At 40.5% G+C, this 130,264-nt stretch overlaps 4 protein-coding genes across 4 annotated transcripts; all 4 read left to right on the top strand.

The window, feature by feature from the left end:
* Positions 1 to 703: 703 nt before the first annotated feature.
* mast3a (microtubule associated serine/threonine kinase 3a) lies at positions 704 to 26,180 on the top strand. The gene is made up of 27 exons (XM_073491209.1): positions 704 to 1,083; positions 4,745 to 4,833; positions 5,560 to 5,632; positions 8,051 to 8,071; positions 8,266 to 8,344; positions 11,261 to 11,418; positions 13,405 to 13,480; positions 13,732 to 13,941; positions 15,123 to 15,224; positions 15,731 to 15,863; positions 16,203 to 16,288; positions 16,603 to 16,688; positions 17,010 to 17,218; positions 17,383 to 17,521; positions 17,733 to 17,865; positions 17,965 to 18,130; positions 18,223 to 18,324; positions 19,311 to 19,433; positions 19,667 to 19,779; positions 19,901 to 20,082; positions 20,838 to 20,959; positions 21,055 to 21,243; positions 21,493 to 21,716; positions 21,877 to 21,999; positions 22,210 to 22,346; positions 22,577 to 22,761; positions 22,863 to 26,180. The coding sequence occupies exons 1-27, from the start codon at positions 998 to 1,000 to the stop codon at positions 23,732 to 23,734; spliced, it is 4,218 nt and encodes a 1,405-aa protein (XP_073347310.1). The 5' UTR covers positions 704 to 997; the 3' UTR covers positions 23,735 to 26,180.
* Positions 26,181 to 27,918: 1,738 nt separating this feature from the next.
* On the top strand, positions 27,919 to 63,067 carry pik3r2 (phosphoinositide-3-kinase, regulatory subunit 2 (beta)). The gene is made up of 16 exons (XM_073490859.1): positions 27,919 to 28,097; positions 36,381 to 37,271; positions 47,322 to 47,414; positions 50,243 to 50,317; positions 50,862 to 51,008; positions 52,756 to 52,966; positions 53,106 to 53,191; positions 53,451 to 53,553; positions 53,778 to 53,876; positions 54,087 to 54,267; positions 54,430 to 54,549; positions 54,741 to 54,883; positions 55,055 to 55,231; positions 55,349 to 55,420; positions 55,546 to 55,716; positions 55,834 to 63,067. Exons 2-16 carry the CDS (start codon positions 36,953 to 36,955, stop codon positions 56,039 to 56,041), a joined length of 2,205 nt encoding a protein of 734 aa, XP_073346960.1. The 5' UTR covers positions 27,919 to 28,097; positions 36,381 to 36,952; the 3' UTR covers positions 56,042 to 63,067.
* A 2,179-nt stretch (positions 63,068 to 65,246) lies between these two features.
* On the top strand, positions 65,247 to 70,508 carry ifi30a (IFI30 lysosomal thiol reductase a). The gene is made up of 7 exons (XM_073491875.1): positions 65,247 to 65,497; positions 66,416 to 66,604; positions 66,926 to 67,000; positions 67,290 to 67,376; positions 68,454 to 68,606; positions 69,797 to 69,865; positions 70,015 to 70,508. Exons 1-7 carry the CDS (start codon positions 65,369 to 65,371, stop codon positions 70,078 to 70,080), a joined length of 768 nt encoding a protein of 255 aa, XP_073347976.1. The 5' UTR covers positions 65,247 to 65,368; the 3' UTR covers positions 70,081 to 70,508.
* Positions 70,509 to 97,951: 27,443 nt separating this feature from the next.
* Positions 97,952 to 127,137, top strand: pde4ca (phosphodiesterase 4C, cAMP-specific a). Its single transcript, XM_073491095.1, has 16 exons — positions 97,952 to 98,138; positions 114,690 to 114,881; positions 116,462 to 116,506; positions 116,979 to 117,015; positions 118,117 to 118,190; positions 118,346 to 118,398; positions 119,324 to 119,436; positions 122,383 to 122,476; positions 123,101 to 123,273; positions 123,378 to 123,476; positions 123,585 to 123,749; positions 123,850 to 123,949; positions 124,081 to 124,235; positions 124,367 to 124,489; positions 124,902 to 125,084; positions 125,196 to 127,137. The coding sequence occupies exons 1-16, from the start codon at positions 98,011 to 98,013 to the stop codon at positions 125,667 to 125,669; spliced, it is 2,208 nt and encodes a 735-aa protein (XP_073347196.1). The 5' UTR covers positions 97,952 to 98,010; the 3' UTR covers positions 125,670 to 127,137.
* The last annotated feature ends 3,127 nt before the right edge of the window (positions 127,138 to 130,264 follow it).

The raw sequence follows: 130,264 nt of genomic DNA on the forward strand, positions 1-130,264 counted from the left end.
TTCATTAATAACTAATTGTAAAATAAAAATAGGCATGAATACATGTATTTACGAATTAATTTATTAATCTGTTAATAAATTGACTTTACTACAAAGTAGTTTTTAAGTTCTTTGATATTTTAAAAAAGGAAATTATAAGAATAATTTACAAATGAATTATTAATTTGTCAATGTATAGTTCAAAACAAAAAGGGGTTGAAAACACCCAACATAAAACAGTCAATAAGTACATGCAGATAAGAACATTAAGTACTTGTGGTCCTTCATATTAAAACGTAAGGACAGTTGGATCCTTGGGGACATGTGCTGCACAGTCCTTGACATCCATGAAAATCACATGAGGATCTCAATGTTCCCTGATGGCAAAAATGCAACATTCAAGAGCACTCGTAAGGCACACAACTGGAAAAATGGGGCTTCTATACGACTTCCTGTGCACTCTTTTATGTACTTTATTTAAATAAATTAAGCTGCAGGTGTGTGTGTATAAGTGAGCATGTTTGAATGTCGATATCACTGGAAATGCACAACTCCTCAGCCTCCCTTCTGGTTTTCGCTGGGCGGTGTTGTAGTGGGGAAACTAAAATTTCCGACAGTGCTTGGACGCATCATTGATGCCTCCTCCCTACGGCGCGCGCTGACGCGGCTGCGCGGTGCGGCGTTGCTGCTGGAAAGTTTGTCTCACTCTTTACATTTTGGCGAAGATATCACTCGATGATGTCGCATCCCGCTCGGCACGGACTGTTTGGTGAATGTGGCCGGCGACAGGGAGAAGGAGCAGGGCGGACATGGCCTTAGCAGTCGCTCGCCAGCACCGAGCTGCCGTGTCGTGGGTCTGGGGTCAGTTTGTACCGGAGCTGAATGGAGTTTCTGCCGTTGGACATTGCGTACTGGCCTAACGAGCACCAATAACACAAACTGTTCAACATGATGCTCCCACTGTAACAACAGGGTCATTCTCATATCTGGATTGGATTTATCGGTCAGCACCATCACCATGTCTGACCAAAACTACTACTGGACCGTGTTGCCGAGCTACAAAACTAGTTTTGTGACTGGGGCCATGATGAAAAGATCAAAAAGGTAACGTTGACGAGCCTGTTTATGGTGACAGACGTTGTGAATGTGCGGACAAAAGCGGTACAGTCTTGGCTAAAGTGGCGCTAAGCGAAAGCGTCTGCTCGGCCTGTGGTTGTCATCAGCTCCCCGCTGAGCTGTGCCATTCACTGTCTGACAAACAGCAATTTGTTGAACGTTTATGTTGAGCTATTTGATTCGCAGCCCGTAAACGCGACCCGTCATAATGCTCGGTAACATTATCGGCGTGCAGCTCACACTGATAATGCCTCAGCGGTGTCTGTGATAGCCGACAGTACGTTACTGTATGTGTCGGTCACATCCGCCCTAGTTTTTGTTTCCGACAGAGAAACGTGGCCATTGTAGACTGTTGTGTATGTGAGCAGACTGCATTGTCTGCTACCAGCTGTCGCATACAGCGACACTCGAGTCCCAGCGCTGCTGATCGATACGCTGATGTGGTTAGTGGGGCTGTAGTGTTGTACATGTGCTTTTATCTGTGGGATCAATGTAATCAGCCCTCACAGAGTACAGCAGTAAATGTGCCTTTCATGCTCTGCACGTCCTTGGCAGTCACAGTGATCTTATCATCATTTGTGTTGAGCAAAGCAGTAATATTTACATGGTGAAATGATTTGTTGTGATTCTGCCACTGTATGTATATATTATAGCTCCTGTCAATGGCATGAACACCTTTTTATGAGTGTAGTTCTGGGAGAAAATCTATGCTGTCATCTTATAAATTCATGTGTCAAGGTTGCAAAGGTGTGAGATTTTAACTGTACAGTAACTGTCTCAGAAAATGTCAGGGTTTCAGGTATATGATAGTTATATTGTTGTTATTATCAGCTACATTGACCCTCAAAGGAATGAAAACAGAAGTGTTTTTATGGATGGAGAAATGCTTTATGATAATTTCACAAAATATTACTTCCTGACAGGCATTCAACTTGGAAAAAAAGATATATATATATATATGTATATGTGTGTGTGTGTGTATATATTTATATGTGTGTGTGTGTATATATATATATGCTAAATGATACACTATGCTAAATGATACATTTTTTGAAATTAAACAAAAATATGTAGAATTTAAACATACAACATATCTTGCTTAAATATTTGAGGAACTGTAGTGTGGTATGTCACTCTATAGCATATGCATAGAATGTCTATTATGAAACAACACAGACCATGAAAAGCCTCCAAAACAAGGTCTCGTTTCATGAAAATTCAAGCAAATATTTGAGCCGTTAGGGCTCAAGTGCTTAACAGGGTAGAATTCATTACAGGAAATATGATTTACCTCTGCAAACCTACATGTCATGTAGTTTTTCTCATTATTAACAGGCTGCTAACGAGATTTTGTTGAGTATCAAGCTATCCACTTTTTCCATGTAGCTTGGCAGCATGCATGAGGAACCCATTCAACAGCATGACTTTGAATGGAGCCCAGTGAGTAAATGCAACCCCTCACCATCAGCAGACATGTGAAACATCTCAGTGGCCTACATTCATAATGCTACATGTCTGCCTGCAAGCTCCCTACAACCCACTATTGTTTGTCCCAGATATGAGCTGCCTTATCACTGCCAACTGAGGATAAAGCTCTCTCGTGGTCATGGTGTGATACAGTGATGCTTTTTCATGCCTTTATATTTTTTGTCCCGGGCTCTATGGTGTGAAAAGGGTGTTTGTTTATTTATTTTCAGATAAGAGTGAAACGGTGCACTTCACAGTGGCGTTCTGTGGTTGGTGTGTCGTTGAAGCCAACGTCATGCAGTTATTGGCTCTCCCTAATCCCTGTTGCTGTACCGTCTCATTTTAGGGTTGCGGGCCATATAGCTACAGCGTGAATCTGCCTCAGCACCGACCCAGAAACGTCAGGCTCTGTTGTTGTCTCAGCCCCTCAATTATTTTAGGTCATTGCCAGAGAGAAAGAGAGATGGCATCGACTTCCTATTGATGAAACGAAAGGCTTGATGGGATTTCATCCAGGCTTTTTGGGGGATGTAAAAACAAACTTAAAAGGATCCCTGATTATATTCAAAATGAAGCCTTAAGCACACATATTGAGTGAACAGCAGCCCTCCGGGCACAAACATACAGAAGGAAGACAAAATAACATTTGAACTTGCAAGCAAGTGCATCGTAATTACACTGACATCTACTGTGTGTGGGCGGCTCGTGCTTCGAAATGCCACTTAGCAGTATCTGCAAGCTTTTAAACCGGTCTTACTTTTACATGTGACTAAAAAAAGAGTTTCCCTAAAGGAGCTCCAAAGAAGTGGTTGGCGGACTCAATTTGCATCCGTCAAAAAAAGCTTCAAACATGCGGATGCATTGTTTTTAGAAGACGCTTGTCACCACAGTTTCTCTGTGCAATGGAAAAGCAATCATTGATTTCCTTATAGATCAGTTTGTGTTGTGTATGTGTGGGTAAAGATTGTGTTCATGCACAGTGATGGATCTTTAATGGTATGGATGGCATGTTATGGCCTGCACAGTTATGTCACTGGAGTCAGTGGGTCCCCTTATTTTCTCTACATCGTTGTATAACAGCCGGACAGCGCTGTTTTTATAGGATCAGGTGCTCCCAGTGGTACAAGCACCAGTACTCTTTCCAGATGTTTCCCATATTCTCACATGAAAATGACTTCCAGACGTCATCGGATCATCTTTGATACTTTAGTGTAATACCTTACCTCATGGTCCACTCTCCCCATTGCTCCCTAGATATTCATATGATCTATGTATTTCCATTATCTTGAAAGACTTTTATTCTGTTAATTATAAGAACATAACAATGTGACTTGTTTGATTTAAAGGAAAAGTTCACCCCAAAATGAAAATTAAGTCATTATCTACTCACCGTCAAGCCACGAAACATTTCTGGAGCTTCACAAAAAGCATCTTCTATACAACTGAAGTAGATGGGGACTTAAAAAAGTAAAAAAAAAAAAAAACAACTGAAAAAAAGACATAAAATGCTCCATTCAGCTCACCCGGTGTAATCCAAGTCTCCAAAAGCTCTAAGATCCCAAATTGATATGAAAATACTTTATTTACACCCTTTGAAGCCAAAATCTTCACTGAAGACTAAGCTAAAAGCGTCAGCGCACCAGCTGTCTGAAGTAGGTACTATGGCATTTTATGTCTTTCTATTAGGTCATTTTTTATGTTTTAAAACAAGTCCCTATCTACTTCAGTTGTTTGGAGGAATGCTGCAACACTATTTTACTGTGAAGCTTCAGAAAGGTTTTGTGAACTACAAAACTTCCCCAGACTTTCCATCCAGGAAGTTAAAGGATAAGTTCACCCAAAGATGAAAATTCAATCATTATCTACTGTAATGATTGAATTTTCATCTTTGGGTGAACTTATCCTTTAACTTCAACCCAAGGTAATACACAGTACAAACATTCCTCTGTGAGAGTGTGCTTATATATTTGCATACAGACATGTTTATATATAAACACCCATCATCAGTATCATAACCGTAATCAGTGTTTTACATACCACAATCAGCAGCTCCAGTTCAGAGGTTGACTGTGTTTATCTTACGCGACTGATAAAAGGCAACATGTGATAACTGATTGTGTCTGTGCTCGCTCTGCATAAACAAATGTTTTCTCTCTTCTCTTTTGTTTTCCTCCTCTCGCAGTTCCCGTAACAACAAGAGAAGGAGTTTAGCGGTCGGGACCCCGTCGCCCACTCTCTCACGCCCGCTCTCACCTCTCCCACTTGCGACAGGTATTTGTGTGTTTTTTTTAGTTGAATGTGTCTGCTTGGCACCGTGTGTAAGGTTGTTAGTCAGTTAAATTAGAGCTGAATGCGTTTACTGTACGTCGACGTTGATCAGAGAAGAGGACAATATCGAATGAAGAGGTGAGAGGGTTCATCAGTGGCAGGAGACCGTTACATTAGCTTTTTTGTCTTTATATATGTGCCTTCAACCTTGTTTTTTATGCTGTATGTCACAAGACGAGGACTGGTTTCCCTCTGGTTGTCTTCTTTGTGATGGGTTCATTGCTATGGGATTATTATGTGCATAACACATATGATGGTTTCCCTTCTCATGATGATGTTTTTCTTTTAGCTTTCTCTAGGCTACTCATTCATTCTAGGCTTATTCATTCTTTGCATCCATTTTTGGGTGTGGTAGTGCTCTGCCCTCAGGGGCTGGCATGAAAACCCTTTAGTGACCCTTTTTAAAAGTATGTTGTGTGATGGGCTCCATAACAGGACTCCCTGCAGTCTGCTGAAACTGAGATTCTTTGATTAGAAAGGGAAGAGGCCTAGTTAACGTCTGTGGGAGTGTTGCTGTAATTAAAAGATTTGATTGTTTCAGGTTGAACTGTGAAGTAAAACCACTTTAAAACTAATCATGCAAAACAAGAGGACAGCCAGTGGGAGAGTCGTATACATAGTTGATCTCAGCTTATCAAAGTTAGTAACTGGTTTTGTTTGTTTCTTCAGCTGGCAGCAGCCCTTCAGAAAGCCCCAGAAATGTCTCTGCCAGCACCTCTGCCAACTTCCAGTTTGCCCGCAGGTAAGAATGAACTCAAGTGCTTTTTAATATGGATTTTCTCCCTGCCTCACATAAGAACTGTAAAATTCGTAAGGCTGATAAAATGCTGCGCATATGCCCCCAAACAACAGAGGATTAGCTGCATATTTTAACATTAAAGTAGGTTAATCTTTCTTCCTGTAAAGACATGAACTGCCATCCTGCAGACAGCTTAAATTGAAATCATAAGAAATAAACCCCAGGGAAAAAATATATATCCATTTATGATTCATTTAGCAGTAGGAACCAGAAACCTGCAAGGAGTGTTGGAGATAGCCAAGCTGCTTCAAAACTTAGCCAGAGCATCAACAATTATTCACTTATTTTATTTTAGCTATTCCAAATCCAATAAAAGGAGGCTAAAATAACCCTGTTTGAGAGGAAACTGAGTTGCGTGAATAATGAACATGCCCTGGCTTGCTCCCTGTTGCCCCTGTAGTGGAAATGAGGCAGTGGAGAGGCAAGTCCAACCAGCTGAAAGGCCCCAGGGCCACTCGCTGGACATGGGTCTCGGCATTTTTCAAGCCAATTAAGGCGGCAAGTCGGTGCACACACTCATTACTCAGGGCTGCAGTGATTATGGGGGAAAATGGCAAAGCTTGCCCTCTCATCGTTATTCTTGCAACTGTATTCAGAGTCACTGGGCTTTAGAGGAGTAGGAGGTGGACCTGGCACGTCCAGTAGCAGAAAATAGTGTGTCGATTTTCAGAAAGACTGCAACATGTAGGCTCAGTCTGAACGAGAGGCTGAAAAATAGATACTTCTGTCTCACTGTATGTCCTACTATGCTGCCTATCTCAAATATCATGTGCTCTGAATTAGCATTAGATGTTGCACTGCAGTATGGCATATTGCACCATCATCCCAGGGGAGGATGGAGAGGGGATGTCTCCTGATAGAATTGCCTTTGCACGAGCCTGCATGACTCATCTGAATTTATTGAGACTTTTAAGCTGCCAGTGTGGAGACAGATGCTGTGACTGCACTTTTGAGAGCTCTGCTGGGTACATTTGTTATTCGCACAAGCAGTATGGCCCTGCTGTTTGTGCAATCAGTTTGTCATGTAAACACTGAAGAGCCAGACATGCAATAGATGGCACTTATGTAAAGAATACATAAGTCTTTTTAATGCAAATGAGGGAAAAGCATGATAAGGAACCAGGTATAATCGTTTAGCTGCCGCACTGTTCTTTCTTTTAACCTTGAGGTGTGGGGACTGCCAACACTGTAGCTCACAATAGTTTCTTTTCCTGTTTACACCCCAGGCAGGTTTTTTTTATAAAACCTTGTTTTTAATCTTAGCTTCTATCCTCTTAAGCCTCACAGGACCTTAATACAACAACCTAGTATCAGTGGTGAGGCGTTTGATAACAACACGTAGCGTATGACATACATATCGGGTGTGAACTAAATGAGAAAACACAACCACACACACACACACACAAACCTCTTTAGATCTCAGAGCAGAACTGTTCAGTTTCATTGTGTCACCACTGATTTGGCTCCATGTCCCCAAGAGCTGTTTTTTTTTGTGGGAAAATATTTGACCATCGTTGTCATCACAGATTGAATCAGTCAAGGAAACTGGGACACGTCCTCAGAGTGCCATCTTGGAAGGAAAAGTAGGGGGAATATGGAGATAGAGGCACTGACAGTAGGGCTGCAACTAACGATTATTTTCACTTTTGATTAATCTGATGATTTTCTTGATTAATCTATTAGTTGTTTGGTCTATAAAATGTCATAAAGTGGTAAAAATCCCAAGATGACTTCCTCAAATGTTGTGTTTTGTCCACAACCTAAAGATATTCAGTTTGCTGTCATCAAGGAGTGAAGAAACCAGAAAATATTCACGTTTAAGAAGCTGGAATCAAAGAATTTTGTGTTTTTTTCGCTTTAAAAAAATCCTAAAACTGATGAATCAGTTATCATAATAGTTGGCCATTAGTTTAATAGTTGACAACTAACCGATCACTGAATTAAATCGTTGAAGCTCTAGCTGAAAGTGGAAATTTTACAGATAAAGGTTGAAGTTTTCTGTTTGTTGTAGCGGCCTGGGTGGGTGTTTCATGCCGTATGTGTAGGCGATGTTTGTGAGTGTGTGTTTGTGTGAGTTAGTATATAATGAGTCACAAGCTAAGTGGCAGTGTGTCTGAGTGCTGCAGTATTATAGCAGCTTGGCAGGTGTTCAGCAGCAGCAGCAGCAGCAGCAGCAGCAGCATCAGCAGACCGCCAGTGGCTGCGAGCTGTGACAGACAAACAGTGCTGTGACTCTGACAGCCAGCCTTACTCTGTCACTGTCATTAAACAGTGTCTATTTTCTTTCTCACTTTTCTGTCTCCGCTCGCCCCTCTGCCTCCCCTCCTTCTCCTCTTTCTTCCTCTTTTTGCATCTGTGTAGCCAGCTGGCCCGCACTGAAAGGTAAGAAAACGACGAGCTGCCGTTTTCTTCGCACAGTTTCAAGCATCAGATTTCAAATTTGCATGCGAAGATGTTTTGAAAAGTAAAAAGGTTAATCTTTGATGATTGGTGTGAGTCAACAGGATGTGTAGGCTGCATATGTGCTGCTGGTGGAGCTACCACTGAGCAGTCTGTTGCTGTTTTGTTTTCCACAGAGCGGATGGGCGAAGGTGGTCTGTGGCGTCGGTTCCCTCGTCTGGATACTGCACCAACGCACCCAGTTCATCAGTATCTGTAAGCTGAATCTGCTGCTGTATCTTTCTCAATGTCTTTATTTCCGTGCAGTCATCAGTGCCAGTTAGGTCTGTCTCTTTTGCTCATCAGACATTCAACCTCTTTCCAAACCACTGCCATGGGACCATTAAGCTTCTCTTGTTACTTGCCGTCAGTCTATCAATTAGTTTACAGGGCAGCCGTGTCTTGTAAACTTATGGTGCTGACCAACTGAACTGTAAATCCCATCAGATTGCACACAATGTGTGAAATAAATCAACCTATAAGTGGTTGGTGATTTACAGTAGACTGTAAATATAGAATACAGTTCTTTTATAAAATGCTCAGCACCTGGGCTGTATTTTAGATGAGCTGTGAAAGTTTTACACCTTTTGACCAAGAGCTCACAGTGAAAGACTACAAGCATATTTAATACCTTAAGTATTCTTGAGATCCAGATTGTCATGTAAAAGTTTAAAGAATCCAAAACTCTCCCTCATTTTTCTTTTCGACTTGAATAGGAGCTGAGAACACAATTTTTACACCCAAATTAGCGCGTATATGCAGGTTTTTTAAACATAGGCCATTGATTCCTTTCCCATTGCCAGTAGACGAGTTTGCCTCTCTGTTTTTTTCCTGGTGGGTCACATTCCACGCCATAAATTCACAGTAACAGTAGAAACCAGCATGGAGGCCACTGACGACATTATGGTGGCTACTTTGTTCGCAGCTTTTACTTGAGTCTCTTTCAAACTCAACGCTGACTGAACAACGTTCTAGTGCTGCTTGAACAAAGATGGATAAATGAGTATTTACCCACCAACGTCAGTCATAGTGTCGCGCTAGAACGGTGAGAAAAAGTGTGTGTCCACCCAGTAGTCATGTTTCCATTACTGATAAACCTCTTAATGCAGAGTCGTTTGACCTGGGACTGAATGTCGATTGTATCCTTTGCTGCTGAAGACAAAAGCCAGATGTTCCCGGGTGTTAGTGGGATTTTTGTCAAGGGTGACAGCAGAAGAACCTTTTGGAGCATGATGGTCGAGCATGTGCAAAACAGTTTACCTGATCTTGAGCTCAACAGAGTCATATGTGAGTATTTAGACAGAAGGACTGAAAGGTTTTTGTCACATACACAAGCATGTCGAGTGAAATGTGAAATGCAGCAGCACACTCGTCGAGGCTTTAGAATCAGTATAGTTAGCCACATTTTGGCAAAAATATAAATGCTTCAAAATGACGAGGCATACAGAGGACAGCTTGGAGGTAGATTATGCTGCAGCAGAGGTTTGAGAAAATTCTTTCTTTCCGCCATGAATCCAAGCTGATCTTCGCCTACAGTCATAATCCAAGGCTACAGAGGGTCATTTAAAGCCAACAACATTCTCATACCATCACAACACTGTCACAAGACAGTCTGGTCAACCAAAGGCTCCGCAGCCAGTTGATTTACACAAAACAGCTGACTGGAGATGGATGTTGTATCCTTTATTGACTCAGTCATAACAGGATATGTCCGATGATGATGCATCGCTCCATCATCAGCCTTTTATCACTGTTTCCACCACAGACAGGAAGTAGGAATGAGTCCTCAGATGCCTTTCCCAGAGTAAAGATATGATGTTTTATATGCACATGACAGAATGGTATTTTTCTGGTTGAATTTTAAAACAAGACCTCTGTTGGAAAGTCAGTATTTTACCATGAGACCACCTTATTGAATAAATGACTTCATACCAAAATGATTTGAGCTGTACTCTGTGTAGCCCCTTTTGACTGAGGGGAAAGTACAGGAATAATAAGTCTTATCACTAAAATAACACGGGTCTTGTTGAAATGCATGCTTTCTTTTTCCTGGATGACATCACACTCGAGTTAGGGACTGTACAGTGTTTCACATTTCCACACTCAGCTTTTCCTTTCGGTAGAAGTCCGAACACAGCGAGCACGTCGTGTTGCCCGGCTACACCCATCAGCTATTTGTTGAACATTTCAGTGCTGATTATCTTGAGGTTTTTGTCCTGAAAGTCATTACTGAGACTGCAGTTGGCTGTAAAAACAATACCCGTCTCCTCTGTCACGGCTGTAATTTTGTATGGCCGACCACATGGCTTGGAGACGGTGAGGTCAGCCCTTCCCTGCACAATGCCCCTTTCAGGCTCGCCGTCAGTGAGGTCTTTATACTGCTCTCGCTCACTTCTGACACGTCTCTAGTTTCGTCCTCAGGGTATCTTTCTGTCCCTCTCTCTATCACTTGTTTTCTTTCTTGCTCTTTTACCCTTTCTTTTTCTGTCTGTTTGTTTTTTCCCTCCACTTTGTCTCTCTGTGAAGCTCTTCTCTTTCCTCAAGTCAGATGAGCCACTCTTCCCTTTGCTCTTCTTCCAGTGAAACACAAGATCCCAGCCAGATGGGAGTTCTCATAAATTCCAGGCTGCGTGTCACACATTTTGTCTTGGAAAGAGAAAACGAATGCATGCATGGCCAACGCAACAGCCGTTGGTGCTTGCCTCGGGGCATGCTGCAGCAGAAAAAGAAAGATCCTGCCTTAGGAGAGCAGAACACTAAAGCTCACTGAGTCATTTTCTTCAATCTGGAAGGGATTTATGACGTTTTATTTTATTGCAGAATTTTCTTGTCAAGTGTTGCGTCTAATTCAGATCTATAGCCTTTAAGACTCTGAGTATTCACAGGATAATGAGTGAATCTGAGAGAGCGGTGGTGTAAATCTCTTATTAGAGGAAGCCTTTCAAGACAGGATGTCTTATCATCAAAGCAGTAGAAGCACAACCTGACATAGATGCAAATGTGAAAATAAAATCAGACAAAAGCAGGAAATATGTTTGAGCTAAGATTGTTTTTATTAGAAATTCACTATATATTCCGGCACACTGACCTCTGTACTTTCCCACTTTTCTCTTTCACATTTTCCCCTCCCAGTCCTCTTCTTCCCAGGAGTTATTGCACCAGTTGCCCTTCCAGCCCACTCAAGATGATCTCCACTTCCTGTTCAAACATTTCCGGAGCACAGAGAGTGTGGCGGACGAAGAGGGCTCACACCCCACGCCTCCTGTCCGGCTCCGCTCACGCAGTCTCAGGTAGCTTTGAATTACGTATACTGCTTACATGTATGGACTTTTTGTTGTTGTCACGCTGATATATGACACAAAATTATGTTATGTATCACATATTGTTGTAGCCAGGTTTAAAGGGGCAATATGCAAGAAGTTAGCAGTTATTCTGGTCATATACTGCCCCATATTTGTTTTGAGTTTGAATTTGACAGGACTCCAGTTCTTACATATTGCATCTTTTAGATAAAGCAGTATGTCCACACAACAAAAGGGTCAATGTTGAGTATGTACATTAAGGATGCTAGCAGTATACTAACTTTTGTTGATTTGCAAGTGTGGTATTGATGGGCATTGTTTTCCCACAATGCATTAAAGAAAGGGAGAATCCACTCGAAGCTAGTAAAAATTAAAACCTCAGCCTCTTCCTTTTGAGCTAGTGTGGCTGAAGTTCTGTAGTTCAATAGGTAATAATAGGCTTTAAATTACTGAACCAAAGTTTCTTCTCTGTTAGTTTTCTTATTAGCTAACATTAGCTAACAGCCAAGAACTGTTACACAGCTGCTTACTCAAACACAGACTTAGAATAATTTTATGAGAGATGAATTGACCTGCTAGTTTAACTGGAACCTGTTTGAAGCCTGCAGTAAGCATCAGTGTGCTACTTGGTAGCAGCAGTGTAAATAGAAAAGTAAACAAGCAGTGTCACGTTTGGATGGATTGTCGCTCCTCAAACTGACAAAAGTTGGCCTAATGTTCTGTAACGTCTTTCATGCATGATTATAAATAATGAATTACTGGCTGGTAGGATTTGAAGATGGTGGTGTAATTATTCTGTGTGGTTCTGGAAAAAAGCTTACTGTGATCCCCTGGATTAGAATATAGCATTTCCTCATCATTTAGCATCGATGCTCTCATTAAACACTTAAACAAGCCCTCTAAATAGCTTTAGCAGCAGAGAGTTTTGAGGTTGCTGGAGACTTTTATAATGGGCTGCGGAGGGTGTTGTCACAATCCCTCCAATAGTTCCATCAGAGAGAGAACTCCATTCATGTATTTGACTGGTGTAATGCTATTAAAAAAAACTCCTCTTAATTGCTGCACACATTGACGATAGAAATACATGACTGACAAGTGTCTGTGTTGCTCTAAAATAGCTCCTGAGGGTGTGTAAAGCATTTCTTATCACCCTCAAATAGTTCCCACTGGGTTAACTGTTGCTATTGCCCTCAAATAAAACCACTGCTGTGCCACTGCATCTGTTGTGGTTCACCAGAAATAGTAAAGTGTTTGTTATGTTATTTGTAGCATGTGATGTATAGGGGCACCCAGCATGGCTATTTTTAACAGTTGTGATGACAGTACATTGATTTGTAATGTGTACGACGGTTTCAAAGGTGCACCCTTGTAACTGAAGCCCCGTGAACACAACAGATGTAGTCATGGATACCGCTGATGAGAACCTGATCTGAATCACATTAGTGTCATTTACAAACACGTCAGGTGGCAGTAAACCCTCTCTGTCAAACATTTGCAGTTTATTTGTAAGAAATCTGTAGATTTAGCGTAGCTTAATATGACCGTTTTAAAGATTGACATTGTTTTACAGCTTTAGTATGTCAGTTTTCATCTGTTGATTTTTAGGAATTAATAGATTAGTCGAACTTTGCTGGTTCCAGCTTCTTTAAATTTGCTGCTTTTCTTTGTCATTTATGATAGTAGTTAAAGTCTTTGGGTTTTGGACTGTTGGTTAGACAATAGAAGCAATTTGAAGATGTCACTTTGGGCTCTGGGAAATTGTAATGAGCATTTTTGTAAGATTTTTTGACATATCATAGACTAAACGATTAATCGATGAAGAAAATAATTAGTGGTTCCATTGTTTATATGTGATTAAAATGTAGCGTTCATTAATGATTATCTTTATCTGTGCAAAAATATGATATGATCTTTATTGTCTGTTGTATCTCTGATCTATTTTTCTGTTTTGTCTTTAACCTTGTTCTCTTCCAGCCCTGGTCGGACCTGTGGAACGTTTGACAATGAAATTGTCATGATGAATCATGTCTACAAAGAACGCTTTCCAAAGGTATAGTCGGTGCTTCTCTTGCTTTTTTTCTTGCTTCTTTCTCTGTCTCTGATCTGTAGTTGTAAAATATTTACAGTAATACATCTTAATGTGATTTACAAACCTGCGCATGAGCTTTTACACACATGGAAAACAGGACAGGAAATTTTAAAAATCTTGACTCATTCACCTGTGGGAGGGGCGAACCTTTAAAGAAAGTGTCACTGCTGTCACCATTTTAAATGAAGTCCTCCATCTTGGTTGTTTCCCAGGCGACAGCCCAGATGGAGGGTCAGCTGCTCGACATCATTGCAGAGTGTTCCCCAGAAACTGCTCTGCCCCTGGCTGATGGTGTGCTGGGATTCATTCAGCACCAGCTGGTGGAGCTCGCCAGAGACTGTCTGGACAAGTCGCAGAAAGGCCTGGTCACCTCCAGGTACTTTGTGGAGCTGCAGGAGAAACTGGAGAAGCTGCTGCACGAGGTGAGTGGTTCTCAAAATGGTTTTCCATCTGATTCTTGGAGACACAGTTTTGTTCCCTTTTTTTTTGATTATTATTCACCCGCGCAGCTGTTGAGCCAATGTTTGTTCCCTCTCAGACATGGTCAGTGGATTTCTGATTGCCAGTAGCTCAGCTTGCCCTCTGGGACATTGCGTGCTACGCTGTAGCTTCACTGGGAACATTGAATTGAAATTGCCTGTTTGATTGGTTCTTGTTCAGCACTGATTCCAGTTCATTGGCCAGTAATGGTGTTGTCATTTTATATTAATACAAAGATCTGTGCAGTGGTCAACTGTTTGATTACATAATGATTTATTATATAACTTTTTCAGCAGCAGATTTCCTGCAGCAAATGTTGCCTTCTGTGAAACAGAGTACAGCCTCTGCTGCAGGCTGAGGGCCTGAATGACTTTCTCTTTATACACAGAAAGTTGGATAGTTAACATCAAGTTCATTTTTTTAATAATGGGGCCACAGTTAGTGCAGTCGATTCAGTGCTTTCATTCAGTCTTCTGGTAGCTTAGTTTATCCTACAGTGCATCAGGGATAGACATTATTTGGTCTGTAATTTCCACTAAGCCACACTCATTTTCCAGCTCACTCAGAGTTTTACTTTCCCTCCTGTCACATGTTAAAATGTTTGAATGTGTCCCTGTGCTTGCAAGTTCTTCTCTGGAATTATAATGGCTGTTTTTCTGACTATACCCTTATTAAAAACAAACTTTGTAACAGGTTTTACAGGCTAAGGCACAGAGCCTGTCACAAACTATCAGCTGACTAACCTGAACTCTCACTGACATCACTCTTTCACCACCTCTGAAACAAAGACTCGAAACCTGCTGTTTGACCAAGGCAAGGCAATGTTAGACTTAGATACGGAGACAATGAGTGTTAATAAAATTGCCTTTGCAGGTGTTTTCTATTATTTATGAATATGGCGAGGCAGCGAACAGAAATGAGCATTGATGCAAGATGTTGAAATACCAGCCCTGGTTCATTGAATCACTAACAGATCATGAAAGAAGATGAAATGGATGCTAAAAATAATATGAGCCAGAGCACAGGCAGCCTCTGTGGACAAGCCGTGCTGCCTCATGGCTTGTGCCAAATTGGATTAAAGTCACAACAGTAATCCATCATCCTTTTGTCCTCTCCTGATCAGGCGTACGAGCGCTCAGAGAGTGAGGAGGTGACCGTCATCACCAAACTGGTCAAGAAGATCCTCATCATCATCTCCAGGCCAGCCAGGCTCCTGGAGTGTCTGGTAAGACTCACTGGGAGACACAGTGGCGATCATAGGTAGAGGAGTGATGCAATGTCAACATAGTGCTTACCAGCTTAGAGCCTTGAACACAATATCTGTCCCTTCAAATGCAGATGTCACAGGTGAGTCACACACAGTGATGATATGGTTCAGTAATCATAGTTTTTGCTGTTATGATAACACAGTTGCATGTCCTGTGTACAGGATGGTGTTTGAGTTGGAGTGCTTTATAAGCCATTTAACACTGATGGTAGGTGTCGAGCTGGTAATTCAAGTCCTAAAATTAGCCCAGATATTCATCCTATTTGTCCTGTAAGTCGAGGAGAAATGAGCTGGATTCACTTTTTCAGTTTTTTCCTGGTGTGCAGTTTGCAGCCTTTCTGTCAGGGGACTGTGTGCATTTCTCATGCAACACTTCCCTGTGCTATTGTGGTATTTTTTGTAGTGAGTGCTGATATTTAAAATGCATTAAAACCACAACATGTCCTTTCCTTTGTTTTCTGCAGGAGTTCGATCCGGAGGAGTTTTACCAACGTTTAGAGGTTGCAGAGGGTCAAGCCAAGGTGGGCCAGGGCATCAAGACCGATATTCCCAGATACATCATCAGCCAGCTCGGCCTCACCAGGGATCCTCTGGAAGGTGATCTATTTTTTTTTTTGTATTTTGCATATTAATGAATAATGCTGGATCCATTTTTTTCATTGTTGACTTAGAGGTTTTGTTTTTGTTCTATTTGATGAGAACATTAAAAATACGCTACAGAGCTACATGTTTCTTTTCTCAGTACTGAACAGAGTGGAACATCATTCAACTGAATTGGAAAAACCCTTAATCAGACATGTTATAAACAAATCATAAAAAGTGACAGTTGTGATTTAGTTAGCATCATTAGTCAGTTAGGATCACTCGAAAACAGTTGCATGAGCCCTCATTGTTCAGCTGAATGGAGTTTGATCTATGTGTCTGCTGCTGTCACAGAGATGGTCCATCTGGAGCAGACGAGTCCAAGTCACAGAGCGTCCAGCAGAGACTCTGATGACCCTGGAGAGGCAACACCCACACAGGTATAAGCTTACATTATAAAGTTATATAAAGTAGCTATAATGAATTATAATGTCACTCTCAGTTTGACAGGATAAACAATGGTGGGCAAAGTGATTATAAAGGCGGCGGCAGCTTTACTTAAGAAATATAAAATTTCATAAAGTATAGCTAAACAACACTTAAGGGGGTTACTTGGATAGATACAGTTTATGTTGTTAACACCGGCAGACAGAAAACCTTCACATTATCACATGAAGTTATGAAGTGCATGGATTCATGCTTTTCTAAAGTTCCTGTTCTTTTCCTTGTCTTTTTTTGGTTGTGTGTGATTCAGAGCCGAGCAGCCTGCACCCCTCCTCGCAGAAAACCACTGGAGAGCGACTTTGACACCATCAAGCTCATTAGCAATGGCGCCTATGGGTGAGTAACAGACTTCTTTGTTGGCATTTGACTCAGTCTCTTTGCCGATGCTGCAGAGAGCTCAATAAAAGGGGAAGAGAAACTAAAATGAGGATGTTATGTTGTAGTATTTTTGTTTTAACACTTAGAATTTGTCTGGACAATTCCATTTCAAGTCTGAACTGATGTTCACTCGTAAGTGATGTATATGTTTCCTCATCTTTTTCCCGCCTTCTTTTCCCGCACCCCTCAATCCCTTATAAACCCTCTATCCCCATTTGTCCTGTAATGTTCCTTCTTTCTCTTCTTTTGCCCTCTCCCCTCCCTCCTCCTGCCATGTAGGGCTGTATTTCTGGTGCGCCACAAGGAAACCCGTCAACGTTTTGCCATGAAGAAGATCAACCGGCAGAACCTGATGCTTAGGAACCAGATTCAGCAGGTGTTTGTGGAGCGAGACATCCTCACCTTTGCTGAGAATCCCTTTGTGGTTTCTATGTTCTGCTCTTTTGAGACACGGAGGCACCTCTGCATGGTCATGGAGTATGTGGAAGGTACGCATGGATGATATGTGTTTTTATAAAATGTGTATTTACCAAGAACTTGGCACACACAGCTTTATTTAGAGTACTTTTAAGATGTGCAGTCTTCTTATGCCCACCCTATGTAAATGAAAAACACATTCTTGCAAAGCATCTGACTGTGTTTGTACCTTAAGGTGGAGATTGTGCCAACCTGTTGAAGAACATTGGTCCTCTCCCTGTGGACATGGCACGCATGTATTTTGCAGAGACTGTCCTGGCTTTAGAGTACCTTCACAACTATGGCATCGTACACAGAGACCTCAAACCTGACAAGTGAGTCCTCATTTGACATTTTACATTTTTTTCTCTCAGGCAGCACCAAAGTCATTTAAAGCTTTCATCATTTTGCAATCTTTTTGTAGTTGGAACAGAATTTTGCTAAACTTTAAAGCCTTTGATATTTCTTACCGAGTCTGAGATCTATGTTTTGGGGGGTTAGCGTTTGATGTAACATGAAACATTTCTGTGTTTCCTTCTTCTGTAGTTTGTTAATTACCTCCATGGGACACATTAAGCTGACAGACTTTGGGCTGTCAAAGATCGGTTTAATGAACATGACCACCAACTTGTACGAAGGACACATTGAAAAGGATACCAGAGAGTTCATCGACAAACAGGTTTGTCTCTTCTCATCTCGTCCGCGCTTTGTCTCATCTGTTGTGTTCGTGACCTTCAGTAAAGTCAGTTTGCTCTCTGTCTGTTTTTCCTTTCTGCAGGTGTGTGGTACTCCAGAATACATTGCTCCAGAGGTAATCCTGAGGCAGGGCTATGGGAAGCCGGTCGACTGGTGGGCTATGGGCATCATCCTTTATGAGTTCTTAGTGGGCTGTGTGCCTTTCTTTGGAGACACACCAGAGCAGCTCTTTGGTCAGGTGGTCAATGGTAAGAGAGTCAACACATGCAACACTTCGTTGGGCTGTGAAGATATATTTAAATCCTTTCACTGGATCACTGGTATGTGCTTCTTTATCCAGATGACATCATCTGGCCAGAAGGGGAGGACGCTCTGCCAACCGATGCCCAGGACCTGATCACGAGACTGCTGAGACAGAGTCCCCTGGAGCGTCTGGGAACAGGTTGGTGATGAATGTGTGGACAAGGCCCTCTGTTTTAAAGCCCGCCAGGTCACTGTGACCTTCTGAGGGCTAAGAGGCTCAAACAGATTGTCTTATGTCACCTTTAATGGTTCAGGTTTTGGGGCCAGCCATGATGTGGGGGGTTTCATTAGAGAGAGATACAAGCTGGATGTGGACAAATGAAGAAATGTTTAGATGATATTTAAAGTTGTTCTTTCATCTTTAGAGACCCGATTCCAATACTTGTACTGGCAGTGTAAGACATTTTTGTGGCTTTATTTGATGGGAATTGTTTAACAAATACACACTTCTAGTGTTTACGTCAAAGCTGTGATCATGAAGGTTAACAAGGAAACAGTTGGAATGTGGCAGAGCCATTGTTAAGAAAACTTGATTATGGCTGCATGATATGGTTATGGTCAGTGGTTAGGGTTATTTTGACATATAGTATAATTGCGATATGATTCACGATTAATAGAATTTATCATTTTTGCATCGCAGTTTTGATTTTCACTGACAAAAATTGTTAAAATCATGATAATGTGACATTTATCGTGGTCTTTACCAAACATACATGTTTTCTTAAATCTGGAAAACAAGATTTGTAGGCCAGGACATCTCTGCAGCAGTGCTTCATTATGATGTTGTTTTGTCACACATTTTACCTTTATCAAAAACATTGCAGCTTTTGCGATCTGGATGATGCACTTGGCCATATTCTGATTTAGAATATATTCGGAGTAATTGCTTGTCCATATTGTCCATAGACAGGCTGAGATAAAGAGAGAGCTATGATGACTGGTCAAAGCTCATGAGAGCCATATTGTCATTTAATAAGACACAAAGGGAGATCTTGGGGTATAAATGAGACTCTTTTGTTCACGTATTGGCTAAGGAGTAGATATTAACCAGCCCCAAGATAAGTAGACATGCAAACCAAAAATATTCTGATTATTTACTACTTTACTGACACTTTCTCGCTTCAGGTGGAACCACTGAGGTGAAGATGCACACGTTCTTCCTGGGTCTGGACTGGAACGGCCTCCTGAGGCAGAAAGCTGAATTCATACCTCAACTAGAGACTGAGGACGACACCAGTTACTTTGACAGTACGTGGCAGTTCAGCTGGATTTATGGACAGATACACACATATACAAAAACACACACACAAACACAAGACAAACTTCGACACCTTTATTAGAAACACAGGAGGGCACACTACTATGAGACTGAGTCAGAATGTTGGTGATTTTACAGTAATGCCTGGTGGCGTTTTCAATTAGGAAAAAAAAGTGTGATAATTTTTTCATCATTAAATGCACTGTCACTGTTTTTCCTACAGCCCGATCTGAGCGCTACTGTCACCTGGACTCAGACGACGATGATGAAACCAATGATGATGAATCATCTCTGGAGCTACGGCAGTTCTCCTCTGTGGCCCACCGCTTCAGCAAGGTACTTGTTACTGCGCTGCTTATTGGTCTTCACCTGTAGTATATGTAACGCTATCAAAAGATAAATATAATATTGATAAACTGAAGACATCGATGTAACCCATTTCCTCATTAATCTCCAGGTGTACAGCAGCACAGAGCACCTGTCCACCTCTACGCCATCCAACCAGAGCCTGTCGTCATCCGAGCGAAGCCACAGTGAGGAGAAGGAAGAGCGGTGGGAGGGCAGGGGAGTCCTCTCCCCCGGCGATGGATACAAACATTTGGCTGGCGGAGACAGGAGGGCAGATGGACCCAGGGGGAGGTGAGAGAGTGAAATGTGACGGAGTGATGTCCTCACTGTGAGAGGAGAAGAATTACAGCCAGTCCTCCTTCTTGCCTTGTTAACCATAAATTTAATGAAAAATGTGAGATGGAGGTGCAATATTCTGAAGCACTTTGTATTCAGATTTTTATGAGACATTGAAAATGGTGTGTTTGGAATAATACTATGTTTAAGAAATCAGTCCAACACTGTTACTTCACCCAGGTTTGATCCTTTCCTATATGGAATTTGTGTGTGTTGGGTTTTGTCAGTATGTTTAAGCAATGTGAAAGCCACCACCTGACATGCAGGTCAGGTGGAGGCTTTCACATTGCTCATAGGTGTGAATGGCAGTGTCAGGTTTCATGCGCTCCATTCAGTGCATGCTGGGAAAGGCTCCAGGTCCCTCTATGAACCTGAATGGAGTTGACTGTTAGGGCATTAAAGACTGACGTATATTGTGATGTTTTAGCAGATTACATCAGCATTTTAAGAATGATAAAGAGTGACAAAAGGTCATGTTTTTTTCTCACAATGTAACCATGTTTACTTCTGGTCGACCTTAACCCTTACCCTGCTTTAGAAACTACAACTAATTTGTGTAAAAATTGATTTATGATTTGTGTTGTTTAATCCATAGTTACGCTGTTTTATTACATCAGTCCTATATAAATATAACTGTTGGCCAATCTCTGAAGAGTTTCTTATCCCAGATTTACTGACATCCTGGCTGTTTACTGTGTTTTCCCTCACAGTCTACGTCCTCGTGCTTCGTCCAGCTCCTCACAGTCAGAGCGCAGCGCCAGCCCACTGGTAATGAACAGCACCCAGAGCCTCGACATCATGCCTCGCTTCGCCATATCTGCTGAAGAGGAAGGTGAGACAAATGAACGCAGACCTCTGCATATTCTCTCCTGTTATTTTGCTATCATAGAAACACCAGCGCTGACGCTCTGTACCCTCTAATTCTAGATGGGGTGGTCTCCAACCTGCGGCGCATTCGTCTCAGGAGCAACAGCACAGGCACCAGGCCATCCTTCAGGAGAGGGGCATCTCGACGCATCGCCCACCAGCTGGAGACCCCAGAGAAACCCAGATCATCAGCTGGCAAAGTCCCTAAGTCCGCCTCCGTCTCTGGCCTGTCCCTCATCATCACCCCAGGTACACAATATGGTCATGTGGGTCAAGCTGGCTCAGAATCAATCCATAATCATGTTTTGAAAATCTTGCACTGGCGAGACTTGACTGTCTGTATTTGTCAAGAGTATCCATTTGATTACAGTGCCCTCTACTGACTGATGCTGTGTAATTTACACACCAACCAAAAATACTAATACTGTGAACAAGATAAAAATAATGTCACTTGTCAATTATTTAACCAAGAATCGTTCATATCTTCTCCTGATGTAGATGACTCAGCAGGAGCACCTACAAGCCCCAAATCGTCCTTGTCTCTGTCATCCAACCCCTCGTCCAGAGACTCGTCCCCCAGCCGGGACCTCTCTGTCAGCATCAGCTGCCTCAGGCCCCCTGTGGTCATCCACAGCTCTGGGAAAAGGTTTGGCTTTGCGCTACGGGCTATCAGAGTCTACATGGGAGACAGTGACGTCTACACTGTGCACCACATGGTCTGGGTATGTGTTCTCGGCTCAGGTGTAGCCAGTGGTTTCTGTATATTCAACTAATTTAGAGTATACTAATGAAACATACACATTTAGGTCTAGAAATTATAAACTAAAACAACTTTCTTGACTGGTAATTTTGATCGGAGGTTGTGTGTGATTGTGTCCACAGTGTGTTGAGGAAGGCAGTCCGGCACACGAGGCAGGATTGAGGGCTGGTGACCTCATCACTCACGTCAACGGGGAATCAGTCCAGGGACTCGTCCACACTGAAGTGGTGGAGCTCCTGCTCAAGGTACGAGGAGAACTAGAATTTTTGATATTCAGATTAAATTTTGCAGCTCACGTCTTCTATGTTATGATGATCACAATGATGATTGTGTCTTGCTTTATGTCAGGGAAATTTCTCAAACAAACATACTTTCAGTTAGTTGTAACATATCATTTTGTGGCACACTGAACGCCTTACAGATAGGTGTTTATGCTAATGATCTGTTTTCAACAGAGTGGCAATAAGGTGACTCTGCAGACTACTGCACTGGAGAACACTTCTATCAAGGTGGGCCCTGCCAGAAAGGTGAGCTACAAGGCAAAGATGGCTCGGCGCAGCAAGAAGAGCAAGAGGAAGGACGGACAGGACAGGTACATGATGATACAATATTACTTACTTTAATTATATAACACCTGTCAAAACAAAGTGACAAAGAACTCTACAGTAAAAACAAAGATGAACTAAAAATATATTGAAATTTAATGAATCTTTCTGGGTGTTGTGTACTGGAGGACGTGTACTGTTTCAATTAAGCACGAAAGCAAAGAACAATATTATCGACAGAACACTCAGCTGACCTCTTATCTCACCTCTTCTGCAGCCGACGGCGTAGCATCTTGAAGAAGCTGTCTAAGCATACACCTCCTCCGCCCATGCAAAGCAGTCGCAGCTTCTCTTCAGGATTCCACCAGTCATCCAGCGACAGCCTCTCCGGCTCCCCCACGCAGAGTCTCTCTCCTGGGCCTTCAACGCCTTGTCGCTCCCCGGCTCCTGACCACTCCGGAGGTGAGTGAGGATGTCATGTAACACTTGTGTCCCAAAAAGTGAGCTGTCGATCTCTTTGTGTTTTATGACCAACATGTTGTATTTCTCTTTCTTTCCGTCAGATTCGAGTTCTTCTCCTTGCTCCAGCTCCCCTAACTCCCCTGTGCCACAGGCCCGTCCCAGTTCCCTACATGTCTTAGGTCGCTACACCAAAGCTGGTCGCTGCAAGTCCACGAGCAGTATTCCTCCTTCACCGCTGGCCTGTATCCCACCTCCTCAGCCCCTCTCTCCCCAGTGCTCTCCATCCTGCCTCCCCAGTCACCCCAAGTCTCTACAGGGTTTCCATGGCAAGACTTTGTCCCCTCCCACCATAGCCCGCCACTCTGTACGCCCCCGCAGTGCAGAACCGCCGCGCTCACCACTCCTCAAGAGGGTCCAGTCGGCAGAGAAGCTGACAGGAGGGGACAAGACGACAGGGGGGTACCATGCAGATAGGAAAGCCTACAGTACACGTCGCCACACCATGGAGGTGCCTCTTTCTGAGGGGGAGGGGCTAGAGGACATGGAGGGGGACACAGCCACTGGGTTCGTCTGTGTCGGTGAGCACGGCCGTCAGGGGCTTTACATAGGAGGGCAGAGAGGCCACCAGGACATGGCCTGTGGAGGCAGCGAGCACCACCGCACCACCTCCTCACCACAACACCGCAGCAGCAACCATCACTCCAAAGAGGTGGTGGTGATGAGGAAGCTGGCTCTGTCAGAGCGAAGGGACTCCTTCAAGAAACAGGAAGCCGTGCAGGAAGTGAGCTTTGACGACTTAGAGGAGAGAGAGGCGACGGCGAGCCCAACACTTCCTGTCACGCAGCCGAAGGCATTCAAGGCGTCCTGGATCAACTCGGCCCAGTCAGAATCCAGCGTGAAGCTGGAAGGAAGAGGATCACAGGGTACAACAACACAGCAGAGAGCCAAGTCAAGAGACAAAGACGGGTTTTAGTTTTGTCACAAAGCCAGGGACAATAGGTCAATGAAGAGTCTCGCTCAGGAGGAGACTGAAAAATGAAGAGAAGTCTCTGACCTGCTACTGTACTTACATTTGAAGGCCTTGCATGTGTGTCCAGAAAACTGTGACCAAGTCGCAAATCATCGCAAGCAACTGCTCGAAGACGGAAGAGCAAATCACCACCAATGTTTCTCAGTAATATATGCATCCTGCAACACTGTTAACAGAATAATGACTGCCAAATTATGTTTACTTCCTCGTTGCTTGTTTTCTCTCTTGGTTCTCAAATCACTGTGGCACCTGTAACTGACGTATTTTGTAAATATTTTGTTTTAAGTGAAGAAACTTATTTATGACTTTTTATGCTCATTTTTTTTTTTTTTGGTTGCTGAAAATGCCTTGAATGCTTCAGCTATTCTTAGTTCAGGAAAAAGCCACGCAACAACTTCTCAGTGTGGTTTTACAGAAGGTGCAGAAAAGGGCAGGTAACATCCGTCGATATCATACCGTTTGTTTTATACCTCAATGCCTGTCTAGAAGTGGGTGTTTCGTGTGCAGATTGGATCTTTGAAACAAACTGACAGTGTTTGTCCTGCAACATATAATGTATTATAGATTACAGAAGATATTCTGTGCTGCCTCTCACAAGAAATGTATCAAACACATTGTGATGGTGACCATTTTGACTCATTGATCCTGAACACAGGCCTTGGACAAAAATATCAACATCTCAATATATGGAAGCCTAGTGGTGGTGCCAAAGCATGGTTTAGCCATAGAAACCATTTTAAAAAAGAGGTACTGTAGTTGTACATAAGAAGCTTCATGCATGCATGGGCTCTACTTCCACTTGCTGTCTGTCTTAAAAAAGTGTGTCAGTGCTGACACTCCTCTAGCGGTGGTTTAAATCCTAACCTGATCAACATACAGGATTGTAGATAAAGCTGTCGTCTCTGTCCTCTAATACCTTGTTGAATCAAGCCTCCGTCCAGCTTACAAACCTAGTCTAGCTAAGTGTTTGCACAAGTCGTAGTAGCCGTATAACAGTTAGAGCACATTTATATTTCAGGACGATCTCCTTCTCTGTGGGATTCAAAAATTGTACAGTGGATGCAACAAACAAACCTGGCTCCCTTGGCTGTTTTTTTTTTTAATGCGTGTTATGAATGAATGTTTACATTTTAGTGCAAATATTTGTGTGGACTTAAATTATTCTGAAAAAAAAAGGTGAATGAATTCAACCAGAGGCCCTGAGCGGATGAAGGAATGAGTAGAGGTGATTTCTTTTTGTACATTTTGATATGGAAACAGTCTTGTTGCAGTACTAATAACCTATGCTGTTCATATATATTGTATAAACAATAGTGGACCTTATAACAGCTGTTGGTGGTGTTTTTTTGTTTTTGTTTTTGAAAGTGACCTTGTGAGGGGTAGATGGACTTGTGGTGTAATGTCACTTATGTGGCGATCAGCCTCAAAGGATTGTGCATGCTTCACATCCCAATATAATATTCCCACAATTTTTTATTTACATTTTTTTAGCTCTTAATATCATCGAAAGGGCCTTGAATTCTTGTATGTGATGTTCAGTCACTGATTTGAGCTTTAAAATTAGAGTTTTGTGAGGAGATGTGAACTTATGGGAGTTGGTTTTCAGGTGCGTGTTCTTTATTTTTTATTTTTGTTCCCATTTTTAACCTGTTTTTTTTTTTCATTCAGGAACTGTTTGGATCCGTAACCAAACATTCTTCTGTCTTATTTCAGATTAATTTGTTACACAAAGCAGATTTTGTGCCTGTGTTCTTAGTTTTTAAGGCACACACAGTGAGGGAACTGTTAATGTGGGAATTTATAATGGAAGTTTAGCACATACCAAGCCTTGAATGGTGGTGATAGATTGTGTGCGGTTCAAGCTAGAAGTTTGTTTAATGTACTTTGGGGTAAAAACTGTGTCTGTGTAGGATTTATCACTGAATATCTGATGCAATATACATCTTTAGGATTGATCAATTTACTTTGTACCCCTACCAAACCATCTTACTATCTCTTGACCTCATCATGTTAACCCTTTTTATATCAAGAGATCACAGCAGCAGTCCATACCAATAGTTGGGCATCATGCATCCAAATGAAGCATCACAGCGACTCTTCTCATCTCTGTTTTTGCCTGTGTGTGTATGTGTGTGTGTGTGTGTGTATGTGTGATAAACTCAACACTGGTGCTCAACTGTCATCCTCCATATTTTCCACACTTGTTTTAGCGTGTTTGTGTGTTAAAGTTGTCGCTCCCCATGTCCCCAAACGACAAACTGGCCTTTGTGAAAGTCCTACCATGTGGGTATCTGATGCAGACCGGTGTGACATTGTCTGTGTTTTTTATTGTCTTAACAGTGCTTGAAATAAATGAATTGCAAAGGGACTACAAAGTCCAGGACTACAATGTGTGTGCACTTGTCATCTGTCCCTCATACAACAATAGTTGCAAGTTTTTGGCACCATAAACAATAATTGTCTTTCTTCGTTGTGGTGGGGATCAAGTATCACGACCGATAACCGATTTGAGTAATTTCTTACGTAAAGAAAATCAGAATATATTAATAATTCCTGGTTTCTTTACTCTTCTATAACAGTAAACTGAATATCTTTGGGTTGTGGATAAAACAAGATATGTAAGGGCGTCATCTTGGGCTTTGTGAAACACTGATTGTCATTTTGCACCATTTTCTGGTGTTTTATAGACCAAACAATTATTCCATTACTTGTAAAAAAAGACTGTAGAAATAATACACCAGATTAAGGCTGGGTGATATGGCCTTAAAATAATATCAATATTTTTAGCCTATACTGTGATGCACAACATGTATCTTGATAGTCCTTGATATCTCCTCATATCACTTCATAAATGCTAGGACTTTTTTTTCTATATCAGTATTGCAAAGATATTTTAGGGATGTCTACTGGTACTATCACAAAATATTAACACGATCAGAAAAAATATCAGTAATCTCGATATAATGACTAAGCTAAATAATTAAGATATGCATTTACAAATGAAAAAATGAATCAATTACAAGATAAATTGTGATATTAAATAAAGTATATGAATAAGGGAATTAATACAAAAGGTAAATAAATACAAGAGCAAATTTAAAAGAGAAATATTACGGAAACCCTAAAGGGCCATGCATTCATACATTTTATTTCCTCCGTTTTCCTGTGATAACGAGTTAATTTCATTTGTTTTCTTGAGATCTCGAGTTATTATCTCGAAATAACAACTGAGATAATTTTCTCGAGATCTCGAGATAACGAAACTTTGTTTTCCCGAGATAACGATATAATTAATTAAAGATCACGAGATAATGACTGTGATATGATAGGCCTGAGATTATGGAGACACAATAATGTGTATATTATCTGTAATAGCAAGGCATATTGCTATTTCAGCCTGTGTCAGGCCTTGATTGAAAAGATATGTGACGCGGTGATCGATATGCTCCTGCTCCTCTGACATTGCTATGCTGAATGATGTTTCCTGCAGTGATTTAATATACGACACTATCGTTTTGTTTTCTCAAGATCTCAAATTAATTATATTGTTTTCTTGGGAAAACAAAGTTTCGTTATCTCGAGATCTCGAGAAAATTATCCCGTTATCTCGGGAAAACGGAGGAAATAAAATGTATGAATGCATGGCCCTTTAGGACTTCCGTAAAATATCAAATGTTGTCTTGATTTTTTTTCTCTTTTTTGCATTTAATGGCATATTAAATTATGTACTGGATCAATGACTGATTTATTTTTCATTTTGGCAGTTTCAGTCCTCCATACCAAACCAGTCACAGAGACAGAGGTGTAAGTAGAGAAATGTTGAATCTTTTTTAAAATACTCAATGATGTCTCTGTAACCCAACATGGGATCAGACTGTTCCAGTTGAACAGCACTTTAAGGTATAAGGTTGGGGGGAAAAGCAGCCTTACAGCTTAACATTGTCCGGTTCATATTTCCATGATGGGCCGAGGCCACTCGGTGACCCCTCACTAATCGTTCGGGCTTTTCCGCTCGGCCTCGTCCCTCTCCGCGCTCTTCACATTAGTTCCCACGCACTCTCCTTCCCTGCGCCGTGCTGAGCTGGAAAATGGCTGTGTAGGGGAGCAGGGAGTCATGAACGGGAGAAGAAAGAAAGAGCGAGAGAAAGAAGGCGAAGCAATAAGTGAACACATGGTTTGCTGAGAAGTTAAATGCACCTCGAGAAGATATCGTCCGCAGATACGGCGCTACACGGACCCTGCCTGCCACAGCGAAGTGTTTAAAGCGCCGCAGCCAAAAGTGAGAAGAGTCAAGAAATATCCGCGGGTGAGTTTTTCCAAGTTATTGCACATTTCCAGTACAGCTCGGCGGCAGCGGCCACTGTACTGGAAAATGGTGGAAGCGCTGCAAGTGTGCTCAGCGCACCCAACTTCATGCTGCTGACTTGAGCCCTGTATTTAAAGTTTGACATCAGATTTTTGACGTGTTTGTCGTGTTTTTTAAGCTAACTTTTAAATGCAGCAGTTAGCTGACTTCATGTTGCATGATGTCGACAGCAGCAGTAGACGTGTATGAAAACGCTGAGCCCGTTAAGTTGGTGAAGCGTTAGCTCGGTGTTTATTTTATGAAGTTGCTTTAGGGTGTGTTTATATTCTTGTTTTTGAGTTCATAGCTTATTCTTGATAAGCCCTGATAGTGCGGCAGCTTCAGGAGGACTTTTAAACTGAGCTAGTAGCTCTCCAAGTTGTCAAATACTGCTGAATTCAAACCTCCAACTTCACTGTTGTGGTTTGTTTAAGCTAAATGCTGAAATTCAAATGTTTTTAAATGTTGACTCACTTGAAAAAAATGTACCACGAGACTAAAACACAACAAATAAGCCAAACTCCGCAGTGTGAAACATAGTACACTGTATGTTACACTATAATAGTGCCTTTACATTGACTGCATGAGGCCATGCATTGTGGAGGCCCTACATAGCTGCAGGCCTGACATGATGTGTGTGTTACATCCCTGGTTTGAGGATCTGGCATGCATCTAGTTGGAGTTAATGGAAATTGTACCACTTGTGTAATAAAAAACAAGCCACTCAACTGTGTGGAGACCCCCTCCTCGCCCTCCTCTCTGGCTCTCTTGTAATTACTGAATCCAGCATTATCCAACCAAATGTCAATCCTCCATTACACTGATTTATCAATGTGAAGTATGACTTGTGGCAAAGCCTTCATTCTTCTTCTAAATGTCTTCAAATGCTCCGATTGTCTCTCAGGGCTCGTTTCTGTTCAAACTTCCAAAAGAAGTGGAGCTTCTCAAAATGCCAAGTGTCACTTCTCAGAGGGGCAGAATGAATGCTAACTTCAACTTTCAGCAGACGCAGTACAGCTGTGGTTATTTTTGTTATATGTCCTTCAGCTGGGGGACCCAGTTAAACTGAAACGGTGTTATTTGATCAAAATAGCAACAGAATACGGCTTTAAGGACAGTTTTTAGACGAAGCTGCACTGGAAAATGCTGCAGGTCCTGACTTTGGAGTCGCACCTAAAAACACTAAAACATCTGATAGTTAACAAAAGTACTGGAAACAACACATTTAGTTTGAATCTAATGGTCACATGCAGGGTTGTAACTGTATGAGATTTTCACGGTATGATAACATCTCTGAAAATATCATGGTTTCACTGTATCACGGTATTACATAATTATTGTAATGATTATTATTATTATTATTTTTAATTAGAACAACCATTAAAGGAATTAAAAACAGTTTTTGTGGTTGAACAAATGTGTTATTATAATATCACAAATCATTTTGTCCCGACAGACATGACACTTGATAGATAATTGAAATCTCTATATATTATTAAAAACACCAATATGTTAGAATTCAATACTGTATAAGAGCAAATTTCCACGGTATGATAATTTTCAGGTTTCATACTACAGTATACCTTGAAACTGCTATATCACTGCGACCCTAGTCACGTGTAATCCACTTTTTAGAAACTTCTGTCAAGGATGCGACCAAAAGCAGTGAGGTGTCTGACTTATTGTAAATTCATTTGGTCTTAGAATAATTGGAAAAATGAGTTCCCAGCTGGCAAAATTCTTGTAAAACGCCTCAAATTGGAACAACAGCTCGGAAACTCATCGAAGATTTTGTTATGTGACTTGCCAAGAAACATGGCGGATGAAAGTAAATGTTGATGGTTAGAAAACTTTTTATTAAGTCACTTATTACATATACATTTTTTGCTCGCATGTAGCCTAATTTGTAACATGATGTTAGGTTGTAACAATTATTTTCTGGCCTAGGTTACCTAAAAAAGTTAGTTATTAGTGTTAACTCTGATAATACGTAAGGTAAAGCAATATTCTAGTGGTTTTAGGGATTGTACTGGTGCAGCAACTGGAACCAAATAATTTTGTAATATAAAGCTTCCAACTTCAAACAGCTGTCAACATGTTGTTTAAGCGCTCGGAGCAATACAATACAACACAAATTCTTTGTAGCATCAACACTGTTAGATGACTTAGAAGGAGCCATCCAAGGAGCATGTGAATGCAGAGTTATTGACGTTTTCCCTCTGCTTGTTCCAATGACCTAGGAATAATAATTTGTTCATAAAAAAAAGAAAATTCAGTATCAAACTGTCAAGTGACAGACTGATAGCCAGATAAATTAATTGACACATTAATTGGCACCACTTCAGTTATATCGCTTCATCACCAACCAAGTAAAACCAGTTCCCTGTTAATCTCTCTGTATCACACTGGAGGCCACTGTATGTTACCTTCATGTTGAGACAAAATAGTTATGGGGGATTTTGAGCGCAGTTTTATGCATTTATAAATGACTTTTTAGGGGTAAATGTGTGTTGGCTTTTATAACCAAGAGAAATGCAGTTATCTGGGTGGAAGAAACAAGTCTGACACTTACTAATCACGTACTACATGATAACTACGCAGCAAAAAAGGCCTGTGGTATTTTCAACTGGTGCAGACTTTGCAGGCTTATCAGATTTTCTATGTTGCAGTCAAAAATGTTTAATAGTGTGATAGCATTTTAAGTCAGCCAAGGCATCTTATATCTTCTGATAAATACAGCGAGTCCTCTTTAACTGCAGAGCCTTGTGGTATATTTGACTTTTCAGAACAGTGCCGTCTCAGTGCTACATAATTTTTGTAGCAGATGTTTCTATTTAGCCAAGTGAGCTTTTCAGCTTCATTAACGACAGATAGAATTCAGGTGAACACAACCTAAATCATAAAATGCCTAAGCCCCCATTTTAGGCTGAAAAATAAGTCCTCACAAGCTCCTGTGTTGTTGGCTTGTCCTCCCTGCCTGTGGCGCGGTAGATTTTTCAGTTCCATGTGGACAGATGGCCCGAGGCCAGGCTGCATGCGTGGTGGCTCTGTAGTCAGCTCCTCACCAGCAGGGCCGTAAAGGGCCAACACATAACACAAACTCTAACTTTAACTGTGTGTCCATGTTAACGTCTGACTTTTGTACAATGCACCTGTTTGTCTCTGTGAAAGTCATATAAGGACAACAGAGAACTGAAGCCTTTTTCTTTTTTTTCGTTTTCGTTTTTTTAAAACTCTGAGTTAATGTCAAAAGCCAATGTTTACCTTTTATAGAAAGTGTACAGGCTGAGACTAGAATCATAAACCCATGAACCAATCAGCTCTTTTGGAAATAATCAAACAACCGTAGGGTGAACTGCTGCTGACATTTGGATTGGATTTACCAACCCATGTTTCTCGTAACTTTCGAAGAAAGTGAGTTCACGTAATTATACGCTGACCTACATACATGTGCTGTCGACGAAAGTCGGGAATTATGATGTGGTAGATTGAAAAGGGAATGATGATGTATGATACCCTCAGGTCTACAGAGAAACTTGTTCACCTGCATTCGTAGCTGATAGCTTGGTGATAGATTGAGAGTAGAAATGAATTACAGCTCATACATAACATAAGGTTTCTATTATGGTGATAATGTGATATACTATATATAGAACTGGACTGATAAATTGGCCAGGCTGATATTAAGTTGTTGCTGATGCTTTATCAATGTATGCATCCCCTGAGCTACAATAAATTGCAGTACAGAAATCGCAAACTTAGTTTGAGAAAATTTGGTAATTGCCTATCAAGTATAATAACAATGTCACTGTTACATAATTTTTCCACCAGAGAGTGCTGACAAGTTCATTTTTACACTGTCAGTCACAGTTATTATAAATATGAGCCCAACCAATAAATTGGTTGGCTGATATTATTGGCCAATATTGGCGTATCACAGATATATTGATATCGTCTTATATGTTGTCGGATATGTGCTGGTATAAAAACTGTTTTTTAGAGATTATAATGCAGAAAAAGATGCTTGGGTTGATTTAATAGCAACATTTTTGGAATCATTGCAAAAGAATGTGAGCGTATCGGCTGGATATTTTTTACTCCCTAAAATTGGTGTCGGCATCATCCCAAAAAATGTGTATTGGTCGAGCTCTATTAAAAATAATCTACGAGATCCCCATCAGGATTGTTTGTTTATGTCATGTGTTTATAAAGCCTAAGTTTAATTTTATATATTTGTATCAATAATTGCCTCTAGTATTGGTGGGGCTAAACTGGGGTGTGCTATCTGATGATTTTAAATCATCATCAATCTTGATGATGATTTACTACAACATGATGAATTATATCAATATTGCATTATAAAATTATGTGCTATGTACCAGAAGATTTTATCCATATCATCCACTCCTAACATGTAGTAACAGTAATACTCTATACCTAAAAAAAACAGTACAGTGTAGGGTTGTTTGATTTATCCTTTTGAAAATTGATTTATCTACTAGTTATTGTTTGAATTAAATGTAAGGCTCATACGATATCAGAAAATAGAGAAAAAATGTCCAATTTATGATTCTCAGAGTCCATGGTGACGTCCTCCAATGGTTGGTCTGACAAACAGTCCAAAACCCAGAGATATTTATTTACAAAGATATAAACAAGCAAAAGCAGGAATCACATTGGAGAAGCTGGAATCATAAAAAGTTTTACATTTTTGCTTAAAAAACAACTAATTAATTAACTGAACTAATTAATCAATTTGAAACGTACTTGCAGTTTATATTTCCACCAATCAATAAATCTGTTGATTGACTAATTGTTCCAACTATTTATCAGTGCTGGTCTTTTTATGTATAAATGAATAACTAATTTTCACATTAATATTAAAAGACCAACATTACAAAAATCTTTTAGTCAAAAAATATTAGAAAGATATGATTAGACATAAAGGTATTGCTGGTCTATAAGCCATGTCTGTCGCTCTTATTTCACTCACTGTGTTAGTGATGCTCTGAATAGCTTATTTGCCATTTTACATTATGCATACTGGTGTATAATGAACAGGTCAGAGCTCCACTGGCTGACTAAACACATCAAGAGTCATTTGATGTCTGCAGACAGCAGAAGAAAATCTAGATGCCATTTTGAGTTCAGTCTAGGTCTCACTTTACCCCTCAGTTAAAGAACATGTCTGTGAGATAAATAACAAATAAGTAGAAAATTAGAAGAAAATGACTTGCATGTTTTCAAATCACTGTGCTATGTTATAATGCACAGTTCTTTACCAAATACTCCATTACGTTACTGATATACCAGCACTTTTGGAGTGATTTTTGTCCTGGATTCTTACTGTCCCTGATTTTCCTTTTTTTCTTTCACATTTCTCTTCATCTCAAGTGAAAAAAAAACAAATATCATCTCCTCTCATCTCATTGCACGACTTCAACATGACTCATGGAATTCTCTCCAATCACACGCAGCCCTCAGTGTTTCCATGTTGTTTGTTTTTCATCATTATCCTGTTGCAGCTTCATTTGCTTTAAATCATCACGTCATCAAAGACGATGAGCAATCATTAAGGTTGCAAAGATGGAAAAGGTCGAGTGTGATGTGAAAAGGTGGAGTTGTTTGGGTCAGATGTTTGATCACTGCCTAGATACATTTTCTAATATTAGAACATTTCCTTGATTTGTCCGGCTTCTCTGCTGACTGGTGAGCACATGGCCAGAGCAGCAGCCAATCAGAGTGCGGGATTAGCTTTCCCTCTCTCTAGCAACAGTGAGTTACTTGCTGCCTATTCATTAATTATTTTCCTGTGGTCTCCCTCAGCCGTTTGGACTCTGCTGATAGCAAAGTGCTCCGTCTCTGAGTCTCACTCTGTTTTTTTTCCCCGCTCTCTGTCGCTCTGCTCTGACTGAATAAAAAGTCTTTAAAAAAGGATGGATCCAGTGACGCTGATTTTGCCTGCTGCTGCTGCTACCCTGAACTGTGAGCTACTACAACACTATCAGACCAGGACTGTAACAGAGATGACTCTTCTCTCACCTCGTACGACTTTTTCTGCTCTGGAACTAAATAATAAAGAAGGATTACTGAGTGAGGGCGCTCCCTGCGCACTGCTTTTTCTTTCACTTGGTCTTCATCTTGTTTTTACCTCTTTTATGCAGCAGCGCTCTGGCTATAAACAAATACAACAAGGCAACTGGAGAAACGACTGGACTTTTTCGCCCGCTGAGGATGGGGGGGGGGGGGGGGGGGGGGGGGGGTTGTTGTCAGTTGGAGGCAAGACTCTGTGTGTGTTTGGGGTGGGGGGGGTGAAGAGCAGGTGGAGAGAGGAGGGAGGGAGAGGGAGTTTAGGGTTGGGGGGGTGGGGGGTGGGGGGGTTATGGTGGTGTGAGGATTGCGGGCTGTGGTTGGGTATGCCAGTGCCACGTGTCTAGCCTGGCACCTCTTGCTTCTCGACTCGAAGGATGTTGGACCGAGAGTCTGGCTGAGCCTGTCCGGCTTCTCTCTGAACCAAAAGTGGGGTGAGTGTTGCACTCTGCTGCATCCTGTTATCACCATAACTCTTAAACCTTTATTTAAAAAGATGATATTCTTACTCACGAAGGTTTGCAGGGAATGTGCGTTCGCTTTCCGAATGTCGTGGGGGGAGAGAGGATAATCTAGACTAAGGTTCAAAGCATGCACTTTGGCATTCAAAGATGCAAAACGAAGGTTTAGGTTTATTTTTTTAATGCTCTCAGCTAGTTTTATCGAAGCGTCTGCAATGCATCACTCAAAATATTTTCCATTCACGAACGTTTATGAAATGATTGCACAACATCGGGCCTCGCAAACCAGGCCTATGGTTATTTGGATTTGGACGTTTTGGGAAATCGCCCCAAATAGCTCCTTCCTCCTGGCATACAAGACCAAAACTTCCATCCACCGTCCAGTCCCTTTCACCCTCCCTCTGTACCTGCTTCATCTCCTCACTGACATCCTTTCATCCCGTCCGGAGAGGTTAACAGGACCATTGTCCTTGGTTGGTCCAGAGACCACAGATGTAGTACTTAATCTGGAAACCCTAATCTCTCCTTCTTCCTCGCTGTCTGTCTCATCTCTCACTATAGTTGCCATTTTGAATTTAAACTTTGTACCATTTGAATTTTTATTGTCCAATTCAAATCTCAAATGGCCAAAAAAGATTCATGATTTTTCCATATTCTGCGATTAATATTATAATCTAGTGTTTTCAACCCTCGGAAATTAGGATTTTCCAAAGTAAGTGTCTGATTAATTCAATTAAATTGGTTCACTAGAACCATTTATACTGATACAATCCAGCCTTTTGAAACGGTTATATTGCTGTTTTACGGTAATAACGGTTGTGCTTGGCATTTATTGGGCCTTGCAATATCAGAGAATATTTGTTATGGGTCCATGAGTGACCTTTTTGCTTTGTATACGTACTATGATACGATTAAATAAAAAGAGTGTGATATTTTGCATTGAAACATCTCTTTTTAAGTGTTTTTGTCTGATATTGTGCCGGGCTTTGGTTGCTCAGTTGACTCTCCATTCAGTATTCTCATCTGGAATGGACTTGGTACAGTATGATTTAGCAATTTTGACAGAATGAAGCCGAAAATATTTCTGAGGCAACACAGAGCTGCCTTTTTTCTCTGCTACGGAGAGGGAACTGTTGCAAAGGGTTCTGCATGTTTCAGAAAATTCTGGTTGCCCTACAGCCGTGGTGCAGGTCTTAGTTTCTTTTGCATGAAAATGTTTTCTTCGCCATTTTGCATACATTTCTTTTGCATCTTCCTGCTAATCTCACATGTTGTTGTGCAACTTGAAGGGACGTTTATTTCACAGTGAAACTTCTTGTTCCTGTGGAGACTGTGATGCGTCAGTTTGGGCTGTGAGTGTGTGAATGTAGAGTGGAGGGAATGGAGGCTCCTGTCCAGGGACCCAGTCTGCTGTTGGTCATGACGCAGTAGCATCATCCGATCTCTCTGTCCTAACCGAAGCCTGCACAAATGCATGGAGCTGCCGCAGTTCGCCATTTTCATGCACCGCTTTAAGCTTCGATTCACATAGATGTGTACCGCTTTACTTCGTGCTATTTATCGAATAGAAACGCGTTTATTGACGGTTAATTCTTATTTTTCATGATTACGTTTTTTCATTTTTGTTATTTTTGAGAATAATTTCAACTCTTTTTTCCCTTTCTTCTTTTTTTTGGGTTTCTATGTCATGTAGGTCGGTCATAATCCCTGTCCAGAACATGTGGGAGCCTGAGAGAACCGAAGAGGATTAGAGACCTTCCCACTCTGCCTCTCATCCTCCAATCAGACCACTTCGTTTGACCGTGGGGAGCCAACGACGCCGGGCCCTCGACTGGCGAAATATTTTACCAGGCTGCTACAGTAGCACCCAGCCAGCAGGTTTCTCGCTGCTTGAAAGAGCATGTTGCCAACGCTCTCCCTCTGCTCCATCATCTGGCTCAACCGGGGTATTAAGCTGAGGAAAGTGCACCAATCCACCAACACTGGTCAGGTCTGAAGCAGCTGCCACTGCAGACATTACAGCAGCAGAACGTGACCTTATCGACTTTTCAAAATGCTTCTAAGCTTCGGGTGACTGCCCCTCCTCCCCTCGTCCCCCTGACCCCCTGAGCCACCGTACCAACACCAGACTTTAGTGACTCAACAGCCTTTTTGGTTTCTGAGGAGGATTTCTGAACCGCCGAATCCTGTTGTTGCAGTGGGACTCGGGCTGCAACATCTGATCCTCTGTTCGGCGGCCATTTTGATTTTTGCCTCACTAACAAAATGGCGACGGAAGGTTTTCAGTACCTCGCCCTCTACGCATTTACCAAGGACCAGGAAGAAGACTTAGACCTGCAGCCTGGAGACCTTCTGACCGTCAGCAAGGCCTCTCTGCTGTCCATGGAGAACTACCAGGAGGGCTGTGCGGAGCATCCCGAGCGCCTCGGCTGGCTCCTCGGCTACAACGAGCGCACCAAACAGAGAGGCGACTTCCCCGGGACGTACGTCGAGTACGTGGGCGCTGTCAAGATGGCACTCCCATCAAGTCAACCCAGGTCCCAGCGACCCCTTCCTGCTGCTCCTCGACCGGAGTTGTCTCAAGGTAAGAGACTTTTCTATATATATTACACTCTGTCACGTGGTGTAGCTGAACAGTAATATTTTGTTGAGAGTAATGATCCGCTTGTAGCACAATACAATTTTATTTCTCAAATTGACAGTGGAGCATTTTGTTATTGCAGCGTCCTGTCTGTATGTCATTGTAAAGCAGGCACTTCAAGATATACAAGTTTAACTCTTCTACATCAGAAACTAACGTAAGAATTTGTTTATCTGTCTGCAATTTCGATATTATTTTTCTTTGGAGCTTTTTCTGCTCTGTTGAAATTTATAACTGACTAGACGTACTACTTACGTGCTGAATTTTATCTTGTTCGTAAGCTCCAGGTATGCAGAAAGCTTCCACATAGAAACAAGCTAGATAACAGTTAACTCAAGCTAATTTATATCACTATTTGTGCTTTTAAGGGTTTAGATCTTCCTTGGTTTGTCTTTCTGCTTGTGGGGAAGTGTGATTTTTGCAATCAGGACACAGTTTATGTAGAGGACAAGACTATCAACAAATGCTTGAATGCAAAAAACACAAAAAACAGATGTTCACTGTTAGTTGGTGTAGTTGCTGGTCAACCACCTCAGGAGTTTTGATTGGGCTTTCACATTTGGCAGTGACCTCAAGCTGACCCTTTAATCTATACTTAAAACACGTCATAAGCCTTACCTCTTTGGAAGCACAGCTAACCAAACTCTCTGCTGAATAATAAAAGGCTAATCCATCTACTTACTGGACTCTCCTGTACAGGTCTGGCATTGATTGTGTCTGTCTGTGTGGTCCCTTTTACATTCAATGTGAACATGTGTATTCTACGGAGTCCGAGCTGCATCTCTGGGCTTATCTGCACAAAAATGCTCGCCTCTCCTTCGCTGTGACTTGTCATTGACCCCACTCAACCATGAGTAAAGGATTGCACAGGCAGGAGAGGCTAATAGTACTGTTCTCACCTGTTACTAGATATTTGAGAGCATTGTCTGGCATTAAAATTGACAGCTGCTTTGAAAAATATTCATGTTTTATTAGATCTGTTTTTATTTTGTGCAAATTGAGAGTTATCTAACATTTCGGGAAATGCAGTGTTACATATTTTAGAAGTGCTGTTCTTTCACACCTCTCTTTACTCCTGTGACTTTGGGAAAGTATGAACACATTATTATTCATAATGGTAAGCGCCTACTTTCAGCTGTAACAGTGTCTAACTCAAACATACACTTGGCATGAATTGGTCGACCTTCACAAGCTCAACTTCAAGTAAAAACTTTGGTTTGTTGAGTTCATCCATTTCCATCGTTTTCTCCTCATTTGCATTCTCTTGCTTTTGGCTTCAGCTAGTTAATTTATTACTTCCTTGTATGGGATGCCAGAGAAAAAGGTGCACAGGGCCAAAATAAATAAATAAAAGTTTTTATTTCATTCTGCATATGAAACCGTGCATTCCTCCTCTGTCAAAAGCTGTACTCTCTGTTTTTCCCCTGTGCTTTTTTATGACAGATGGGATAAGTACCACTCTGAGCACGTAGGCTGTGAACTCTGAATTACCTCTGGCTGAGCCAATTGGCTATTCAACGTGTACGACTAAGTACACTGGGCCTCAATCAAATTCATTAGTTTAGTTTCTGCAATTTTTTTCTGACAAGTCCTTAAAAACAGAGAATATCATAGCTGCAGCACTCATGTCCAGTATTCATTTCAAATGTGATTCATGAATGCAAATAAAAAGATAAAAAGCTGAGAGGGAGGGGATGTATTAGTGAATGCGGCATGAACTTTCTCCAGCAGACGCAGGTGAGGAGGACAACAGTATCCTCGCAGTTTGACAGACAGTGAGACAAACCAGTTGGGCAGCAGGCGTTTGTGTCTGTGATGTGGAGCGACAGGGGCAGGAGAACAGAGTGAAACCTTGAGAGAGGGGGTGAGAGGGGGGCAGGGCAGAGGCTGAAGGAAGGATACCTTGGCTTAGCACCAAAAGTGCATTGTAGATTAGAAATGGTCAAGCCCAAATTTTACAAATATCATCTTCATTCCCTGAAGGCACAGAGGCCCTGGACATCGTGTGAATAGAGCTATTGTTAGTGTGGCCCATTTACTATTCGCAGGGATTGTAACATTTGGCATCGAGGGGCAGCAGAGCAGGCCTGGTGGTTGGGAAGGTCGACCAAGTTACAGGTTTAGTTCCAGCGTCTGTCCTTTTACATGCAGCTGAACTTATAAGGAAACTGACTGAAAGCAATTCTAAACTACAGTTTTAAAACAGAGCTTTTTTTTAAAATGAAAAATTTAGAGCAGTCAGTTTTTGTGCACATAAGAAAACATATTATTGGGGGAAATATGGAAGCAAATTACTTTCCTTATATGTCCTGCAGTAACATAGTCACCATAAAACACGTTTACATGCAGCTGGTCAGTTATCAGATTTCTGCACAGCCCTCGATCACTGTGAGCAAAATTTCAGCTTTTGAAAACTGAAATATTTTAAATGTATCTGTTGTCTTCAATGTTTTGATTTTTGATTGTCGAGTGAACTGAGAAAGTTGCTTTCACGTGTACAAGATGACTTATTTAGAGTTTAACCTCAGTTTTTCACATTTGGATTTAATCATCTTGAATACAGTTGCAATCAGTATATTTTTACTTGACTCCACACTGTGGCTGCATGTCTTTGTCATGCAAATGTACACGTGTAAAACTCTCAATATAAACCCAGTTAGGTGTACACATTGCCAAAAACATCAGGTTTGTGTAGCAGAAATCTGCAGGGCTTTTCTTAATCCCTTACCCAGATTAAGGAAACCAGGTCTCTCATTAGCATTTAGGAAATCAGGTTACTGCAGAAGGCAGTACAACCGGCTAACAACCCTGCTGCCTAAAGTACCAGTGTTTTTAAGCAGGCGAAATGCAAAACGAGGATTTCTTGTTCGCCAAAAGATGCAAATGGCTCAGCTTTTCTTTCTTTCTAAAATGACATGAGGAGAGGATTCTGGGTTGGCCGATGACGTCATACTTGTGTGAATATTTGTACAAGATGGACTGCAATAATGCACCCCCGTTCTACTGATGCAGCATGCATTTTGATGTTGTGTGCATTGGAAATGAAATGCATTTTGTTCTGGACTGAAGCAGTTTTTTTTATGTTTTCTTTTGGTGTTGTTTCAGCATTGAAACAAGACATGCTTACAATACAACAATATTGTTACCACTTTGAAAAAGAGTCTGCTAGAATGGATTTCGGCTAGCAACCTAGTGATACGCTGTGCGGTACACTTTTTGAGACAAATTAGCAGTAAAAATCAGGTTCATTCCTCAGATACGAAGGCAAAACATTTCTCAACATGCAGCAGAAATAATTCTACAAACCCAGAGAGTTTTTTTTTCTCTTTCCCTCCTTTCTTTCTCTCCTCTCCCTGGCCTCACTTTAACTGCCTGCTGAAGTGAACCATGGCTTGGCATTTTTGCAAACTCCTCCCTTCGTACCCCCCTCCCCCTCCCTCCTTTTTGCAGCCTCTCTCCCTGATTCACATACACGTCTGATACTGTCTCTGGGCAGCTATAAACCATGTTAGCGGGACCAGTTCTCAGAAAGGAGAGGCCTCCACTCACTCTCCGCTCCCTGCGCCTTACCAGGAAAACACTTTCAAAGAACGCACGGAGGGGGTGGCAGAGGGGCTGAGACAGTAGAGAAAGTGAATGGGAAAGATATGGAGAGGCTGGAAAGGGAGGGAGACGGAGGCTACATTTTAAGCCAAGGCCGCCCTGTCCAACTGCAAATATAGGAACCAGCTGTATTTGGTTTCTCTTCTGACTGTTGTATTATTCTCCTGGAGTTTAGTAGAGTTAGCATGTTACAGTTTGCAGAGCTATAGAAAATGTTATTTTCTGGAGCATGTTCAGACTAGAAATGAAAACTCATTTAGGCGTAAAGTTATCTTACTAAAAGATAAACTGCTTTAGCAAGGTACATTTTGTACTGGTTCCTACTTTAGGCAGCAGTGAAATAAAATCAAAATTTTTGTTTGTTGTTACAGAATGTTCCCATGAGGCGTCCAGATATTTTCCATCAGTAATGATACAAACACTAAACAGATTATCAAACAAATTATACCATAAAGTATGGTCTGTTCTCTTCTTCTGAGGGCCAAATCTCTAACTTTTTGAACGTGTAAGCATTAGTGAGCTCAAAACTTTTCATTTACTGGATGTATTAAGGCAAGGCTACTCTTCACACAAACTGGTTTGTAAAAAAATATCCCAAATCTCAGACAATTTGTAGGCTCATGTCACGATAACGATATATATTGTATATATTGCACAGTCCTTGTCTATCAATTAACTTTGTTGTCCAAAATTACAGCAGTGCACTGAAACAGTAAACTTCACTGGGAATTTAAAAATGATAAACTGCACCAATTATGCCGGTTTTGACACGGCACCAACACCAACAGATTTGCACACTAGACTCTGCTGGACAGTTGAAATAGCCGGAGGGGCGACACATTGATGAAATGCCCACTTCTGGTTTACAGGTGGTCAAAAACCAAGCAAAATGAGATCACCTTAGATTTCAATCAAACACACAATATACTGTACATACAAGAAATGACCTCACAACTGTATACATGTTCCAGTGAACCAACAAATCACTCAGACATCCTGTAGTCAGCTGAGTGAGCACGGAAATATAATTTTGTTATTAACACTAAAAGACAAACTTTTTCTCCATGATAACATGAGCTCGGTGTTACTGGGGACCTTTTTTTGCATAAAGTGGTAACATTTATTTGCACATTTTGTATATGTTAATATTCATGAACTACATGGTATTGTCCTGTATTTCTATTTAACCTTTAACATAAAAATCTCTACATTTGTTGCATGAAACACGACTCAATCAGCCTGTTATTACAGGTATTTTGCACATTTCTGCAATAATATTTCATCTTAGTAGCGCCTGTAGACCTGCAACATCAGATCCAGTGCCGTGTCAAGATCACATGTCTTCGACATGGTTGCAGGAGCTCACTTGTACACGTGCAGCTTTGAAGCATGTTGTGACAGAGGAATGGATGGTGTGCGATGCCATGATGCATTGCCTGTCCACATGGTTGTTATGCACTGAGGACATATAGCAGTGAAACCTGACCAGCAGCATATACACGCTGTTACACACCTTGTGTGAGCCAGACACCAACTGGCCTTGTCACCACTGTGCATAAGAAACACACGCTTAGAGTAACCGGCACGGTTTGAGTGTTTTTTATTCTCATTTGTTAATCAAGGTAGATTTAAAAAAATAGAATAAAGTTTCAGTGAAAATGGACAGATTTGTATTAGTCTGTAAGTTAGTCTTTGGTGTTTGTTAATAATTTAGCAGCCAATCATTTTGGTAAACTGAACTAGGAAAAGCTGTGAATTTTATCCCTCTGGGTCTTCACTTACATGGGAATAGAAAAGTGTTGAAAGTCTGCAGACATTCATTTGATTACCGGTGCAAATAGAAGTTTGACAATTTTGATCTTCACGCAGGATTCAGTTGCTTGCCAGTTAATTTGAAAGTACTCCAAAAACCTGGCAATTTCAAGCTAAAGTGCTATACAATAGTCACTAGGAAATATTCAAAGATTATTTGAACATTGAACATTGACGGCTGTAGTAATCTTTGTATGTTTCTGCTGTTTTTATTTACTGTAGCATATTAGTGGCACAGGCTTTTACTAACCTTGTGTGGAAAAGACTGTGCTACACACGTTTTACCAGAGCCTGGTAATAATTAATGCTATTCTACCAAGGCCTGTAGATGTCGCATTATTTCCAGGTGCCAGTCAAAACAAGGGGAAAAAAACAATGGAAAAGGTAGTTATTCAGACAAAGCCATGGTTGCATGAACCATTTGAATTTTTCTAATTCAGTGACTATTCTAATATATAAAAAATCCCTACTTGAGCTAAGATTGTTTCGTCAAACCTTTTGTTTTTGTAAAGCACAAGTGGAATCCTTGACCATGCCCCACACAAAACCATTCAATTAGGTCCTCTGAGGTATGTGAAAACTCTCCTTATTGTTTCACAAACCCTCAACATAGTCATGTCATATCCATATTTTTTAAAGTAGCCTTTATTGGGATCACCATGGTTATGGTACAGCAAGAATATTATTTTTTGGGCAGTAACTTGTAGCTCTGCTGTGTGGTCTTGATTTTTTTAGCACTAGTGGCCTAAAATTTGAATTAGACAGTGTTATGCCAAATCAAAAAAGAATGAAATCCACAGTTTCTACCATGTAACAAATGATAATAGATAGTACGAGTAGTGGTTGCTGAATTTAATACTTCACTCATAATCTCAGTAGTGTTCAATAACACTTTATTCAACACAAATCCAAGGTGTCGGAGTGTTGGGGAGGAAATTCCAGAGGTTTTAAATTTGAGCAGTGAAATACTGTGAATGAATTTGTGCTGTAACATTGCACTTCAGTTTCTCACACAGAGCTCAGAGAGGGAGAATGCAGCAGAGCCAGCTATGTATTACATAAGCATACTGATGCAAAAGATACAGACCAAATATTCTGCTTCACATAGCTTTGCCTCATCCAGTCTGCGAGCGAGTCAGCCCAAACACACAAAGACAGGATCTGCAACATTCGTCCAACCATCACAGTTCCAGCTTCATGTGTAGATAGCACACATCACTCAGTTTAATCATGATTTACTTGCTGTATTGACTTTATCAAAGCTCTTCTGAAGAAAAGCTGCAAACACAGTCACAAGATCTTGTTTTTAAACTCTCTCACAATGAATGCATGCATAACATAGACTTAAACGGCCTCAAATGCACCAGTGGAGGAACCAAACCCCTCTCTCTGTCATGCTTCTCTCTCTTTATCTCTCCCTTTGGCTACATCTCAGGGCATGTCAAGTCATATGCCTGTCTCCAGTGTGCAGTCTGCCAAGGAAGTGGTTCTAATTGACTAACGAGTTGCTGTTACTTTATGTGCCTTTCTCTCTTTTTCCATACCTTTCCAAAACCCTGACATGACTCCCGGGCTACAGCTGCTTTTGCAGGGAAAAAAATAAGAAAAAAGACTCCTTCTTTGCACGAAAGTCAAAGTTTTTTTCTTCTTTTCCTTTTCGGGTGAGGAGAAATGCACAGGGTAATAAAGTGTTTATGTTTGTTTGCATGTAGAAGTGAGAAAGTTTCTTCCTCTTGGGGAAAATATGGCAATCCATTTTTCCTTCCTAGTCCCCTCCCAAACTATTAGAGTACATTAATTTTGTGTTTTATTGCCCATATTTGTACTTATTTCCCTGTTTCATTTGATTTTCCCTGTTTTATTGCCTGCAGCCTGCTTAAACACAACTGTATATGAGCTCCATGGGGATTGGCTTTTGCTCTACTGAATAATTAATACATTCTGCTTTCCAAAGTAATAGCATTTATATCTTGCTGCGTCTGTATTTTATGACAATCCAGTCTTACTTAGACAGAGCATATTAATTCTGACACGACTAAAATGAAGGCATGGAATTAAATGAACTGGTCTGAAAGTGTTCACCATTGTACATTGTCATGGCATTTTATGATACATGAACTGACGAAAACAAGCAACTAAACAACAAAAAATCTGTTCAGTGGTTTGTGGAGATTATTCTCACAAGAGAAATGACAGTTTGGACAGATTGGTCTAATGCGTAAAATTACCAATCTTTATGTTTGCCTGAAACCTGGAAGTATGAATTATGAGTCTTTTCTGTTACTAGCACAGGCGGATGATATATGACTTTGCTGTAGAGCCGCTAAACCTCTCAAGGTGTGTCCAAACTACCGGTGACAAAGCAACAGTCCACAGGTAATTTTAAATGGATGCTGGCGATATGATGCCACAACAGATGCTTGACGCTTGTCGCTGAGTGACGACATGACGCACTTCGAATCAAAGTTGAGCTGGTTTAAACTTTCAGCAGAGACTTGGTCACAGTGTAGCTGGCCATGCTTGGTCATTTTGAAACTTTGTTGCTTGTAGTGGAAACAGGTAGGGGACAATTAAAAAACATTGAACATTGAATTTTCATTATCGTGTTAAACATGAAAAAAAAAGATAATTGTGAATATTCTCACAGGAATGACTTGAAAAAGTTGTCCAGCTCGCTGACATACAGTCCTGTATTGGTTTCCTGATTTATTTTGAGTATCCTAAGCCTGACACTATGGCTTGTACATTGTATCCCCCCCCAAAAAAATTAAGTCGGATGTGTGGAAATACTACAGAATCCAGAGTGAAAAAATGACAGGGAGACAAGATTACCACCATTTATTTATCCTTTATTTATACAGGAAGATCTTTTAATTTATGGTTACTTATTTAAGATTCTTGTATTGTTTTTCACTAAGAAAAGATGTGTGTCCTAAGTATTGTAGTGCTAATCATATTCTCCAGATGTAAGAGAACATGCCTGTTTGATACAGACACCAACAAAAATCACATCACTTCATAATCATTTCCTTTGAGTCATATAAATCTTTTATAATTCACAGATAAAATATGCGATACTGCCAGTAGGAGAGCAAGAGCAGAAGTAGCCCATATGAGTTGTTTTAGAAGGCAATGACATGTCTTGATGTTTAATTTGTGGTTGTAATTTTGTGCTAACACGAATGTAAAAACTGTCCTACACACTGAAGAGAGAGACTGTGATGAGAGGAGAGTGGGGGAGGGGCCTGCCATCCAAAATGGCCAACAGGGATAAAGAAGAGGCAGAGGTCTGTCTGTGTGCTCGCTAGAGATCTGGAGACGCTGCCAGGCAAAGTTTCCATGTTTAACTGGCAGGCATGGAGACAGAGAGAGAGAGAAAGACAGAGAGACGGTGAGAGTGAGAGATGAAGAAAGGGGAAAAAAAGGAGAAAGATTGCATTAAAACTTCAGTAAAAGAGGCCAAAACAGAGAAAAAGAAAGAGAAAGAACAAGAGAGAAAGTCCAGCAGGAGCAAGAATGCAAGAGAGCAAAGGACAGAGAGGGCGAGAGACATCCAAAGAAACTGAGAACAAGAACCAGAGAGAGAGAGGGGAACGGAATGTGCTGACGCGGCGTTTCTTGTCTGAACTCCCCAAATTAATAATCAGCAGCGGTTTAGCCGAGCCGTGCCAGGAACAGGAGCCTACTGCCAAGCCCCCGGCCAGGCCAGGCCCTCCCTGCTCCCACCGTTACCCCCACCCCTCACCACCGCCCCCTACCCCTCAACCCCCAGCTCGCAGCCCTGCTCCGGGGCCGAATAGGAGGCGCTGCCTGCCTGCCTGTTCGGGCCGGGCCGGGCCTGGCACACTGCCACAGGGCTTTTGCTTGTTCAGGAGTTTTGATTAAATCCTTTATTGTGCTCCACTCACGCAAAGAGCTAAGGCGAAACACCGAGCAGGACGGAGCGGAGGGGAGGAGAGAAAGCGAGAGGGGAGAAAAGAAAAGGGAAAAAAAGAGAGGGAGGGGAGGGGAGGGAGGGAAATGGGATCTCTTTTTTTCCCTCCTGCTTTCTCCTTTCTCTTTCTCTCGAACTGAAAAGATGTTTGATTTAGTCTATGGGGAGTTGTAAAGTAGATAAAGTTTTTTTGCTCGCCATCAGCAGTCTGTTTTATTTTTTTGGAGCCTTTTTTTATTTTCACTCGTCTGAATAAAAGCTCCTTTCATTCTTTTGTGCGTTTACTAAATTGTTCTGGTTTTATTATCATATATCTCATCAGCTAGACTTCCAGACTACAAGCTGCCCCACTGACATGCATCACAAGCTTCAAGTTTTCTCTGTGTATTAAGTGTAAAATACTTTCTAACTGCTGCTGCTCTTTTGCTAAAACAGGTGTACTTCTTGCCAAATGGACACTAAAATCCACCTTATCATATTTTATCATGTTCCTTGTGGATTTTATATACACTCACAACATTATACACGCTCTATATCTCCAACTGCTCCCAGTTAACTGCGCCCTTGTCAGTGCTGCAGCACCCCCGTGGCCTTTCAGAGGCTTTGTGCCAGAAGTGTAACAGTGATTTGTGTTGTTGTTTCAGCTGTTTCTGTGCCGGACCTGAGCGAGCAGTTCACACCGCCGGAGACGGCTCCCCCAGCCCTCGTCAGCCTGATCCAAGCCATAGAGAAAAGAGGTATATCCGTGTCAACCGGCCAACACATTCTTCTGCTGTCTGTCTCGCCTCCCCGTCTTTCCGTCTACGTGCGACTGTCTCCCTCCTGCCATCTGCCTCTCGCTCTCATGTGCCAGCATTTTCACAAAGTGTAGAAGTATAGATATCCAGTCGGGCAGTCATATAGATGTAGAAGTGCACACACAGTAACGTCCCAGCTGCTTCGTGACTTGATGAAGATTTTGTACATTGAAGTTAATGTGGTTTAAGTCAGAACTGTTCACATCGACCACACTGAGAGTCCTTCACAGTGGGTTTGATTCACACTATGTTATTAACAAATAGAGCTCAGTGGGATTCCATTCACAGCTTTGCCTCTTTTTTTTCTGTCTTCCTTTTTGTATATTGCTGTCTGTCTCTCACTCTCTAACACACACACACACACACACACACATACACACAAAGGGCTGCAACAACTTTTGGAATTTTTGCTTTAAAAATGACTGAAACTATTAATTGATTATCATAATATTTGCTTATCAATTTTCTGTGGAGCAACAAACCAATTAAATGACTAATTGTTTCTATACATATGCACACATTTGTGTTGTCATGATACTGGAATTTCTAACTTTGATACAATACCTTTAAAAAATACTGATACCGCCCAAAAATTGACAGAAGATTGCAGGCATTAAATTGAAGACTTTTAGTAAAAGAAAAATATAGAGTAGAGTATTGAGTATTGAAACTGTTTCAAATATTCAGAATCAATATGTATTGTTACTTCAATATAATTGACAACACTGGCATATATAGACATTGTGTACTACACACAGAGTTTGTATCTAGTATAAAACAATATATCATTATATATACCATTTTATGCAGACACTTATGTAATACATATGCTGACTTGAGAATGACAACAAATAAACCTCTCAAAGAGAAAGCAAAATTTATTTTATTTTATTTTATTTATTTCCAAGCATTTCCAGTAACTATCTCACCACCAATCTATCAATTTTTTTGCAGTTGTGAGTAGTTTCTCCAAATCTGTTGTGGATTGCATTGTGGGACATATCTGAACAGCACACTAAAAAAACACAAGAGTTTTATGTATGCATACAGACTTTTTCAAGTCAATTCATACTAAAAACCTGATCAGAATTATCTTGTTGTTTGGAACTGAGATACATCTTAAGCTTTTTCATGAAGTGCAGTGATAAAAGTGAGTCCAGGTAAAAGCCACAAATAAAATCTGCAAAGGAAGAAATCAAGTAGAAGTAAAGCAGACGAGTTTTGAAGAGTAAATTTGGAACATTTTAGATGTGACTCTCCTGGAATCTACTAGAAGGACGACAGAAGGTTCGTCTCGAATGTAAATAATATAATGAAGCAGTAATATTGAATTACTTCCCAGTGTCGGATGCACACACACTCTGACTGCATGGTGTGGTTTTCACAACTACCTGAGAGACTGGTGAGTCTCAAGGAATTGCCTCCTAGATGCAAGTTGTCTAGACCCAGTGGTCCTAAATGTTTTTTTTCAAGCCTGGGACCCAAAAGTGAAATGTAGTCATTCAGAGTTAAATGTGTTAGGAATATTTTCAGGGGATGTGTGTGAAATCTTTCGCCGTCTCATGGAACAGTCTTTCCAACAAGGTTTAGAGTGGTATTTTAGTATGCTGAAAAGTTTCTTCTTGATCACAACAAACCATAACATTAACCTTCAAATTAGTTTTCTTCGTTTCCCCTTAACATTAAATAGTCAGAAAACTAACTTTACCCTTAGTGCCTGAACAAACAAAGATTCTCGATTTGGGGTTTTGTGCTGTCTGTCACTAAATTAAACACATACTTTCCACGAAGAAAGGAACAAACAAAATGAAACACTTCACACTGGAACATGTGTTGACTTTGATCTTGTAAATATTGCTTGTAAAAAAAAACAAGAAAAACAATTGAAGGATCAACTCTCCCCCATTTGATTGATCACCTCTCGGATGTGCTGTCAGATGTGAAACTGGAATGAAAGCAGCACACATATGAAAGTGCTGTATCGCAGGCAACTGGACTTGTTTCAGTTTCACCTCTCATCCACCTGGCATTTATCTCAGTATTTCCAAAAGAAATGGTTTAACCATGTGCTTTGTCATACACAAGCTGTTCTCTCAGACTGACATTGATGAGCTTGAAATAAAATGTCTGTATTATCTACCATGTTTTGCTTGTCTTTTACATTGAATTGGATTATGTAGTCCAAGTCAGGCAGTCGTATAGTCATCCCCCACATTAGACTCCGCTTCTGGTTGCAATGCGTGACTCTCATATGCATTTCCATTTCTCTTTTCTGCTGTGCTCTTCGTCACTGTGTGTTCTTTTTTCTTATTTGGCTAGATTTTACGTTAGTGTAGTACAGCTTAATCTGCAGATTATTTCCACAGTTAATCAATCTATCACTGATTTGTTGTCTAATGTCTAAATTTGTGACAAACACTCATCACAATTTAGCAGAGCCCAAAGTGGCATCTTCAATTTGTTCAGCCAACAGTTCAAGACTCTTGAAAAAAAATTACTAAACCAATTAATCAATAATCAAAGTAGCTGGTCCTTTTAAATTTCTTTTGATGACTAATCATTGCAGCTCTCTTTTGAAAATCTACCTAATGAGTCAGAGGGACAAACGGGGAAATGATTTTTGTCATGTTACCAAAACAACTCTGAACTCTAGTCCGCAATTCTAAATATTTCTTTCAAACGACTAATAGATTAATCCAATTATTATTGCAGGTTTACAGCTCAGTGGCATTAACCTTTACTCAACAGCTGTTTTTTGTCTTTCTCAGGTCTCGACTCCAAGAACTTGTACAGGACAGCTGATTCCTCAGGTTCAGAAAGCCCAGTCTACACCCTGTGCTCAGGTGAGTTAGTCTAAGTCAGAGTATCTACATTTTAATCCTTATTTAGTTGTTTTTTGCATAACATATATTATGATGTGTATTTGTGTTAACATTGCAATAGAGCTAGAGTAATTAGTTTATTACAGATTTGCAAAAATCAGAGTATGTATGTTGGAGAAAATTGCAGTACAGAAATGCCAAACTGGGTTTGAGATCACTTAAAAGCAGTGTCAGTAGTTTGTCCTCCAGAGAGCGCTGACACGTTAAATTTTCAACTGTAACATATCCTGCTTATTATGTGTCTTGCTTATTTTTTTTATCTAAGGTATATTCATTTTCTAAGCAATGCTCTCCACATTTCATAAGGTTACATTAGATCTTTTTTACATCAGTGGAAGCAGTCATCTCCTGTTGGACATCTCACTGGCCTCTTTAAGACTGGGAGAGATTCAACACTCACAGATTAAACTGTTCACGTTCAGGTGTCATTGTGGTTGAGAGTGGTGGGTTTTTCTCTTGTCATAAATTGTCTTTAAATGTCTTTGTGTATGTCTCTTGGCTCCAGAGAGTGATCAGAAAGATGTGGGTCCCCTGTCTGAGTGTGTCCTACGCTACCTGAGAGACCTCCCATCACCCGTCATCCCTGCCTGTATCTACCCTCACCTTCAAACGGCTGTCACACTGCAGCAGCAGATCCTACAGCAGTCAGCAGGTGGGTCGTCCACTAAACACCAGTTTTTTTAATTAGGGAAAATTGGTCATTAAAGTGTCATCTTTAATGTAGCTAGTTACTGTAGTGGCTTGTTGATGGAGGTTTTGGGAGATCACAAACTCTGTACATTACTGCCCACCATTTTCCTGTGCACATCTTTATTATTTTTACATTACCTTGCAGCCTTTCAAGGGGTTTTCGGTTTATGATGTTACAGTATGAAAACCAACTTCAACTTCACCAAAAGCATATTTGCAAGGGACTAGTATCACCAGGGAACTGCATGATGTTCTGGATGTGATGTCCAGCTCTAACATCAACTTACAGAAGCAAAGCATCTGTCCTTCAGCAGCCACATTAATGATATAGTTTAGCGATGGTTTGCCTACTTTCTGCATGTGTTATGAGCATCAATACACATTTGCTTCTCACTTAGGTCAAGTAAAAGATGCATAGTGGTTGTACATGAATATGACAACCTTTAGTTGCTCCTAACCTTTTCTGTCATTATCTTTAACCGTCAATACAGCTCAATCTCATAACACAGCTTTTGACTGCTGTTAAACATATTATGAGCCGCAATCAAATTTCTTACTTCTTTGATTGTCTGACAGAAGGAAACATGGCACTGAAATTATCATGTGGTCTCAGTGTGTGGCGAAATGTGGTAGGAAAATCAATCAATCCTCGAATTCAAACAGTAAAGGGACATGGAGTGTGTCACAAGAACATGGACACATCAACTACATTACCTTACGACCAAATCATAACTTTTGCAAAAAAAAAATAAAAATTAAAGCGATTACATGTTTTCTGTCATGGATAATTCATCTCAAGCGAGATTCAAGTCCCTGCAAGATGATGTTACTTAAAAAATAAATTTTAAGCATGAACTCAAACCAGTGGCGCCTGGCACTTTTGAAAAATATGCATTTATCAATCTACAAACCCATGGTATGCTGTGGGAAATGGTCTGCAGTAATGCAAAGCACACACAATTTGCAGTTAATGGGCTTAAACATATAAAACCACCAGTATGGTCCTTTGAAAGTCCAACCAAAGTTATTTTACGCTAAATCTCTACTCTATGTTTTTCTGACTGCGCTAGGTCTAATAGTATAATATAATATGTAGAAAATAACACTTACTAACAATAATTCTTCAATTTAGCTCATCTGTGCTTGGAAGGGGTGAAATAATCTCATCCTGTTGGTTTAAGAAAACGTTTTTTGGCTCATTAGTAGAAAAATTTGTGATTTTATGCAGTGAAGACAAAGAAGATTTTGTTTCTCAGAAAAACGAGCTGCATGTTGCTGATGTTGTGTCAGTGGATAGAAAGGCACCTTTCATAGTTTCAATAACTTTAATTTAAGTAAAATAATTGCATGAGGCCTACTCTGAGGCTTATTTGCAGCTGATCGAGGTCAGTCGCATGTCAATGATGAGAAAATAGGGTGAGGGTGTCGGGTGAGGATGAGCTCACTGAGGTATGCCAGAAATGCTCCAGCTGATTCTCCTCTGCACAAAGGGACACCATGATTTAATTTCAGATAGATGCTTGAGGTATTCACAGAAACATGCACTGACCCCCTTTCTCTGTTGATTATGCATTGGACTTTCAGATGCAGACTAATTTAGCATCATTTTCTTATCTTTAATATCTGGACTCTCCTCCAACTCTCCTCGTGTGGTTAAATGGTATCAGTAGTTTATGTCCTCTTCATGTTTATTTGAATACCTCCTCTAGATGGCGCAGTCGCTGGAAGCCATGACAGAGAGGTGAGCCTGGTCCTGGAGAGCTCCACCACCGTCCCTCTTCATCACCGTCTCACCCTGCAGTTCCTCCTGACACACCTGTCCAAGGTCACCCAGGCCCAGGCCAGCAACGGCCTGGACACACACACATTGGGACAAATATTTGGACCGTTGCTGATACAGACAGGCCCGTCGACCTTGTGGTATGTTTGCTTGATGGCTGGTTGGTTGTGAAGTTGAAGAATTGTGCATCTTCTGTGAAGCGTTAGGCTAGGCTAACATGTCAAATTGGGAGTCTCAGCTATGTGTTAACATAGTGTCATTGAACTGATTGATTTGCAGGTTGCCTTTGGATGAGGAGTTCCCTGCTCTTGTGGTGGAGAGGCTGCTGATAGAAAGAACTGTAGAGCAAGACCTCACTCCTCCAGGTAAGTTATTCTTAGTAAGGCTGAACCTTGTTTATGTTATAGTATAGTATTTTTATATGCAGTATAATGTTGGTTTTGTGGGCTTTAATACACTATAAGGTATTTGTGTTATTCTTCCTAAAACTTTCTCAGACTTGTAGCAATGGTTTTAGCAGTTTCCAAGGAGTTTGTGTGTTAAGTGACTGTTCGTATCCCTTCCGTTATTGCCAAATGCTTACAATGGAGATCTTTGTGTGTTTATGTTTGTGTCTGTTTCCAGTTCTTCCAGCAAAGCCAGTTAAGTCAAAAATGGCACCATCAGCCATGACGGACACGAGCGGCCTGCTGAACGATGCTGAGTGGTACTGGGGAGAAATCTCCAGGTAAATTATGAAAATAGATTATTACTGTTGAATTAGAGTTAATTCTGTGGTTTAATTTATTTTAAAGTATTGGATAAAAGTGTAGACGGCAGTAAATGAGGATCATTGTGTTCAATACCAATCCACTTTACATCAGACAGCATCTTATCTTATTATTATGTTATATTGCAGCTGGTCACAGTTAGTGTTCATGAAGTAAATGCTACATGTCATCATATTTGCAGAGAGGAGGTGAATGAGAAGCTGCGAGACACTCCAGATGGCACCTTTCTGGTCCGAGATGCCTCCAGTAAGCTGGAGGGCGAGTACACTCTCACCCTCAGGTAAAGCAACACTTCTAGTTTAAGGTTTTTTTGTCTGCAGTATTGACAGACTGTCTCCCACACCACATTTGAATCAACTGAATAGTACTATAGACATAAAAAAAAAGAAAAAGTGACATTTAATAGTAGCAAACTAGACCTTTTCTTCATGTAATTACAGCTAAACATCCTCTGATTTTCTTGTCTTTTCTCGTTTGTCTCCCTCTGCAGGAAAGGGGGGAACAACAAGCTAATAAAGATTTACCACAGAGATGGGAGGTACGGCTTCTCTGAGCCTCTTACCTTCCTGACTGTAGTAGAGCTCATCCATCACTACCGCCACGAGTCTCTGGCCCAATACAACGCCAAACTGGACACCAAGCTTCTGTACCCTGTTTCCAAATACCAACAGGTTGGTGATGCAGTTTGTTGATTGTTGAGTGATTGACATCATAAACTTTATATCGTCACATTCAACTACAAGATAAATCCCTCTGCAAGCGTCCTTTGTTTCATTGTTTTATTCATCAAAGTTGTGTTTTTTTTGCTCTTATCTGCATTTTGCATGGCTCAGCTGGTGAAGGAGAACAGTATAGAGGAAGTGGGAGAGCAGCTGAAGGTATATCATGAGCAGTACCAGGAGAAGAGCCGCGAGTACGACTCCCTGTATGAGGAGTACACACGCACCTCACAGGTACAACACAGGGACCCATTTAAGTTACCCAAATATTAGTAAGACAGTATGCATCCACCCATCTGTTACCTTACAAGAGTGTCTTGACCAGAGTTTTAACAACAGATATGGGTGATATCATTAGCTAAAGATAAAATGATATTGAACAAAACATTAAATGGACAGTCACAGTCTGTCCCTCTTTTCCACAGGAGCTGCAGATGAAACGCACAGCCATCGAGGCCTTCAATGAGACCATCAAGATCTTCGAGGAGCAGTGTGAGACTCAGGAGCGCTACAGCAGAGAGTCTCTGGAACGATTCCAACGGGAGGGCAACGAAAAAGAGATTCAAAAGTAAAATTACATTTTTGTACTTGATATTCTTAAAAAATCCTGGTTTAATTCAACTGCAAAAGCAAGACAGTGTCACTTTAAAGCAGTGAGATGAAACGGATTAATTCAATTTCTTTCACCAACCTCACTTAAGACATTCGTAGACCTAATTTTGTCATTCTGTCAATTCAGGATCCAGAGCAACTCGGAGCGTTTGAAGTCTCGTGTGAAGGAGATCCACGACAGCAAGCGTAAGCTGGAGCAGGACCTGAGGCAGCAGGTCACCGACAACAGAGAGATCGACAAGAAGATGAACAGCCTCAAGCCGGATCTCATGCAGCTCCGCAAAATCAGAGACCAGTACTTGATGTAAGGAGAACACATTTAGGATTTACGTTTTCTCTGTGCTCTGATTTCACTGTAGAGAATGTGTGTTATGTAAAAAGTAATCGTCAGCATTAAATCTGTGGTGTTCTGGCTTTACAGATGGCTGACACAGAAGGGGACGAGACAGAAGAAGATTAACGAATGGCTGGGCATAAAGAATGACGCTGATGAGTGAGTGTTTGAGACGAAGTACCAGCTCAGCAACTTGTGCTGTGATGACTGGGTGTTGTAGTATCTCCACCTGTAATTTAGAGAGTGTTTTGTTTCTGATCAAGTGTCTGCTGTTCTGTTTCCAGCTCCTACTCACTAGAGGAGGACGAGGGCTCGCCCCACCATGATGAGTGTACCTGGTATGTGGGTGACATCAAACGTACCCAGGCTGAAGAAATGCTGAGAGGCAAATGTGACGGGACCTTCCTCATCCGTGAGAGCCAATCACAGAAAGGCTCGTACGCCTGCTCTGTAGTGTAAGTTCTGTTTGTGCCTGTTTGGGAAGGTTCTTGTTATTTTTGTGCGATCACGTATTTCGTGATTTGAAGACTATGTCGAGCATCTTTAAAAATTACCTCTGTCCTTCTTTACAGTGTGGAGGGTGATACCAAGCACTGCGTCATCTACAAGACAGCCACAGGTTATGGATTCGCCGAGCCCTACAATCTGTACTCATCCCTCAAAGACCTGGTGCTCCACTACAAAAACGTCTCCTTGGTCCAACACAACGACCAGCTGAATGTAAACCTAGCATACCCAGTCCTGGCCCGCTCTCAGAACCAGAACCAGCACCCCAGATGAATCATCCACCAGCAGTGTCGGACGCCAACCATGGTGGGAAAACGAAAATTTCACTCATACTTATTCGGGAAAGAATGAACCTCTGAACAATGCTTCTTCTTGTTTAAGTGGCGGTAAAAAATAGACTCAAGAGCCACGATGTAAAATCCATAGGTTTTTTTGGCTGGAGACTGGTGCTAATTTCCTACACAGACCCCAGTCCAGCAAATAGCACTCCTTGCTAACAGCATAACTTCAAAATAAGCACACTATTACCAGTAATGAAGCACTGTACAGTTAGCCTGGCTGATGCGGTGAGTTTTACCTTAGCCAGCCATGACTCTACAGTGTCAGTTATGGAAAAAAAAGTGTGAAATTCACAAAGAAAATACCTTTGATACAGAGAAAAACTAAAAGAAGACAAAATAAGCACACAAAAAAACTGTTGTTTTTCATGATCATGGAAAAGAGGAGAGAAACCAGATGGAGGGATGATGGGAAAATTTACAGGAGGCGCTTTTGTTTTTGTTTTGCCTTGAACACGTGATAACTGTCCATAGACAAAGGCCTGAACCGTCATCTCCTAGACTGCCTGCGAACTCTCCATCGACAAAAGCCTGAGCTGTCATCCACCGCAAGGACTGGCTTGGCTGAACCAGGCTGCTCGCTTCACACCTAAAGGCGGCTGAGAAAAAAATTGGGAGGGTGTAGTCACTGGGGCTGAGAGGGGAGGGGAGGGGAGGGGAGGGGAGGATGTGGGAGGGATGGGGAGAGAAATTGCTAGGGGTTGATGCTTTTTAGCAGTTGATTGAATTTAAAGCTTGCTTAAGTGCCATAGTAATAGCTTTGAATGACCACAAGCCTGTGTCATGAGAACGAGGAGACACGTTGAAAGAAGGATGGAGAGAGCGAGCGGCTGTCGACATAGACGAAGCTACAGCTTTAAAAGATACACACATATAGGTATATTTTTTATGAGATGATCTTTATTTCCAGCTGCTTTGGCTTGTCGCTCTCTCTCTGTGGGCCTCCTTTTGAATCGACGAGGTACAACATACAGTAAAATGAAAACTGTATTACAGGATAGAAAACACATGGTACATATTTGGTGTATTGTGAATATAGAACAACTTCTTAATCACAATACGCCAGATGGAGAGGTACATTGATAAATGCAGTTCCACATTATTCAGGTTTCCCTCTAAATGGAAATAGTGGAAAGAATCCTGCATCAAACGTCTCTTTGTTTCACTTCTTCCTTCTTTTTTCATCCTCTTTAATACTGTAGCACCCGTAGCCATTGACTAATGGCATAACTGTTAGTGCTCCTCTTACGTGTCTTCTTTCTATACGCTTAAGACACTCGCAGAGCATTGATCTATGTGATTATTGTATCTTCGGTACTGTATTTGCCTCGTCTCTAGTTAGATTAGACTGTTTTAGCGGTACAATGTCTTTGCAGATGTTTATTGTTGTTTTTTTGATTCAGATTTACTCACGGTACTTCCTGCTTACCGCCCACAAGCTTGACTCACAGAGCTGTAGAACATTGATGTACAAAAAAAAAAAGAAAGAAAGAAAGCAGTAATATAACTCGTGTACAGTATATTTCAGACACACATGCAGTCATTGTATGTGACCTTATACCGTTTCATGGCTGTGTTTTCTTTATGTTTTCAGAATATTTGCTATGCTCTTAGATTCCGTTTAAGGATGCACAGTATCCAGCTAATGTGAGCCAAATGAAGGATGTCTTTTCATGTAGCAAGAAAGAAAAGAAAAAAAAGAACCAGTCCTTTTTGCCATAAAGCGTGGCCTCTGTGGTCTGAGAGATTATCTAGTACAGTATGCATGGAGTCCTTCATTTGGGTTGTTGTTTTTTGTTTTTTACTTGGCACCAGTTGTACTTTTTGCAGTGCATTTACAGTATGATGTGTGGTAGTACAGTACTATGCACAACACAGTCGTATGTGGATAATAATAAGTTTAAGATTTACATTTCTCCTATCAGTTCCCTCCCTCTGTTCTGTGCTGTGGCAGTGAATGTCTCCTTGTTTTTCCCTCGTGTTCATTCGGCATGAGGTAAAGATTGTACCATCTTTGTTCTATGTCACTTTAAAAGCACAGGTCAATTTTCTGGAGGCAGGGTTATTCAGTTATACTCGCGTGGTGGTCGATGAAAAAGAAGAGAGTCGTCACATGATGCCTCTTTTAAATTTGATTTACATAATTGATTTCTTTAGGATGAATGAATATGAATAATCTCTCAAAATTCTTACATATACAGGACTCAGATTGCCAAAAAGAAAAAGAGTATTTTTGTAGAGAGGCAGTCCAACATTATTGGCAGTTTGAAGTTTTAGAAAAAAAAGGTGCACTGCTTTTAAAGGTTGCACATTTTTGTTGAGAAGAGATAGAAATTGAAGTTTTATTCCAAATTGAGATACTCATGAGAGTCAATTATGAGTTCATATCAAATTTATGTTTAAATCTTCCAACAATGGTTTTGGTATTTCTGTTTATGAAATGTTGATTTACAAATTTCAGGTAGCAACATTTTATCCAAACAGACCGATCCCACTCTTATGTGAAACTTAACTCGACCTGAAAAGAAACCTAAAAATCGAGACATCAGTTTGATTTCAGTCAGGACGAATCAACTGTACTGTACTTTGCACAGTTCTTGGCAAGTAGAAAATCCCAAGAATTAAACTAGAGGTGACGGCGGTGCTTGTGATTAGAGGGCTATACAAACATGTGAGTGAGAACGATTAGAAGTGCCTTTAGTCATTGTGATGAGCTCGTCTTCTCCTCCTCGTCAATGGAGCGCTGCTCTACAAGACGGTGCCACCGCCACCATACGCTGTGCCCCATCGTTCACACATTTGCCATTTATCGAAGACTAAAAGGATATCTGGCAAATGAGCATAGTTGTGTGTGATTGTGTGTGTCTGTGTGTGTGTGTTAGAGCAAGTCTGAGCATGTTCTAGATAAAAGAGTGACAGATTTTAGTCGTGCCTCTTTGTTGTTACATCTATAGTTGTTACATATTCCTTCTTTCTATGGTGGGGGCTGTACAGTAGCTTGGTGCTTTCTCTCACTGTGCACCAAAGCTAGATTTCTTTGGTGTCTTTTTCTTTTTTTTATTTGTCTGGTATATTTTTGAATAAAACTCAGATAAGATAGAAATGTGAACCGTACACATCCCAGCCCAGTTGTTTGAAGCTCATTTGATAAGCTCTCAAGTTAATGCATGCAGCATTTCTTCAGTGTTTCGTATTAAGAGTCAGTTCCTTTGTCAACGGGCAATCTGGTTGAGTCATCCGCCACTGCTGACGCATCCTTTTATCATCCAGTTTGTTGGACCAACACTTTTGTGACTGCACTTTTTTCTGTTCCACACACTCGGAGTAGTGTGTCTAACGCCCAACAACCATTCAACTCACAGACAGTGGTGAAGCTCAGTTGTCAATAGTGTTTTTACTTGATAGTTTTAAGGTCTTTCCATACAGTATATCAGGAGTGATTGACGATTTTCTTTATGATATAGTATACAGTGTACAGTATATGCTTTTTGTTGTTTTTGCGGTCAACAACTGTCATGTAATTCTGATGCTTTTGACTGATTGTGTTCATGATAGAGTTAGTTTTAGTATGTGGTCTGATTAAACTCTGTATTACTTATCAAAACAACTTTAAGGAGAGCTGCTGGCTCATTATGCAATTTGTGTCCACACAACAAAACTGTCCAACTTAACAAGACGGATAACATTCATTTCCTAAAAGGTCGGTTCACCCAAATTACAGAAAGATATTTTCTTTTACTTATTTCCAGTGGTATCCATGCATGCAGCTATATTGCTGAAGAAATAGTCCCTAAGAGAAGTGTTCGCTGTGAGGTCTGTAGATTATCCAGAGTAACTGGATTTCAAATGTAATTTTTCAATTTATTAGCAGTACAAACAAAATTCTGTTGACCTCCATTGTACTCGTGAGGCGACAGAAATTTCAAATATGGATATATTTTAACCTGTGGCTTCCCAGGTTAAAGGCTCAGCACATTAAAGTGAAACTAAATGCATAGCTAGATACTACTAAGTGAAAGTGAAAACTTGCATCTGGGTTTTTGAGGGGGAATTTGGGTAAACCAGCCACACACAAAGGTGTCTTTGAAAATCATGTCAATGGAGCGAGTTAATCCCAAAAGCATTCTGCTTTCATTTAAGCAATTTGCTTAAAGAAAAATAGAAAAGTTGAACTGAATATCTTCCTGCATCACTTGTTAAGATGAACATTTTTGCGGTGTAGGTGAACACTTTCATCTGCCATAAATGCCATTTTAATCACAAATGATTAATAGCTAGAAGCAATGCAACTTCAGTAGCAATGAAACAGTGAGAAACGGGCAGAAGATGAAGATTTTATTGCGCTTTGACTTAGAGTCAAGACTTTAATCCCAGTTTTGGTATATGTACTCTGAAACTCAAAGCTTTCATCCTGCTCATTAGTTAGATATGCGTCTGTGTCAGAGCTTCTTGAAAAACATTTTTTCTATACGACGAATGATCATTCGAGGAATGAAATATTTTTTCATCGGCTTTGGTACACTGTAAATGATATTTGTTGAACTGGCCTCACACACAAAGCACATCTTTCGCTGACTACAAAGAAAGACATATATTTGGTGTCTGTTAAGGTTTGAAGAATGAGAGACATACTAGAGAATAATATTTTGAAATATATACTTAGATTTCTATATTTTTGGATGATGTAATTCTGATTTGGACTGTGCTTGAAACAAATCAGAAGGAGGCTTCGATGTGAACACGATGTTTAGACTTGCTCCACGGCTGCTTTTGTATCCGAGCAGTTATTGAAACGCAAGCATTTTATTTTGTTTGTTACTAATCAGCTGCAGTGAGCTTCATCATGATCAGCAACGAACTTTGTGGTCACAGTTGATCAACATAATCTATTACGCATGATTATCAGGTGCATTCAGAGGATGAAGCAAGCTTATGTACATGTGTTAATATTTACAGAGCTGAGTCTATATGTTAAATGCAGTCTTGGCTGCTTTGCATTTATTAAATATTAGAGAGGAGTCGTTTCTTTTTTTTGTTTTGATTGAACTTGAGAATCTGTTTTGTCATTTGGAAGATTCTGGGTTTTGTGAGTAGACTTGAGTGTTAAAGTTGCACCACAAAAGATACACTTAGGATGCTGCTGCAGAGATCCACCACTGACGCTGCATCTTACCGCTGCGTCGTCCTTTGGTTGATCTCTGCGGACGCTGAAGGGTTTTTTGTTAGTTTTTCTGGCCTGGACTTACACACAAACAGGCAGAAAAAAGGTAAAAAGGTACAAGATTCAACGGTTCATGATCACTCCTTTGTACACGGAACAATGATGGCATTAGAAAGTGTTCTTTTATGGTGTCTGAGTGTGTTTTTTTATTTTTTATTTTTTTTATTTGGCTTTTTAAAAAAGCTGATAGATTTGTCTGTCCAGTGTTGGTTATTTTTGTTTGTTTGTTTATATCTGTTAATGATAACCTTACAGAGCCTATAAAGAAAAAAATAAGCTAGCTTGAAATTTTTTCCTCCATACAGAAAAAAAAAAGAAATACAAATGTTTACAATATGTAATTAACCAAATAGTAAATATGCGTTTGAAAATCAATCTGTCTGTCCCTCAAAGTGGCTGTGATAGATTGATTTATATTTCATTATTTCCTGTCATTTTAAACTTGAAAATGTTATGACTGCTTGTTCTGTTTTCTCTGTTCCGGTTCGTTCCTTTTGTTTTTTTAAAACTTATAAGAACAGTGCTCCCTCACTTTCAAAATAATAACTCAACAGGATAGTTAAACAAGATGAATTGTTCCATACTACACAGGTATTCATCAGTCTTTGTCATTCTTTACCTGCTGACTACTTCACCTTACACTGAGCCTTGTATATGCAGGACTGAATCCTAACTTGAGACGCTGTCGCATCTTTTGCTGTTTATTTTATGTACAGTACGGTAGATTTCTGGTGTTTCTCAGTTCAAAGAATTTATGGAGGGTGATACCCACATGTTGTGAATAACAGTCAAAACACGCCACTTGGTGAACATGCTTGAGTACAGTTTTAGTACATAAACAAAGTTGGAAATTCAGGAATAACTATCAAGAGGCATCCTGTTCTTGATTTTGCACTACAGAGCAAATTATACTCAAATGGAAAGCTGAATCAGTTGGTTGACTAATTTTTAAGACCAAAATGTATCCACTAGTCTCAGCTTGTGTGTGATTTCCATTTCAATATGATGACATTAACAGCTGCACTTTCATTTCCCTTTATTCTGCCTGTATCCGATCTCCTCACATCATTACTTCTCAGTGAAAGGTTGCCATTTGTGTGATTATTCTGATGGAAATGTTGTAGTATTTTTCACTGGTGTACAGTAGTTCATATTCAAGACCCAACTCTGCACGTTGGAGACCAGACTGGCAGCGATCCATTTGGCAACGACCAGGACAATATTACAGAGCAGCAACAATTTAAAACATGTATTTTTACACTAATAACAAGGCCATGTCCTGTTTCCGTAGCTCTACCATGTTGCCCAACAAGTTGCCTCATGTATCGCTGCCTCAGCAGCAGCAACAGGTTCTTAATGCATAGCAAACAATGATGTGGTTTTCTCTTTCTTTCAAAAACGATGAATGGAAATGCATGGGGCAGTCAGATAAAGCTACTCTACACCAAAGTGCAATTGAACTCAGAGGGAGCACTGTTGTTTCAGCCAGTAGAGGCCTATTGGTTGAGATGTGCCCAACCCCCTATGCACGAAAAAGACGGTTACTCTTCTCTTCTCTTGTGTTATCCTCCCTCCGTTGGTCTGTCTTGATTCAGATACGACATTTCTTTCTTTCTCTCTTGTGTACAGCTTGCTTCAGAGTTGTGTTTGTCTTCAGACAGGTACTCTTTCATCTGTACGGTTCTTTCTTTAGGCTGATGCAATGATTTTAAAAAGACAATAAAAGATATATGAAATGAACTTTACGGTGCTCTGGTATTTGTTTTGATGTGTTTTTCTTCTTTGTTTTATGATTATGAGCATTATATCATCACCTCGTCACACTTTCACATACTCATATTTTCATGTCCTAGTTATGCTCTGGGTGACTGTGCTGGGATTAAACATGATGGCATCCCTCATCTGTAGCACTCACTGTAATAAGGCAATGGTTCCCAACTTTTTCTACAGGGCTCCCCTTATGTGGATAACAATATTTTCAATAATATTTACGATTATTTCTTGCCTGCAAAGTCCTATAGAATTTCTTTTGAACCGTTTATGTAATTAACACAGAACTGCAACTTCAGTGTGACATCTTACTGACAAAAAATGAGGAACAAGTCACTTTATAGTGGAAGCAGTAAAAATGCAGCATGCATCTGCCCTAAATTTTTACTACCAGCATTCTTTGCTTTCAACAGATTTTCTCGCAACTGCTCATCTGTTGTTGCTGCTTTTGCAGTTATAACTGATAACTCTGGGCCTCCAAGGGGTCCCGCTGTTATTGACACTTTTTCGTTCCTTGTTTTCTTTTCTCATTCTTCTTGTCCATATTAACCACCCTATTATATCATATAGGACGTTTGATTCTGTTGTTTGTTTAAGTAACTTCAATTGCACAGCAATGAGTCCGTCACTGTTCCTTTTTGTATAATAAGTAAAGTCTTAAAATAAAAAGAAAGGCAGTGAAGAAGAGGACTGCCAGCAAGGAAGCCTAAACAAGGTTTGCTGTATTTATGTAGTGGCAACAATGATTTTATTTTATTAAGTCATCTTTGCAAATGTTTGATGAGGATACAGGCCTCAATGCATGTCAGTGAGAAACACTAAATGCAAATATAACAAGGCACCAACTCACTTCCCTTTACCTGTGAACAGTCTCCACACTGACCTTTTGGTTTGGTACTAAACAAGAAAGCTTCATAGTGAGGTCTGTGGTGTAATCAGAGGAACCAGGACTTTTCTAGAAAGATAATTCTGTTGACGTGAGCTGAAAAATATAATTGCTCAATGTTGTGAGAACCACAATGAAAAACACTTCCACTGATTCAGCGTGTGTGGACATAGATCTTACTGTTACCCAAACTATCCGATTGTCTAGATGCCAAGAGAGAAGTGAGAAAACATGTTTGAGATTGAGAGGTGACACTTTCTTATTCAGTAAAACCCACATTTTTGACACACTGGGCAGAGGCACACATATATGAAGGCAGCAGAGATGATTTACTTTACTGTGTAGTAAAATACATCCATATGGTTAATGGCTGCTTTAATTTTAAATGTAACACATGAAAAAAGACAGGAAGCAGAGTGAGTCAGGCAGAGGAGTACTGTTTCCTATCCGTCTTTACTGTCTCTGTCCTGGTCTCATCATGTGAGAGTCACTAGGTAAAACCTCCCTTAAGGTTCAAGGGTTTGTCATGTTTTGCTGCAGTGTGTATTTTTTAAGACTCTTCTTGAGCAACACCTATGGACTGAGGAACTGAGCTATTACATGACATGACATGATGCGTTCAAATTGTGCCAAGAAGACGAGCAAACCAAACAAGCAGAACAACAACCTAGATCAACTGATCACAAGACTGAAACTCATCGTATTAATGTTTTCATTTTCCTCATTTGCTCATTTTGCTTTTTAACAATTCCTAGAAAGGACCACACCTGGTCAAGACCTATATAAAGTAGATGACATGAGAGTTGTGGTTTAGGTAGAATTCACCAAACTTAATTTAACATCCTCTATATTTACAGAATATACTTTGCCCCGTGCATTAGGGAGTAATTACAGCAACATAACCTAGTTTTCAAAGCTTTTACGATAACATGAATAACTCATACATAATGTTTTACTCAGTTCTTCAATTTCCACTGCATCCTAACATTTGTGAAACTGTTTTATGTATCGTTTGTAGACCACTTTTCTTCTGAAAGACATAAAACATTCAGTTGAACGATATCTAAATCAACTAAAGTATGTTCAGGAAGTGAATATCTGCATGATGCCCACACACGTCTCATGACATTTGACTCATTTCTGTGGAAACATATGTCCCCTGACCACCACAGGCGAGGTCTCGCCGTGTGGACGCCGTCTAGTAACAAGTGACGCGGTCTTCATCATTTGATGGAGAGCCAATCAAAAAATAGGTCGCCTTCACGAGGAAGTATGGTGGAGTATTTAAAGTATCACTTTAGCGTAGTTTAAACAGTAGGTGTCCGTGGTGTTGCTAGCGACACACTGTCTTCTCTGTTGTCCAACTAAAACCCGAGCGGCTGAAGATGAAGGGTCCTTTGCTGCTAGTTTTGACTGTTTTGTTAAACACTCAGTTCGGCGGTTGCGTCCTCTCTTCATGCACCTATCCTCCGTCCAAGTGGTGCTCATCTCTGGACTCGGCTATCCAGTGCGGGGTAAGATTATCGATGTACTAACAGTGGGTTATTTTGTATATTATCTATTATGACGACGGAAAATTGTGTTCTTGAACGGCTAACGTCTGTTAAAATCACAGCTAGTTCCGGTCAACAGTTTAATCACCGAAAGTGCAGGAAACTATAGCAACAGAGTTCAGCCTGACGCTGTGTCACCAGTTAGCTTAATGTACTAGCTAGCTAACTGTTTTCCTGCTGTAGCTGACTAAAGTTTTCATCACGAATGGCGCTGTTTTAAAAAAAAAAAGCACTTCGAAGTGCCCATACACGAAATATATACTCAAAAATAATGGAGTCGGCGGATGAGACGTTATTGTTCTGACATGTCGCGTTGTGTCCTCGTCCGGTATTTCTGTGTGACGTCATAACTGTGTCCTCAAAGTTAGCCGAGTTTCACAAGGAGCAGATAGCCGAGTGATGTCGTGTTTACACTGTAAGTTCCCCCTCATTGTTCCGCAGCAGACTACCTGGTCGAGTCTGGAGCAGTTGAGCAAAGGAGGAAGTTAAACTTAAAAAATGTTAATTTCCTTCTCCAGCCACACTCTCTGGCTCACACTCCAGTGAACAGAGAGATATGTTAAATACATGCAAATCCTCCTGTTTCATAAGTGTCGGAAACACATCAGGTTTCATTCAGTCAGAAACAAGGCATACTAAATTGTGTTGTTTGCTGAGATTTTTTTTTGTGCTGATGAAAAAAATGATATGGTAGGGCAATGCCACCAAACTCTCATTTAAAATTTGGGACGTGTAAACATTGTTACCACTGACCCTGAGCTCTCCTTGATGCCTCCAAATGGAAAATAGCCTGACCTTGCAGACTGCAAACACTTAAAAAGGAAAAACCGAGAGTGATCACATTAAAGTTAACCTCCCCATTGTCTCCCCCTTGTGCAGGTTTTGAAGCAGTGCCTTGAATCTAACTTCACCAGGTCTCATGAGGCATCAGATAAGGTCGAGGTGGGGCTCTACTATGAGAGTCTGTGTCCCGGCTGCAGAAATTTTCTCGTTTTCTCACTCTTCCCGACCTGGTTAATGCTGGGTGACATCATGTCTGTCACTTTGGTGCCCTATGGGAATGCACAGGTGAGCAGTAAGTCAAGTACACTTTGGGTATAGACTGGAATTGGGCTTTCTCTATAAATTATGGACTGGTTAATGGTGTCTTTAAAGGATATGTGATGATTTTTTTTTGTCTTACTATATAAAAGAGACAGGAGAAGGAAAGTCAAGCGAAAAGAAGCCATATTAAAACCATATGTGGTCATAAAATAATCAAATAAACATGATTGTCCTAAAGTGGATTTCCATTCAACAAAGGGACAATCATGTGATGCACTGTATATCATAAAATGGCTGTGAAATAACGTTTTCTCTTTTTTGTTCTTTGACTTTGCTCCAACCCAGGAAAAAACTGTCGCAGGGAAGTATGTTTACGAGTGTCAGCATGGAGAACCGGAATGTCTGGGCAACCTGATTGAGGTAAAGTTACAACCCAAACACACAAGGAGAGAAAACGGCTGAATAATAATGTAACTTTGATTTGGAACCATGTAATTTGTGTTGTGCAATACATACTATTCATCTTCCAGAGTAGGCAGGCAGTGTGGATTCTTGTTAATCTGTGGCTTGTAAAACATTAATTGCTCAAAGGAACACGAAGTCTTCAAAATACATACTTTTTTTTGTATTCTCAGTTGTAAATGGGGTCAGTTTTGTCTTTTTAATAGTGTCAAAATGTTTAATGAATTCGTTGTTCTGTTCCTCTCAGTCTTGTCTACTGAACATGACTGACTTGGCTTTCCCGATCATCTTCTGTATGGAATCCTCCACTGATGTCATCAACAATGGCCAGAGCGTAAGGAACTGTGTGTGTGTGTGTGTGTGTGTGTGTGTGTGTGTGTGTGTGTGTGTGTGTGTGTGTGTGTGTGAGTCAGTACCCTAGTAATGAGTAGCAACGATTTTCACGGTACGATAACGTTCTCAGAGAATATAATTGTGACACAGCAGAATGACTATAGTAAACATTAAATATCACACTCTTTTTTTTCCCCTCAAATCAGGCCTGTAAAAAATAATAGTATACATTTTTTCTAGAAAGGTTGGTAGGCCTGGGTGCCCAAGGAGGTCACGTAGAGCGGGCAACCCACATACAGAGGCCCTGTCCTCGCTGCAGCGGCCCAGGGTTTGAGTCCAACCTGCGGCCCTTTGCTGCATGTCATCCCCCCTCTCTCATCTCTAAGCTGTCTTATCAAAATAAAGCCATAAAACAGCTAAAAAAATACTTGGTTCCCGTGGTTGAGGGTCGGAGAAGTGACTTGTCACTCAAATGAGTATAACTGGTCCACCTTAAAGGTCAGTACATCTTAAGTGTGCCTGGGTCAGAAGCGTTGATAACTCCCTGGCTAGGCCCCTACTGTTTAAGTTTCAGTAGGTGCAAGCCAAACACGACCTGGCTTGGGCCTTGAGTAGTTGTGGCATTTATTCACCGACAAACAGACTAAACTGTACACACACTGTGGTGCTGTTGCACTGATATACTGCAAACTTCCTACTCATTGTTGCACATATGTCTCTTGTTTCCACACTGAGTTTTTCGTGACAGGAGTTTGCTACTTGTATAACACTTCTTAGTTTAAGAAGTGTTATACAAGTAGCAAACTTACTTATGGCGTTTACTCACCATCAGAGAGGAGAGGGAGTGAGAAAACAGCAGCTAACTGTGAATTGATACTGCAGAAAATTATTAGAGATTATTTAAACTGTTGTAGAATATATATGTATGTATGTATGTATGTATGTATGTATGTATGTATGTAGAATCAACATGTATTGATAAATCTATATATTACACTATTAACACTATTACCCATATTATTTATTATTTCACTACTGAGGTTAATGTGTGTTTATTTACCTCCATTGTTGTTTGTAGTGCACAAAACTCTACCAACCGGACTTGAGCTGGGACACCGTCATGAAATGTGTGAAGGGGGATCAGGGAAACCAGCTGATGCATCAGAATGCCTTGATGACCCAAGCCCTGAATCCTCCACACGAGTATGTGCCCTGGGTGACCATTAATGGGGTAAGGCTTCCAGTGTTCTTTGTAGCAAAACCTACAGCCTCTCTGGCTTTCTGTGGAAAAACACAACTTGAAAACTACTGTGTCTGCAATGCCCCCATTCTGCCACTGTCGCTGATGCTCGCTTCTTAAACAAGCGATGTTACATGTTCAGCGATGAGATGATCTTGATTGATTGTTTTGACATTCGATCTGCCCCAGAGCTTTTATCTGTAAGTGACAGAGAGCTGTGACTGATGCGTGTGTGAAGCTACAGCCTGATGCAACTCCAAAGCACAGCACAACAGAAGCCACTGTCTCTCTGCCAAGTAACCTGAGACCAGTGGCATGAAAACAACTTGAAACTGGAGTTAGCTCTGAAGCAACCCCGTTAGAAACAAGAGAGAAAAAAACACATCATGTTTTCATCAAGCTTAAGGCACAGGAGAAGAGCTGAGTACTGTGTGGGGAACCTTATTTTTAACTTGCTTTATCAGATAAGGTCTGGACATAAAATAAAAGCAATTTTAAAACAAATGTATCAGTGTTCAATCTAAAATCAGATTTCTATTTGAGTTTTTTTTTTTACTCCTGTATGTACAATGTATGAGTGTACGTGGCCAAATAACACTTATGTCACTATAGTATAATGCATTGAGATAGACTGAATATCTTTACAAGTTTGAATGGAGGTCTTGTCTCTAGTTTCTTCTCTGGTATCCATGAATATATTCCCACATTTGCGTACAAGCCAGTATGAAGGGGATTATCATGTTGGACTGTGGGAAAATCACAAGCAGCAGTCTTGGCAACGTGGGGTGCCTCTGATAAGTGGCTTCATATTTCTTGACCATTACACCACTGTCCAGAAAAATCTGCTTATCCAATGATATTTTCCATATCAAGACTGTATCTGCTACAAAACTCTGCTATGAAATCATACTTTGGCTCTGAACAAGTAGAATGACAGATGGCTCATCAGATCATTATACTTTTTTTTTATCGCAGCATGCATTCTTTGTCCCTAGTGAAACCCTCGTGTCAGTTACTAACAACTTGACCTCTCTTAAACTGTATCTGATGTTATTTTTTAATCTTTATATGTCGTAAAGTGAGTGATTATCATATTTCTGTTAAAGCTGACACACATATAGCAAACTCACATTTATGTTCTGTAGGTGACGCGTGAGATACTAAATTTTATACATTTGCAGGAGCACACAGACGACCTGCAGGAAAAGGCCATGAACTCTCTCGTCAGTCTGGTCTGCAGCCTGTACAAGGTAGAGTTAATGTCAATCAAATCTGAGTCATTCGTCACGTGTTCTCCTCTTCTGTCTCTTAATGTAATTTTACTGTATGTGTTATGAAAGCACAAGCAGTCACTGAGACTTGACCTTTAACCTCTAACAAGCTCTACATTTTTGTCTAGGGCACCAAGCCTGCAGCCTGTGGTGGGAGCAAGAGACACTTCAAAAGTTACTGCCACAATGAGTGAAGGAGCAGCACTGCACATGCCTGTATGCTTGCTCTGTTCCAGGTGTGGCCACTAAACAAGGAACACTGAAGAATGTCATCAGATATATTTTTTTATATGATTTTACACTCTGTTTCTAAAAAGGGAAAAAAAAAACACTGACTTGGTTTATAGATACACCACGCTTGTCATGTAGAAGTGTACAGTGTTATACAGACACATCATCCTCAATGTACCATGCATACTTATATCCATACTAATGCTGACACAATATCACATTTTCACTACATGATTATCTTGGCCAAAAAAATTCAAGATAGCGATTTAATTGCGATATCTACAGAAAATGTAAAAAAAAGAATCTTGTCAATCAATTTCATCTTTAACATTTTTTTTACTGTGTGTTTTGTCTCTTTTATTTTGGCAAATAAATTGCACTCAAAATACAAGTATATGGAAGTGGAGAGAGTCTGTATAACTGTACAGAAGCGAACAAAAAAGAACAATTACAGTACACTTCATGAAAAGTGACAAGGCAACCACATGAACTGATTAATAAAAAATCCACAACAACTAACATCAGAATCAGAATCAGAAACAGATTTATTGCCAAGAGGGATTTTACACCGACGAGGATTTTTTCTTGGTGAATAAGGTGCATGCATTGAAGACAATAAACAATAAACAAACAAACAGTGACTATAATATATACAATATAAACACACACAGGCAAAAAGTGTGGGATGGCTGGATTACTTAATTCGCTGGACACAATATTATCCAGTATTTCATTTTTAATATCACCAATATAAGAACATCCCGACACCCCTTACCTGTACATACAAACCCAATCACAGTTATACATGCCTGCCAGCCTATACATGTATGTTCTCATGCATACATATAAATACATTTACAAATATATACACATACACTATATATACATGTATATTAACATATATGTAAATAGACATTTAAATCTAATACACACAATGTGTCGTTATTGAAATGTTATTACTGAAACCATTAATGTTTTTTGTAGCATTTGACTCCTTGATAGTGCTCTGGTACGTCCAGTGTCCTTTACATAGTCTGATCAAAGACAGTGTTGTCTGTGTCCTTCAGATGGCGCCATTTCTCATAAGCTCATCTTTGGTCCCATGCGATCAGATGTAATGCAGGAGAAAAACAAACGGCAAGCTAGACGTATATGGAGGCTAGACGAGGAACTGTTAATAATGTACTACTGTTTTAAAATGGTCATGTTTATGTTGTTAAGCAGATTCCTAAACCCTTCCAGAATCTTCCATCATCCAGAGAAATGGTTTACAAAGTTGATCTAATGTTCAATAACACCTTATTCAGAGTGTGCTAGATGATAAATAATACAGAAAGCACATGTTGATAAGCAAACCAGAGATTATAACTAAAGGCACTGAAAACAAAAGAGTGATTTCATTAGTCACAGTTGATGTAATACTACAATCCCTTTTTTCTTTTTCAAATATGTTGTATTTCCTGCATAAACATACAAAATACACATATTGCACTAAACACTCAAAGCACTCAAAAAAGTCACACTTCAACAGAACACATCACATATAGGTACTTTTAATGCATTGGAAGTAAGGACGCTCTGATGTCGCACTAGAATCACATCTTGGTGGTTGAAAAGAAATGAACCGACACTTTTTTATTACATAGCCTGTCAGAGGTAAAAAGACAATAAACAGTGGCTCATTGCAAGGCCCTAGCAAACACTTAACCATCCATGAATTTCATGAATGCGCTCTAGATCTTTTCAAAAATGCTGTATTTACCCTTTAGTATATATTTAAGCTTCTCCATAGCCGGACATTGCAACAATCCATCCGCCAAACTTTGCAATTTTATGTTTTGCTTCCACTCCGCAAAATATAACCTTCTTATATGTATTGCTAAGTTTATAGTTAACTGGGAAACATCTGAAAATACACAGTTTAGGTCAGGGGCTAGAGTTGTTATTATCTCCTTTTAATACTCAATAATAATAATATCAAGTTGCCCTTATGTATATCACATTTAATACACAATATTTACTTACTTAAAGGTGCACTATGTTTTGTGGAACAAATCTTAAACAGAAGAGAAATTAATTAATTAATTAATATTAAAATTCTGAGTTTGAATTCTTCTCCAAAACTACATAGTCCCCCTTTAAAGTTATTTTTTGTTTTTTTTAAACCTGCATTAAGGTGACAGGGTCATTAAAGGTCACTACTACTCCTGAGGATCACACTGAATGTTCATCATGGACTCAAATCAAATCCTTTTCAAACAGAAAAAGGAAAAAAAGAGGTTACATTACATGGACAGCTTAAAGCAGCTTGATTAAAGCCAGAGTCTTGCCTAACCAGAAGGTTGGAATGCATGAGGTCCACTGATTCCACAGTCCGATAGACACACATGAATAATGGCCTGTCATGCAGGCAGCGCCACCAGCTAACATCTGAAAGCTCCGTATCTGCTTTAATTTCTGCTCCATTAGCTAATTCTTTTCATTTTCTAAAATATTTTAAGTGTACTGTAGGTTACAGTCTAGAAAGGCCACAGCGAAAGGTTAAGGTGCAAGCTAAAAGAGTTGGCTGTCTATCGCCAGATAACGACGGTTGAGGGTTCATGAAGAGGCGGGGAAACAGTTGCACTTTACTGAGTCCAAGGAAGTTTTGGTCCCACAGACGTCTTCATATCTGATCTTAAATGTGGTATCTGTATCCTCCTCTTTGGTATTTCCGTCCCAGCTGTCTTGTGTCTATGATTCAGTAGCTGGAAATATGAGGCGAAATAACTCATCAAAATTTTTCAACTTCACTGAGGTAAGGGTAATTAATGAACCTTTAAGAAATTCTGAACAGAAAAATGACATTAGATTAAGTGAAGGTAGTTGATTCAGTCTGTGGCATCGGGCTCATGTGTGTTACTTATTTTCTGTTCTTTTCAGAACAAAAAAATGTTAACCGGTGAGCTAAAACAGCAAAAACAAGATGGCAGGTTACTCATGTGATTGATCTCTTGTGTATTTGGATTATATAATAACACTTGTGTTGTTCTATGCTTATTTTAAATAGCAAAACAGATGTTGAAAAGATTAATCGAGCAATGTATATTAAATAATCCCTGTCAAATAGCAAGTTCAGGTTAATGGGAGTAATTTGTCTGTTATGTTTATTAGATTAAACAGATGAGGCCCAGTCGACATCCATTTTAAATATACATACATAATTTATCTGTAATGTAGTTTCTTCGTCATTGAGATGAGAAATCAATTAATGCCAAAGAAGGAAAAAAAATGTATGAGTGAAATGAATCAACACAGCTCTGGTCAGAAATAGTCAACAATCGAAGCAGAGAGTGCATTGATAATAGTTTATAGAAAGGTGGGACTGCCAAACAGATGGAGAGATAAGGTCACAGGATGCAGCAGAGAACAAGGACTCTTATCTGTTTCTCCTCAACGCTGACGCTCAAAGAGAGATGCCCTAAGAGCTGAATCCCAAACACTGTCTCGCTGTGAGAACCGTCTATTGTGTCCAAGGTGGTGGTGTGCAGGTCTCAGGACCTGAAAATCAGATAAACCTTCTAAAAATAATGCCAGAGTAGGCTTTTTTTTGCGTGGCCTGTCATCTTTTCAGCATCAGCACAAAGGTGGCTCTGTCTGAAAATTACCTTTAGATCTTAGTGAATGTTTCTTTCTTTCCATTCTCTCTTCAAGAAGTTCAGCAAAAGTCAAGCTTGACTTTTTCTACTTAACTGATGTCTGAATCTTTTCAGACATCAGTAAATGTATGTAATAAAGTCATAAAAAACTTGAAGCTTACTTTTTTTTGCAATTTAATTCAGTGATGAACTTAAAGGGTAACTCCACAAATTTTACACATTATAGTGTGCTTACAGGTCTAGGGGAGTACTACTGCATATATGAAAAAAGTAGTATAAAACTTTTGTGGCTCCAGAGGAAGCTGTATGTAATCTGATGAATTACCTCCAGTGATGTCACTCACTGACTATGTTGCATTGTGGGTAATTTAGGCAGGAATTTAATAAAAAAGTGGATATCTCTGGTTCTGCTGTATTGATTTTCATTATTTGTTTTAAAACAGTCCAAAAGTGTTACAAGAGTGCAAGCCCAGAGCTTTAAAAACCTGGTGCCTGCATTACCCAAAATGCAATTTGTCAGATTACACGCAGCTTCCTCTGGAGCCACAAAAGGCTTCATACTATTTTATTTCACATATGCAGTAGTACTCCTCAAGACCTGTAAACACACTCTAATGTGTGAATTTGGTGGAGTTACCCTTTTAAGTATCTCAACTGAAAGAAATATCACTCTCAGCTTGTGTTGTATCATACATTGTGTTGACACAGGATATAGCCAAATAAAGGATGGAGGACACAGTGGAGTTTCTAGTCCTAGAAATGTTGAATTTGATGGGTACAAGCAAAACCATTAAAGTCTAATGACCAAGAAAAGTTCCATTCTATTCTACAAAAGAAGTGAATTATTAGTTGATATCTATGGAGCCTCTAGATTACACACATCTTCATGCCATTACAGTTTTATTCTATAATTTGACAGAAATAACTGCTGTCTTATCTCAGTTTCATCACATTCTGCTCTTTGTGTCTCCTGGCCATCCAGAGACAGTGGGACTGTTCAGAGCAGGCCCCCTGCATCGAGCTCCTCGAGGACCCCGATATCAGATGTGCTGTGAAGAGGCTCTTCTCAGGCACCCTGCAGCTGCCCAGGCTGTCCTGCAGACCCTCCGGCCCCTCAGCCCGCGGCATTAAGCACTCCAGGAGCCTGGGGAGTCTGACCAGCTACATCTCCAAGGCCTTGTGAGTCGATAATGCTGTATGTTGTTGTCAGTGTTTATAGTAAAACGTAATTTTATTCTTCATTATTCTTTCCAAAAATCGACATAATGTAACCTAACAACACCTTAAAAAGTGTTGGTATACATAGCTTTCAGATACATGTTGAGTTTTCTCTACATTTTTATTTTTATTCTGTTTATTTTCCTCATACTGTGTGAAAATTCATTAGCGACGCCAAGCTGTTCACATTATAAACCACATTTTCAAATTTGAAACATCCAACTCTGCTCAGCAGGCTCACACATTTTCTCTCTTTTTGTCCTAGTTCCCAAACAGTTGAGCCCATTTTCCAGATTAATGATTAAAGTTATACATGGTAAATCAATAACCAACACTTGTGACTGCAGCATGTTGTGGTCTTGTAAAGTCAACCCAAATTTAGGATAGCTTAGCAGCACCATCCTCCATCCCCCTTTCCTGTAAAGTTTTGACTATTCAGCATATGTTGATAGTGTTTTTTGTTGCCTAAATGCTCACTTTAGATTTTCAAAATGTTGATTTCCTTCTTGAGCATATGATCCAACAAAGTGCCCTGCTTACGGCGCTGAAGAATTATCTCCACAAATGATCAGACAAACAAGCCTCTTGTGATTGTTTCCACAACGTCCAAGCTGCTGCTGCAAACGCATCTGTAGCATTTTTGCCTGTCCAAACTTAATGTGTGTGTGATTGTTCCCTTTTTTCACATGTCAAAAGAATGCCGTCAGACCTGTCTGATTACGTAGGTAGTTGTAGTGCATGTCAGAGACGATCAGATATGGCTGCACTTCGAACAAAGACACAATTGTCTCACTGATGTTTTCTCTTTTTTAGCAAACAAACCTTCAGCATTGTAACACACGTGTGCTCAGTTACATTTGGCTAAAACTAGTCACAGCATGAGACCTTGAATGCCGGAGAACATTTTCAGAAGTTTAGGATTTTGTTGACTCAAATAGATGAACACGAGTTGAACTTTTCTTTGGGAGCAACTCAAGACAAATATACACAAATGAGCATTTGCCCGACACAACACAGAATTATTTTAATCACGTGATGAGAGAGAAATTCAGAATTTACCAAGAAGACATTCAAATTGATAGAAATAAATAGTGTCTTTTAACGGATGTCAGTGATGACGGATGTTGCGTGCAGATATATCACATTTACAGTAATGTGCCGTGGTCAAAACTCTACAGACAAGACGCTGGAAAATAGGTTCATATGTTGTGATGATTAGGCTACATTTATTCCATTAGTGTTTATATATAAAGAAGCACAGCTGTGTGACACCTATGATGTAGATGGACCAAAAAGCCTCTCATTGTGCCCCCCTCTGTGTGAAGAGGGCCATGTGCTCGCCTGTTTACAAGTCGGTAGTGCAATTTTGATGCAGCGCCAGAAAAAATGTTTATTTAAAGATACAAGGTGTTCGTATTTTTTTAAATGCCACATGTTAGGAAATAGAGCTGAATTAGTTTATTATGATGTCACGAGTATGATGTAATTGTATGTCTATCAAAGTTGAAGTTAAGCTCGTAATAAGTCACGAGATACAGAAGTCTTGTTCTCAGTGGAAGCTTGTTTAAAAGGCTAAATCCCATTTCTGATTTTTACCCCCACCCCACGTTTTCGAGTGCCCTCTTGCCCTTCAGAACAGGGTTACAAGAGGGAGAGGTTCAAATCTCCCCCGATGAAATGGGACAAACTTTCAAGACCCTCATAAGTCATCAGTTGTCGTTGATGCCGTTTAATGTAAACAGACAGTACAGGACATTTCCGATGGCTACACTGACTGACTCGATGAGAATGAGTGTCGGCTCTGCGATGTCTTACCCCCTCCCTCGGGACAGCTTATAACATTTCCACAGCTTTCGGCAGGATGCAGGTTCTTGACCTCCTTGATGAGGTTCCCATCCGTGATTTCCAAGACAGGCACCAAAGAATAACCCTCTGACCCATAACTCCTCGACCACAAGAAAGTGTACACAGTTTTATCTGAGGAGGAGATGGTGCAGGAGCAGCAGACAATGGAAGACTGCGGAACAGGACTTTCATTTTGTCGAAAGTTGGTTGCAGGTGATACAAGACCAGTTTATTATCCTTGAAAGGTGTCATGAAGCAAAGGGAGATCACCCGTGGCTTTAACACCACCTGAAACTACAACAATGCAAGTGTTGGGCACATTCTGCCCACACTAGTTGGGAACTCCACGCTCAGTCATGAGAGAAGTGTTCTCATGGAGTCTTGATGTGATTTCACCGAAGCCGTTAAAGGACCACTTTGGAAAACTTGTAAACAGACTCTAGGCTGTCAGTAGTACCCATACAGGGGGTAGCTTTGCAATAAAGAGCACAGTAAGACTTAATTACACAGTTGTTTTCATGGTCACCCAGTGGACGGAGCAGACTATGAAGTTGCTGTCTTGACAACTCGATTTGTGCTTTGTAACGTGCTTATAAATGGTGATGAACTTGATGAACTCAATCAAACCCCTGTTTCATGTCTTGTGAGAATGCCACCACAGGAATGCACACCATGTTCTCTCAAAGTCAAACTGGGAACGAGACAGCCCTCACCAGTGCCTCTGTCGGCCACATGACTGGAATGATGATGCGCTTCAGGGCCAGGATTAGTTTTGGTTAAAAATGCCAACTGAGCCTGATTTCACTGCTTCATGTGCAGGTGTAGTAAATACACTGCTCATAATCAGTGGGCCGCATAACCAGGAGGTAAGGCCAGGAGATTTTTGGTGTATGCGCCAGGCGAAATAGTCTCATTGGACTGAATGGCCATCTTTGGGTTCACTGTCTGTTCTGTTTAAAATCAATGCACAATATGTTCATCGGCTAGTTTCTAACATTGTCCGTTTAAAAAAGAGAAAAAAAACACAAATGGCCTCTCTGAAGTGAGCGTTTGGTTCATTCTAGTCTACTGTAGAAACATGGTGATGCAACATGCCACATTCAGAAGACCCAAACCCTCTGTAGATATAAATAATAATTTTAAGTCGACGGAAACACAACCATTCTTAGTTTGAGGTGATTATACACTTATGAGAACATTACTTTTGGTATTGTACATTTAAATACCGCAATGTCTTTGATTCGCCTGACAAGTAGATTTTGGACACCTTCAAGATCAATCATGATCTAAAATTGTCAGATGATGGATCATGTAAAAATCTAAAACATGCATTTGACCCCAAAATGACAAGTATATGTGCAGTACATCTGCAGTGCTGCATGTGGATGAGAGCTAATGTCTCTTTCACAAACAAACACAGCACTGTTTCTCTGAAATACATAAAGTACAGTAGCTATTAGTGTATATCCATAAAAAGTGTGCAACCAAAAAATGTTTCTTCTCTGCTCTCTCTGCCATCTTTTGGTCATCGGTTCAGTCCTGTGTCAGATGTTCCAGCCCCTGAGGTTACTTCACTTACTCCAGACAGCACCGGTGTTTAGCTGTGAACCCTTAATCACAGGAGGACCTTTCCTCGCTCTGCAGCGATAAACAAAGAGAGAGATTGGTTGAGGGGTAAAAATGATGTTGCCTCTGGTCACAGATAGAGAGCGCCATCGTGACAGCACCCATGCTCTCTATTTGCTTTTATCTACCTCTGCTTTTTATAGTCAGAAGGCCCTTCATGTGACTCCTCCTGGTACACGCAGAGCATGTGAAAGGCAAAGGGGCTGTCTCCGAGGAAATAGGCAACTTCACAACAAATAGCACCTCAGGGACCAGAGCAAAAGCCTGAGTATGCAAAGTCAGTCGGAGTGAGAGTGAGAAAGGCGAGCTGAAGGGCCAAGCCAGGCGGCGGTTTAATGTTTATACACTGGAGGAAGTAATTATGAAGCACGGTCTGAAGTTGATGAACAATATTCTCCATGAGATTAGGAGTGAGGGAACGACGGGAAGCATAGAGTTGGAAAGAGGGAGAGGGAAGTAGAAGGAGGTGATCTGTCACGCTTCTCCTCCCTGTAAATCAGACGTCCATATTTAGTTGGAGAGAGGGAAGGCCTAGCAGTAATGTAAACAGAGCTTGGGAGAGGGAGGGAGGCAGGGAGAGTGCATCAACGCTAATGTTTGAGTCCACTGCCCGCCACAGCAGTGAGCATGATCCCCAGGAGGAGAAGAGAAAGGGGCTGATAGGTTTCGAATAAAGATTAAAAAAAAATTTTTGAGGTGTTTTGGGAGCTCTTTTTGGTTTTTGAAAGAAGCTTATTTGTGAGTTTTAACAGAGAGTTCTTGAGCAATCATGTGCAGGCCCAGGTTTTTTACATTTGGACTGGAGGCACTAAGACAGAGGAACTAATGGACGCCTAATGTATGTCATGTCACGAAAAAGTCTTATAAAGTTTATTTGACAAAGCAGAGAGAAACTACTCCTTGGACCAAAGTTGCCAACAGCAGGGCGAACAAACGGACTGACTACCTGACCCCTGACCATCATCTGTCCACCATGAGTGAGCTGTGCTCCGAGAGCTCTGAAGAAGAGCAGGCTGAAGTTGGAGAGAGGCCACGGGACCGACGGCTGACCAAGCTGCCCATCATTCAGCTCATGCCCAGGTCCAAAGCGGGCTCCCCCGGAGGATCCCCAAAGATCTCGCCCAAGGATTCCCCACGTGGGTCGCCTCGAAACTCCCCGCTCCTGTTCAGGAAGCTGCTGATGAACCGCAGCATCAACCTGCAGAGACGCCGCTTCACTCTGGCCCACACGCCCAGGTAGAGTCCGTCACTCTGAGGCGAAGATGGCAAAAATAGCAGTGCTTTGTGCTCCACCTGACCAGGCATAGGTTTACTAGAATGTGCAGACAGGTCTCTCTTTTTCTTGCTTCTGCACCTGCACTGGACTGCACAGGTTTCAGCAAACAGTTGTAGTGGACGAGCCACAAACTCAAAACAGAAATTCTTACTTAAATTGATATCTTAATATGACAGTTCTGTTGACCAAAGCATTTATAAGCAGCAAAGATGCAGAAAACGATTCTGGAGAAAGATAGTTGATTGTTGTTTTTTTTAGCCAGTATTTAAACCCACTGGAATTGTGATATAATGGATTATAAGTGAAACAATTTGTCTGTAAACAATTGTTGGAAAAATTACTTGTGTTGTGCACAAAGGAGACGTCTTAGCAGAATAGAAAATTATAGTTTGTTAACATGAAATCTCCAGAGTGGTTAAAAAATGTTGATGACTTAAACAGAAGTGTATGTAAACTTCACTTCAACTGTAAGTACTCCTGAGGTTTTATGAGCAGCAAAGGTGTAGGAGCGACTCTTGAGAAACATAGTAGATAGTTGAGCCAGTATTTAAAAATAACAGTGAATCTGTGTATGTTGTTGAAGTAGGAGACGGTTTGTGTCTTATAGCCGAGGGTTACTCTACGCAGCTGCAGACTTATTTTTGACCTTGCGGCAGCTTTTCACACTACAAAAATGGTTGCCCTGAAGCTGATGTTCTCAAATGTATCCAAACCACAAGATGCTCATCTTGTGTATTGCTGCGTTTCAGTAACAGGCACTGTTCTAATCTGCACCCAAATAAAATCAGCTGCTGTTTCATGGAAATTCTACCAATTTCAGATTGAGGGTGATTGCTGTTGGTACTTTGTTTGATTCTTGCTTTCTTTAGTATGCTTTTATTTATTAATGGCTGCAAAACAAATTGGATTGATGCAGTACCCTCAGTGGATTTTGCTAAACAGCAAAGTTTAGTAGTAGATGTTTGGTTTCAAAAACTGCCCAGGTTTAGTGCTTAATTTCCTACAGCTGAATTGGTTTTTCCAAAGCTTTTGTTTCCCCACTGAACGGCCTCATCTCAGTAAACATACAGCTCAACGACATCCCTTCATCAGCAGTTTGTTGTTCCACTTCTTTGTCAAGCGGGTACTTGAATCTGTCATCGACAGAAGAAGCCTACACCGAAAGGAAGCGCACCTCCAGCTTGTAATGTGATATTTCCTGCTTCGCTTTAAACATATTTGATTTATTCATAATATCTCATCGGTTATATTGGTCATAAATCTTGTTTGTAAAGAGTACAGCTGTCTGCTGTCAGTCGGCTCTGCTCTGGTGCCTGTTGATAGCTTTAGTTTTATGAGCCGTCATTGTACCAGGCCTGGCCCATGATTCCGATACAAATTAAACATTTACTTGGTTAACATTGTCAAGGCAAGAGTTGTATGATCAATGAAACCATACTTGACCTTAACTTCTTGAGCATGGAAGAATAAACAGGTGTGGATGGATATACAAACAGACGGATATTTGCTCTTTTTGTCTCAGTGGGGACAGTATGTTTAACTGTGGTGCGTTAACTCCTGTAGGTTTCTTCAAAGGAAGAGCCTGTTGTGGAAAATTCTGCTGTATTGCACAAGTACTGTAAAAGCAGCTTTTACACACATGCCTCCTATCTCTTTGTCAATGTTTACCCTTCACTCCTCATCATGTACACAGTCAGATGTAGGCGCCGAGCAATTCTGTGTGTCTTAAACTTGTTGCGGCAGTGTTAGATGACATCCACCTCAGTGGAATCAAATTAAAAGCCTCTGTGAAACTTGAGCTGGCGCTGTAAAGTCCTGCTTTATTTTTATTGGCAGGACATTCATATTAAACGTTCCTGAAGAAGACAGTGACTACTAGACAACTCCAAGTGTTTACAAGTTCATTCACCTTTATAAACGTGCTCTCGGGGGATCATTTTCCTTCATCTAATGGTCCTGGATTGGCAGAAACATTTCTTTTCCAAGGTTTACTGTAACTCTACAGCCACTGTTTCATTAATTTCAGTGTGTCTGTTGAAAATCTAAATATTAGAGGGCAAGAGTCCAGTCAGGGGGATTTCAAAGCTCAATCTGGAAAGTCAGACGCTCACATTGGAACTCAGATATTCAACATGTCAGAGCTTTTACATTACACAGCTCCGAGGTCAGGTCATTGGAAGTGTCCCTCTTTGGGGTATGTGCAGTGTCCCATAATGTCAGAGCTGAATTAAATGGATGTGGATGAGTTATTGCAGGATGGCTGGCAAGGAGGAGGAATTAAACAAACCAGCGGAAAATAAATGTCGCAGGCAGCTCAAATATAGAACATACCCGCAAAGTTATTTTCACTTAGTGTCTTAGTTGATTAAGCGTCGTTTTCCACTCCAGAGACACCATGTCAAATGGGTTTTTTTTGGTGAAAAACGTTTTTGTGAAATTGTTTTTTCAAGCCAACTCCGGATTGACAGCCAGTTTTGTTTCCATTAAGTCTTTCATTGAGAAATGTATAACATTTACTGCATTGATAGAACATAAACAACACAATAATTATTACTTTAGTTGAACTGAATTGAATTTGAGCTTTGTAGCCAGTGAGGAGTTTTGTTTTCAAAGGTGAATACAGTCGAGTTAACATAAGTAACTTAATTATGGCTACTGTAGCTTATTCTGCATACCAGGACTGCATACAACTGTATTATAAAAGCCAGAGTATGTGTTGTCCTGCAAACTATTTTACAACACATATCACCATTTATGACAGTAATTCAATAGAAAACTAGTAGGAAAAAAAACATTTATTGGTATGATGTTATCTAAAATGATTTGTGCATGAGAAGAGGTATGTGGATGAGTTGCATTTAATGCATTTTTGCAAGAAGTAATAATGTATGTTCAGTGAGTAATGACATTTTCCAGGTATAAATCAGTGACTTTTCATCAACCAGCTTTTAAAGACTGCATAAATTACCTCTGATCAGCACCCCCGACCTGAAAGAGTGAGATTTGAAGAAGTAGGACAAAATCTATTATCATAATCTCCAGATGAAAGTTAGAATTGCATTTCCTTATCTTTACCACTAGAGGCTGCTGTTTTGTGAAATGTGGGCATGAAGCACCAGGAGGATGTGTCAGTGATGGGCAGATGGAGTAGAGGAAAGAGGTATTGTGTGTGACTGGGTAGATATTTGAGACTATTGAGAACAACCAAGCATTAATTATAACAATTATAACCATTGCAGAGCAGCAATAAGCAATATGATATTCATAAAATACAACCATAATAATTGAGATCTTGTTAATAGATAGATCATACCAGATCGTTGTAAAGTACTTGCAAATGTTCAATGGATACCCAAGACGGGACAAGTTAGCAGAAGGTTAGCCAGCGGTAGCAGCAATCACAGTAAAGGTGGCTTTCCATTAAAAATGATCACGTCTGACTTTTCAGAGGCCAGTCCTTGCGACGTCATTCAGTAGTAGGTGGCACGGTTTCTTATTTCAGCAGGAGGCGTGTTTCACAATGAAGAAGTTCTTACAGAAAAACATGATGGCTGAAGGAGTTGGACCCGGGATTACACCGTCCCCTGTCTGAGCAGATCTTGTGCATCTGTTGTTTGAAATCTTAATTGTAATACATTTTTTAAGAGGTAGAGCAGCCTTAGGATCTTAAACATCAGGCAGGTGTCAGTGTATTTTATTAAATTTTCCCAACTAAGGGAATGTCATATTTGTCAAGACTGTTACAGTGATGGCCTGCTTGTGCACAGAACGATAAAGTGTTTTACCTGTTGCTTGAGTCCAGGTTATTATACAGTATGTTAAGTGAGAGATTATCATTGCCTTCATATATACTGCCGATCGCTGTTTTACTCGTTAGGTAGTTTCTTATATATTTATAAGTAGCCAGGTTGTATTAGTTTTTGCATTACTCTTTATGTCTCCAAGTCAGCGACGACCGTGGCCAGAGGCATTATGTTTTTCAGCTCATCGTCCGTTCATCCCGTTTCTCGTGAATAAGATATCAAATTTCTTTAAATTTTTAAACACGGACAACCTGATTAGATGTCGATGGTCAAACAAAACACATTTTTGGCCATAACCCAAGAATTAATACACTAATTATGACAACATTTAACACAAATGTCTTATAGGATAAAATGATACAGTGATGACATTTTATATCCAAAAGGTCAACATCATTGTGACATCATAAATTACCATAACTACGGAACAGAGGGGAAGATTGTGATCAGATACTGAACTGGTGATCTTCGGTATCTACCGTGAAGCTGTGGTGACTGTGGAGATCTTCTGTGAACTTGTGTGTGAAGCATCCACGTTTTAGAATTTGTTGCTTCTTCGTGACCTATAAGAATCCATTCTCTTTTTTACCAAGTAATTTGACTCATTTAGATTTTGTTCTCTCAATGAGCACATTATTAAACATACATCAGCCGTCCACCACAAGCTCATTGGTTTTGCTGATATTGAGCTTCAGGTGATCAGCAGCATCATGTGATGAAGCTCTCTATCTGTCCTCTGTACTCCCCTGTAAATAGTCTCTTAGTAAAGACGGTATGTTTCTTTCTGGAAATTATTCACTGAAATCATACATGCCAATAATAACGTTCACTGTACCCAAAGAATGCACTTAATACTTCCAATAAATTCCTTCAAAGTCAGCACTGCATATATGAGTTTTGACAGACATGTATGTAAAGTGCAACTTGATTAGTTGACAGATAGATTCAACTTAGAGGCAGTAATTCTACTTTGTCATTTGGAGTAAAAATGAGGTGGAGTTGAGATATTTAGTCACATGTATCATTGTTGTACTGAGTTTAGAAGCTGCTTGTCCTTTTGCATGGATATGGAATACAGTATCATCTGCATACATCTGAACTTCACACCATGTGCAGAGTGATGGTCAAATTGAACCAAATTGTTTTTTGTGACAAAGTAGTATGTGTTTCACTCAGTCCATCACAGAAAAATGAGAGTTGTAGAAATCATTGGAACTCAAGAAAGCCATGATATACATGTTCTTTAAGTGTATGGAAAGTTTTGACCACGACTGCATGTATATGGGACAGGTGATGTTTCAATGACATCCACCTTACACACTGAATCCTGCCTGCCAGATAGAATTTCATTCTATTCAGCATGTTAGAGGACAAATTAAAATTGGCTAGTTTAGAGACTTTAGTGGTTGACAGTATCAAACGCCTTTTAAACTATAAAAATACAGCCCCAATAATGCCTCCTTTGTCCATTTTTTGCTTAAAAGAAGAAGCACTTTGCTGTCTCAGTGGAAGGTTTGGCTTGAAAACCAAATTGCATTGGATGCAATGCCTACTGCGAAGTGGTCAGCTGTTCAGCAACACATTTATCGAGTCAGATCCTAATAGGCCTGTGATTGCTCAAGTCACATCTCCTGAACTATGAACTGGCACAACAATGACTGACTTCTGATCCTTCGGGAACTTCCCATCTTTAATAGGAGCATTACTGTATAATTTTTATCCGTTCAGTAAATTAATCTGTATGCCTATTTAGAAAGTCCAGTACAAACGTCTTATGATTTTGAGTTTTTAGGAGAGTTCAGAAAAGAGATAGGGAGAAGAAAGGTTGAAATATATCAATGGGTGATGGATCAAGAGGTCCAGATGGATTGAACTGTACTGTCACCTCAACAGAATTCACAAAGTAGGAGTTCTATAGCCCCTTAAAACAGGGAGCCATTGTCAAAGTTTGCTTTGGCTATTCCTTGTAGATGTCTTTAGTTACCCTGTTTCTTAAAATCATGGGCAGAGTATGTTCACTGACACCTTTAAATGTACTCTTCTTTAGGAATTTCTCTGTTGTGTTTTTAATTGTGGATAGAAACATGTGTTAGCATCCATATTACGGCTATTATGGAAGGCATGCAAGCATGCAAACGTTTAAAATGACTTAAAGCATCCTCTCTTAAAATGAACTGTTAAAAACAACGCTCTGATTTGTCTTTGTGTTTTGTATTTGCTGTTGGGTTTTCCTCTTAGTTGTTGTGTTTCACAGTGGAATAAGTGAACACCGAGCATTTTTAGATCCAGCTTCAGAACACAGACAATTTGTTATAACATCAAGGATGGTTATCACCCCAGCTGCGTAGTGGCAGACACTTCCTGTTTGCTCCTCCCTCGCGTTATGTTCTCTGCAGTATTTTCACACTAAGGTATTTGATGACTTCAAATATTTGTGACAATAACAGTGAAGAAGATATTGTGCCAATCGGATGGATTATATCACGTCATGAGATGAGAACTCAATATTAAAAAGGAACATTTTTAAAAAGCGCACACACACACACACACACACACACACACACACATGCATGCATACACACAATATTGAAGTATTGATTGACCAATGGGCTTTTGTCGCTGCTGGCATGTCAGGCAGGCTGGTTACACGAAAAGAGGAACTGTGCAGACATAGAAAAAACCTTACCCGCTATACTTTAACATAGCACTCTTATTCTCTTCTTTCTCTTCACCTCTACTATCTATCCCATTGTAACCCCAGTGCTACTCACACTGGTCCTCTTTCTCATGCAATGTCATTCTCTGTACTCTCTCTCTCTCTCTCTCTCTCTCTCAGCCACCCATTACCCCACCTCTTCCCTCTCCCTCCACAATCTCTCTCTCTCTCTCTCTCTCTCTCTCTCTCTCTCTCTCTCTCTCTCTCTCTCTCACACACACACTCTCTCACTCTCAGGGGAGATAGCGTTGTTGTTTGTTGTTTTAAGCCTGAGTTTGGTCCCACCACTCTCAGGAGAGAAGAGAGGAGAGAGAGCAGAAGTCTGTTATAGCCCGCTGACAGGGACTACATGGGACAGCCCACTCCAGGGAGCATCTGATGGGATTATAACACTCTTTCCAGCTTACTTTTTTTCCCCCCACTAAGAATAACTCTGCTCAGTCTGCTGGTGGTGTAGCATCACAGAGGCGACCCTACGTTCAAACGGACCTGATTTCGAAAGACAGAAAATACCAGGGGCCCACTGTTGAGGAGTTTTGACAGCTTGCTGCTCATTGGGAAGAATTCAAGTTCGCCGTTTCCTATTTAGGAGTACGAGGAGATCAAAAACACACACACGAGAGAGAAAGAAGTGTTTATCTTGGCACATCTGGGCTGAGCAGAAAGGAGAAAGAGCGAGGAAGTAGTCCCAGATGAGCACTGACAGCTGACACCATCCTCAATTTCACTTGATTTGATTCGGCCTCATACTTTCACTGTCAGGGAGATGATATGCTAACTCCCTCTCTGATTGGTCTCTAACAGACAAGACTCTTTGCCTTTTTAGGCTGTCCACGCACACACACACACACACACACATGCTCGCACACACGCTGAGCTGGACCTTTTTCATTCTTACTTTTCCACAAAAACAAATGGACATATCCTCCACGGTGGGACCAAAAGCTGAACAGCAAATTGAATTTCCAGTTTGATGTACTTTGATCCCCTGATTCTGCACTGACCTGGAAGTGAATCGCTTCTAGCTAATAAGTTTTATCTAATAAATACAGAGGAGGGCTCAGCAGGTCTGACTCTCACTGTCGCGTTAACTTTCATTTTAGCTCTGACCATGTGCAGCTTCCATTGACCATTTGCATCCTGGTGTTGTTTTACATTTGACGTTTTTGGACCTGTTCTTCCTGTACCATCCTGTCAGAGGGACCTGACGCGTATAGCTTGTGGCCACAAATGACACTTTGGACAGCTCCTGATTTATGACAGCATGGGGGTTTTGGTTGAGTCACAGAAGTTCACTTTTTCTCTCCCTTGCCTCCCAAAGCTGCTATTTTGATGCCTGTCTGAACTCAACCCAGCTGTTTTCCAACCTGCCAAAAAAATGATGAACAAAGACTCTCGCTTTTCAAAGAAGATGCAAAGCAACTTCTCCAGCCGCAGGCACTCGTGCATTGGGTACGTATACGCTTGTGTGTTGAGAGTTTTAGTGATTGTGATTACAGTGAAGGGAACATGATACATGCGTTTGCAGTTGTTCAGGGAGTTCTGGAAAGCAGATTTCACTTGTTGCTGTGTCTGGCAAGTACAGCCTGTTTTTGTCTTTTACAGCACATGATATGTAGTTGGCTGATAGCTACACTACTGCTCTGTCACCATGTTTACAGTGGTATCACATTGTGTTGGTGTCTATCTGGTGGTTTTATGGGTTTTATTCTGTTGTTTAGTTGTGATGTTTCAAGCCGCAGTCTGCAAGTGGATGTAGATTACAAAAAATATAAAAGTTATTTAAAATAGAAAAAACTGTGACGTGGAAATCAGTCTTGATGAAAGATTTCTAGTGATTAACTTAACCACTAATGCCAAAAATCAAACAAAAATGATTGGATGTGTGCTGTGTTGAAGCCGGTGGGTGTTGCTGTTGGCGTGCTGGGTGCTGTGGTTGGCGTCGCAGGCCTCAGGGTTGCATGGTGGATCGATGGCTCTGTCCACTGATGGCCCTCCTTGGGGGTCCGTGGACCCGAGCCAAGCCGAGGCATCTGTGTCAGGCACAGTACTGCCGTCATGCCGTCCAGGACTTTCAGGTTTCATAAGAGGACTGAGGAAATGTCAGCGCGCTGTGGAAAATTGTCCATGAAAGCGGCAGATGGAGCAGATTTAATCTCTGTTTTCTATCTTGTCCTCTAGGAAACCAAACAGAAGAATAAAATAATGTGTCAAATGGGCACACTTCCAAGATATAAATCATGGTAAAATGCTCCTCTTGTCTGCACACGGATGAGACTGATTGGCTTAATTGTAGTTGTAAGTTGATACAACTGAGTAATCACCAGGCCGGATTCAGGAAAAACATCAAATCTACTACAGCTGTCAAGAGATCCCTGCAGGACATGTCATTATGTACAGACTAAAAGCAGAGACTCAATACATGAGATACAAGAATACACACACGAATCTAGAGGCTGACATGAGTCTGTATGCACTGTAAAAGGATCAAAGAATCATCCTCTTTATCTTTACACTCAAAGATGAAGGAGGAAAAATGTCAGAGCTGTAGTGGGAGTTTCTTTTTCTTTTCTTTTTTTGTGCAGCAAACTTTTCTGAACTCTGGGCATAAGGCATGTGCCTCGCGAGTGTCATCCGAACTCCTCCAGCCGTGAGCCTGTTTGGATCATATGAGGAGATCAAAGCAGGAGATTTTAGACCACAGCCAGAGACACACAAGCCCTTTATTCTCTTTACCTGATTTGTACATCGAGTTTCCTGGCTAAAAAACAAAACAAAACAGAAACTGCAGTGGAGTTACTGCTGGGAGGTTTTGATCAAAGCAAAGCGCAAAACTTGTTTTTCAGTTTCAGCCAGTAAAGACAATGATGCATTTATTGTGCGGTGATGGAGAAGATACCATCGATGTGGGGGTGTTAAAGCAGTCGTAGTGCTTTAATTAGTGTAAAGGAAGCAGTTAAATTATTTTGTAATTAAATCATTTTCTCTGTAACACACACAAACACACATTGAGACAGAGCAGTCTCTTGTAATCCATCACAATAGAGACAGCTCTTCTCCTCACTTGTACTAACAGTACCAGGGCACTATTCATCCTCTGGCCACCTCACACACACTCACACACACGACTAGTGCTCTCCTCAACAATGCTTTTTATGGCCTCCCCGACAGTGTGGCACATTTAAACAACACAGTGTCACTGCATTAAGGCCGGACGAGGCTCTCAGTCAGTATCATGAGAAGATAGTTGATGCTGTGACAGTTTGAGAAGACGCCATTTATCTAATGCAGAGACTGACGGGAAGAGACCAGAGTGAGGTGAGAGCAAGAGAGACAGGCGCAATAACGGCTGAGCGAGTGGGGAAAAGAGATAATTTAGACCAAACGGGTGAATGCACAGACGAGAGGGCGGTGAAGAAGTGATAGAGAAGACGCGGGACAAGATAGTGCTGCTTTTAGCGCGGAGATAGTGACTGGAAGGAGAGGGTTAGAGTGAGAGACAGCGGGGTTGCAGGGTGAAAAGAGATGTTTGTGGAGTGGTCAAAAAGAGAAGAGGTACAGAAAGTGATTCTGATTAAAAGAATAATTAGGAAAACACAGAAAGTGTCAAGTGAGGCCATCCAAGCAAAGGGCAACAGTGTCAATGTCAGAGGTCCCAATATAGATGCTAGCCCCCTCCGCCCCCCTCAAACACACACCCAGATTAGTCAATAGGGCCTGTGTGGCTGTGGCAGGCTGGCTGCTGTGTGCGTCACTGCTGTACTCCATATTTTCAGCATGACTGATTTCCCCAATCGCCTCCAGAGCCTCATTGATTTGTAAAGGCTGGCAGCAGCAGCAGCCAGGGACAGCTCTAACACTGCTGAAATTCAAAACTATCATCTTTACTGTATTTCCTACTCGCACTGTGAGTGGACGCAGGTGTCTTTCCTTTATCCCGAAGTTCAGAGAGACTGCAGATAACGATAAAAAGGAGCAAAAAAATTGATCCTTAAAAGGAAATGACCTTTTAAACAATCTTTCCCAAGAGTGTTATGTCATGAACAGATCAGATGCGCTGCTACGTAAGCCATTAAATTATGAGAAAGAGTTTTAATAAAATGCTCAACACATGTCAGATGTGTTATGCAGTTAAGCTTAACGCAATGATAAATCAAAAAGTGTTTCGTCTCACTTTATTGCTGATGAAGGAATGCACTTTAGGAGGAATAAATCCTCTCATTTTTTTAGACATTGGTGCTGGGTATTAACTGTGTAATGCAGCAGCTGTAGGATGACTGTTCATTGTAACCACTAGAGGGGGAAACCGACTAGGATATGCTCAGAGACTGTTGAGCGCAGTGACCTCCTGCAGATCAAACAGTTTTTGATGACGGCTTCTAGCTGAAACGTGTTCATTTTTATTCCCCACAATAATAATAAGACAAGTTATCAATCTGATTCTTGTCACTACCGAGCACCTGATATAATGTTTAAGTTATTTGAGCAGGCGTGCTGTGATTTTTTAATTATTATGCTGAAAAGCCTTCTTAGATGAATTTGTGATTCTGGGCTGTATTAATAAATACTGCTGCTTAACTGGGTCGTAACATTTAATCTGAGTGCCTTGAACATTGGCCACTTGAGGCAACTACATCCAGCAGAGGAGGGTTATTTTATAAATGTAGTACAGAGGAAAACACCATTACCACCAAAGTACCAATATGTTGGTATGCGCAAATTATTCTTGATCACAGACATAGCACATTTATTTTATGAAAAGCAGATACTCCTTTAAATTAATATTCAGTTTGATATTTAGAGAAACGCTGAGCTCACCTCCAGTCAAATTTGATATTTAAGTTATTTTTAATAGTGTCTTGTAGAATTAATTCCCAGTTTGGTATTTGATAAATTAATAATAATAATAGCGTCCCATGCATTAAGCGCATTTTGGCCCTCAATGATCAATTATTCATGATCACATGATGCCAAAATGGAGAATTCATTGTTTTCATTTTCTCAGCTCTTGAGAATTAGACTGTTTTGGGTTATTTTAGATCCACAGGCCAGGGCTGCCGACAGAGGGGTAACACTAAGGCCTTTAAAGATCATCTTGTCCTGGCCACAAGCAAGACTATTGCCTGCCCTGCTATAGGATTAACTGCATACAACTAGCCGTACTTACACCTACCATTACACGTACAATATCCAACATTCACAGATTAACTGTAGCCTACACAGTGGGTCTGAGTGTATATGTAAGCGATAGACGAAGTGGTGACGTGGCTGCTCCGGCTGAGCATTTCACGGCCCTTGTTTTTCCTACAAACACCTCCCTGCTGAAGGAGTGGCCACCTGCCATCTGTGTGTGCGCACAGACCATCTGACTGTGCATTTAATGTGTGTCCCTGTACATGCGCATGCATTAGTGAACTCCTGTGTGCGCACGTCCTTTTTGGGCTGCGTATTTGCGTGCGAGTGTAACTGCAAGCGTGTGCATTTTGCATGTGTGCGCACGAGTCTGTCATCCACCCAATCCCCAAATCAGACGAGACCCAAACCCCGCCGTCATGCTAGCAGATGGCAGCCTAATGAATCATGAGGCGACACACTGATAGCTTTTACTATAGTACATGCTGTAACATGACGTTTGACATCACAGAGCTTCAGTTAAATATAGGCCGCTCGCAGCAGCCACATGCTCACACCTGGTGCTTTGTTACGTACACACTAGTATAGATGACATGTACACCAGAAAGAAATGTATTTTCTCCCGCTTTGTGGTAATCACCTTTAATTTGAAATTAACAGAGCTGCTGTGTGCCATTCAGTTGTGTTTTTGAGGAGATGTAACAAGCTGCATGCTGAAAGTCTGTTCTTCCTGTACATAATCATTGCTGGATACAAAAAGTAACTAATTCAAGTGAGAAACAACTTTTTTTTTCTTTTTTTTTTAAACAAAGTTTAATAATAATTTTTCCTGGTGATCCTGATGTAGAAAACTATAGTTGCCTTGCTTATGTGCATATATGTGTGAGTGTGATGGTGTGTTTGTGTACTCTATTCTTCTGCAGCTGCTTTTTTAACCTCTTGAACGCAGTGGCCCCTGACAAAACCACGTTGTACAGCCGAGCGTGATTCAAACCAACACAAAAGCTATTTTTAAATCCAATAGAGATCCTAGTTTCCAAAGATAGCGACTTAACACGGCACAATACACAATACAATGTCGGAGGTTTCCATTTGACGTCATGAAATAACAACATAACATTCTGGCTTTGAGTATGACTTCTGTAGATAGTATCAGTTCTAATTATATATTATTAGTCCAAATGCAGCCACACAAAAGTTTCATACTGACATAATAAGTGGAGCAGCTACATGTTTTAGACCATCTGCTTCCATAATATAAGATCTGGAGGAAGCAGGTGTAAAATGTGCAACCCTCTTGTAAGTATGGCAGCTGTTTTTAATTAGTCACGATGAGACATCATCGGCGTTGAGAATTTAGAGGTTGTGTGTCTAACCTGAGAACGTCATGCCCCCCGCTCGTACTCGAATTATTAAAAACTTTTTAATTTGATCAGTGACCTTATATTTGACTTATTTGTATTATTTAATTGCTATTCCTCATTTTCTTTTTCTCATATAACCTCCGAAACAGTGCCTGACTGTATTTTAAAAATCATACATGGGTTATGGGTTATTTAATATTCCATTATCAGTAGCAGAAAACACTTTGAGGCAAAGTAAACTTTTGAGTCGGTGAACACTTTATAATATCCATCACTAATAAAGGGTTTGAATTTATTGTTGATGAAACTTAGTTAATGGTTATTTCACTGTTAACAAATAGTAAAAAGCTTTATAAATTTATTAAGCAGTGTAAAGGTTTTCAAACATCAGGCGCAACTTTATAAAATAATGTTTATAGATGAACTACACAGTATTTTTCTTACCATTTACGAAGTAGTATAGACGTCAGTTGCCACTTTACAAAAACAAATGCTTAATAAATGGTTTATAAAGCAATTTATTATTTGTTAACAGTAAAATAACTATTAACTGAGGTTTAATAAACAATAAATATATAATTTATTAATGATGGTTATTATAAAGTATTACCCAAGTGATTTGTGATAAGATCAGTAAATCTGGCCTCCAGTGTAGCATGATGAAGTTTTGATACATTAGTAAAATATGTACTACATGGCATAACAGTTCTGTATTGAAAAAAACAAAACAAAAAAAAAACCCAAGCGAAGTTTGAGGGTACAAACAATTTTACTGTAAAGCTGTCACTCAGAGAAGTGTTAAGTTTCCATCTCAATTGTGGTTTTGTAAATGGTATTGTGTAATTAGCTGTCTAGTTAATACTTTCAGATCATTGTAAATATTTCTAAATTAGGATGTGGCCAAATTTTAAATTGACTTAAATAATACTTTATCTCTGTGCATGATTTTCTTTTTTCCATCATATTTAATTTAACATTAAAATTAAACTTCCACATTTAGCTAAGTTTTCAAACCTCTTTATTTCTCCGTAACTTCAAACAAACAAAATAATGTCTTTGAAAACAATGACAGAACATGAAAGATGTTGCATCATTATCACACTTGATCACACTGTAAATTGTAAAAGTTGACTTTACTGTAAAAAAGTCAGGAAACTGATTACCTCAGAATTACCAAGCAACTTAAACTAATATATTTAAGTTGTACACGCTAAAAACTTTAACAACTTAGAATTATTAATTTACTTTACTTTAATTTTGAGGTAATTGGTTTCCTCAATTTTTTAAGTAAAGCCACTTTGTCAGATTTTATTATGTACATGAATTTCAAACAAAGAAACAACACAGAGTGATTGACATTGCTTTGGAAGGCAGAGTTAATACTGTCCTTTCCCAGTTAATGTCAAAAACCCGTCACATTAAATAAAACAACCATTTTTTAACATGGGAATGCCAGTCCCTCCTTATTACGCTATTACATGCTATTTTATCTTTTTGTACATTTTCTTTTGTTGAAACGTAATTGGTCCTCAGTGGACAACATGATGGTGGAAATTAATCTGTGTCAGCTAACTTTGCAAACAAACCTCAAACAGACAGTGTCCACTGACGGGCAACAACTCTGACACACAGCGCTCCTCGCTGACTTCAAAACAGCTCGTTATCCAGGAATGCTCACCATGCCTTCATGTAGCCAACATATGATGTCATGAGGCCCCTTTGCAAATAATGGACTATTAAACCCACAATTGAGGGTCAGCCAGAATTTATGATGCCTCGCTATTTTATGAGTTTTAGAGATTACCTCTGAATTGCCTCGGCCGTGCCGTTCAGCGCTTTACAGCACGACTGTCTAAAGACGAGATGTGAGGATACTGAGCAGAGCTAAACATTTCATGTCTGTCTTTCTTCAAACATCTTCTCTCTTCCACCCCAGTGACGCAGATACATTGAACGTTGTGAAGTCCTCTGGTACACTGCCAACCTATGAGTATGTGTGTATGTGAGTGTGTCGTTAAGTGTGTGTGCATGTCCACTTTACATAACAAAGGATAAGACTCTTGAAGCGTGTTGTTTAAGCTCTTTATTCTTCTAACTGCACATGAGAACAATTTTCCTGTCATGAAAATGTGTCAAAAGTGCATGCTCAAGACATCTTCTCATCCGGTTTGCATCAGGACACTGGGGATACATTTTTACAAGTCCAAAGTCAGATAAGATGTTAATGTTTGTACAGTACGTGCTCGCACAAGATAAATGTAAATACAAGGCCGGGAAATTAAACAAAGTGAGAGACTTCATAGTAGAAGTAGAGTCTCTTTATTAAACCTCGAGGGGCCTGATCGTGATTCTGTTCCTGCACAGTCGATCCTGCAAAATCCAAACAGCTTCCATTTCATTCATTGTAGCCGTGTGATTGGATTTATAAACTGTTGCTGTTGAATTCAGGCTCCATAAAAGCCATACCGTACAGCAGCACTGTAGGTCTGTTCAGTTTGTGGTTTTGATTGGCCCTTTTTGTGCGTGCACCTCTTCAGATTTCCTTAAATGGCAGTTTTTCTTGAGTACTACACACACAGAACCTTTGTTTTATATCGAAGGATTATATTAAATACTTTTTCAGAGCAAATACCACAGTTATAAGCTTTCTGTGCTGTATGTCGCAACCAACATATTTATAAAGTTGAATAATAAAACCACAGCAACATTTTCATATTTCTTGGTAATGGAGCAGTGGTCCTGTGATGCATTTTAAACTCTCCTGCCTCTGGAGAATGGCCTGACTCGTGTTAAAGATACTTTTTTTCTGGCTTTTTCCTTTCAATTCTCAACTAATGTTGTCTCCCTTCCTTACATTTGTGAATTCCATAGTGATGAGCTGATGCTATCGATTGATTTGCCAGTTCAATCGAACCGTGTCGTACTGCAGAATTTACCTTGAAGTGCACGTCCATTTATGGAGATGTTTCTGTGTGTAGGAGCTAGCTGGATAGCAAATGGCGGTGGCAAATCTTTTGCTCCATATTCATAGTCATTTTTTAACAGACATTTTTTCAGACAGAGATACAACAAGTTTCTAATTTCTAGCCAGCGAATGTTATTGTTGCAGATTTTTTCTGGCTATAGCTAGCGAGCTAATTAAGCTAATGTTAGCTCCATGGGCTGGTTGAAAACCCCCTCTTCAGCTTCAGTGTTTACAGGTGACCTGTTTTAAAATGACATTCTTGTTTTAAGTGTTGTTATTATGAACTTGATGAAGCTAAAATACTGACTGTAAAAAGTAAGCATCTGATAAGATAAAAATGTAAGACTCATATTTAATTTTAGCATAACACTGTTGGGCTAATTGGCTTGCAGGGAGTTTGTTTTTACTTTTAGGATGAAAATTATTGTTGACTTAGTGATGTGTTAGTGAGGCAGGATATCGCGCTGATGTGAGCTTAAACTCTAACAGCATCCAGGACAGGTTTCCATACAGCTCCTCTTTGATACTACACAGTTTCTAGTAGTATGTATTTCAAGTTTATGCTAGTCATAAGTTGTTGTTGTTGTTTACTGTCACTTTAACACCACAAACTAATTTTAATGATGTGTTCAAGAGATGAAAAATTGGTCTTCAATACCCAACGCGATATCACAAATATATACAAATTATCACAAGGACTTGGCAACACCAAATCAAATGATGGCTGTCAGAAAACCTGATCCCCATCCTCCCATTAATTACATTTTTCTCATGCACACAGCGCGTCCTGATGACATTTTAAAAACTCTTCTTCTCTGGTCAAAAAATCTAAAGCTAGGCTACATATGTCTCTGGGAACATAGCCTCCAGCTTCATGGCCCCGGTCTCATTTTACTGATCTCTTGTCAAATATTTCCTGTTTAAGTTTTCATATGAAGCCTACAGAAGGTCGACCAGCTTAGGTTTCATATTTACTTTTCACATTTCTGGCCTTCAAAAATACACTGCCCCCTGGCCATGGGTGACCTTGCATGCTCATGCCTAAGCCTGTGCGTGAGTACATACTGTATAAGGGTAAGTGTGTGTGTGTGTGTGTGTGTCTGTTTGTTTGTACGTGTTCTTCGTTCTCAGCAAGCTGTGTCCCAAGAGCTACTTACTATAATACCCTATCATACTCATCCCATCATCAATCTCTTTACCTAACGCAGACAAGAGATTCGTGCCGCACACACAAACATGAATACACAATCCATCTGGAAAGGATAATGGTACTGTGGCCAAAAGGAGAGTGCTGTTGTACGATTGTATAAGAATTCAGTGTGTGTGTGTTTGTGTGTGTGTGTGAGAGGGAGTAGGAAGGGGTTAAAATGGCTTAAACATTTGAGGAAGGCAGGAACCATGCTGGCTCCGATCCCGCCCCCTTTCTCAGCTCTGACCTCACTCTGAAACTTGTTCCCCCTTGTGTGTGATGCACACACACACACACACACATACACAGACACTTGCTCAGTCACATGCCTACACACACACACTTACGCACTGACGCACACGCTCCGTTGCTCACATACACACGCGCACACACACACACGTCTTACAGCTCTGTGCACATTCGGTGGAGCGCTCGGACAAAAAACATATACGCAGGGCAACTAGAGCAGGAGAGCAAGTTTGCCCAGGGAAAGGAAAGGTCTGTTTGCTCTGTGATTAAAGGTGTTGCAGCCGTAGGGGAGAGGAGGAAGCAGAGAGAGAAACAGAAGAAGAGCAAGAGAGAGAGAGAGAGAGGGAGAGAGCAGGCAGACCGAAAGAGAGAGGGGGAAGAGGGCAGCGGTGTTGCGCCACATTTAGACCCGGAGCAAAGACAAGATGTACATGGGGGACCGAATAATGGACCTCTGCTGAGAGTGATGAAAAGCTTTCCCTACAGCCTGCAAGGCAGACAGACAGGCAGCAGGGAGCGTGCACGCAGAATTCAGGTGCTCAGGAAAAAGGAACGCACTCCAAATTTACTCAGATCATCCAAGGAAAAGCAGATTTTCAGCAGCACACAGTAGCATGGATTGCATCATTGCTCCGCGCTGGAGCCACCGGTCCTAGAGCTGGTGTCCACTCCCGCCAGAGGTAATGAGAACTCCTGGGAAGCCGTGGAGAGCCGGACAGCCCGACAGAGCGAGAACGACGAGGAAGCGGGCCGGGTTTGACCGGGATGAGAGCAGCCACAAGCTGAGGAGAACCAAGAGAGGGAGAGCAGCGGAGCGGCCGAGAAGAGGAGGGTGAGGACGAGTTAAAAGAGAGAGTAGACGAGAGAAAAGATGAGTGTGCCGACCAACTGTGGGTTCTGTGTCTCCGTGGAGCGGAGTATCACTGTGAGGAGTGGGAACATATGGGGATCGCCGTGTGCTGTCAACAGGCCTATTGACATCATACAGAAACGCAGGCGGTAATTAAGAGCTATCTCATTTACTCTTACTCAGTCCTTTTGTCTTTCTCTGCTTCTCAGTGTCTCCTTTCATCTCTTTCACACACACACAATGCAGCATGTGGGACATCATACAGATATATTGTGCAGGACTGTGAGTAAGGAGCATGATTCAGTTGACAAAAAGGCATTTACTTTTTACAATATGATATACATGAGTATATAAATATGACAATTTCTTATATCAGTGTTAACAGGAACAGAAAATTGGAGATCCATACAGGGCTGACTATAGTGTGTCTATATTTGTCTTTTTGAGCCTGTGAACATCTTTCATGACTCATTATCTAAAATCTGCAGTCTGCATACTTTCTTTTCTTTTATCAGCTGTCATATTTACATAAACATTCCTTGGCCCTTATCAGTTGTTTTTGGTTCATATCTGCATTTCCCAAAATATTCTTTTATCGTATTTCCTCTTGACCACTTGTGTCGTCTCCTCTTTTGTTAGATTAGGCACTGCTCCAGGAAGTCTTTTTTTTTACCCTCATTATACAAAAGACACCAGATATCTAATCATTCTGAAGTTGCTGTTAACAAGAGTCAACATAAGGGAATTGTGTGAAATGAGACTTTTTTTATTGCGTCTGGTTAAAAAAACAGCCCTCCATGGAACTTTAAATTACTCAGTTAATTCTGCCATGAACAGTCCTGCCAAATCACATTTGTGGCTGAAGACAAAGTCGGTGTGGTTGTACTGTATTATGTAGCTCAGCCAAGACTTAAAAAAAATGCGGTGACAAGCGTACAGAAGTCTGAGTGTAATTTTCAAATGTGTGTAGGAGATAGAAATAAAGGCGACTGTACGGTATCTGCAGTTTTATTAACTATCTGCAAAACTCTTTGAAAGTTTAGCAAACATTCAGCTGATTTACATTATTAAAAGGTAAAATATATTTCAATTTTAGTTTTTTCTAATGGGGCCAGTGCATTCAGAGATTTCACATGGTGGTCTCATTAACGTATGGATTTTTGCTGCAGCTGTAACCAGCAGCCAGTCTGTTTTGTCTCTGAACAGTAAGTTTAGGGCTGTGACATGTAAAAGAAACACTAAAAATAAACAATAAACACAATAAACACAATAAAAATACATGTAGAAAATAGAAAATTAGATAGAAAACAGAAAACTGAATCTACTAATAAACAGAACTAAGCTGTTGAGGTGTGCCTTCATTACAATCAACTTACTGTACAAGAAAGGGTCAGAAAAAAAAGACAGTGATTCACATTAAATGATTTTTGTACTGGTGAAAAGGGAACCACTGAAGACAAATTACTCATGTGTTTGAGTGTGTACCGTCCACACAGCCATCACATTATCACATAAGACAACCTGTTTGTGTTCATGGCTCTCCATGTAGCTTTAATGCCAGTGTCCCTTCCACAGATATTCTCACAGGAAAAGTCGACCATAAGTTCTGTTGCTTCACATGTAATCCTCATTGCCAGTGGGGAGGCTGTGAAGGAGGTCTCAGAGATAAAGTCGTGTTTACATTATGCTCATCTGACGTCTTTTCAGGCAGGATCCTTGTTCATCAGATGTAATGCAGAACATTTGTGAGCATTGCATTTTCAAGGGCAGTAATCTGTTTAATGCCTTGAATTTAATTCCCCCAAGATCCATGCCAAGAAATGTAAGTGACTTCTGCTCTTGAACAAGCAAAAATCTCCCCTTGTGATGCAAAAACATGGAAATCTGTCGGACTATTGCTCAGATAACTTCCACCTGTGGTTCTAGAAAGTAGTCCAGAAATTCTCGTCTCTTTAAGACGATCCCTCGACGTGCTTGTGGAGGAGAGTCTTAGCCTCGGAGGCAGGGACGTTGGAGCTTTATTTGGGATGAGGTATCGATCTTCCAGGGTGTGATGGTGATGGAAGAGCAAACTCTGTTAGAGCCGCGATCACCACCACCATTTTATTTTCTGGAGGCAAAGCAGGGTGGAGTGCAGGGGGAAGCATACGGTTATCAGCCTTGTCAGTGCCCATGTTTGAATCTATTAATATCACATATTTTAGAAGTCAAGACTTCTAAAGTTAAAGCTCTATTTATAAGTATAAAACTGATTAGACAGTACAGATTTGTGGTGTTGAAATCGTAAATGTGTAGGCTTATGAAATGTTTTAGTGTCTTCCTCTCGCTCTACTTCCTCTTGACTTTTCCTTCTTTCTTTTTCCTTCTTGCCAAGGCACTGACCTTTCGACATAAAGTAGTGTCTAAAAGTCCACTCAGACATGCCAGCCAGAGCTCTTTATGAATACATGAAATATATTCCGAACGTAGGTATGAGAAAAGCTGACAAGATGAACCTGCAGTGGTAGGAAGCATATAAATCTGCAGCATCAAACACAGAGCGTCTTGCGTGCCTTTTGGTGCGTGATTTAAAGCCAAGTTATCTCAGTTAACCGAAGAAGACAACAGCCAGATAACAGTACACCTTTCTCCTTAGATGGATATGTGGCCAGGGGATGCATGTTATTACGTGTCTGTGAGTGCAACAGTTACCAAATTGAAGTATTGAATACATCTGCTTTTGATACACAACGTACTACTTGCTAAGAAGTGATGGCTTATGTTGCCCAGTGGTGGTTATTGGTTTCTGCTTTCAACTTTCAACTTTCCAGCTGTTTTTCCTAAAAGAGGACAGATAGACAGGATTTCTTTAGAAAAGCTGGGACAGTAGCAGCTTACAGGCTTGGATGTGTTCTGCTGCATTTATTTATCCTTTGATTTCAATTTTATGAACCTGAAATTTGCTTCAGGCTATGAAAGCAGTCTGTAAGGCCCATTTAATTTGACTGTATCTGTCAGCTCAGAGCAACATGATGGGATGATACTAGCAGCACAGCTCGAGGGTGTCGGTCCACCATTTGGGTCCAGATTGAAATATCTCAACGACTAACAGATGGAAGGCAATGAAATTTTGTACAATGTATCCTAATGACTTCAGTAATCCTCAGATTTTTTTCTTGATCGCCACTACGAAGTTGACATTTGTGGTGTGTTTTAGGTGTAACTTTTTTGACCATATTGGGTCGCCATGCTGTTTGGTACTTATATTCATGTCACCCCATATTAACTTTAATGATCCCTTGAATTTTTCTGTAGCGCCACCTTCAGATACAAATTTTAATATGCCCAATTCTTTGGTTTATGAGCAAATACTTGCAAAACTAATGGCATTCCCATCAGCCTCAGCTGTACTTTGTGTTTAGTGTTAATTGGCAAATGTCAGCAAGCTAACATGCTAAACTAAGATGGTGAGTATGGTCACCAATAATCGCATAATGTGTTGGATAGGTCAGTGTGTTTACTGGGGAAACTACGGCTCATACGAAAAACAAGAAAAACAAACACAACCAGAGCTACACACGCTACAGTTTCTATGCTTGACTCAAAAGGTCTAACCAATGCAACCAACAGGAGTAGAGCAGTTCACGCAAGAAAAGCAGTGGGATCCATAATAACGCCACCATTATATGTGCTAAACATCTGTATCCATGAGTTTCTTGGGGAGGTTGCTAGGGAAGAGATTATGGGTGATACTTCTGGTGCTTAGTGGAACTAGCATTAGTAAAAAAAGTATCATAATAACTGACGCAAAGGCAGCACTTTCAAGACTTTAGAAAAGTTAGTTAATTGGGCTATGCAACTATGGTGTTTGTAGTATTAACTTGAAAAAGTCGCTAACCTAATCTTCATGAATGAATGATACGGCATACCAATCACTCTAAGAATGAGGATTAGCATCCTGTTAGCATAGAAAACGGCCACTCTAGTAACAGGACCATAATTTGCATGAGGTATCACAGGGCTTGGAATAAGGTGGATATTAACAATGTCATTGTGAGGTAATTGGCATGCTGCTCCCCGCCTTACGTGAGTACGGCCTCACAGAGCTGCTAGGATAGTTTTAATAGAAGTCCATATACTGCACGTAGTGTGTTTTTTTGTTTGTATATTAATTGAAAAATTAAACATTACGGTTAAAAGTAGAGTTTTTTTCTTCGCAACAGATCTGAAGCTGTACTCAGATGTCACATTGAAAATGAAATGCCATTTAATTAGCTCCATTAGTTTGAGCAATGTTCTCCCCTCTGCTCTCCCACCATTTACAGCCTGCTGTGTTTCCACAGGCTATTGATCTAATTTCCCTCAACGCTGTCTGCAGAAGGCCAAGTCTAAAATGAAGTGGCAATGACACAGAGCATTATACACTTATGACAGCCAGGGAAGGGGAAAAAATGCGAAAAGATTATTTCTAAATCGACCACTGACAGCAAATACAAGTATGAGCTTTGTTGGGTGTCTGGGAGTGAGACAGTGTGATTTATGCACCGAGTAATTTAATATGAATTAAGAGTCTTACAAAGACAGGCGCTTTGGCGGGTTTCATGTGAGTGAGGTAACTGAGGTTGAGCTTTAGAAATGCATTTCTTAGAAACCCAATACTTTCTCTTGTCAGTTCAACCTGGGAGGAGAGGAGAAATCTTCATCTTGCTTGATTTATCAAAATCATAAGTGTGAAGGTTGGACACACTCCGATGTTTTACGCGCCAAGCCCTGTCAACCAGCTTTTTATTTTTTCCTTGTTGCAGATAAGTATGTGTACATAAATTCTTGTGTTTGACATAGACACACACCACTTGTGCCAGAGGTCAACTGCTATCTAAATTTGCCAGTTCAATGTGGCCATGATAAATTCGTCCGAGCTTTCAGTCACAGCACATGAATCTCCTCATTTGCAGAAATTATGAAGTCATCCCTTGCCCTGCACGGAGCATAACTGTCACTGGTTGTGGCGCTGGGAAGGAGGTATCACAGCCAGAAAGCATTTTGTCGTAATAAATGTGTCTGAAAGTGTTTCCAAAGCGTTTCTTAAATCATTACTGGCTTCTAATGGTGGTCTGGCCCACAGGGAGCGTTACGGACCCTCATTTGACTGCCTCTCAGTTCCACTGGCCTCACACACATAGACATACACACACACAGCTCATCTGGGCTTGTACGTGTGTGTTCATTTGTAACGTTCTCTCACTGACAGTTAAGTCATGGCTGAGTGCAGTGTGACAGGCTCTATGGACTGAATGCTCTCCTAAAACCCCACAACTTTACTGTCCAGTAACGAGCTTTCCAGACACAAGCGCGCAAGAACCATTCTTCTTAGAATGACAGAATAATTGTGCAATTACGTGTGTTAAATGTTGAAATTCTGCAGTGTTTTACTTGCATTTGAACACTTAAATTTAGACCACATGTTTGCTTCATTTGCTTTCATGATATCACAGTTCCTTTGCATTTGTTCTGTACATGAATGACACTGGTGAACATACTGTAGACCATTGAAACTGTTGATAACACAGGCATGAAGATTTGATTGGCTTTAAGCATCAACTGCATTTTATGTTCAGTTTAAAAATATCCTCCACGTGCTTAATAGCTTTGTTAGAAAGACTAATTCTGGATTTTCTAGAAATTGTATAAAGGTAAATCTGAAGTTTAACATTAGCTGACCATTTAAGGATAAGTCATTTTGTTTTTATGCTCGTAACACAATATCACAGCACCGCCTTGAGGGAATTTCTTCAAATTTGGCACGAACGTCCACTTGGACTAGAGTATAAACGGATTAGATTCTGATGAAGTGATGACGTTTTATATCTAAAAGGTCAAAGGTCAACTTCACTGTGACATCATAATGTAATTGGTGACACTAATATTAGCTGCTCACCTTGAAGTTGTTGTGACTATAGAGATCTTCTGTGCTGCCAAATTAAGGATGTGTGTGAAGGATCCAGTAGCTTCTTCAGGTTCTGTCAGGATCAGCTTTATTGGCCAAGCATGTGAACATACACAAGGAATTCAACCATTTTTTTGTTCCTCTCGGTGAACTTACACACTAATAGACATACGACAGTAGTCCAACACAAGCTCATTGGTTTTGCTGATATTGAGCTTCAGGTGATTGTTGTTGAACCAAGTCTATATCAGTCCTCTATACTCCTTCGTAAAAATAGTCTGTTGTCGAAGGCAGCATGTTTCTCACTGGAAATTATTCACTGGAATCAGACATGTCAATAAAGTCTTCACTACATATACGAGTATGGACAGACTCATTAACTGCAACTGAGGCATACATTACATGGTGTTATAGTTCTTCCATGCACTTTTTCATTTTCCTCAGCACTACTTTTACAACAAAGAATTTCTCAATATTGTCTGAATTTAAATTGAAACAAGGTTATTTATGCTAGCATGACAAAGCCACATATTGGGTGCATATAAGGGTTCAGCATGTTTAAGTAATATCGTCATAGTCTTTCTCTGTGGTCTCATCTCGCTTCAAGAGCCTTGACCATTAATACCTCTCCCCGATCATGTTACGACACTTTTATAGAGCCGGTTCTGAACTTTTCTGAACCTTTTCTCTCTCCGCCCCTCACGTCCTCTCTTCATGTTTCTTCTCACCTTCAGACCCACCACTTATATTAATTTTGCTCCAAATCTTCTCCTCTCACTTCACTGTTTTCTTTGTGGCACTATAATATCCTGGTGGATAACAGACACTCTTTGGTGAGTGTGTGTGTGTGTGTGTGTGTGTGTGTGTGTGTACGTACGTAGTTAGATGAGAACACTCATTGTAAATCTCTTCTGGTCTCCAGTTTTATTAAAATGACCGCTGCCACTGCTACTGTGGTCCTTAACACGATGTCATAACTGTACAATTAGATTTCATTTTTTTAACTCAATACAAAAAGCAGCGTTTGAACCTAGTGGTTGCATTTAGAGGCCTAATTTCATAGAATGGACACAAAAAAAGTAAGAATTTCTCACTGCACTGAAATTGTTTGAATTTTTAAGCTGATGAGAGTTTATGCACAGAGAGAAAAAACAGCAGCTATCACAAGTTTATTATATAAAATGGACAAGTCAATCTCTTTCTTTTTTGCCACTGGGAGATAATCAAGTAGACCTCGACACTAATCATGATCCAGTACCAAACTAGTGCTTAAAATGTATCAATCAATTGATGATTGACAGAGCGACTGTCCTCAGCAGCCACTTCACACTGTTAAGGTCAGGGCGCTCCACGTCCACCAGGACAGGCGTCAGAACGGCCTTGTGGTGTTTTCCAAAGGAAAGATCTGAGGAAGAGGGCTGGGCTCTGAGATGGTGATTAGAGCCGTCAGAGAGGGAACACGGAGAATACAGTTCACATATGGTATTAAACGCACACACACACACATTTACCGACATATACGCTAATTTTGTCTTTACTTTTTCTGTCTGTCTCTTGCTTTTAGCTGTTCAGTTCATAGCAAAATAAACTATTCTGATTTAATCACAGTGAACGGAGTTAAGTACAGTAAGTCAGTGACCACACACACACACACACACACACACACAAACGTTTAATTTACAGACCAGCTGTTGGTTTTGAAACAAGTAAGTTAGATTACTGCCAGTGCGTGTGTTCGTGTGTGTGTGTGTGTGTGTGTGTGTGTGTGTGTGTGTGTGTCGCTGTGGAAAAACAAATACAGCCTGATATAAAGAAACAAATATAGCCCTGTTGTCATTGGCAAAGATCCATTTATTTTGAGTCTATTTGATACAGTTGCACATTTAATCTTATTTTCTTCAATAATGAAATATCCCTCATTGGTAATAAACTCTGACTAGATCAAGGAAATCTAAAGTTTCCCTCTTCCGATGCCAAACACTTCCAGTCCACACACAAACAGAAGAAACAATGCCGTCTCTTTCACATCACTAGCTCTATACAAATCAGTGCCATTATACAGTCTGTCTCATAACTCTTCTTGATTTATAAAAAGGTCAGTGAAGTGAATATGTGTTCCTGCCTTTCTGTTATGTCAGCTTACACTGTACACACTCACATTCTTTATAAAACCATTTCTCAGTGCCTGATTCTGAACAATGGACATACATGGATATCGCAGTTGCATAATGTCTATACTTAGCTATCATTTGGACATAAAGACGTTGACATATCAGCTCTGTTTTTGTTGGGTGTGAAATGATACAGTGGTTGAAAGGTTATTGTTTGTGTTGCTATTCATGAAATAATAGCAGTAGAAGTCTACTTTTAAATTCGGTGTTACTTTGCTGAACCCTTTCAGGAGGATCTACAGCTTACATGTATATGCAGCGGGCAGTGATTTCCCTCATGTTTTTTTAACAAGGCGAATTAGTTAGTAACAGAGACAACAGGACAAACAGAGACTGCTGGGAGACAGAACTAATGTTTTCCTGCATGCTGCCGCCCACGCAAGGGTTGTACCAGTGAAATCTGATAAGGAAACAGTTAAAAACATTGGGAAATACCCTTATTTGTCTTCCTACAGAGAGTTAGATGAGGAGATGAAAATGAAGCTGCAGCCATCAGTTTGTTAGCTTAGCTTAGTATAAAAACAGGAGACACAAAATTTGCCTACCTGTAACTATAAAGCTCAAAATTGTCCTGAGTTTTAGTTTTGTGATTTCCTGTTTTATGTTGAAAGATCATCCTCATGTGTCATGTTTTACTTTCCACTTCCTGTCTTTGTCTGTTTTCCCGCACTAATTACTCCAACAGCTTTGGTTGCATTAAAGCTCACTTCTTGTTCTGTGACCTGCCTGCCTCCATTTTTGCAAAATCTTGACACAAATGAACATGTTATATCTGTTCAGCATAAAAACACAAATTCGACACTACTATAACACTAATTACTGCTGATTGAAAAATAAGGAAGTTGTTGTGCATGGGCCTTAAAGGTTGTCGTACCATAAGAATAGTCATTCTCCCTTAACAACACTATGTAAATATGGTCTACACCAGGGGGCCAAAACTGAAACTTAATGGTAGACCACGGGCCCAAATCAAGCACCTATTGTGCTCTATTATTTAGAAATAAAACTAAAGGGCAAGTGAGAAAAAAAGATCTGGTGTTCTATTTTTTTAAGTCTGATCCCATTTTTTCACTCCTGTGTTTTTTGCCAAGATAATTTTTTGAAATTCCTTCATTTTTTTGTTTTCACCTGCCTCTCTGGGCTTCCATAGTACTAGGATCCTGCTCATATTGTCACTCCGTCTGCTGTGCTCACATTATGAAAAAAAAATTAACAATTACCTCAAAAAAAGTAGAACAGCATAAACAGCGATTCATATTATAAATTTCTTTTCATATATATTTTTTCTCACAAGAAAGATCTGACGAGCTTAATCAAACCCTTTGGCAAGCCCCACTTTGGACAGTCCTTGTCTATTCTTATGTTACAAAACACAAAACAACCAGAGTTAATAGTGTCCAAATAACTTTAAATGTAGTGTTTCTAACTCAGAATATGTTACACATATTAAATCGAGGTCCTGCTCATAACTAAGTCACAAATAGAAGAATAGAGAAAAGTAACATATAGTCATGCAGAATATTACTAAGTCTTTACAAATGACAAATGACTTAGTAATGACTAATTGCAAGCCAGTATGCTAATAATATCCATACCCTCTATCCTAACCCCCTGATGTAGGTTAACTGAATACACATAAAAACACACCACCTCCATCAGGTCGCTGCACGATAAAAATAATATGCTGTTACAGGAAAGGAGAGGAAGGGCAAGACAAACAAACAGGGTGGTTCTCCCTCTGTGTGAGGGGCCACAGAAAAAACAACCAGACAGCTTTTATCCCAGAACACACACACCGGTGACGCTTGTGTTACACAGTCACTCACACACACAAAATGTCACTGTGAAATTGAAATGACTGAAGTCTGTCCTCTAATGTGGCCAGATTACCACCTCTGTGGTTCATCATCAGCGCACTTTGTTGCGTGTGTTGAGCTTCAGAATGAAGACGCCCAGCTGCTGGTGTGAAATTTGTGGTCTCATTAGGCCAATCCTAATCCTTGTAAACTTCAGAGCATCTTTCATGTGTAGATACGAGGCAGATTCTGTACATACAGCCTGGATCATAACGCGCCACAGCAGGGAAAAAAAGTTTGAGTTCTTAATTTACTTCCAACCGCTTTAACACACTCATTGTCACGTAATCCAAATTATTCCAAATTATATAAGGAAATACAATACCCTCAAGCGTCACCAGAGGCGGTCTGTGTTACATGTAATACACGCTCCCTGCCTTCTTTTGAATAAATGGCTGAGCCGGTCCGGCGAGTCGGCTCTGGTGTAACAAATTCTACCTCTGGTTGTGTCACAGCAAAGGCCTGCAAATGAGGAATGAAGGTTCAGATGACAGCTTGCCCTGGTTTACAGGCCTATCTCCCTGTCTCTCCCTCTCTCGCTCTGCCCCGTAGCTCCTGTATTTTAATGCTCCCCAGATGGGATTGACGTTGCTGTGACAGGCGGTGACGCAGGCGGGGTGTCGGGTATCAGGGCCACTGACAGGTTACCATCAATCACACCTCTTACCAGCCAGCCACTTAAATAACAAAACGCTGTAACACACCTCTCTCTATGCACTTTTTTTTTAATGCAAAAGGCTTTATGATGCTCGGGAATGTTGGCTCCATTTTTGTCTTTTGAAAGTAATCAGGTGTGTGTGTGTGTGTGTGTGCGCGCGCGCCTTTGAGGCAGATCTGAATAAAGCCCTGTGTGCCGACGCAGAAGCCAACTTCAGATGGATCTGTTTAACTTCACCCGATCTCATTTTATATCAGATTTCTTCATCGTCTCTGCACATAGAAATGTTTTTTAATCCGTCTCACTAACAGGATGTGCTGAAAATTTTAAATTGTTAAATAGGATTACAAGCAAACTAACAAACTGAGTTGTTTCGCACATTTTCTTTCTAATGGAACACAGTTCAGTGTGTTTAACATCGATTTTGTTATTTTATTTGTGATTTTATTGTGATACATATATTTACATGTATATACAGTACGTACTGTATACGATGGGTCGACTGATTACCTGCCTGGACTGCTGTAATATTCTGAACTTTTTTTTTGACACTGGTGTACTTACCTCTTCCTGTTTCAACTTGGCCATGTGTTCATGTATTTATTATTTATGTTTATTGAGAATTTGTTGTTAATGTTTACTGTTAATTTTATTGGTTATTCTTGTTTTGTATTTTTCCTTATGTAATATATATATATATATATATATATATATATATATATATATATATATATATATATATATATACATACATACATACATACATACATATACATACACCATATATATCTATATATATCTATATATATATACACACACACATATATATGTATATATATATATATATGGTGATATTAAAGATTTGAATCACAGTTGTAAACCCAAAGATATTTAGTTTATTATCATATTAGACATTAAAACACAGCAAAACTTTACATTTGACTACATGAGACTCGAACCAGCACTTTTTTGCTCTTTTTAATTGAAAAATTACTTAAACAGTTAATTAATTATCAAAACTGTCGCTGATTAATTCTTTTTCAATCGACTCATCAGTGAATCGACTGTTTAAACTCTACTGTATATTTGCAGATTGGCCCGCTCTTGCAGTATCACCAGAGCCCAGTAGAGGGACTCTGTCCTCTTGAGTGACTGCAGACTGTAGATTTGTCTCAGTTCCCCAGTCAGTGCTTACACTATACACATCAGCCATCACTCACAAACAAGTTTATCTGCTATCATATTAAACAACACCCTCCCACTCAACAGGATTATTTTTAACATAAAAAAATCACATTCTGTTGAGTTTATTTTAATCACTTGTGGCTGAAACTGAGAAAGCGAGCGAGGGAGGAGGGTGTCAGGGAAGGAGAGAAGCGGTGGGTGGGTGGGTGCGACTGGCTGGCATGTGAAAGACACGAAGACAATAGAGTCATGTTAGAAGACCGGTCGTCCAAACAGCCACAGTGCCTGTGTGGGAGCTTCCTGTCCGGACGGCATGGACGCTTTAGCCTGAACATGACCTTTGACCTCTTAAAAATACAAAATGCCTCAGTTGACATACCTAGTTTTGTAAAGTATATGCTTAAAGGCAGACGAGGTATTTTTGGTTTCATGTTCGGAGCACATTTGTTATATTGACATTGCTCAAATGAAAACAAAGATAAAGATGCTGCGTTTCTCAGTATACTTCTGCAACCTGCAATAGTAGTACATGAATTATATCACTAGAGAAATATCTGTCAGTCCATAAGAAAATAATTCTAATTGAACAACAATAGTCGGTTGTAATTTAGATTGTGTTTTAATTTGCATGTTCATCTGAACACGTGTGATTGGTTGCAGTGGGTTCATACAGGAATATGAATGAAATATAATGTAATTACACAGACACTAAAATAGAAAAACCAAATGTGCACAAAAACTAACGTTAATCTTCATGGACAGTGTGCGTTTTGAAATCATTGTTTGCTTTATTTGTTCTTACCTTGGCAACAACCTCCACATGTTCATGCTGCTGTTTACACTGAAGTCTTTCTTCCCAAGGGAGATCTTTGTGATGAAGTGCAAAGATACAATATTATCGTGCGTGTGTGCTTAAGCAAAACTAGTCTGGTGTCATGAGTAAGTCAGGACTCTCTGTTCACTCCCCTGAGAAAGAGAAGAGAACTGGAAGCGAAGCGGCAGTGAGGGAAAGACGTGGGCGATATTTTGATCTGTGATCTAATTTTAGCTCGGCATGGGCTTCAAATAGAAACTTCACCATAAATATTCATGAATGGAGGGAAGAATCTGTTGCTCTGCGATGCAGAGAGGCAGAAGAGAGATGGGAAGGGGAGGGCTCTGTTCTTTACCTGAAAGTCTATTTTTAGCTGCATTGCTGCCACTCTCGGTCTATTCCCCATGCATGGGAAGACTAAATTTAGCTGCATAGAGACAGAAGCGTGATGCAGAAACAGAAATAGAAACGGGTTTATGGTCAGAGCACGCAGGACAACAGCCAGGGGTGCAGCATCATTAGGGAGGACAGAGAGAGAAAACAGGAGAGATAAAGAGTGGGCGAGGCTCCGAGCTACATGTGTGCTCATTGTAACTGTGATGAAATGATGCGTGTGTACACATCATAGGTGTGTAAGGTGGCGTGTTGCTCTGCTTTAGCACATTAAAGGCATCATTAAGACTCAGAAAACAGGTCTAATTCCTAATGTTTGTGTCAAAATGATGATTAATCCTCAAATACACATTTGTACATTTGCAGATATGCAGCCTACCAGCTGAGCCACACTGGCCCAGTCACACAGTGTACATACAGTTAAAAAGCCCCCATGTACGTGTCTCAGAACACGCTGTACTCTCATCCCCTTTGAAATTTGACTTACTCTCCTTCTCTCTCTCTGTGCCCTATTTTACCCCTCACCCCGATGTCTTCCTTCCCTCCATCCAACTCCTCTCCTCTCCTCTCCTCTCCTCTCCTCTCCTCTCCTCGGCTATGTATAGTGCAGTCAGTGTGTCTGACTCTGTCACATGGGTGCAGGGATGGAGTCTTCTGTTCGGCTGCTGTTACGTAACAGCTAGTAACGCACCAACATCTTGTCCTCATGCAGCATCCTAGGAGGGTAGCAGGGTAGGAGGAGGGGCACTGTAGGAAGGAGTGGAGAGAGGAATGAATAGGATGTTTGCATGCTGCATTTGGTGGATAGCTATTAAAAGCTGCACCCTTCAAATCAACCAAATGTTAGAATTAAAGCTATTAAAGCTGCAATTAAATGTTTTAAGCCATGGTAGCAGCACTGCTCTATAGGTTGGTCTGTCGGGCCTCTAGATTGCAATAATTCAACAACTATTGGATGGATTTGTGCAGACATTCATGGTCCCTAGATGATGAACCAAAATGACTTTTGTGACCCCCTGATTTTTCATTCAGCCCCACCATTAGGTTGACATTTATGGTTATGAATCAAATTATCTCAACAACTATCAGATGTATTGCAGTGAAATTTAGTACAGACATTCATGATCCAGGCTCAGCTTTCCTCTGTGTTCAGTGCTGATTAGCAAATTTTAAACATGCTGATATGCTAAATTAAGCATGCACAACACCACTGCTGTTCAAATCATGGGTAGCTTGTAATAGACCATATTCACCCGGCAGCCGTTTTCCTCTGTTGTCACACTCAAGGCGGTAAGCTCAAATGTCGTACTGCTGTGTTCCAGGTTGCATGTCGTATGAATGTAGGGGATCTAACAAATCATTAATACAGTTCAGTTCCTGATTGATCAGAAACTGAAAAGACAATCAATAGTTAAAATCTGGAGCAACATCAGACCATATTTCAAGGTAAAAACAACATATTTGATAAATTAGCTTATGTTAGCGTTGAACCACTTCCTAGTTAGCATTACTGTTTGATAGTGTTACATGAAATGATAGGAAAGGCGTAGATTATTTCTAAAATGTCAACACTCGCATCTTGGGCACATTAATATAAGCCTGAAAGTGAAACATATTGGAAGCAGTTGAATGCTGATGTTAATGGCTACAAATGGCCCAGGTCCCTTCAGATTTTCACTGTCCATTGTCTTTTCAGCTGCTGGTCGACCAGGAGGTGGTGAAATGATAACAATTTGTCAGATTCCCATTTATATTACTTCTATCCTGAAACGCAGAAAATGGCTGCCGCTTAAATATGGTCTATAAACTTTCCACAGCTAAACAATGTGGTTAATGTTGTGTCATTCTGTACTCTATCCAGGTATTTGTGATATACTCAGGACTGTAATGTTGTTTTATTATTGTGATTTTATGATTTGCCCACTTATCATCTGCAGACATCTGCAGCTAGCACTTGTGCACACAGAACCACTGGTTTTGTTTGACTTGGGTTTCAGAGGTTTTTATTTTTGAACGCTGTTTCCCCTCCTGTATTTATTTGAAAAAGATTGAATGTGGGTCTCAGCATCCGCCCGTCCAAAATCCTCCTCGTTCTGCTAATGGTTGTTTTGATTAAGAGTGGACTTCTACTCTGGAGTTCCTCAGACTGTTTATAAAAGGAGACGTGTTGCCAAACGGAGCACAGAGCTGACAGAGTCTCTCCAGGTTCAGCAGAAGGGCGGTGGGAAAGAAGAGATGTGGATCAATGCAGAAACGTGCCCAGACTGTGAAAAAACACCTCGCCGTGCCTTTATTTTGTGTTTCTCTCTGTAGTCGTGTTTGATGAGGAGGAACTCCTCCTCACCTGAACGCTGGGCTATTTTTAGACTCACATGACCTCCACGTCAATACGCTGATGCTAATTTTATACTCGCTCTTCACTCACAGTCCTTCCCCACGCACACGCCTCTGAATGTTCACACACACACACTTGCACCTGCATGACATTAGCCTAACAGGCTTCACACCTTTAATGAAGCGCTCATCATGTAGTCCATGTTGTAACTGGTTTTTTTGCCAGCCTGAAGAACAGAGAGAATTCTGTCTGGAAGTGGTGTGACTATGGTAGTCTCTGCTTTTCTTGATTTCAGAGGAAGCAAAATGAGATTTTCTCTGTCATCCACTCTTTGTATCTTATCAGCTTGATATAGTAAATGGCTTCCTGTAGGGCTGGGAAGTGTATTGATATTATATTGTCTTAGATTTTAGATATTGTGTTATGGTTTTAAAGGCTGCATTAGTCATTATACCCACATTACTGATGATTTGGCTCAAACAAAAGGTGTAAATAACATCTTTTCAAATCAATTTGGGATCTCTGGGGTTTCTGGATACCCAGTTTACGCCTGACAAGCTGTATGAAGCCATTTAATAGCTCCCTGGGCCAGTTGTCCTAACGGTCAGCCCCATTCTACTGCATCGACATGCAGCCATCAGAATTAGAAACTATTCACAGTCCATGGCTCTCGACACCCCCTCATTGTGTTAACGCAGTGCTGATTTTAGTCCACTTTGTGTGATATATTAGTGTGATAACAGCATTCCCACATATTTCACACTGTCACATCCTTTTTGTCATCCTTCTAAATTGGTCAGTTTTAGCTCTTATTTTGGTCTTTACTGATTTATAATTGTTATGCTTCCTTCTGAATTACACAATTTCCTGTTCAAGAGATGAAAATGGCTGAATGTTGTCACCCAGTAATGAAAGCTTGTGATATTTTTAAATGTGGGGTATTGTATTGTATATTCCCTTTTTTCTCCATCATTGTTTCTGGAGCTGCCCCAGTCTCTAAACTGGGATTTCTACATTGCTTTGTTTGTGGCCCCATCATAAGATTTCCATTTCTATGTCTCTGTCTATGGATCAGCCCTCACTGAAACAGGATAAAGTACATTCTGTGAGAGAGATGCTAAAACTAGTGCTAGGAGTGTCTTTGTATGATTAATATTTAATGAGAAAGGTTAACTTGTTAGTGGTTTAACAATGGCAACCTCTAAATCAAGAAGTGGATGTCCAGGATGGTTCTGGTTGATGCTTCTTTCCTCTCTTCTCCATGCTGTGGAATGAATCTGCACATTAGTTTGTATATCTGATCATATGTGTCTTGCGTCAACTAGCCTTAATAAACCCTTTCCCCTCTCTTTTCCTTCTCAGTTTTGATGTGGAGAATGGATTGTCAGTGGGTCGCAGCCCTCTGGACCCCCAGGCCAGCCCCGGCTCTGGTCGGGTCATACAGCCCAACTTTCCTCACAGTCAGCGGCGGGAATCCTTCCTTTACCGCTCAGACTCTGACTTTGACCTTTCACCCAAAGGTCCCTCCAGAAACTCCTCCACTGCCAGTGACCTGTAAGTTCACTCCCACCTCATACTATTGATCTGGTACCTCTTCATGACACTCTACTACATGATATACAGTTGTATATATCCTCTGTGTTTAGAAGGATGGGTTCTAAGCAAAATGTGTTTTCATGATTTATTCAAGACTTATTGACACCCCTCAGAGGACTCTCTGTCTCTCAATACAACCCTGATGACAAAACTGTTGGTGAGCTAACATGAATAAACATAAATAAAAATAGATTTGAATTATTTGCAGTTTTACAAAGTGTTCCTGAGCCCATGTAGTAATATCCTTTATACAATAATGTGTCTCACAAATTAATGCGCCTCGCCCTCCTTGCTTGTGAACGACTGAGCATGCCCCTTTCAAACCCAATCATGATTTTATCACCTGTAACTGATGAACCTGTTTACCTGTGGAATGATCCAAACAGGTGTTTCTTTAGTCTTTCACAGCATTTTGTTGCTCCTGTCCCAACTTGTTTGAAACATGTTGCTGGCATGAAATTCAGGATAAGCACAAAAATCAGTGAAGTTGATGATCATAAAGTGAAGAACATGTTTTCTCCAACCTAAAATATCAGATTCAAGGTCAGACCATGCAGCTTTAAAATTCCCATTAAAATTGTATTTCATTGCCTGAATAAACATCTGTGATACAATAAAAAAATGATCTCCAGCTATGCAGATAAAGTCTCAAAAATCAACAGTGTTTAATGTGCTCTGCTTCAGGTCGCAGGTCAGAGTGTGCTGTATATATTCAGTCTTACTACTCCGTGTTGCATGAGACATCTCAGTAAAAAGACTTCAGCACTAATGCTGAGACTCCAGTTCCCAGTTTGGTTTCTGTTAAATACTCTTTAAAGGGGCACAATGTTACTTTTTACAGACCTATACTGTTGAACTGTAGGACTTCTAGATGGGTAATCTGCTGTTTTTGTTCTCACCCCACCATAACTCAAAATACAAGCCTGTTTTGCTCTAATTCTTACACATAAAAATGTAAACATATGGCTTTCAAGTACATATTAAACTCTTGATAGCTTTTGCAAACTGCTGTTCATTGAATCAAGAGCTTTGCCTCTGTTTACAGGCTCTGGCAAACAGTCTTTACTCGTAAACTTGAACCTTTTTTCACTTGAACCGTCCTAGAGAGTCCTCTGGAGCCAAACTTTTTAGATTGTGTGCTTTTTCTGTCATTGCCTTGTATTTTGGACGCATCAAAGTTTTTCTGCACATGTTTATGAAAATCCTACATGGACCGATAAAAAAAGGGGTCTACATCTGGTGCGTTTCTTGTCCCAGTCTTTCACTTCATTGCACAGAGGCAGTCATAAAACAGGCTGTGCATCGCCTGTGTCTAAAATAATCCATCACATACAATCGAAATGTTTGCATGTCAAATCTTCTTCTCAGGGATTGCAAGAAAAAGGGGCAATTTATTTATTTTCTCTCGCTGTTTGTGTGTCAGACATGTCCCTAAATAAGCAATCCACTCCACAGTCCAGAACATCTAAACACATTGAAGTTTGTAAAGTTAGCAGTCACAGGTCTCCTCATCGACTCTCGCCTATCTGTTTTTAAAGGGAAGAAAGCTTGAAGCACTGGGAAGTCAACTGGTTGTCATCTCGGTGAGAAGAACATGATAAAACAACAAAACTAAGATATAAACACTGACTCTGTCCCCTTGAAGCCCTCTCCTGCATTCCCTCTAGATGGCTTCACAGCCATTTCCCTCCTCTCTCCTAAACCAACGTGACGTAATATCAAACACTTCACCTGATCTCCGTTAGACCCCCCCTAAAACACCCAGTTCTGTTTTCTTTGTTTTTGCATGTGAAGCTTAATTAGAGACAACTAAGTATAACAACACACTTTGTTTTTAATTACTTATATCATACTTCATCACCCACCCTTCCACCTCCCCAATCCGTTTCCTCACCAACCTTACTATAAGCAATTCAGTTTGGTTTCTGTTTATTTGGTCTTTTTATTTAACACAGATGAATTTAGATTCAGAATCTTATATAATTGTCCTCTTATCAGTGTTTCATGTTTGTGTTTCATGCTTTTTCCTCTTGTGTATTCTCCTCTGTACTACAGACACACAGAAGACATGATTGTCACACCATTTGCACAGGTGAGTCCTCTGAGAACTTTCCGTTCCATTCAATTGTCCTTTTTGCGCGCTCCGAAAATTTGCCAGATGGTCAAATAAAAAGAGAATCCCGTTCACTTGTTAGCTAAAGACAGCCGGGCTTGAAAAGTCTATAATAAACTACAGATGGTATGACACTGGGCTTTACAGCCGTGTTGGAACAGCCCCTCAGCATTATGTCTGGCCCTGCGACAGGATCAGGCATCCCGCTGGCACTGCCTGGCTCTTACGTGGGATGTGCGTCACACTTGTGCTCACTTTACACATTGAAAGAAGCGGCAAATCCAATACTCCTGGATCACGCTGTTTGAATTCACCATGCCGTGGCTGATAAGGCCACTCTGTGGGTCAGGTCTGGACACCAGATACTCTGTGCGCTTTCTCTGTGTGCTGACTCAGTGTTTGGCTGCACATGGAGGGACAGACATGACATCGAGGAGTGTCAGTGATGCCATCAAAACATCAGACAGGGAGAGGGGAATGCCTCTGTGCAGCACTGCAAGTTGAAAGCCACAGTATCTGGTTTCAAAGGCTCAGATTTATCTTATGATTTGATCTAGATTAATTATGTGGAGGCATGTGCAAATATTTAAAGGGACAGTTCACCCCAAAATCAAAAATACAAAATGTTCTTCTTACCTGTGGTGCTCTTTATCCATCTAGATTGTTTTGGTGTGAGTTGCCAAGTTTGGGAGATATTACCTGTAGAGATGTCTGCCTTCTGTTGAATATAATGGAACTAGATGGCACTCAGCTTGTAGTGCTCAAAGAGACATCGCTGTTGAGTTTTTTCAAGTGTATTTTTTGGCGCTTTGAGCACCACAAGCCAAGCACCATCACTTATATTAGAGAGAAAGCAGACATCTCTACAGCTGATATCTCCACACTCATTAACTCACACCAAAATAATCTAGATGGACGACTAGAACTACAGGTAAGAGGGAGAATATTATAGGTTAGGTATATATAGGTATATTATAGGATATTGGCAGCCCCTTTAAGGCTATTAATGAAATGGAATGTGTAGTTTCAACCTACATCATGATTATCTTGTACATTCAGTCTCTTGTTCCCATCTTATAGGTCCTTGCCAGCCTGAGGACAGTCCGAAGTAACTTTGCCGTCATAACTGGACAGCAAGATCGCCCAGCCAGCAAGTAAGTTGAGTAAATGTCCTCAGCTGCTCGATGAATCTTCTAGTGTCACACCTGATAAACACACTCCTGCTGTAGTCAAATCATGTACCATAGAGCAGTTAGTATCATGTAAATCATGAATTCTGCTTGCTGACTTGGATGGCTTCTGTCCATAGGACGCGATCCTCAGGCAGCAACCCTCCATCCATGTGCAAGACCAGCCTCGCAGGTCAGTTCTGGTATTAGAATGGGTTGTTTATTAATCAATATCCTATTATCAAGTCAGAGAGATGACAGGGACATTATCATGATTACATGTGTAAATTGTGAAATCTGGGTAACAGGTAACATGTCACAGTTATGAATTAGGCAAATGAATGTCATTCACAAATACAGCAACAAACCTCTACTTACAAAAACTGTAAATCTTACATGGAAAATGTACTTGTTAAATGTAAAGTATGGAAATTAGATAATTATAACTGATATATTATTGTGTATGAGGGATGCACAATGTTGGATTTCTGATGATATCCATTCTGGCTGATTGCAGATAATGATATATGCACATTTGTTTCCACCTAATTGCAGAGAACATCAAGTCTTTCCTGTCATGTAATTAACACATTATTATACCCACATCCTATCAGGATGGCCCACTGGCAGATGTGGACATACAGTGCTTTACAACATGTACACATGACTGAATAATTAAGAGTGTCAGAAATGTTCATTTTGGGCAGATGCCAAAGCCTAAATGAGCCAATGAAGTGCCGACTGTATCGTGCATCCCTTATATAATATATAATAATATAATGTGCAGGCAGCGTTTCACCCATGTAGTTTCCCAAGGTAGAGCTAAGTTGAACTATTTTACATCCATAAAACTGCCATCCTGATGAGTTTTTTGTTTAAAGTAACTAGAGATATCGAGGAGTAAAATAAATAAAATATGTCCCTCTGAAATGTACTGGAGTAGCGGCATAAAGAGGCATTAAATGGAGATACACAAGAGGAGTATAAGTATCTCCTATTTCTAAGAGTTAACATGAACAATATGTTTAAAGCCCATTTGAAGTTCCACTTTAACTATCTTTAAAATGTTTTTGTGTTGAATCTTTCCCATAATGCCTTGCTGTGTTTGTCTGGTACAGAGGAGCCTCACCAGCAGCTGGCCATAGAGACTCTAGATGAGCTGGACTGGTGTCTGGAACAACTAGAGACGCTGAAAACTCGTCACTCTGTCAGCGAGATGGCTTCTAACAAGGTACTTTAACATAAAGCACATCACTAACACGTTACAGTCAGTCCCCAGAGTGATTTACTGAACATACACACCTGTCACGGGATACAAGATTGATACACACTGCCACAGTGTGCAGGTTAATACAGCCAGGTTCAGTGGGAGGATGCAGTACACTCTCTCTAATCTGTCCTGTGATTCACCCCCCTGAGGGATTTGTTAGTCATGTGTGTCTCGCTGACATTTTTAAGGTAGTCAGACTCCAGTCGACTCCATGAACACAGTACAGTAGGTGACCCTGAGCTCATCAAGCTTAAACTGAGTACATTTTTAAGAATGCGTTTTCCAGTAAAAGGTATTAATGTGTTAATCACATTGAAAAAGTTAAACTTATTACAGCAGATGCAGCATTTAAAATAACAAAAAAGTTCAATCTGATTCTTAGAATATCTACAAACATCAAGCAGCTTCAGATGAGAACTTAATATCCAAAACTCAACTATCAAATTATTTAAATTGAAATAATGTTTCCCTTTTGCAATTTTTTTTAAATTAGAATGGATAATAACATCAGTTTTTAATAAATGGATGAAAATCTTCAGCAGCCCAGTTTACAGTGGGCTCCAAGTACAGCAGTAAGCCCGTGGATGTAAGATGTAAGAGAAGTTAGCCTCCACTGATCCCTGAACAAATCTTAAAGCTCACTAATGCAGAGGATCCATCATGAAAATATGAATAGAATCTCATCCGTCAGCGGATGGGAGAGGGGCTTTACTCCATGAATGAGCGGGATGGTTTCATGCATGCAAATAGAGACTAGACACACAGACACACCCTTCCCCCCACTCATGTGCGGAAAAATGTGAATGAGGAAGCAGGAGCTGAAGATGAAACGGCATCCCCCCTCATCCATTCTTCCTGCATGGATCCCTGTACTCTCCTCCTCCTGCTCCAATCAGAGTGGAGCCCGGCGCTCACATGATGCAACGATTAGACCGCCCACGCAACATACACATGGTCTCCATACTAACACACACATAACATGTGCACGCATTTCTTCCCATCACATACATGTACATTGCCGCATTTGCCTCCGTCACATATATTGCCTGCTTGCATGCATATACCATTACGCACACCACAAACTCACGTGGCGGCAGCGCCGAAACACCCCATTGCTGCAGATCAGTCAATGAGCAGCTTCAGTCAGTGGGGAAGATCTGTCCACGCTGGCACTTAGGAATAAAGGCGGACACATGGGCGGCCGGAGTGAACATTGTTTCTGCGTCGCTTACGGACTTAACGAAACAGTTTGGTTTAAAGTAGATCTCTGATGACCCCTGAAAATGTCTTTGAGGAAGAGTGAGACCTCTCTGGACCGTTGAAGGATCTCTGTTCGAAAAGCTCAGTTGGCGAAAAGCTCATTCAAACCCATTTACAGTGTTTGTCACAGTCGATTAATCTGTTAGCTGATCGAAAGAAAAGTATTGTGTTTATGTTTATTTGTTTTACATACATAAATACAAAACACATGAGGGAATTAAAAGATATAAAAAGTGAGTGTGAATAAAGATCAACGGTACATTATAAAACAAAAATTTGAATTTAAGTGCATACCCTCCTGTCATTTACTGTCATGCAAAATTATGATATTTTACATCAGCTTTTATACATGAATAAATACAATATCAAGTACTTACTGCTCTATGGTACATTTTTCTGTCACCTAAATGTGTGACAATGAAGCATTCTTTCATTCAGTTTTGGCGTGCACCAACATATTTTCCAGGAGGAGTGTATATCTGTGTCAAAATACTTCATCTGTTTCAGATAATGCTCATGATAATGGTCAGTGTTCCCACATCGTTGTGGTACATGGTGTACTGTTTTTATTTTTAGCTACATGAATGAAATCCCCCCCATCCATTCAAAGCTTTTCCTTCATATCTTCTTCAAACTTTGTGCACATGGTGTCTCACAACCTCCGCCTCACACACGCTCGGCTCCTCCCACTTTGTACGGCTCCCACCCAATCACAGCCTGTGTGTCTCCCAACCTCTGCTGCAGCAGGCACCAGATTGGCTGCTATTTATAGGCACTTTTGGAAGGAGGCGGGGATTAGAGTACCTCGTTCTCCCTCTGTTTACACACATAAGGCAGCAGGCAGTAACAGAGTGAATGAGGGAGAGTCGGGGGGAGCGAGGGAGTGTGGCTTCTCTGCCTTGCATCCTCACATCCCTGCAGCTTTCCCACGACTGTGCTTCCACTCTCTTGTTCTTCCGTGGACCTCTGGATAGCTTTTTTTTTTTACCCATCTGTTCAAAGCCTCCACCGCACTGATCACTGGACTGTCTGCTTGCAGTGGATTTTGCTCAGGCAAGCAGCATAGGAGCACAAAGTGTCCCTGCTGTCAGTTTGTCTGTGGAACAGTCGGAGGACGACGAGAAAGCTCTGCTCTGTGGCTCAGTTTCATTTTTTATTTTATTCTGCTCCCATGCTTGACTTTGCGCTGAAATGCCAGAAGTGAGTTATTCCATCTCCGTTTCGTGGATGTTCATTCAGGTAAGGAGAGGCGAGGGATGAACCGGGTGGGAGGGGAAAGAGAGACTGCTCAAGGCTCACATGTTGCTCGTTTTGTGAATGAGTGTGAAGAGGTTGTTAAGATAAGACTGTGCACTTTCTCTGAGAATCTTGACATCTTCCATTAGATTTGTAGATTTTGCTTCGATAAACATGATCCACATGCGTAGCGTGCAGCGTGTTTTTGGGTGCAGGCTACTACTACTAAAATCAGCCATGCAGTTCTGTCCAATCACAAGCCTCTGCACCGTGTATCACGTGAGACACACACAACCACATGTGGATGCTGTTGCTGGTGTAATCATTCAGGGTGTCTTTGTGGATGGTTTTGGCAAGAAGTGTGTTTGATTTAACTCATGGATGTACGTGTGTGTGTGTTTTTGTTTGCAGTTTAAGAGGATGCTGAACCGAGAGCTCAGCCAGCTGTCAGAAACCAGCCGATCAGGAAACCAGGTGTCTGAGTTCATCTCTAGCACCTTCCTGGGTAAAATACCTCCACTTTGTATCATCCACAAGCTGCACATAGACATATATATCATAGAAATTATATATTATATGGTTTTAAATCTATATTGCTAGTTCCTTGTTAGTTATAAGAGTAAGTTTATCACACATGGACAGAATTTAAGGGGCATGAGTGACATTTTGGGCGAAAATGAGATCTTGATGAGCTCCTTCTACTGCCAAAAGAGCACAAATGAATTCTAAACCCGATCATGAGTTATAAATCAAAAACCCAATGACCTAACACTGAACACTCTCAACAATTTGGGGCCAACAAGACCTTAGTGCACTTTTGTTTAATGAAAATATATTTTTTAATAAATGTCAAAATAGAGTTCATCAAGTATATTGTAATCCACGTGTTTATCACTTTTTGATATTTAAGACCGATTTTGATGAAGAAAGTCAGGACAAAGTGTGTTTTTTTGTTTTTGCACTCCTGTAAAGTTGGTCACATGTCACGTACACCCCCTCTGGTTCTCACCTCATAAGCAGGATATTAAAATGATAAAAGCATTAAAAGAAACACAATATTACAGCATTATTACAACAGAGTGCATCAAGAGGCTGTAGTGTTCATCTCCTGATGGTCTCCATCTGACAGAGAAGCAACATGACATGGACATCATGTCTCCCCCCGCCAAGGAGAAGGACAAGAAGAAGCGGCCCATGTCTCAGATCAGCGGCGTGAAGAAGGCCACCCACAGCCCCAGCCTGGCCCCTTCCACCATCCCTCGCTTCGGGGTCAACGCCAGCCAGGAAGGACTCCTAGCCAGGGTAAGAGGACTCACTCAAGACGTGTCTGTCTCTATACATTGTTTTTAATTTATTCTTCATTGTAAGGTTCATTGTGCTGATTTAAATTTGTGCTCCATTGGCAGGAGTTGGAGGAAGTGAACAGATGGGGTATTGACATCTTTAAGGTCTCCGAGTATTCTGGGAATCGTCCTCTGACGGTCACCATGTACACCATCTTCCAGGTAACACATGCTATATTTTCTCAAACAAAGTACCTTCTTATGCTGTTAATCTCAACATTAAATGAATGAATGAAACCGTGACCTAACTACCTTCTCCGGCTACTGTAGGAACGTGAGCTTCTCAAGTCCTTTAAGATCCCTGCGGACACTTTCATCACCTTCATGATGACTCTGGAGGATCATTACCATGCAGACGTGGCCTACCACAACAACATCCACGCTGCAGACGTGGTCCAGTCCACACATGTCTTGCTGTCCACGCCTGCTCTGGAGGTAGAGGATCACTCTAATTTATCCAAGAGAAAGAGCAGTCACAAACTTATGTAACACACGCACCCATACTGACCATCTCTGCCTTCTTGTTTTTTCCAAGGCTGTGTTTACTGATCTGGAGATCCTTGCCGCTCTGTTTGCCAGTGCTATACACGACGTGGATCACCCTGGGGTTTCCAATCAGTTCCTCATCAACACCAGTGAGTTTGCATAGCTCCACAGGGATTATGTGAATGCGCGTCGGTGCTGAATGTATTTAACTATGTGGATGAGGTGCCTGTAAACGTGTGTCTGTGCTGTCCATAAACTTTTTTTCTTTTTTTGCCTCCAGACTCGGAGCTGGCCTTGATGTATAACGACTCCTCTGTGCTGGAGAATCACCACCTGGCTGTTGGCTTTAAGCTTCTGCAGGAGGACAACTGTGACATCTTTCAGAACCTCAGCAAAAAGCAGAGACAGTCGCTGCGCAAAATGGTCATAGATATGGTGAGACACGCCGCTGGAGCCTAGTTCTGTTTCTGCTTCAGTTTAGGAATTTTCTTTGCCTAATCGACGTTGCAATGTAACACTATGTTTTCTTCAAATCAGTGTTTTAAATGTAATATCTTCACCCATAGGTGCTGGCCACAGATATGTCTAAACACATGAACCTACTGGCAGACCTGAAGACCATGGTGGAGACCAAGAAAGTCACCAGTCTAGGAGTACTACTGCTCGACAACTACTCAGACCGTATACAGGTAAGAACAGTTTTTATTCATTGTCAGAGCTGCACTGATCACTCAGTGGCAGACAAAGTTACAATTAGCTGGTGCTCGTTGATGCTAAAAAGCCAGATGTGTCCCTCAGGAGAAAACAGAAATTTAAGAAGAGTGATATTTGGACTAACATCAATCAAGAATCCATATTTGTGTACCAACAGTTCACCACAACTAACTTATTTACAGCTTTACAGCTTTTTCTGCTGTCTGTAGGAGACCAAAATCAACTGATGCTTAATGTTAAATACCTCATAGTATTAAGATTCCTTAGATATAAATAAAAATAGAGTTCAGTTGAAGGTAACACAACTAGCAACAACTAAAAAAGCTAAAACTGATCTTTTAGGCGATCATTTAAAGGTTTTTCTGTCATGTTCTCTCGTCACCACAGGTCCTTCAGAACATGGTGCACTGTGCAGACCTGAGCAACCCCACCAAGCCTCTCGAACTGTACCGACAGTGGACAGACCGCATCATGGTGGAGTTTTTCACCCAGGGGGACAGGGAGCGGGACAAGGGCATGGAGATCAGCCCCATGTGTGACAAACAAAATGCCTCAATAGAGAAAAACCAGGTACTGAATATAGAAGCTGCAGCACTTTACACATGAAATAAGAGAAAGATTAAAAGAAAGAAAAAAGAGAAATCCCGAGCTAGATACTTACTTCTTGCCTCTCTCTTTCAGGTGGGTTTCATTGACTACATCGTTCATCCTCTGTGGGAGACATGGGCCGACCTTGTCCACCCAGATGCTCAGGAGATCCTGGACACACTGGAGGACAACAGAGAGTGGTACCAGAGCATGATTCCCCACAGCCCCTCACCCCACCCAGAGGGCCAGGAGGAGGGAGCACTTGGTGGGGAAGCATCAGCGCTCAGTGGTGGCTCCACTACAGCCGACAAGTTCCAGTTCGAGCTGACCTTGGAAGAAGAAGGAGAGTCTGACACTGAGAGTCCGCCTGAGGAAGAGGAGGGCTTCAGCGGCAGCAGGGGGTCTGAACTCTCCAGAACTGATTCTGCCAGCAACCTGCTCACCAACAAGCTCACTCCTGATTCAGGCAGGACGTTTTCTTTGGACTCTGAGAAAGATATGGCTGAAGACATAGAAGCGGAGCAGGAAGACTTCTCTGGGGTACCGCGCTTCAGATTCGGCACATAGCACCAGTCAAAAATTTTATTTCTTGGCCTTTTTGTTTGTTTTTCTTGATTTCGGTGCCTCATCCTCCGTCACTCCCCTTCTCCCACTCCAAACACAATCACCTCTGGTTTCCGCGGACAGGGTGACAGCAAGCCTCGGGGTGGGGAGTACGGGAGTGCGGGTGGGTGTGTTGCGGTGTTAAAGTCTGCAGTTTTACACAGCAGTCACTTGCACTGGAGAGACAGATAGACTGAGTCACTGTTCCAGTAGAGGACAGGAAACCAAGTTTCTGACCGGTCCTTTGTGTCCTGTGTCTTTCACTCAGACATACTGTGGATAAAGTTTCTACAGGGACAATGAGAAGTTTAAAAAAAGCTTCCCTCGTACCAGCCAACCCAAGGTCTACTACAACAAATGACAGAACTGTCTTCCTCTTTTGGAGTACTTGTGAAGAGAGTGAGGAAGTGATGAATGACCGTGAAAACACAACAAAGTCTTGTAAGACATTTTGCCAAATTCGCAACTTACGGGGACAATGCTGTTTTGCCTGCCTTTTTGTTTTTTTTCGTATGTTTATTCTGATGTCTTTTATTTAGGTCCATACACAGTGAAATACAGTATATGAAGACGCAGTCAAGCAGTGTAAGCTAAGTCATGGCATAGAGGAGCTGCGCATGATTTTATGCAGGAGACTTTAAATGTAGCAGATGTTTTGAGTGACTCTATCATTATTATTGTGTACGTAGCACTCCTCTCAGCTGCCGTTGCACAGCCTGTTTCATTGTGTTCAGCAGGCAGTTGTTTTGGAAGAATATGATTATAATGAAGTGGCTGGCAGTACATATTATTTCATTTGTTTCAGGCTTACTATTTCCATTTTTATAATCCTAAACTATGATATTGTGACGGCAACAAAACTGAGCCAGAGTCAATGCAGTGTTATACATCCAAAGCAATGTGGGCTGTGCACATGGTGCCTCCCAGTGGTGACAAGTGGAACTGACGTTCTGGCATGGAGACAAATGATTTGCAAGGTTTTGCATAGACGTATATGGAAAGTACATTCAAAACGAATTTAACTGTAGGACTACCCGAAATATCAGTTATGTTTCAGTTTTGTTGCGCTTTTGATTATTTTGTTTTTATTTTATGTCAATTCACTCTTTTTTTTTTTGCATTCTTGATATTTGGCATCAGTTGATCAGTTTGAGTTTAGCACTTTACAGTTTTGTTCATAGCTAGCCCTCATTGTGGTTTTCAAGGGCTTGAGCCAAAACCTGAATGCAATGGAGGCTGTCGACTGCGAAACAGCAACCAGCACAGACATGCAAAAACACTAGAGAACAGCTACAAATGTATTAAACATCATTCAAATCCACTACATAATGTGTCAAACACGGAAATACAGTTTTTGGTTACATCCACCTGCATAATTTACTAAACTGATGAGGGCAGTGTATTAGTAGGATGTGAACATCATTGTAACTGTTAAAAAAAAAAAAAAAAAAAAAAAAAAAACATCCAGGAGGTTACCAAGAGACAGTTTCCTGTGCCAGAATTATTCTCATCTTTTTTCTCTCATTGATCAATATTTCGCTCTTCACAGGGACATAGTCAATGACAAAACAAGTGCCAAGCAAGCATGACACAACCCGTACTGTAATTTCCATTTTGCCACTGGCTACTTTCCATCAGTGACTGATAAAGTTGGTTGATTGTAGCACCCTGTGTGCCAATCTGACCCCAGTGTCTCTGTTCCTTTGTTTTCTAACTCCTGTTCAAACAGTAACTGAAACTGATATTGTCTTAAAACAGTGATGTGTTTTTTGAGTGTGTGTGAGTGAATGACTGGGTTGACTTTTTTGATGTATTTGCTAAGAAAAAAACCAAAGCACTTTGTATGGTACTTTTACAGTTCTGCACTTCCAGTACAGTTGAACATGTATAACGTGACAGTTTCACTGTTGTTCTGTTGGCGAACGGCCTGGTGGTCGAGTTGGATCGCAAGGGCTGGACCACTACAGCTCTGAAAGGTTAGATGTTGGAGGGACTGAAGTTGTTTTTTTGTGTTCTTTTTATAATTGACTGTACAAAAAAATGTGTTTTTGTTGAAATGCATGACATTGGCTGCAGGATTCAAAGAAGTACTCACAAAAGTCCGCTTATGGAGAAACTTTATTTTATTACCATGGAGTAAATCATGTTTTAACGTGTGAACGAGCTGTTTTTTGACGCCTTATTTTCAAACTTGGGCTTTTTTTTTTCTTTTCTTTTTTTTTTTCTGGTCATAGATGTGTTCACTGACATGCTGGAGTAAAATATGTGCAATCCTTTCTGTAGCCATAAACAGCACCAAACAGACCAACACTCAAGGATGCCTTCAACACTAAGGACTATTTAACAGCAACTTAACCAGCACAACATGAGAAGATTCAGACTCTGCATGTCTCTAATTGTTTGATTTTCTACATTTTCCTCACAGTGCTTCATGTACAGTTTATTTATTATTTCTGTATTATCTGTCAGAAACGATGGAACAGTAGGCTTTATTTTAGTCTGAGGTTTAGTACTTATGTGTAGCTTGGTGTGTGAGAAAGTCGAACAGGACAGATTTCAACTATTACTCAGCTTTTTCCCCTCTCCTTTCATTTCTGTGTGTCTACAAACAACATTATGCATAACAAAAAATACTCACTTTCATGTTTTTCTTGGTATAAAAATAGTTGAGTGACAGGTTTCCATCTAAAACGTCTCTCCTCTCCTGTCTTCCTCCATTTCTACTGATCTGGTCAGATCACGCGATCACATGAAGGGTCTCAGTGTATCTGAGACTTCTTTGATTCATTGTGAAGAGAATAGTCCTACAGCCTCAAGCCATCCTAGATCTGTTATTCTGTTCTTAGAGATTTTATGAATATGGGTCATGAACTGAGACTCTACAGCTTTGACAATCCAAACTCTGCTGTTTAACTGCGGGTGTGTTAGCCCTCTCTCCAACTAGAACTGTATGCCTTGCCAATAAAGGAAAAGCTCTTCACTCTTTGCTGTCTTGCTCTCTGCTTTCAGAAGGAAAGTGAATAATAACACATCGAAAATGGTAAAGACAAATAACCCTGTGTTTGAATATGCAAGTATTTCCAAACATACATCACATCCACTAACAAGAAACAACATCTGTTTTCATGATGAGTAAAACTGCACTGCACAGTGATATAAAGTAAATATTGATCACGGATGTTACACACAATGTATTTCTCTTTACATGCAGCAGGTTGCTGAAGGGTCAGTCAATATACAGCCATCGTATGCAATAGGACTATCACGATATCACTACAATTACCATGAAAATCTATAGAAAATTTTGGGGAAAAATACTGCTACCAGTCAAAATCAATTTCAAGTCAACTGTATGTTTTGTCTATTTCAATACATTTCACTCAAAATAAAAGTGTAGGAAGTGGAGACCGAGTCAAAAAGCATCCAAAGAGACTAAATACACTTAATGATTAGGGAAGAGGCCATCAGATGAACTGATGAAAGATCCACAAGGCCTTACATCTGCCTTGGACTATTCACATGATCGTGTGTGTATTATTAACACAACATCAAAATGTATTTTTTCAATATCACGATTACCCTCATAACTAAGTCCAGGTTTCTTAAGACTAGATGTATCCAGCTGACTTTGTATGAATAGATGTGGAGAGTGTATCAAATATGCAAAATTGATATCTCAAGTCTGTCCATTTTGTGCTACTTTATACTTCTACTCCATTTGACAGCTATACAAATTAGGTACTTCGCATTAGGATTAAGATTTTACTACCCAAAGAATATTAGATGGCTTTACCTCGACCAACTACAACATAAAAATGCTGTAAAGAGGCCATTATTCTTAAAGGGTGTGTACTTTTGATGCACTGTTTAGTTCTGGGGAAGAAATTTTAATCAGAAGAGTAAGATCTTCAGTGAGTGATTTTCTTTATGCCTAAACAAACTATATAAACAAACTCTCTTTGTTTTCATGACTGAATAAACTGCATAAACAGACTGACCTCAAAGGACAACACAATTTCACACTGTTTCACTTTGTTTGTATTTGGCGGACCCTGCCATCTTTCTAGCTTTTAACAGTGTTCTGGGGAGAACAGCTTGTTCATTTAGTGAGTTTGTATTATCACCTCACTGATACTGTAGATATCAAAATTCTGAGTTTGAATTTCTTCTCCAAAACTATATAGTGCCCGTTTGATCATATACTGCAGATGATTACTGTAGGAGCTATTTGTAAAGTTAGTCTTGGTTGTGTTTAGTTGTAAACTTAATTAGCTAATAATGAGTAAGTTTGTTTGATTAATTTAAGTGTTTGCTTTATTTAGATTTAGATATTTAGACAGTCTAATATTATTTATTATTTGTTTAGGATATTTAGATTAGCAAGATAAGTATTTTGGTTTATTCTTTGGTAAATGGGTCACACTGGGCACTTGAGGTTATTTAGATAGGTAGGCACCTTGAGTACCAGCATGCACCTGGGTGGGCCTATGGTTTTTTACCAGTGCAAAGGAGGAAGCAGCAGCCATGGTTTTCTTTGTTCTTTTGTTTGTTTTATTATT

Source organism: Pagrus major, chromosome 21, assembly GCF_040436345.1.
Source record: "Pagrus major chromosome 21, Pma_NU_1.0".
NCBI lineage: Eukaryota > Metazoa > Chordata > Actinopteri > Spariformes > Sparidae > Pagrus > Pagrus major.

What these genes read in the sequence shown, in the direction of transcription:
- mast3a (XM_073491209.1), top strand. Translation starts at nt 998, where the DNA reads ATGTCTGACCAAAACTACTACTGGACCGTGTTGCCGAGCTACAAAACT. An exon ending in CTTTGGTCAGGTGGTCAATG is followed by an intron (nt 18,131 to 18,222) that starts GTAAGAGAGTCA and finishes TTCTTTATCCAG; the next exon opens with ATGACATCATCTGGCCAGAA. An exon ending in CCTGGAGCGTCTGGGAACAG is followed by an intron (nt 18,325 to 19,310) that starts GTTGGTGATGAA and finishes TTCTCGCTTCAG; the next exon opens with GTGGAACCACTGAGGTGAAG.
- pik3r2 (XM_073490859.1), top strand. Translation starts at nt 36,953, where the DNA reads ATGGCGACGGAAGGTTTTCAGTACCTCGCCCTCTACGCATTTACCAAG. An exon ending in TCGACCGGAGTTGTCTCAAG is followed by an intron (nt 37,272 to 47,321) that starts GTAAGAGACTTT and finishes TTGTTGTTTCAG; the next exon opens with CTGTTTCTGTGCCGGACCTG. An exon ending in GATCCTACAGCAGTCAGCAG is followed by an intron (nt 51,009 to 52,755) that starts GTGGGTCGTCCA and finishes TACCTCCTCTAG; the next exon opens with ATGGCGCAGTCGCTGGAAGC.
- ifi30a (XM_073491875.1), top strand. Translation starts at nt 65,369, where the DNA reads ATGAAGGGTCCTTTGCTGCTAGTTTTGACTGTTTTGTTAAACACTCAG. An exon ending in TCATCAACAATGGCCAGAGC is followed by an intron (nt 67,377 to 68,453) that starts GTAAGGAACTGT and finishes TGTTGTTTGTAG; the next exon opens with TGCACAAAACTCTACCAACC. An exon ending in CCTGGGTGACCATTAATGGG is followed by an intron (nt 68,607 to 69,796) that starts GTAAGGCTTCCA and finishes ATACATTTGCAG; the next exon opens with GAGCACACAGACGACCTGCA.
- pde4ca (XM_073491095.1), top strand. Translation starts at nt 98,011, where the DNA reads ATGAGTGTGCCGACCAACTGTGGGTTCTGTGTCTCCGTGGAGCGGAGT. An exon ending in ATCATACAGAAACGCAGGCG is followed by an intron (nt 98,139 to 114,689) that starts GTAATTAAGAGC and finishes TTTCCTTCTCAG; the next exon opens with TTTTGATGTGGAGAATGGAT. An exon ending in GTCAACTGGTTGTCATCTCG is followed by an intron (nt 116,507 to 116,978) that starts GTGAGAAGAACA and finishes TCTGTACTACAG; the next exon opens with ACACACAGAAGACATGATTG.